General features: G+C 33.9%; 4 protein-coding genes across 5 annotated transcripts; 3 read left to right on the top strand and 1 right to left on the bottom strand.

Annotated features, from left to right (window-relative positions):
* Positions 1 to 8619: 8619 nt before the first annotated feature.
* LOC123538766 (inversin-like) lies at positions 8620 to 15952 on the bottom strand. Its single transcript, XM_045323084.2, has 5 exons — positions 15794 to 15952; positions 14076 to 14420; positions 13408 to 13509; positions 11958 to 12167; positions 8620 to 9836 (listed from the first exon to the last, which is right to left on the bottom strand). The coding sequence occupies exons 2-5, from the start codon at positions 14398 to 14400 to the stop codon at positions 8983 to 8985; spliced, it is 1491 nt and encodes a 496-aa protein (XP_045179019.2). The 5' UTR covers positions 14401 to 14420; positions 15794 to 15952; the 3' UTR covers positions 8620 to 8982.
* A 29781-nt stretch (positions 15953 to 45733) lies between these two features.
* LOC128550759 (uncharacterized) lies at positions 45734 to 47383 on the top strand. The gene has a single exon (XM_053530490.1). The coding sequence runs from the start codon at positions 45833 to 45835 to the stop codon at positions 47186 to 47188; it is 1356 nt and encodes a 451-aa protein (XP_053386465.1). The 5' UTR covers positions 45734 to 45832; the 3' UTR covers positions 47189 to 47383.
* A 20881-nt stretch (positions 47384 to 68264) lies between these two features.
* Positions 68265 to 138519, top strand: LOC123539313 (chitin synthase chs-2-like). 2 transcript variants are annotated; one of them, XM_053530492.1, is made up of 28 exons: positions 68265 to 68448; positions 76917 to 77182; positions 77849 to 78102; positions 78713 to 78843; positions 96266 to 96407; positions 97138 to 97361; positions 97719 to 98032; positions 100488 to 100599; positions 101236 to 101402; positions 102514 to 102613; positions 103181 to 103347; positions 104207 to 104286; positions 104745 to 104844; positions 105577 to 105730; positions 110453 to 110663; positions 117932 to 118132; positions 118612 to 118704; positions 121044 to 121348; positions 121946 to 122110; positions 123460 to 123595; positions 124624 to 124753; positions 125944 to 126134; positions 127470 to 127659; positions 128917 to 129103; positions 129766 to 129921; positions 132061 to 132257; positions 132631 to 132831; positions 134254 to 138519. In XM_053530492.1, the coding sequence occupies exons 1-28, from the start codon at positions 68446 to 68448 to the stop codon at positions 134507 to 134509; spliced, it is 4833 nt and encodes a 1610-aa protein (XP_053386467.1). In that variant the 5' UTR covers positions 68265 to 68445; the 3' UTR covers positions 134510 to 138519. The 2 variants fall into 2 exon arrangements, with proteins under 2 accessions (XP_053386467.1, XP_053386466.1); XM_053530491.1 differs by having other exon boundaries at positions 68266 to 68448; positions 127452 to 127659; positions 134254 to 138518.
* On the top strand, positions 112403 to 115796 carry LOC123538742 (E-selectin-like). The gene has a single exon (XM_045323046.2). It carries the CDS (start codon positions 113533 to 113535, stop codon positions 114730 to 114732), a length of 1200 nt encoding a protein of 399 aa, XP_045178981.2. The 5' UTR covers positions 112403 to 113532; the 3' UTR covers positions 114733 to 115796.
* Positions 138520 to 144179: the final 5660 nt, after the last annotated feature.

Here is a 144179-nt window from a genome sequence, read left to right as displayed (position 1 = left end):
CTAAACTTGCTGACCCTTAAATTAGTCTCGCCTTTACTATAGTCTAGCTACTTTAAAGAAAATGAATATGATTTCAAGTTTAGAAAATAGTTAAAATCAAAATCTTATTAATTACAATAACGATACAGTCATAGTATTATATTCGTCACCGTTAACGGAAAAGTCAGGGAAAAACTTAAGGGTATTGTGATCAAGGTATAAATTATGCAAATGGTAATTTTTAGACAGGATAATTTCTTCTATATGATTGTTTCTTAAAAACAGTGTTTTCAAATTGTTGATATTTTTAAATATGTCGGTTGAAACCTTTTCCATGTCGTAAAATGTAACTTCCAGAGTAAGTATTCTATTTTCTTTCGTCAAAGAAAACAAATCATTCTGAATGGTTATGGATCTAATTCCAATTATACTTAAATGAGAAAGATATCTAAAGTTAGACAAAACATCCAGGAGATGTTTTAATTCGTCATAGTGTAATGGGTTGTAAGATAAGTATAAGAATCTCAAATTTGGGAATGCAGTAAGTGCGTTCGCAGAAATGTTTTGAATATTATTATGGTCAAGTTCAAGGTCAACTAGATTACCAGGGTTGCTGATATTTCCAAATGATTCCGATGTTATGTTGATTAGATTGTTATAACTGAATACCAAATTTTAGATATTACTTTTAGTCTTTGGGATATATGTGAGGTTCTGATGGCTGCAATCTAGAGACTTAAGGTTGTATAATTCCACTTCTTTGCACGTGTTCGTTTTCTGCAGATGAGCTGACATGATTTCATTAACTTCAACCAGCACCAGTATCAAAAGGATTGTTCGTTGTATTTTCATTTTAAGCCCGTCTCCTCAGCAGGTCTTATTTCCTTGTAAAAGTGTTATTTTCGAATCATATCTGAAAAGATAAGCATAACTAGCAATTGAACTTCTACACGGATACTTAGAGCATAAATACTGGCATACGTATGCCACAAGAAATGTTCTTGTTTACTGAATCATCTTCTCCTGGCTTAGTAATCTCGTGCAGATTCATGAAACGTTTCTAAGTGATACTAAAATGGATGGTTAGCCAAGATAAGTATTTCGACACAACAGTTAATAGAATCACCCTTCCCGTATAAATAGTGAAAAAAATTAAAAACGAAGTTCTTTTCTACTATTTGTCATACAAGGGTCTAGGATAATGATCTATCTACCTACGGCTTTGCTTGAAACGACTTATTCACACTTTAAGACGATAACATTTCTCACTCAAAATCGATAGATAATAGAAGAAGACCAAAGCTGCCTCTCCGGGCATCGTTTGAGGTACGGGCGAGCACCTGGTTAGAATTACCACCGATTTTCTGTTAGCTAGCTGGAAAGCGTCCTGACATAAACAATTCTACGATTTTAGGAGGAAGTGATTCGAAGTCAGTGACCTTAACCAGCGGGTCGGGATGATTCTTACATTCATTAGTAAGATGATGTATATGACAAATAGACCGCATATAAGTTGATGTTAGTGCTAATTCTGTGTTACAAACAATTAACACACTTATTTACTCATAATTCAAACAGCATTATGGTTGAAATTATGTCTGATTTCTATCGTAATATACGACTCATTGATAAATATGTTTTAAATAGAGGATATTTGTTTGTTTGCAGTGAGATATCGAAATATATCATCACCGATAAGGGAGACAATTGAATATTTTCACGAAGGCGGAGCCTGAGTGAAAATATCAGAATTGTCTCCCTTATCGGTGATGATATATTTCGATATCTCACTGCAAACAAACAAATTTTCTTTTTATTTTATGCTAGTTTGTGAAGATCAACGAATTTTCTGTTTATTACGTGCATAAATGTTCATATAAATCCAATATTTCATGACGAAATTCAGATTTATTTAAGCTACCGTGTTACATATGATACATCCGCTAAATTACCATGGAAACTTATGCACATTAATATCGAATATTGGCGATTAGGTTCATTAAATCAACACGACGCCATTTTGTTTTTAAAAACAAAAACTGCATTTAAATATTTTGTGTAAAAATACACAGTCCGCGGCTAACAGAGACATTGACAAATGCCGGTAGTTAAGTAGAAGCATATTTAAAACTTTTCGGGTCAAACCGTCAGTTCGTTGAATAACCGGAAGCTTACTTTGTTTACCAAAACTCATGCTGAAGGTCAGAATAAAAAAAACAACACGAAAAATCTAAACAACTGTGGACTATGCGTAAGTCCTTGGAAAATCAAGCTGCAGAATTAAATATCATCATGGATTCAATAGAAATAGCTAGGAAATATTGATCTAGGAGCTGCATAGCATAACAAATTGGATGGAAGTTGGAACACAACTGGCTGGGCTCGGAGTTGGGAATACTTCGACGAAAATGCTGGCATATTACGTAAGGTTGAGTTGATGTCTTGTGATAATTTACTAAGACAACAACCAACTAAATGTGCTGTTGCCAGTAAAATCTACCACACGATAGTGAACCAATGGAAAAATGTAGATCTAGAGGAAACACATATAGCTACATGAATGGCAAGGCCTAGCAACCAAGCTGACAAAGGTAACATTATTTCTTTTGCAAATTTAATTATATAGCTAACTTGTTCTATATAGGATTGTCTAGCAGTTCATGACTCGTGTATGGCTTGAGTATAAGTATAATCCAGTAATTTTAAAGGCAGCAAAGGGAGGTAATTAAAGAATATATTTCAAGGGAGATAATTTATCTGGAAAAAAAAGAAGTTCGGCACTGTGAGTGATATCGATTTATATCTCACTGCTATTTTCCAGTATTTCACCAATAAGCATAAAATAAAATTTGATAATTAATAAATGTACAAGAAGAAAATATACACTTGTGCACTCCAAAGAGTAAAGGGGAAGACATATATACCTCTTTTGAGTGAAAATGGAATATATCTCACCAAAAAGTGAAAATAATTCATATTTTCGCGAACGCGTAGCATATTTCATTCAAAACAAACATATATGTTCTATTTATTTTGTGCTTTTGTTTACGTTGAAATACGCACATTAATTTACGAAATTTAAATCTCAGCATTGGAAACAGAAAGAAAATGCTGCAGTACGCCTTGGTGCTCTGTGCTTCCGTCCGAGAAATCTACCCTTACCTATTATCTTTTGTGACATTATAAGGACACATAAAATACTATTTTGTTTCACTTTTTGCAGCGTAACGTTAAACTGTCTCGTTCAGTATCATTTTTATTATTTCTTATTAATTTTATTAAATACTTTATGAAGAAGGAAGCGCGACGACAATTTTAATCCCGTTTAGCACGAAAAGTAGAAATAATGCAAGCAGAGCGGCAAATTGGTTTAAACACTATCAATAGTTTGAGTGATTAAAGTAGAAATGGCTCGTTGGGGAAATATCCAAAAGGGAAACCCACGTTCCAAAAACGCAGCCTCCCCAAAGGAACACACACACACACGCACGCACGCACGTACGCACGCGTATCCACATTACTCACTGAGAGTAACTCATTATACACACTACTCACTGAGAGTAACTCTCAAAGCCGTGAACACTACACAGTAAGCATTACCCTCAACGCCGTAAACACTACTTACTGAGCGTAACTCTCAACGCCGTGAACACTTTTCAGTGAGTATATCTTACAACGCCTTCAACACTACTCATAGAGCATAACTCTAAACGTCTTCAACACTTTTCAGTGAGCATTACTTCATCACCTTGAACACTACTCACTGATCGTAACTCCCAACGCCTCGAGCTCTTCTCAATGAGCATAACACTCAAACGCCTTGAACACTACACAGTGAGCATAACTCGCATCACCTTGGACTCTACTCACTACTCACAACGTGATTAACACTACTAAGTGAGCAGTGTTTAGCCTGGACATAGCTCTAAATCAACTACCAAGTTTCAACTTTGCGTCGTTTGAGTATCCTTCTGTTTCTATGTGACCTCATCATACAAATATTCTGGACGTGTAAAAAAATAGTCTCATATTTATTTTTATAATCTTGGCATTGTGTGAGTGTGTGAGCAACTGAGGACTACTGTTTTAAACAACAAAATTCACATTCGAAATTTTCGGAATTACTCCGCTCTAGGGTTTGGGTTGAAATTAGCCCCACCCTAGCCCAACATAGAGTTGTATAGGGAAACCTTTAAAAATCTTCTTGTCTTGAACCACACTGCACAGAGCTTAGATATTTTGGCATGAAGCATTGTCTAACGGACCTCCTCCAACATTGTTCAAATCATGACCAGACTATGCACAATGAAATGTTGATTCTTCATGTATATCGGCTGAAATATCACTCAATAAGCACTGTAACTCTGTTCAGGGCTTTGATTTAAGCTATAGTAACGAAGCCTTCCCTTCCATACGGAATTTTCTACACAATGATTATTTGATAGCCCATTGTCCGTAAAGCTTAAACCTGTTTTCTAAGATAAGATCTGGACCTTGGAACGTTACGGTAATACAGCTGCTACAATACTCGGCCGATAGAAAACTTTATACAGTTTCATTATTTTATGGGAAAAGAGTTTATCATGTTATGTGGCATTCGTTGTAAATATCAAATCATAATAGGATGATCTGACCTAGCAGCGATACCTTAAGTAATAACAAAAGTATTGATGATACTTGCCCGAATTTGCTTGAATTTTACTGTTTACTTACTCTTTATCAGTATATCATGACCAATCCAAGTACACAGTAGTTTCTAATAGGTTTTAATATATTCATGTACGTAATATATGCTACCACGTTACTTAAGCATGTTAATTTAAAAAAAAATAACGCTCGAAATGCCTCATTTCAGTGTTTATCAAAAGGTTGTTATCAAATAATCATTTTTGATGAGAATCTGGCCCTGTGTCCACAATTTTTTTTTTTCAGTTTCAGCTTAGTTAAGCACTTACAAAACGAATAATTTGTAAAATACAGACACTGTATGGTGTCGCTGGAGTGAAAACTCTGTCAAGGTGGAGGAAATTGACAATTTCAAAACTGAAATTGTCATTTCTATCATATATTTTTGTTTCTAAATTACTATTCATAATTGTTAAATTAAAGTCAAAAAATGACGCTTTCAAATCTGAGGAATTACCCTTGTTAAGCTGTATTTCTTTTGGATAAATGTGTTTCACCATTTCAGAAAATATTTAAAATATCACCAAAGTACCCCGAGGTTCGATTAAAATCCTAAACAATGTCAAATTGTGGTCAAAACCATATTCTCACCATGAATGTGTTGTTGGCCTATTCCGCTTTTTGAAATTATCTGTTTGGCGATTGTATACAGAGGCTACTGGAGTCTAGTGGAGACTGTGGCGGAGGGAAGTAGCCTTGATAATGAACATTTAGTGGAACAACTCCTCTCACTGTGATTGAAGAAATATGTCAAAATGGAAAGAAAACAAAGAACTTACTATGATTTATTGCATAAGTGATCACGGTAAGTGCTGTGTGTAACACTAACTGGTGGGGATTACGTTTATTTACACTGTCTTGTGACTTTGGAACATGGTGGGGGTAAGAGTGAGGTGAGGTGCACAATAAACCAGTTTAAGCTCCCCAAGGGTGGTTTTGCCACTGTCCTTTCCAAGCCGGTGCCCCACTGTGTTCCATCATCTGTTTGTTTTGTCCTTGGGTTTTCTTTGTGTGTACGTTGGCCGTGTGCGCGTCCGCGTGCTGGGTTTATATTTGGGGCGGCTGCGTTTTTAGAACATGGCTTTCTTTGTTGGATATTCATCCTGATTTTTAGATTTGCAGAATGTTGCAGTGGATGTTTGGCAGTTTCTGGGCATATGAGACAAAGCTTATTTTAATACCCTACTTGTCTGGTGAGCTTACATCTGACATGCTTATTCATAAGTAGAAGCCAAGCATTATACAGATATTAATATTTCCTATTTTAAATGTCATACTGCAAGACTATATGCCATAGTGATAAAATCTATAAGATCTTTTGGACGCATATAATTCAACCAAGCAAAATAATAGCAGAGTTAGGTCATGAGAGGTAATAGATAGTGCAACTCCCCTCACGTCACTTATCATTGGCTTTAGCGGAATGCTATAGATTTTGAATGGATTTCATGATCCAAAAGAACCATAAAATATTACAACACTGAATCCACAACCAAAAACTAGCCATTTTATTACCATTGTTTTATGCTGAAGGAGAATGTAAACAGTTCTAGGCTATGGTATAGGAATTTCAGTAATATAACAATACATAGCAGCAGGTGGGTAAGTTGTTTACAAGTAAATGGGTATGTAATTAGCACAAATTAAGAATTGCTTATACACAGAACAATAAACTGACAATAGCCCAAATTCAGTTCTTGATAAAAATATCAATTTAAAAACAGATTTCTCTTTATGCACTGTACACTAACACATGCATTACTGCTATTTGCCTATCAGAGCCACTTGTTGCACAGTTCTTTGTAAACACAAGCATAGCATATCAAGAAATACAAGTAACATGTGTATTTTCAGTCGGGACAATATAACTTATGAAACGTCGGTGGTTCTACCCAGGTACCCGCTCTTGATGAAGTAATGCACGGAGGGACACCTGAGGTCTTCCTCCACCATCATCGCTGGAAAGTCGCCATATGACCTATAATTATGTCGGTGCGACGTTAAACCCAGCAAAATAAATAAATAATATCAAGTTCTATGTCATTTACGAAGATGGCAAAGAGCGAGGGGCCAGATTATCCCCTTGTCGCACCCCAGAATCAACCGAGAACCAATTACAAAATAAACCCACATTCTTATGTTATGTCGACTTCTCTAAAGCATTCAACTCAGTTAACAGGGACTATTTGAGTTTTCTATTACGCATAATTGTAGTTAATTAATAAATATGGTCCAAACCTGATCTTAGCTTATATATAACATGGCTTGTTTACTTTAGAAAAGACAATCTGGGCCCAGTTGTTCAAAACTTTAATCGGCTGTTAAACTAACAGCCTGTTAAATTTTGATTCAAAATATTAGGCATGATGGAAACTACTAGAATGATGTATTAATTTTACTGTAAAGACATTTTAGTGTTGATGATTCTTAAATTATAATATGTTTTAACAAGTCTTCTAATATATCGAAATGTAACTCTAAAATTTAATCGGCCGTTAGCTTAATTGTCTGTTAAAGTTTCGAACAACTGGGCCCAGGTGTCAGTAGTGAATCTATAAATACATTCATAGTGCTGGCCACCTTGGAATACAGAGACCTTGATGGCTTTTATCTCAATACGATTGTCTTTATTATATAAGGGTATATATTTTATACATGACTGTTCCAAGTAACATCCTTTACGTGGTGTTATAATTTATTTCGTCATTTTCAAATAAAAGATGATATTTAGTGGCCATCTTGGACTTTGGTGGCCATATTGATTTTTCAATATAAATCGCAAACTTATTAGAAGCGTAGCATACATTCCACTATTATTTCAAAATATTTTTACAAGATGCCCACACTTGTTTTTGCCATTTTATTAGTAAACCGAATTATGGCGGAAATTTTGGATTTTGGCGGCCATCTTGGATTTCCACAAACCGCTTCCCAGTCTTAAATGAAGTGTATAATATTTATGTACCACCGTGCCAAGTTTCATGCTTTTCAGTGAAGGTTTTTATGCACGAATTTCTTGGACTATGTTACCGTCAACCAGCTCTAACCAATGAACTGTAACAGCAATAAAACCCCTCCTATACAAAGATGTATTTCAAATGATAGAGAAGGACAGGCATATATCATAGTAGCACGATATTACTAAGGCTTATGATTTCGTGTGCGGGTCCTACTTGCGTTGAGTCGTATACGAATGAGTTTTGTTAAGCTGGATAAAATTTACCCAGTACGACCCAATGTTAGAGTTTATGACCTGAACTCACTTTAAGAACTCGGGAATAGAGACAGAGGTACTCTTGAGTCTCTTCTGTGAATTTTGGAGGAAAGTACAGGCTGTGTTAACTTTAAATTAACATTCCACGTTGAAATACATGAAACATGATGTAGGCATAGGAAATAGAGATCAATATAATTGCACCTTTACTAATCCTACCAGGTGTTCTGTATTACAAAAGTGGATCTATTGTGACATTTTGATACAAGCAAAACTGTATTATCTGCACTATTATTTACCTACTGGTACTTCGTTTTATTATTGGCTTGTTAAAGTTATTTTTTACCATATGTTAGTTGACAGAATCATAGGAACCATGTCTTGAGGGGTAAATCAAACACAAATAAATTTAAATCCTTAATGATTTTGTTGTGCAAAAAGTATGTATTGTGTCTTAAACAGTTTCATTTTCCACTCAATTGTGTAATTGCAAGGGAAGTAAACTAATAGATCTCTACTTATAAGTTATAGCCCAAGGCAAGAGTTGTCATTCTTTGTGGATCACAACTTTAAATTAAAAATTAAAACTTCTGTTATTGATATTAACAAAACTATCATAAACTTCACATTTGTGAAATCATTTTTGGTTATTTCAAGGATTTGGAAATTAATTTCTAGACTTTATTTAATGTAATTCTATCACTGAAAATTTTAGGGCCTATCTCTACATGATGCATAAATTATATTTGTATGTACATTTATTATATTGATTATATACACTGTTCAGGACATGAAACGAAAGGAAGTGATTTACAATGTTTTTCTTTGAATGGACGTACTCAAACTGTTGTGTAAACATACACAAATGTCAAAGAACAGAATCATGTGCTCGTAAAAAGTCCCAAGAAACAAACACAAGAAACAAGTTGTCCATATATATGTAAACACAGGTCTTATTACACAGGTACTGTATACCAGTTATGTTCAACACATTTCAAGCAATGTCGATAGAGTATTTCCCCCTGCAATATAAATGTCGCCAATCTATGATACTTGTGTACCAGTTCTTATGCCTTCATATACTCAAACTTTTTGTATTGTTTTCATTGTCTTCTGTTGTATTCAATTACTTGTATTTCAGTACTAAATTTTACTGCTGTCTTTGCCGGCAATGATATTTTTCTCTGATTTACATTCTCGTGTGACCCCGACCTTGGCTGTCGCGCACTCATATGCCTTCTACAGCGTATCATTGGGCTGTTTGGAGCGCTTCTAGGTATTTCGTCCTCACTTCTTAAGTAGACTGGTTTCTTATTTGCAAACGAGACTGTGACAGAACGTCCATCTTTTTCAACCACCGCCGGTTCCTCTTTGGTAGATGACACTAAAAGCGATGTGATGTGGGTATCATTACTTTTACCGGTAACTTTTGTGTTTAGCAACAGGGTACGACGTCTAAGTGCAGGTGAACCCATAGGGGAATCATCCGAGTCTGACGAAAACGATGACGTCAGCGGTGGTCGTAATGGCGTCTTCGGTTTCACTTGTTCGAAACTATTGGACTTTATAAACTCGTTCCTTCTTGCACACGATGGCGATAACCAAACTGAATTGGATTCGTTCAATGACATCTGACTGAAAGGAACGGACGGGTATTTTGGTGTTTGCGAAGACATAATTTTCTGCTTCAAAGAAGGTGACATAGGGAAAGGAGGTGTCGTCGGAGACAACTGCTTCGGTGATAGAACTGGCGAATGTATCGGCGATACAGAGTAATTTGTGTCAATTTTATTTGATCCTGTTGATATTTTCCTGTAAGTATTAAAGTCCTGTAGTACTTCATTCGAATTCTTCCGTAATGTTTTTCTAAGTGTTACATAAAACTCGTCATCCTGGTAAAACAGGTTATGCTTTTCGTCATTCAGGAGCCAAAGTTTATCTGCAGATATTTCATAACCTGTAATAGAATGAATGTATGTATATAATTGTATCGAATAAATAACTTTTATTTTATTTGATACACCAAAAACGCACAGATTTCCAGTTTTCTTCCGTAGGTAAATCAAAACAAATGACATGGACATACAAGAAACCGGAACGGTTATTTTCTTTAAATTAACGAGTTCAAAATAAACCTATACTGACATATGATATCTTCCATTTTATACACTTTTTGAATGGTTTAAGTATTAACCGATGCCATTCAGTATGTTTCATTTTATAAAGTCAAAACTGGTTTTTGTTTTTAAAGATTCCTTTCTTTAGCATGGTTATATAGCAAATCAGTCAGGTACTAACTCTTTGTAATATATAACGATAACAGATATTCTATTCAGATAATGTTCATCAAATATTCACGTTAACTAATCAGTAAAAATGTTTACCTTAATAAATAAATAAATAAATAAATAAAACTTGTATTAAATATCAGTCTCATGGTTTGTTTGTAATTGCAGGGATAACACTGAATAACCTTTGATATTCGAATGTCAGTCAATACAAAAGATGAAAAAATCTTATTTATGATTATTTCAAACTACAATTAAAACATCATTGTTTGAGAGAACGTGCCGTGCAAGACTTATTGGTACATGCAGAGTTATAGCAATTTAATTTCCTTAACATAAACAACAAAAAAAGACAAGATGAAAATGATTTATGATGATGACAAACTCTTCTTTTGTCATTAAACGATAGTTGATACCGCTACACAGGTATGTATTGCATAATGCAGTCCCACGAAGAAACTATTTCTGGTTTTGAGATGTCAGTGATGTATTAGTCTTGTTTTGGCAATGCCATTATATGATTAGTTCCGTCTTAAACTTATCAATTTTCTGAGACTAAAAATTTCAATTATTTTTGATTGCATCTTTTGTTTTGAAAGGCAATGTTACTTTTGGCTTTGAGATGTCAGTGATGAATTATTCTCGTGGTGGCAATGCCTTATTAAGAAACAATTTAGGACTTGAGATACGTTTAGTTCCGTCTTAAACCTATAAAATTCCTGATACTAAAAATTTCAATCATTTCAATTGTATATTTTGTTTTGAAAGACGTGTTTTTTAGTCACAGACTTTGTAACAATATCATTGGTTAATGTTATTTTTTGACCAGTCACAGATTTTGTAAAATTTCATTGGTTGATGTTTTTTTAGACCAGTCACAAACTATGCAACAATGTCATTTGTTGATGTTATTTTTAGACCAGGCACAGACAATGCAACAGTATGATTGGTTAATTTATGCTCAGAATTAACCATTAAGATACTGGTTTGTTATCTAGGCTTTGCAATTGTCTTCAGTGGATTTTCAAAATGGTTCATAGTTATGTGTAGCACTGCACCTCGATAAAACTCATGTGGTTTTTACATTTATGTTTTCCAGTGCAACAGTTTGCGTACTTCGAGACTGCAACTTCCGGTTAGTTGTCTACGGATTATAATTTCGCATTTAAATGAAATGTCAGACGTATTAACGTTGTCCGACCTTGTCAGAAATATTAACGTTGCCAGTTTAAATTAATGATTGTGCCAGTTTCGATCTATCAGAATTTAAATTTCAAATTGCAATGAACGTTAATATTGTAACTGACAGACATGGTTTTTGTACGTCAATAAACATACGAACTGTCAGACATACAATTTATTGTTATGCATTAAAATGCATTCAAGGCCGCTGATTGCATAAAATTAATTTAATTTCTTTTCTGAGAAGACGTTATTATGTATGTCAACAGAATTTATCATGTATCATCATGAATAGAAAATGTATAAAGTTTCTAACTATATAACATGATTACTCAAACATCAATTTTACAAGAGGGAAACAATATGACAGTTTCCATTTAACAGAGCCTTTAATGAAAAACACTTTAATTTATAAATCTTTTCTCTATACGCTTTAATATCGATAATAAATTTTCTATCTGCCTTAATTTTCCCTGCAGTCATTTTCTTGCGATACTGTTACGTTGTCCTTGTTTTGGATGCATATTTTAAGAAAGGACACATTATGCTAATGAGGACTAATGAGTGTCAACAAATGGCGGCAAAATTTATGTTAAAGTATATTTTACCTGCTGAAATGAGTTTCTTGGCTAGGTCGAGGGTCTTGTTGCATGGGCTATGAATAGCGACATATAATGCACTTTGTCCGAGGTTATCCAATACAGAGACGTCACATCCATGTTTTAACAACAGGTCAACGGTCATGTGACTTCCCTCTCGCAGTGCAATATGCAGGGCTGTTTGACCCGTTTTGTCCCGAGCATTTGGATCAGCGTCTCCTAAAATAAAAAAAGAAACATCATATTCTTAGTTTGTTATGAAGGTTATTAAAGGAACCTGTTGAAGGCACAAAAGATTAAATGTAAGGGTACATTTCTCGGAAGCACAGGGCATCACAAACACAGCCACAGAGCCACGTATTCGCAAAGTAGGCCCACAACAAAAAGAAGCAGTAACAAGAAACGATGTTATCATCTTTTAAAACAACGTCTTTAAAATATAAACAAAACAACAGTAAAGATAATATTCTATGTAGACCCTACTGCTAAATAAATTACTAACACTTTATACCAAATGTTTATTGCGTTTATAACGCAATAGATTACTTTTCAACAGCTTTTCTACTGAGTAAACAATCATTTTAGTGAAACATCGCCTACAACTCTCTGTATAACACTATGTCTTACTAATAATAATTGCAAAAAAGTTTTGAAAAATAATGAACATGAATTTGGTGATGTACGCCTTTAATTCTTTAGCTTGAAACATATTCCTTCCCCACCCACTTAGATATTTGATGTTATTTATGGGAATAATGCATATAAATGTAGTCTTAAACCTATACAGACTCTTTTTTTAATTAAATGTGACCACGTTTCAGACTGGTTCACCTGAACTAAATTAGCGTTGGAGTTCACCTGTCTCACCAACTGTTGTATCTTTCACTCTTAATTGACATATGTTGACATTGTTGTATCATAAATGTTGTCCATCCTACGAAATGACGTAAGATTTTGTTTTTGTTTTTTTTTCTTTAAAGTGATATACATGTTTTATGTTCTAGTTTTAGTATAAAAATAATGACACACATAATATACGTCAGAATTTAATTTGTCAGTTTTAATTAACGATGACAAAGTGCTTAATGCGTACATGTATTAAACAACACGTGTCTGTTATGCCTACGATCAAAGCAAAAACGTATATCTTATTTGTTTTGTATCAAACGAGGCATTTAGCTCTTAAAGATCACTGGTTACGAAACTAAATATGTTTTAACACAAAAATGGATGGTTTATCAAAAAAAATTCTCCCCAAATACCAAACAAAACACCATTTGCTCCTTCAAGGAGAGCAATTAGGACAAAATATTAAACAGAAAAAAACCTAACGTACATAGATAAGCAATTGTCGTTGAGGTTGATCCTTGTGGTGAAATGAAGTGTTAACAACAATACTAACAAAAACACTAATACAATAACAATAACAACAACGACGACGACGATAGGAAAAACTTACCGTCCGTTAACATTATTCTAACCATTTCACTGTAGTCATAAAAGGCGGCTTTCATCAAAGCTGTTTCACCATTTGCATTCTTTGCATCCACAATACATCGTCCTGAAAAGAAAAGTTAAACTGTAAAAGCTAAAGGTTACATTTATTACTTTGGTAAACTGATCTCTCGGAATGGTAGTACACTTGACACACGCTTTTAAAACATGTTTTGTTCCAATAGACAAGTTATACGGTTTTACGGATATTTGTTAATTCATCATTCTACAGGTCAATATGAGGACAAATTTGAGGATCAGTATATATGTTATACTGTACTTCGCAAAAACAAGAGCAAGTCATCAACCAAGCAAATGTTGTTTGTTGTTTATTATTACTATTCAAATGTGACATTTTCAAAAACGATTTCATTACAAAGCATTCACTAGTATTTTTCTCAGACATTTTGCAAATGTTTCCACTTCACAATATGTATAAAAGGTATAGTCGCATGTGCTTGCAAATCATTAAATAGGTGTTTTATTACATGCTATTAGATATAATTTTTTACATAATATTTAAGTTTTGATATTTGATAGCCTAGAAAACATATGTTGAATATAGACTAATCATGGGCCCGCGTATATCAAAAGTCATGTAACAAATGACATATATATTAACAGGGTACTCACCACTATGGATGAGCTTTCGAACAACTTCAGTGTTTCCTTCATCAACAGCGAGGTGTAGTGACGTATTTCCATTTTCATCCGTAACGTTGACGTCACATTTAGATGACAACAATAAAGTCAAAATTTCCAGTCGGCTTAAAGTTGATGCCTCCATTAATGGAGTCAACCCGCTCTCATTTCTAGTGTTCCACGCCATTTTGTTGTCATGTAGACACGCTTTAGCGCCATCTATATCGTTCTTGTAGACACATTCGTTGAGGTCTTTTCCGCCGGAAAATTCACCGTGTCCTAGCACAGGACTGGTGGATGGTGATAACTGGCGCATGGTGACACAGTTCTGGCACTCTGTTTTAGAAAGAACATATATAAGATATCCTTTCCAGTCATTTCAACATCTATTTCATATTTTAATATGACATGTTTTTTCCTGCTTACTGCATCGGCTACCTCCCTTCACATAACATAAAAATCGTATTAAGAATTTCAACGCGTGTTCTGTGCAAACCTTAATGGTTGTTCGACGTCAAGAGTTAAATTTACCAGTCACAAGCCAAATGCTCTTTACACTTATTATGATTAGTAAACAAAGTCATAGACTTAATATTCCCGGATCGATCCTGTTAAGATTGATTTTTTGTAATACGGAATGTATTCATCCTCATTTGTGGGAGAAACTATCGAAAACTGAAATTTGATTAATTGTCATAGCTTTTATCCACCTGAGGGTTTGCATTCTCTTTCATCAGATGTTCGACATGGTACCCGAGACGAACCGGGGGACCATGATAGAGCTCTGGTATGCGAGAATGAGGGTTTGTGACAGATTGCATTAAATCAATGAAAATTTCAACAATTATATCCGGTAGATGTACTTGATTCTTTTTAGCAATATCGGATATAAACCACAAGTTATTTACAGTAGATATAGATCTAAGTTATATTACAATCAGCTTTGAAAAAGACAGTAAAAGAAACTAATTTCAGTTTAATTTTATGTAAAATTTATTGAAAATTTTGTTTAAGTTTTAAAGGAGGCTGAAAACGGTGTGTTATTATTCAACATTTTTTCTGACGTCACAATTATTACGTCATAGCGTTAGACGGCATAGCGCGCGCGCTGGAAAAGAAATCAGCAGAAATGAGGCAAATATTTGATGGATATCGTCAAGGACGTACACAATAATCTTAAATAACGTATTAGAATCGAAATAATATATCTAAAAGAGTGATTTGCCCTTGAATAAAATCATTGTTTATCGTTCAGATGCGTATTATTTATATCGCTCGGACTGTGCCCTCGTGATATAATTCCTTCGCACCTGAACCCCAAGCAATGATTTTATTCAGCGACAAATCACTAAATGAGATATATTATCTCTTAAGTAACTTAAAACCATAGTATGATTTTTTTTCCAAAGTGAAGTAATATAGATCTGATTAAGAAATGATTTCTCAATCCCACACTTTTTGTTTTTACAGTTTGTTTCAAAGCAAATATGCATCAAAGTTAAATCTAGAATGGATTTGAACTATGTTCTTTTGATTTTAAATGGCAGCGTTTGTATTCATTATAAAACACGCTGATTCCCACTTGGAAATAAGTTTGAAATAAAAAATGCCATATTTCACCAATTAATACAATGTTTTTAATAATTACATTATTGAATTAACAACCGATGTTTTTTTATGTAATTATATTATCATAAAATCTTACTTACAATTTTTATTTATAAGATCCAAATAACAATTTAAAAATTGTAAAGTAGAATCAAACTAAATGGTATGTCACTTGTTTGCCGTTCAATCAACAACTAACGAGTTCCAGCCTGTATCCTGTAGATAAAAACGCACAGGTTTAATTCATACGTCATAATTATTAAGATATAAGACATTTAAATTACAGGTGTTATCATGTGATCGCTGAATAACAACCATTATTTACTCAACCGTTTTGTTGTAACTGAATTATGAAAATTTAATGCAAATCAAGTCCGTATACGTCTAAAGAGATAACTTAACAATAACATTGAAACAGACAGCGTGACAGTTTATTCTCGTTAGTGATTTGAACTTGCTCAGCCGCCTTTATCCATTCTCACCAATCAGATGTTCGTCAAAATCCCGAGACGAACTCATCCGGGGAACCACGGTAGACCTCTGGTATGCGAGAATTCCTTTATCCCGAGTCAATGGTTATAAATACAACACAGATTTCAGAATACAGCATTATCTTTGATGGACTGTTCATGCCAAATAGGAAGTGAGTAATCAGGTAGCCTGTGAAGTAGTCAAAATGTAATTCCATTATGTTGATAGAATACGGTATATCGAGTCATACAAAGATTTTATTGCCGATTGTATTGAGAAAAGATATAGACCATTTCCATTGTGAATTTCCAGGTTTAAGTTTTTGCCTACATCAGCGTTATTATTGCTCCGCAGCAATTTTCATGGGAGCATTTTCGGGTGATGTTGTTTTTGAAGATAAATTATTGTTGTTTTTAACATAACATTTCAATCTTTTTCTTTATTCTTGTTAAGGAGACATGTTATACCAGCTGGCTATATATGGTTTTTAAATGCTTTCGAGTTCTTAAACTGCTGCCCCAAGATTTTTAAAACTTGTTTATATGAAATAAAAAAGGAAAATGATTAAGAATAATGAAACCTGATCAATTATATATTTCTACTTAAAAGCAGCCAGAACGGTATAACCGAGGTTTCAGTCATCACAAAGAAAAGATAGGGCAAATGTGTCATCACAAAAGTTGATAAGAATCTGATGGTCTTTTTACTTTACAATGCAACCAAGTTGCAAGTATAGAAAAGGCTGATTCCACACAGGTTATCATTATTTAATACGAAATGTGTTAATATTACTTTAACAATGCCACATTTTCATTCGTTGAAAACTTTAACAGCATTATATTCATCCATTGTCGCAATAAATATTAGAACATTTTACTTCAATGCTCCTTTTGTATCAATACGAACAAATAAAACAAAGAATACACAAAACATACAACTGAATGCACAGTCAATGATTGAAATACTGTTGAATTGTCTGAGGCTGAAATAAATGGACCGAAACTAGTTACAAGTACCTATCGCGCTAGGGAGAAGTCATTTGCATTAGTACCACAGCCAGCAGGGGTTTATATATAAACGTCCAATATGAACATTCAAATTTTCATAGGTGTTTAAATCTCTGAAAATTTACTTAAATCAAACATCTTAAAAACAACATATCGAGGGATAAACGGAACACTGTCAAAATTCGTTCAATTTAATGAACAAATTACGACAGTTTTCCGTAAACTCCTCGACAAATGGTTTGCTTTAACCCTGTGTTCATCTGTGTGTTGACTGTAAAGCTCAGTCAATGTAATACGCAGACGAACCTCTGAATTATTTTCGTATTTCTTGGTGCGCATGCGTATTGGTAGCAAAAACCGGAAGTAAAATAAGCCAATCAAATTCCACTTACAAAAACAGCTGATTGATCAGGATTGACCTGCTAGGGAACCATGGTAAAATCTGGTATGCGAGAATATATAATACATGTACGCTGCTGTCGTTTGCCTTACCTGAATAATTAAAGGTCTTGTCACGGATAATGACAAATTACCATGTTGCATGTGTACTTTTATAAAATCAAACTAGGGGAAAAACATGTTATACGTCAGCAGTGACACCGTTACGTTCTTTATTTAGAGAAAGAGAAACACAGTAAACAGGCTGTAATACATTGTTTTAAACATGTTTATTATTATAAATGTGCATTAATTGAAACGAATTTCAAAATATGAGTATTTATATATTCATTAAGGACCTTGAATTTCAGTGTTGTTTTTCAAACAAAATCCAACAACCAGAAAAATAACTGGCTGAGTCCTTGTCAAATTAAATAACACCAGATGCAGACAAAGCATGGATCAGAAAGAGTCGTGATTCTGTGTCACAGGCTTCCATAAAATCCTTCGAGCCATCTTAAAGAAAAAGGTTAATATGAATTAAAATCGCTCTCTGATTCACGAACAACCAGTCTCTTTTGCTAAGATGCAAATAACGACCATAATTTTGTAAAGCCCATATATGGAGAGGAGAATCTGCGGTCTTTCTACATTATTATAGCTGGTATTAAACAACAGCGTATTGCTTCTTATTAGTCATGGGAAAATATTATCAAATTCTTGTGACATTTACTTGCAATGAAAGACTGATTACATCTCAGTATTTATTACCTTAAATATGATAACCAAACCATTCTTGGTAAACAGGTAAGCCGAGCCAGTAGGTCGCTTAGTTATGAATAAGATATATATGGTGAGAAATCAAAATCTGTATCAACTCCATGAAATGACTAAGCATTGCATAGGCCAGAGTCGTGTTCGTGTAGTATTACTTGCAAAATAATACAAAAAGCCCAGATTTACTGTCTCACATGTTCGAATACTAAACAGACTTGGGCTATACCAAACTGGATTTACGTATTCGGGCTGGTAGGTTTTCGGCTGCCTGATAGAAAAAAAAAACATTTCTAAAATGATCAAAAACGCCGGTGACGACGTTTAACCAGATTTTTCCATTTCTATTCCTAACAGAATTACTTCAGGAGTTTTGAGCTATTTCAACCTAATATAATTATTATATTTACACGTTACAATTGCTTAAACTTAACTTATTACTTAAGCTCAGATAGATTTGATATTTGCTATCAGAAACACGTTTCGCAAAATTACCTACTTTTGGTAATGCGTCCGTTTACGCCTAAAAAGGATTCCAGATTAGTACACCTTCCTGGTGTGATTACAACGTGTTAGAATGGAAATAGATTTTAGTTTTGTGTGCTTTGGTGGCAAACAAAACACGTCATTGGCCTTCGTGATCAGGTTACTAAGCATCTGAACTCAAAACCTTGTTTTATTTGCCAACTAAAATCTATTCCCCAAACCTTTCATAAACTGCATCAATAATACAGAGTTTGCTGGTATTTTCTTTGGCCAAAGTATTTACTTACACATTTTATTATCTTCCTTACAAAGTGTTGAAAATAAGGATTTACTATATATAAATATTATTTTCAAACAGAATCTGCTATTAATTTGCCTGATTGTGTTTTATATATTCTTATAGATTTTATTGAACACCAGTAGCAGTGAAGGGGAGTTGATTACTGAATACCTAAAGAAAATCGGAAAGAAAAGAAGCACGTGTAACAAAAGGGTTTTATCTTCAATAAATCAACTTTCGACATTTATCAAAGACATCTGATTGACAAATGTTTGACTAAAATCGATTTAAACAAGCTATTGTTCTTAAATGGAGGACAACAACAACAAGAACAACAACAAAACAAATACACCAGTGGCTCTTGTGCATTGCATATTATACCATTACAGAACAAGGACGTGAATTTTCTTTCCATTCTCCATTACTGGAAACTGAGATACCAGATTACGTACAACCTTTAACCAAAAAGTCAAAAAGGGCATAGCTTTGTACAAATGCAAAAACAGTTATTGCACATGACGTTTCAATCCATTCCCGTTAGTGGATATTGAGATACCAGCTTACATACAAAACTGAACAAAAAATTGCTACGTCGAAAGAGGGGCAAAACTGTGTAAAATCAGTGAACATGTGTGTGAATTTTCAATCTATTCTTTTCAGTGAATACTGAGAAACCAACTTACATACAAAATCTTATGCGGACGCAGACGGCGACACACCGGCGAATGTCTGTGTGCAATACCTGTACCAATTCTTTGAATAGTTGCGCTAAAAATGAACATTATGACATTCAGCCACATGTACAGTACTTACTGGATTTCAATACTGAGAATGTTATGGTTAGAAAATAAACAAGAGCTGTCGGAGGACAGCAACGCTCGACTATTCAACAGCCTTGTCGACTGAATGAATACGAAAGTCGAAAAAGGGGCATAATTTAAAAAAAGCAAAATAGGGTTATGGAACCTGCATAGTGCTTATCAGCTCATGACAGTGGACAAGTGTGTGAAGTTTCAATCCATTCCCATTAGAGGGTACTGAGATACCAGCTTACATATAAGAATTTAACCCAAAACTCCTAAGCTTAAAAAGGTGCATAATTTTGTAAAATGCAAAGTTGAGTTATTGACCCTTTGCACTGCATGTTATATCATGACAGTGAACAAGAGTGTGAAGTTTCAATCCTTTCCCATTAGTGGATACTGAGATACCAGCTTACATACAAAACCTTAACCAAAAAATTCTAAGTCGAAAAAGGGGCATAATTTTGTAAAAAAGCAAAATAGAGTTATGGAACCTGCTTTGTGCATGTCAGATCATGACAGTGAACAAGTGTGTGAAGTTTCAATCCATTCCAATTAGTGAGTACTGAGATACCAGCTTACATAGCTTACATACAAAACCTTAACCAAAAAATTCTAAGTCGAAAAAGGGGCATAATTTTGTAAAAAAGCAAAATATAGTTATGGACCTGTGCAATGTAAGTCAGTTTATCACAGTGAATAAGTGTGTGAAGTTTCAATCCATTCCCACAAGTGGTTACTGAGATACCAGCTTACATACAAAACCTTAACCAAAAATTTCTAAGTCAAAAAAGGGGCATAATTTTGTAAAAAAGCAAAATAGAGTTATGGGACCTGTGCAATGTAGGTCAGTTTATCACAGTGAATAAGTGTGTGAAGTTTCAATCCATTCCCACACGTGGTTGCTGAGATACCAGCTTACATACAAAACTTAACCAAATCGGGACGCGGACGCGGACGCGGACGCAGACGCCGACGCCGACGCCGACGCATGGGCGAGTCCAATAGCTCTACTATTCTATGAATAGTCGAGCTAAAAACACAAATCATTAATGATTAAATTCATGGATATTCTAGCTATTAACTTGTTTCTCACGAACTACATTATAAGTTTATTGTTTTATGTAGGTTACTTACACTTGAATAATTCTATAACTAGTTAATAGTTTAAAACCTCATACGTGGTAAAATTGCGTTTTAGCTGCAAACTTGACATATTTATTGCATGATATCATATATAGTTGACGAAATGGTACAAATCAGAAACAAAACTCAACAGCAGATAAATTTGGGAAAAGCGTCGCAGTTGCCCTATTCTTGATCTCATTTGTATGATACAGTTAGAAAGACAATTTCTAGTGCTGCCATAATAGCAGAGAAAATATTAACTGTTAAACATGTCGGTACCATAGCTACCATGTTACATTTCTTTCTTATAAGTGGTGCCATCAAGCTTGCTACCAAGATACAATACTGTAGTAGGATGAACAATTAGCTTTAATTTAGTTGGAAGGTCGGTTCTACTTTAGGTACGCCATGCGTGATTAGTTTGTTATATATTGTGTCTTTTATGATGTTATGGAACTTTCCAAAGGCAACATACACAATTCTACTATCAAACTGGCCACATTCCATCTGAGAAAAAAAGGATCAAGAAAAGCGCTACAGGGCGTTCACTTCAAAGCAAGTATCAAAGAATATAGTCTAATAGTGATCAGCGTGGCTTCATCCCTTACATTTTCAATTTATCATAAGAGAAATATTTGTATTACCAGGATACAGGCATACTGGTAGCAAATAAGTTTTGTACACTGTAATTAGATTTGGTTAGTATTTTCAACCTGTTTTCTACCCAATCGTGACTTTATTGATGACTAGATGATGTTATATTGGGAAAATAAAAATACACAGTCATATCTAAAATGTTTCTACTCATTTACAAAGGCATCTCCAGTAAAAAGCTATTTTACGTTTTCCTTGACAATATAAGAAACCAACAGCAACAGAAGAAAAATTGGGAAATATTCAAAATATCAGATTTACCATATACTTGGTCTCTTTTGTATTATGCAAGTAAGTAGAAGGCTTGTTCCTCTGTCGCTGTGTTTGGCATTTGTAGACATTAATACACCGCTAACTTCTGAAGATTTTGGTTTTAGAGCTACACTAATAATTATGTTTTACAAGTGTTTCCATTCAGTTTGCATTTTGCTTATTCGGTTTAGATCATTCGCTTGTAGAGCTGCCACCACTGAATTGGTCATCATTTAACTTGTATTTGAAAAGGTCGTCTTCATGTCTGCTGTGATCAAATTATTTCATTCAGGTATATCATTAAAACATGAGCTAAGATCCAATAGGTATAGCTACGTGCCTAAATTAACAAAACGTTGCAGCAGTGTGTGTATCTATTTGTAAACTATAGACATGTACAAATAATACACAAAGTAAATTTATTTGGACAATAAAGACAAGACAAGCTTGGTTTTAAGTCTTATTGCTGCCACCTAGAAGTCTGTAGTATCTTGTTGAGTGACAATATGTGTTAGTATGCTCTCTGCTTTAGTTATATTCCCTCTAGAAAATCACCACATAGCTTTAACTAACAAAAGACAAAAGCAGCAAACCTCACTTCCAATATCAAAACAAGTTTGTCAATAATCTAAATAAGGTTTATAATAATTTTTCATACACAATGTATAAACAAATTCCCATATTTCATGAACGTTTAAAGGGATATTAATGATAACCAAGGATGTGGTTATATTTAAAAGAAATCAGCTATGTGGCATGTAATTGGATTTGATAGATGTTGTGAACTTGTTTTGCTGAAGTACAGTGTTTGTTTCGTCGCAGCCGTATTAAGCTCGTTCTCATGACCTACAATGACCTTTGCAACGTGACTAAGTTGGTAAATCAAATTGCTGGATAACGTATCATAGGTATTTTCAGCTATTCTAGCATAAAACTGTTGTTCTGGTTACTTTTCGGGGTTGTTTTAACAGGAGAGAGAACGTGTGTTAACAGACAGATTCTCGTGCTCGCGTGCTGTTATAACACCTTTTTATATATGCGCTTTCTGTGGCAAAGCGTAAACGTCATACAGCCCCAAAAGGGATAAATCAAAACAAAATGACGTCAACGTAAAAAAAAACAACACAGACATTCCCGCACATTTCGTGGAAATTTAATGACGTTGAGTGACATTGTAATCATTTATCAGTTTTTACGCGTTTTTCGCTAGAATAGCGTTAGTTCATGTTCATTTCGTGTACAACATTTGCAGAATCCCTCGGGATGCGTTATCAATACATTCGAAATATCCGTGCAACAGGTTTGCTAACTGGACGAATGTGTTCAATATATTTCACTGTGTGTCTTGTGCAACTGAATGACACTGTTTACACTTGTAAAGGTATGTTTTGGTCGGTATATTTAGCAAGTTTATTGGTATGTTTAAATAAATATAATAAGTGTGTCTATTAAATATAATGAATATCCTAATGGAATACTGTTTTTGTAAATATATTGAAAGAGCTGTGTATGGTCGTTTAACTAGTACAAACTGTACACAAGACCAACAAAAGAGTGCTGACCACATACTACCACCTGCTTTAATTATATTAATATTATAGTGACCTTTATATATTCAATTCAATTTCAATTCAATAGTTTATTTACGTCTCATCATATGTATGTCACAATAAAACATAATAAAATCTTATTAAAATACATATGCCATTCTTAACAGAATTACAAGAGACGGGTAAGCATAGCTTACTTTAATTAATATATCTGTTATTTATACTATACATGTTATTTTATTTCTAAAACATTTTTAAAACAAGAGCTGTCAGATGACAGCGCGCTCGACTATTCTCAGTGCTTGATAGTATAATATAAGCTATAAGTAAAACTTTAACATTACAATAAGCATATTGCTTCTAAGGTATTCAAGAAAATGGATGTGACGTTAACAACATTTTGACCAAGAAATTCAAATCTTTGTTATATATTGATTATATTCTAAGAACCCAATATTTAATACTTTCCTATTCAACGTTTAGTCATTCAATTTAAGTGTTTCAGCACGATTTACAAGGATAGTCAGCTTCATAGGTGTACTTTAATAAACCTGTTTTTTCATCTTTAAACATATATGCATCTTAGTCAGAATTAAGCGATTTCCTACCCCAACTGTTAAGCAAGAATATTTAATTTCCATGCATAATAATGCGCACGAAACAAACAAACAAACACTCAATCTTGCAAAATTTAATAGTTTATTAGTGTTCAAGCAGATATATCACCCAGATATTATGAGTGTATTTCAACATGACAATGAAACATTGTGGTAATGATTAGAACGTGAACTTTTATGACCGACGTGAACTGTAAAGTATAAGCAGGGTCGTATATTTTTTTTATCATTCACCATTTTTTTCATGTCTGCATATTCAGTACCATTATACTCACATATTTTCTTTTCATACTGGACTAAAATGCTATTTGGAAAAAGGTGGCGGAATTCTTTAACATTTTGTTATGCCATAAATCGGATTTTAGACAAAGTGCGTCACTAAACTGATTACTAGTAACTTACTGGTTGCAACTGCATAGACAATTTTTGTTATTTTAAGAAAACAAAGTCTTAAATACAGAGTGTGTTTCTGTCAAAATGGGATTAAGAAATACGCAATGTTCAGCTTTTTGTATTTCTACGGCACGTGCAGATAATCTTTGTTAGATAACTAACCTTAACAAGCGTGTGATTACATTTCATTATATATGAACTCAAACCCTATATATCTTGAACGTCAGCAGGGGCATTTGATGAACAATTAGGAAACTGATACCCCTCATTTGAAAAAAAAAACTAATAAAACAATATTGAACAAGGCAGTCTGAAAGACAGCTAAATCCCCCGCCACTGCTAGTGAAAGGGTAAACCTTTGATTTGGCTGTGACCTTGACCTTGAACTGACATGGCTGACTCATGAATTCTGCACAACGTCTTGATGAGGTGATCATTTGACCCAAGTTTCATGAAAATCCTTCAAGGGGTTTAGGAGATACAGAGCTGAAACCTTTGACCTTTAGTTGTGACCTTGACATTGAATTGACATAGCTGACTCATGATTTCTTGATGAGGTGATCATTTGACCCAAGTTTGATGAAAATCCTTCAAGGGGTTTAGGAGATACAGAGTGGACACAAAATGGAAGGCTCAAACCTTCTACCCTTAGTTGTGACCTTGACCTTGAGCTGGCATGGTTGACTCATACTTTCTGCACATCATTTTGATGAGGTAATCATTATACCCAAGTTTTATAAAATTCCTTCAAGGGGTTTAGGAGATATAGAGCGGACACGAAATGGAAGGCTCAAACCTTTGACCTTCAGTTGTGACCTTGACCTTGAGCCAACATGGCTGACTCATAAGTTCTGCACATCGCCTTGATAAGGTGATTGTTTGACCCAAGTTTGATGAAAATCCTTCAAGGAGTTTAAGAGATATAGAGCGGAGACAAAATGGAAGGCTCAAACCTTTGACGCTAAGTTGTGACCTTGACCTTGAGCCGGCATGACTGACACATGGGTTCTGCACATCGTCTTGATGAGGTGATCATTTGACCCAAGTTTGATAAAATTCCTTCAAGGGGTTTAGGAGATATAGAGCGGACACAAAATGGAAGGCTCAAACCTTTGACCTTAAGTTGTGACCTTGACCTTGAGCCGACAAAACTGGCCCATGGGTTCTACACATCGTCTTGATGAGGTGATCATTTGACCCAAGTTTCATGAAAATCCTTTAAGGAGTTTAGAAAATATAGAGCGGACACAAAATGGAAGGCTCAAAACCTTGTACTCTAAGTTGTGACCTTGACCTTGAGCCGGCATGGCTGACTCATGGGTTCTGCACATCGTCTTGATGAGGTGATCATTTTACCCAAGTTTTATAAAATTCCTTCAAGGGGTTTATGAGATATAGAGCGGACACAAAATGGCAGGCTCAAACCTTTGACCTTGAGTTGTGACCTTGACCTTGTACCGACAAGGCTGACTCATGGGTTCCGCACATCGTCTTGATAAGGTGATCATTTTACCCAAGTTTCATGAAAATCCTTCAAGGGGTTTAGGAGATATGGACCGGACACGATTTTGTTACGGACGGAAGGACGCACGGACGCACGGACGGAAGGACGGACGCAGACCATTCCTATAATCCCTCCGCCACGGCGGGAGATTAATAAAGTGACGTCTATGATAAATTGTCTGAATTCTGACCGATCAACAAGGGTTATGGTTGGCAGCTTTAAAATAAAAATCCAAAAGGAGCAGGTCATTGTTCTAAATTTTCATACTTGATCATTTATCAAAATTAATAATGTATTGACAAAGAAAGTAAACATTAGTGACTTAATGACATTCATCAATGGCATTTCTTGCGTCCAGGTGAAAGTGTCAAGGTAAGAAAAAAACAACAACAATGTAACATTGTCACATTATTAAATTCATCTATGATTAAGCTTTTAATTTAGTTCTCACTAAATCAAATAAATTAAATACTTTCTTGAAATGGTAGTTATTTTAACAATTTACTGTCTTAAAGTTATTTACACTTCAAGAGAACATCCCTAAAACTACTAAATCAAATATCGTACTTAGCTAAACATTTTAACCACATCTTTATTATTTATAACTCAACATGACAGCATATACTAGTATATTTAATAAAATGGTCTAAGATACACAGACATATTTGAAATATATTTGCCAGTCAATAGCATTGACATCGCCAGTAAAACTGTCTTTTACGTTTTCCTGACAATATGGAAATCCAAAATAAACAGGTGGCGAATTCAGAATAAGTTAAATTGCAGAATGTTTTATCTTTAACCCAGAAAGACCCGTTTCAGTGATTGAATGTTTTGTAAAGATATTTACATATAAACTAAAATGTGGATATAACGATTATATTATTTCTTATAAGTGTGTCACGGTACGGACTTGGTCACCTAAGGGGAGACTGTGTCAGGCAGCCGGTTAGCTCATTCGGTAGAGCACTCTCCCTGTAAGCAAGATATCCCGGGTTCGAGCCCCGGACCGACTGCACATTTTTCTCACCCTGCGACATTTGGTGCCCAACATGGGACCGTGGCATGCTTGCTTGGTCAGTCTTACGACGCTTGCAATATTATGTACCTCCGGAACAATCGAGAACGAATTTCCAATTTGTGAGGGTGTATGTCACGGTACGGACTTGGTCACGTAAGGGGGGAATATGTGTCAGGCAGCAAGTTAGCTCAGTCGGTAGTGCCCTCGCCCTGTAAGCGAGAGATCCCGGGTTCGAGCCCCGGACTGACTCCACATTTTTCTCACCCTTTGACAAGAGCAAACTTGTATTGAAAATGACTGATGATAGAGCTACCAAGACCAAACAGCAGCTAGCTTATATTTGGATGGTCAGGTCCATTAATGATGTGGTCGAGTTATCTAAATTAGTACTTCTGGTAAGGCGTTACTAGAATAAAACATTTAACAATAACACAAGAAAAAATTCAAACTACAATATCTAAGTATAATAATTATTTGAATGTTTATAATATAAAAATAAGTTCAAAAGAACGCGGCTGTCATACAAATCTTCTCACGGAAATAGGGATACTCGTAAATAAAACAAAACTTGTATACAAAAACATAAATAAATGCATGTTCAATGATCCCGGTTTTGCAGCATTACTAAAGTTTCGCAAAGTTAAATCCGCAAAACAACTGTGCAAAAACACTTATATCAATGTCTACTGTGGAAATGATTTCCACAATTTGTTAAAAAACAATTCCGATTAAATTAAATATTCTGGTAACAATTATATCATAGTTACTATAACTGTACCAAACCTAAGATTTAAGCTACTAAATTCAGTCTTTTAAAGATACATGTAACCAGATTAGAAAAACCAGATTAGAAAAACGCTTCCTCGTATCTAAAGATGAAATTTCTCTCAACTTACCAACGCTTCCAGAGGGATTCTGAAGATGTTATACCTCGAAATGAGCATGCGTTTACGCTATGTAGGAACACCTGTTACAAATGCGATCTGTTACGAATGTGGTCCTGGTGTAGTGGATAGTTTTGCAGATTACGAAACCGGCAGAGCCTGTTGAATTCTCAGTCAGGGCCGGACTTTCCAGAGATATTGTGTCTCTCATCCACCCAGTTAAGACTTCACGTGTATCGGTGCGTTTTACCAGACCCGTAAACGATTGTATGAGTGTAAACTCGTATATGAGCCAGGGTATAATTTCAATTAATATTAATATTAATGGGAGGAACTAACCATCGACTAGAGTATCGAGGGATACACGTTCGAGACCGGGTAATAACTACTCGTATCTGTTGCGATTTTCGCCTATCGGTGCTGTTTCAAACTGGGAAGTTGTCTGTTACTAACATAAAGATACTGTTGTACTGATTTTAATATTTTTGACACTTTTATCATCATCATCATCTTGGACTGGTCCTTTGTAGGATCAATGGTAAGATTAACTGTATTACCTAATTACTGTTGAAAACATGCGCTCTGAATCCAACAAACAGTCATAATATTCATCAAAACCATTCAGGCTACAGGGTGCCAAAATTTGAGTTGCAGTAACAGGTGTAATATGATCACTACAGATTGTCAATAAATGGTGGTTATTTGTACCAAAGTATTTGGAAATCTGACTAAAGCAAGTTATGATCCGGACACAAACGTATATATTACAACAAAATAACTAAACAAATCTTAGTTCAAAGCTAATCATTTGTACCAAATAATTTGAAAATGACAATGCATGGGCAAGTTATACCAAGGACAAGAACCTATATATAACTGCACGAAACGCACAACCTCCGCTATTTCACGGCGGGATTATAATAAACGAAGGCCTATTTCCTTACAAGCGAGCTCAGTGGGGTGAGGGTAATTTAAAACTAAGTGTATTTTCTTAAAATCTCATAGACATTAGTTCGCAGCATGCACACGGTCGGGTCCTCCTAGACTTAAGGCTAACGACTCCGTCCATGACAAATTGTATATAATTTGTCCCAGGATATAGCAACTTCCTGTTTGGCACCCAACTTGAGACAGCTTTTGATAACGAAAGATAGGTACAAATGTATGTCGCCACCGGGTTCGAACCAGTGACCTGAGCATGTGGGTCTACATTTCAGGTAGTCGAGGTAACAGTAGAAGTAGCTGAAGTTGTTATCATATTATAGTGGTAGTGGCAATGGATGCAGAAATGATAATAAAACTTGAGCCAAGTCACGGGAAAATTGGCATTCGGACATTTTCATGAATTTCCGGAAACTCTATATTAAGGCTGACCTGTGCATTTATGCATCTGAATTAGGGTCAGAAAACTTCATATTCAGGTAGAATAAGCCTTCTTTGAAATAGCAGCGAAGGGTGTGGGCTGTGATCAGACTGCGCGGATGCACAGGCTGATCTGGGCCCACACTGGTTGCATAGCCTCGAAGATACCCGAAGGCCCATTTTCTCATCATGCGGCTCAAATAATTTTATGACGTTACTGACGTCGACGACGACGACGCTAACTTGTAATGGTGCTTATGGCAGTCATTTAATGATGTTGCGATGATAACCAACTGACTGAACATTTGCAGTATAAAACTTAACATGATACATATGTGCTTCTTATGTCAACCCCCATGTTGGACAAACACATTCGTAACACATTTTACCTGTTACAAATGCGATCGCATACGTACGAAATCTGTTACAAATGCGATCTGTTACGAATGTGGTCCTACACACCACCCTCACTGATGGAGTTACTTGTGCCGCTCCTATAGAGATACAAAATAAGAATGTTTCCATACGAATGCAGACACCAGGCCTGGCAAGAAAACTCTCTTAGTAAATATTATCCAATAAAGTTCACGTCAGGGTATTAAATAGGACATATTTCATTTGATGTATCCATTGTCGCCAGTATAAGTTTTTTTTATTTTTGATGTTCAAAGCAATGCGAATTAAAAAAGATATACAAAACGAAAATGAAAAACCTATCTTGCAGTGAACCTGCGCACGCCGACGACATCAGGATCAGAACAATAGCCATGAACAGTCTTCGAATAGTCAAGCTAGTCACTATGCAAAAGTATACATAAATGTATATATACACGGTGTTCTACGAAAATAAGCTTTTATAAGACTTTCTATGTAGTTGAGACTGCCTTGATCTTGTTTTTAGTGCATTTTATTTGTTGTTGAAGCGATACAACCAGCGATTTGTCGATTATAAAAGTTGAACAGGGATTGCATGTGGTGTGCATCTTCCCCTTTAATCATACATATTCATATATTCATGCATTCAGTAAAAATGAAATCTTACAAACCAAAACCGATATGGGAAATTTATACATGTACATGTAGAACCATGCTACTATGAATAGATCAGTCATGATAACTGTTTCTTTCCATTGCAAGTTTAATTGCCAGATAACAAACCAGTACCAAGATATTAACCTGACCTGAAATATCCCTCTAATCTACAATTGGGTCGTCATGGCCCACTATCGCTAACATGAGTAATTCTACACTATACATGTTATTAAACCTGAGATTTTTGCCATTTCAGGGGTCATAACTCTAAGACAAATAGCGTGATGTGGCTACTCTTTGAGGAAAAAAGCAAGCTTTTAATGATATATAACTTCAATGCATGTTTGGTCAAAATCAAATAATAAATGTGATCTAGTATGTCATGTTTACAATGCTAAGGTCAGCAAATTTTGTCATTTTAGGGGCCACAACTCCAGGATAAATGGTGCTATGTAGCTGGTTTTCGCACGGAATCGAAATGTTATAGATATATAACTTCTATACAAGTTTGGTCAAAATGAAATAATAAATATGGTCTCTATTGTGTTCACAAGACTAAAATAAGCAAATTTTGCCATTTCAGCCATTACTCCTAGACAAATGGCCCGATATGGCTGTTTTTAAAGGAAGTGAGATCCTTTATAAGTTTAATAAAAATCAAATAATAAATGTAGTCTCCATTGTGTTGACAAGGATAAGATCAGCATGTTTCTTTTGCCAATTCAGGGGCCGTAACTCCAAGTAAAATGGTGCAATACGGTTGTTTTTGAAAGGAACCGAGAACTTATAGATATATAAGTTGTGTGCAAGTAAAAAAAAATGCGGTCTCTATCGCGTTCACAAGGCTAAAATCAGTTATTATTTCCATTTCTGGGGCCATAACTCCAAGACGAATAAGGTGATAAGGCTGGTTTTTGAAAAGAACCGAGATATCATAGATATATACACGTTCTGTGCAAGTTTTGTCAACATCAAATAATAAATGTTGTCTCTATCGTATTCACAAGAAAAATGTGAACGGACGGACGACATACAAAGGTTGATCACAATAGCGTACTTTGTCACTTCGTACAAAGGAGCTAAAACATGTTACAAATGTGTTTCAGATGTAAAATTGAACTTTTTTGTTCATTTTTCCGATTGAAAATGGCATGTGACAAATGTGATCAGATGTCACATCAAAAATCGGCCTCGATCACATTTGTCTCAAAAGTTGTTAAAAATGTGCTTGATTTCTGTTACATATGCGATCTCATTTGTAACACCTGTTACATATGCGATCGCATTTGTAACACCTGTTACAAATGCGATCTGTTTCGAATGTGGTCCTACAACTCTATACTAGCATAAAACGCATAAAAAATAAACGAATATGATATCCCGCAACGTCATTAAATTGGGAATGTCTGCGTTGTTTTTTTTACGTGGACGTCATTTCCTTTAGAGTTATCCGTTTTTGGGACGTAATGCGTTTTCGCTTTGCCACGGGTCGCGTATATACAGAAAATGTGTTTTAACAGCACGTGAGCGCGAGAATCACTTAACACACGTTTTCTCTCCTGATAAAACACCCCCGAAAAGTGACAAGAACAGCAGTTTTATGCTAAAATATACAATTTGGTACCACAGTTCTGAACGTTTTCATTATTTTTTTTAGGATTCTACAGTGTTTTATGTCAGGATAAAATAATCCTCTACATACTTAGTCAAATGAATGCTAAAATTATACAAAGTGTGCCATAAAGCTTGCATTTTAACGCCGCTTTCCAAGGCTTCCAGTAAGTGTCTTTTCTTAGTTTCGGTTACGGTTGCGACATTAATGAAAGGTATTTTGCTTATTTTAAGAAGGCTCAATTCAGTGCGTGTTTGATTAGTTTACCAGAAAGCAATCTATCTGTCTTTTAAGATCTCACGGACTTGACTGTACTCTCAAACTAGCTACCAAAAAAAACAAAACAACAACAACAACAACAAAAAACACACACACACACAAAGCACGAGTAATGCGCCAAACGACTGTGTTAGTTAACATCTTTTTATAACCAAGGATGTGGCGATACAAATCAGTTTTGTGGTTTGTAATTATGATTGATAGATATGTTAAACCCATTTTGTAATCAATTAGTGCTTTATTTTTCCCTATTTTCCTGTGATAAATAGCCGAGTTTACGTAGAAAAAATGAAACGGCGTGACCTTGATGTATCGACCACCATTAAATACTGTAACGTACCATTGAAGATTTCACAACATTCAACATTAGCGACTTCATGACATTTAAGTATAGTATTTGCTTATGCAAGTTGTGAGACTCACCAGGTGAAAATGTCATGTGACATTTGTAAAATGAAACAACAATAGTGTGACGTAGGTTTTCCTTGAAATTTGGTTTCCTTATTTCACAGCATCTTACTGGTTTATCAATATTACTAGGGGTGTAACGATACATCGAACTATCGATGCATTGCGATACTAAGTGTCCCGATAGCATGCATCGATAGAAAAGTCACGATCCAATAACAATCGCCGATAGTTCCTTCAACAATCGATAGTTTCGATAGTTTTGAAATTTCAGTAAATACAGAAATAATTTATAATTTATAAACCAAGAAACAGAGCCAGCTTTCATTTGCGCCTCGGAAAATGTTTACGTCTCCATTACAATAATTACCCTCACGGAATTAAACTACCATAAAGGACTGAGAAATCTGGGAGATAATTAATAAATTTAGTTTCTTAGAAACTTTGATTAAATATGTTTAAATAACCTGTTAATTTTAGATGAGAAAATGTACTATGGACATGGAGAAAGAAGGCCACTTGTATTATACAGCAAACTGTTCGGTAGGGCCCTTCATTTAGTGCTGGTACACCTTAATCCGATCCATTAATTTTGGTCTTTTTCGATGCTTTGGGTTATTACATGTAAACATGTTGACATTCGCAACAAAATGGCCGATTCGTTTGAGTATACCTTGCATAGGTTTATTGTTTTACTTATTGTTCCAAAGCCAAGGAAGGCAAGAAATATTTAATATTAGAATTATTTCTGTCCGTTTCAGTTATACAAACATCTCAATGTGTGTTAACAGCAATTATAAACAGTGCCGTCTCTTACACTGTGTAACAATGCCAGTTGGTAGCTTTACTGTATAAAATATGATGGCCGATAACTATTGCAATAGTATCGCAATAGTAACCTGCAATAGAATAGTATCGCAATAGTTTTTAAGCAATATCAATAGTATTGCAATAGTCAAAATTGGCCTCAATAGTCACCCCTAAATATTACATACTTAAAAAAAACTTTTACAAACTTTTTGTCTATAAACTTTACACGTTGCTGCCCTAAAATAATGATTTTTGACCTCCGATATTTGTCGCATGATAGTCTATATGTTCAATAATATAAAAAAAGCAACTGATCTTATTTAAACAGTCATGTTGCAAAACTATTTCATCTTTAGTATAAACATCATTATGGAAAAAAAACTAAAATACGTTTTTTGATAATATCAGAAGCTATAAAAACGGCTGGTAAATTGAGAATATTTTACAACTTTAGAATCGCCATTTTTTTTATCTACCTTGTATCTCGCATGTAGTTAGAAATGCCGGTTCCAGTGCTGACACGATTTGAATGCTTGGAGAAATAATAATAATAATAATAATAATAATGATAAAACATATCGTAAAGATTTTGCGAGATGTCAGTTCCAGAGCGCTAGTTGTATACTTGGTAGATTAATTAGGTGATTAACAAAATTTAGGATAAATATGAGAAAGAAAAAACATTGAAACCCCTCATGTTAAGATTGGGATGTAAAGAAACAACGGAAAATGTACAAGTTTTTACGAAAGACCCGTGGTGACATTTCAACTTCATTATTTCACGATTTCTGCTTCATGATTTCACGATTTCCACTTCATGAATTCACGATTTCACGATTTCCGCTTCATGAATTCACGATTTCCACTTCACGAATTCTCGATTTCCACTTCACGAATTCACGATTTCACGATGGTGAAATCGTGAATTCATGAAGTTGAAATCGTGAAATCGTGAATTCGTGAAGTGGAAATCGTGAATTCGTGAAGTGGAAATCGTGAAATCGTGAATTCGTGAAGTGGAAATCGTGAATTCATGAAGTTGAAATCGTGAAATCGTGAATTCATGAAGTGGAAATCGTGAATTCGTGAATTCGTGAAGTGGAAATCGTGAATTCGTGAAGTGGAAATCGTGAATTCATGAAGTTGAAATCGTGAAATCGTGAAATCATGAAGTGGAAATCGTGAATTCGTGAAGTGGAAATCGTGAATTCATGAAGTTGAAATCGTTAAATCGTGAATTCGTGAAGTGGAAATCGTCAATTCGTGAAGTTGAAATCGTGAAATCGTGAATTCGTGAAGTGGAAATCGTGAATTCGTGAAGTGAAAATCGTGAATTCGTGAAGTTGAAATCGTGAAATCGTGAATTCGTGAAGTGGAAATCGTGAATTCGTGAAGTTGAAATAATGAAATCGTGAATTCGTGAAGTGGAAATCGTGAAATCGTGAATTCATGAAGTGGAAATCGTGAATTCGTGAAGTGGAAATCGTGAATTCATGAAGTTGAAATCGTGAATTCATGAAGTGGAAATCGTGAATTCATAAAGTTGAAATCGTGAAATCGTGAATTCGTGAAGTGGAAATCGTGAATTCGTGAATTCATGAAGTGGAAATCGTGAATTCGTGAAGTGGAAATCGTGAATTCATGAAGTTGAAATCGTGAAATCGTGAATTCATGAAGTGGAAATCGTGAATTCGTGAAGTGGAAATGGTGAATTCATGAAGTTGAAATCGTGAAATCGTGAATTCGTGAAGTGGAAATCGTGAATTCATAAAGTTGAAATCGTGAAATCGTGAATTCAAGAAGTGGAAATCGTGAATTCAGGAAGCAGAAATCGTGAAATCGTGAATTCATGAAGTGGAAATCGTGAAATCAAGAAATCGTGAAATCATGAAATCGTGAAATCAAGAAATCGTGAAGTTTTTTCGTGAAATCGTGAATTCGTGAAATCGTGAATTCATGAAGTGGAAATCGTGAAATCGTGAATTCATGAAGTGGAAATCGTGAAATCAGGAAGCAGAAATCGTGAAATAATGAAGTTGAAATGTCACCACGGGTCTTTCGTAAGTTTTACTAAATCTTACGACATTTCAACTTCATTATTTCACGATTTCTGTTTCATGATTTCACGATTTCCACTTCATGAATTCACGATTTCACGATTTCCACTTCATGAATTCACGATTTCACGATTTCACGAAAAAACTTCACGATTTCTTGATTTCACGATTTCATGATTTCTTGATTTCCACTTCATGAATTCACGAATTCACGATTTCTGCTTCCTGATTTCACGATTTCCACTTCATGAATTCACGATTTCACGATTTCCACTTCATGAATTCACGAATTCTCGATTTCACGAAAAAACTTCACGATTTCTTGATTTCACGATTTCATGATTTCTTGATTTCACGATTTCCACTTCATGAATTCACGATTTCTGCTTCCTGAATTCACGATTTCCACTTCACGAATTCACAATTTCACGATTTCCACTTCACGAATTCACGATTTCCACTTCACGAATTCACGATTTCCACTTCATGAATTCACGATTTCACGATTTCCACTTCACGAATTCACGATTTCACAATTTCCACTTCATGAATTCACGATTTCACGATTTCCACTTCACGAATTCACAATTTCCACTTCATGAATTCACGATTTCACGATTTCTGCTTCCTGAATTCACGATTTCCACTTCACGAATTCACAATTTCACGATTTCCACTTCATGAATTCACGATTTCCACTTCACGAATTCACGATTTCACAATTTCCACTTCATGAATTTACGATTTCCACTTCACGAATTCACGATTTCCACTTCACGAATTCACGATTTCACAATTTCCACTTCATGAATTTACGATTTCACGATTTCCACTTCACGAATTCACGATTTCACAATTTCAACTTCATGAATTCACGATTTCATCATTGTGAAATCGTGAATTCGTGAAGTGAAAATCGTGAAATCGTGAATTCATGAAGTGGAAATCGTGAATTCAGGAAGCAGAAATCGTGAATTCATGAAGTGGAAATCGTGAAATCAAGAAATCGTGAAATCATGAAATCAAGAAATCGTGAAGTTTTTTTTCGTGAAATCGTGAATTCGTGAAATCGTGAATTCATGAAGTGGAAATCGTGAAATCGTGAATTCATGAAGTGGAAATCGTGAAATCAGGAAGCAGAAATCGTGAATTCGTGAATTCATGAAGTGGAAATCGTGAAATCAGGAAGCAGAAATCGTGAAATAATGAAGTTGAAATGTCACCACGGGTCTTTCGTAAAATCTACCTTGAAAATTCACCTAGCAGCTGTATGACCAAGACCAAAAAGAGCAAGTCATTATTCTGAAATCTTTATTTTCATATTTAATCATTTATCGACATTAATGATTTACCGAGCTCTTGCAAAGTTGAACATTAGTGACTGTATGACATTTAAATACAGTATTTGTTTAAACAGGATACAAGGTTACAGAATTTAGACAGTTAGGTGAAAATGTCATAAAATGAAACAATAAGATATTATCATGACAATTATAGTGTGACACGAAAGCATTCATTAATTTGTACCTTTTGGTTTATATTCACCAAATGTGATTTATTTCAAAATTTTATTAGTTTATATAGGTAGGATACACTTAAAATAATACTAAAATCAATCAAATAAAAACATCGTGCGCTTGAAATGCGTTAAACTCGCTCAGTTATGGCATTAATTACATAACATTTTTATCCCCCACCAAAGACGAAGGGATATAGTTTTGGCGCTGTCTTATCGTTTGTCCTTTCCCTTTGTCCTGTCCTTTACTCAGCCCGTCCGTCCGTCCGAAACCATTTTTATGACATGTGGTGAAGTATTTAATTAAAACATGGTAAAAATGTTAATTGTTATAGCCAAATGCCACCGTGCAAGTTTCAGTCCGATTGCATGAGTAAGACAAGATTTATGGCCCTTGTTACACTTATAGAAATTACACATAATGTGTTGATTCCATTTTCTGCGTGTCTGGAGTCATATCCCACACACGGTTGGAAAGATTTCAATATACGTTGAAGATATATAACTGCTATAGGGCAATGCGGCCCTTAAAGTTTCATTTAGGCTGGTTGAGAAAGACAAGATATGTGTCCCTTTTATATTATATATAGCTCAATATAGTTTTTATTCGATGCTTTGTCCGTCAAGAGTTAATACTCAGAATTGGTTTGTAGGATTTCAATAAAACATGGTAGAAATGTTAACTGCTGTCCTGCAAGTTTTTTGTGTGATTACTTAAGGAAGACATTTTTATAGCCCTGTGTACTTAAATATATAGTACCTAAATAGGTCTGCCGCCCGGAGTCATATATCAGAAGGGTTTAATGGATTTCAATAACAAATTGTAAAAATGTTAAATTCTATAGGAAAATGTGCTCCTGCAGGTTTCAGACAAACTGATTGAAGAAAACGAGATTTCTGGTCCTTTGCACTTAAATACATGTATATATTACATAAAGAGTGTCTTTTAATTTTCTGTACGTCATATCTCAGACATGGTTTAAATGATTTCAATAAAAACTTCTCAATAATGTTAACTTTAATTGGGAAATGTAAGCGTGCAAGATTCAATGAGACTGCTTCATAAACTCTTGAGTTATGGCCCTTAATATAGTACTTATATAAATCTAGATTTAGGGCAAAGCCATTTTGTTATCTGGGGACCATATGCTGCTTTGGCAATGGAATTGCACTCTGCGTATCATGTTCTTTGTGCACTGCCGTATGAATACATCTGAAGATGTCTCTAAATTAAAATCTGGTACTTATGACATATGTTAATGTTGAGTTCTGTTCAACCCAGGGCTAGAGGGCGTGGACGGTATCTTGCATTTCCACTACCGTCCACGGACAGGCTCAATGAAACCGAGACTGCAACATTATGTCGTGTTGAGCAACCTAGTTTTTTTTTGGAAACTGATATACGGTATGCATGCTGGTCACTGGGGTCAATGTAGATTATTGCATCCAAAATTGGAATTTAAGAAGCTTGCATGGAGACCATGGTTTTAGATGTATTTTGGGCTGCATCGGTTAAGACTATTGTTACTGAAAATAGAAGAGTGGTTTTCTCATGGTAATTTTAGTTAGGAATGAAGTAAGCAGGCCAAACCTGGTAAATAGGAATTTTTCATACGGAAAATTTTTGTGTGGACTTTAGGTACCTTTGGTCAAGGTCACTGTTACTAAATATATAAAATTGCTTTTTTACCAATAATTTAGAATGAGTACCTTTCTAAAAGACTGAAATTGAGTTGCATTCAAGTGCTTTTCGAGAGCTTCTTCAAGGATGAAACCTTTATCACGTTTGGCGAGGGATACCAGTAAACTGAATTTGATTGCAGTTGTGTGATTCCATACGTCTTCAACATAATTTACTTTTAAAGACATATTATCTTCAGCATATACATCGTACTAAAAACTGTTTTATGTTTTTTTACACTATTGGAAGGCCACCATCACCAACAACAACCAGCAACAATAGGTAAACGGTGCATAAGTATGAATTTCATATTAGCCCTATTCTTGATCTCTAGGTTGCAGATCTACCACCATAATTGTTGTAGTAGACGTAATTATATCTCATTAGGATTGGACAAGAAGTTAGTCGACCTCGGCATCAACATGGACGGTCTTAACTTACCATTGAAATACATGACAGCTTATAGGTAAATTGTATTATTATCCACATCCCTTAGTGTTAACAGTAAAGCTTGCAATGTGTTATTGAAATTTAATAATTAACACTGTCATTTTTGTTATTTTATTTTATTTAGATGGGAATAAACACCTTAGTAAAAAGCTGTTACCACATATTTACAAAAAAAACCACCTATTAACTTGTATGAGATATGAGTGATTAACACTGACATCATCCGTTAAAAAAACAAAAGTTTTATCTAAAATACAAAGGTTCCTTATATATCTACTTGATTTATGCAAAACCCCCTTTCCGTTGTTTAAAATGAGAAAACATGTTTTAGCTTTAAAATGAACACAACTAAATGTGAAAAATGATTAAGACTTTTTCAATTTCAGATTAATATCGAAGTTCTGATTCTTTTCTAAACAACTACTATATTATTGACACTCCGCAATGATTCGCTATTCATCCTCAGTGTTTTCCTTCTTATGTGGACACGGCCTGTCATTAATATTCAATTTTTCATATCTCCCTGTTTCAACACGTATTGGTTAAATACCTATATATTAAATCTTTCTGAGAAAAACCTTGTGTGTGAATATGACATAATACGTTTCCAAAACTAGTCTGTTCCACAGTTCCATTTAAAAATTTAAGTACCTACTATATTTCTGCCTCTTTTGCTCGGCCCATGTGTAGCATGTGTGTAAGTAGTTCCCTTGGGAACAATTTCTCTCGCAGAGGACCCAGTGAGTTTTAATTGCAGTATGGGACTGTAGAAAGTCCCCCAGTACTTGGTCTCAGTTTTGTTCTATTTTCTGGTCGTTTAAGATAAAAAAACATTCATTTTTACAAGGTGGAATTACACTTAAGCCGGTGCTAGGGGACGTGAAGGGTTCTACACATTTCAGTACCTCTCATGAACAGACTCAATCAAACCGAGTCTGCCATTATGTAGTTGGTTGAATTGTGTAATTCCTAATGATCTTTTCACAGAACTTATTATTAATCCAATACATTTTTTCTTAGACATATTCAATGTTTGATTACATAGCTCTTCAAATCTTTCTTTCTTACATACTCTAAAACACCTATTTTAACATTCATGTCTATTTTGTGTATAATAAAAATCGAATATTTATAGGTTATTTGCTTTGTATCGGAAAATATGCACCAGTTCTGCAGCGGAAATATTGCACGACTTTAGGAGCGCAATATTATTCCACTAAAGAACGAGTGCATATTTCCAGATGCAAAGATAATAACCTTTTATTACATACGCATCAACACGTATACATGTAATGTAAGTATTATCAATTTGTTCGATAGCCTGAATAAAATTGACAATACTGAACTAATTAAACGACACACATTAAATTACGTCACGCACCCTCCAATGTGAAATTCAGGCGTCAGTGTATGGAAAAATATTGACGTTTCCGGTACCATTGTAACTTAACGGGGAATAGAAATGAGTATGTAATAATCTACGATATGCGCTAGTTGACATACCGCAAAATAGTAATATAGTTTAAATTTATCTTCATTACTGTAATACACTTGGTTAATAATTAGCACATCATTGGTTATAATTAATGTTCTGTCTTGACATTCAAGAAGGGCATGTTAGGAGGATAAAGTCATCTTCTTTTGAGCGATGATAAACATGATTTGATATAAAAGATAAAATGTAAGGGTAGATTTCTCGGAAGCACAGAGCACCACAAACACAGCCACAGAGCCACGAATTTGCAAAGTAGGTCCACAACAAAAAGAAGCTGTAACGAAAAAAAAATTAGAAGACGTATGGTTGATCTCTTATGTGTGTTTTGATGGTACGGTCATATGGCGCTTTTCAGATGGATCTAATGCGACCAGTCAGGGTATGACCCAGCTGAGGGCTTAACGCCAGCTGGATGACTTTGAGTAAAGAAAACAATAAACAAGAAATATCTTTAAAAATGATGGTCGGCGAATTGTAATAAGGATAGAAGTTTATTAATTTTTCATCTAACATTCATCTTTCATCTAACATTTTTCAAATTGCAAAACTAAACACCGCACTTTAACAATTTAAATGGTTCTATTTTTATTTTTCGCAAAGGTTTCGTAGGGTTGCAATTTTGTTTCGTTTATCCTTAGGCGAATAATTACAGCAGTAGTTTGATGAAGATTCATGAAGCGAGGTCATTAAACGTGTTTATATTTTTAGCTAAATTGGTCCCTATCCCCATTTGTAACAGATGTACAGATGGAGAAAGGAAACTCTAAATGTGTATGTTTATGTTTATACAATTATATATATGTTTACAAAACAGAATGAACAGATTTTGAATAATTTAGATGTTTTAAAAAATACAAGTTAGTATGTACAATATTAATAATTAGTCAAAGCTTAATATATAGACAGTCATTCTTATGGAGAAAGAAACTTTATTTTATGCTTTTTGTGTAACTTATCTATTAGCGGGCATCTATTATTTGAAATAAGAAATTTCTAAAACCTAAAAGTCAGTCATCTAAAGACTCCAGTTTGTATGAAAAGCCTATAATCTGACAGTCACTTATCTAAATTTGGTAAGAATTACCTACAGTAATGCTACTGTATCATACTACTATTTTGACTGAAAGATATGACAGAGAAATTAATACTTGGTTTTTAAACTGTGTACAATTATAAAATGGTTATTTAAAACATGTAGATCTATGTATATGTTTGAACAATTATATGTATGTTTACACAATAATATGTACATGTTTTATACAATATAAATGTCTATAATTTTGATATGCTTCTGGTATGCATAGCCTAATTAGTCACAGATTTAGTAACCATATACCCCTAATAATTAAACGACTGATTGTGCTTTTTTTCTTTTCTCATATTCATGAATAATTTGTGAATATGGTATATATGTACTCCATAGAATTTATTTCAAAAAGGTACCTTACCAAAATGAAATATTTATTTGTCTATTTAAAAATACTTGTTGCAATAATAACATGTTAATTTAATGTTACACATTTATTTTTAAGTTAACATGAATAGTTTGTTAACACAACAGTGTCTACTCCTATGTCATATATGTATACTGTACTTGTTTTAAACAGGACAACAGTTATTTAGAAATCTGAAGGAAGTACAGTAGATTCCAACTCTAAATTTTACTATTTAGCTAAAAGTTATTTCCCAAAAAGACCTCTTTCCCTACTTATCTATTGACTATTGCTATTTTTGATACTGATTGTTAGTTTACAACTATAAATATTTGAATTCTTCTTAGAACAGAAGAATTTTCATAACATCTGGTAATTCTACCGACAAATCAAGTCAGATTTGCCCTTGTGGTTTCGTTTTCGGTCAAGGGTAGATCATCTGTACTTGACATCAGAATAGATAGATTTTCTATATTTTTTTACTAGCATGCAACTGCCAACTTGAACTTAGATAAAGTACGTCACTTACCCTTTCTTGATAGTTAGCTTAAATCGCAAGCTGACGGCAAAATTCCAACTGCGAAATTGAGATTGCTGTCCTTTTCAAAGATTTTAAATTTAAACTCCACAAAATGACACAATTGCTGAGAATTCTATTTATTAATATCTCTATCCACATTAACACCATTTTGTGACACTGAATTTGGCCCCTCTTAATCACGGAACACTGTTTTACTGGTAGACCACGTGTGAGGGACATTAAAAGTGAATTAAGCATGCTTTTTCTTAAAAATCACACGGTCAATGATTATGACACATTAACTTATATGTCTGACCTAGTAACATATTCACGGTCATTATAATTCTACACAGAAGCGCGTGCAAATATCCTAACCAATCAAAAACTTAGATACTGAGTGAGGTAATAAAATTTTCTAATTATAGTCTAGGTTACGATGCACTAAAATCATGAATAGATTCTGAACAAGATGAAACTTAAATGTCGATTCCTTCACCTTTTTAAATAAAAGTTGTCCTCTACTGATCACGTACGTGTTTTTATTATTATTATTATTATTGAAATGTGAATCTCGTGTTTATGTTACATTATGTACATACTGAGAATTTAATAATAAAACTTGAACTTGTAACAAAATAGCAGGAGACCTTACGATATTGTTACACATCGAGTTTGATAAAAATCCATTACATTTTAGTGGTTAATGCGAAGAAAGGCATATCTACTTTTAGCTATAGTGGTCCCTAATAGGGCCCAAGTTCCTATATAAATAAATTTGGAAGAGGACCTTATAATGATGCTCCAGACCAAGTATGACAAAGATCCACCAAGCTGTTCATGAGACGCTGTATAAAGGCATTTCTAGTTTTAGCTCTAGCAGCCCCTAAAAGGGGTCAAATGTCCCAGCTGAACAAAGTTGGCTACAAATCAAGTTTGATTAGAATACATGAGAAAAAAATCAATTAAAGGCTTTTTTTATTTATTATTTTTATTTATTTCTAAAATAGACCAAGTGATCCCGCTTTAACAAAAGCATATTCGCTATTCATGAATCTTTGGACAAAGACGTCACACCTATAAAAAAAGTGAAGGTCAAGCAAAACATACAATTGTAATTATTTCAATATTTTTGTTTCATAAGGAAAGTTTGACTATACTCATATCACATAGATAAACTGTATGCAGCGTACCTTCATTTCAGTGTAATGAGATTCAGTCATTATATAGCATATATATAATAAAACAGATTTCAACTGAGTTCAATATTTGCATACCATACTAAAGAAAAATATTCATATATAATAAATCAGTTAAATAATTTATAACAAATATATCAAAGCAAACAAGAACTCATTTTAATATGCAATCTGAATAAGTCACAAAAGCAAGAAACCTTTTCATATACAGACGACAATTGTAACAAGGAAAATCTTTTAAAAAGCACTTCTCTACATAAAAGACTCTTATCACACCCTTATCCATGTGATACGCAGACCGTATTCAGCTCTTTCTTTAATTTGACATATGTTGGTATTTGAACAGGTTTTTATCATATTTATTAAACTTACTTATCATTTTGAGATATATCAATATTCTTGCTAAATATACTGAGCCAAAGTTAGCTTTAAAACTGTGAACAGCGTCGTTTAGGATAAACGCTTTGTCTACATTTCACTCAGCGTAGCACAATCAACAGAGTGAAAGAAATTGACACTCTCGTCCAATCAGGCAGAGTGTTACATAAATCTTCCATTTTAGTAAATGATCTATAAGGCGTTATCAAGTAGTTTGATTTGCAAACTGAAGTCACGTGGCATAGGAAACGAAAACGAATTTAGACGGCGTTCGCCGAAAAAAGCAAGCGCTATAAACCAGGAATCCTAAGTCTAGTTAAATACTTTTCTCTGATGTCAGAAATCGAAACCGACAACATAAGCTAAAATGAAACTTAATAAATCAAGCATCAGCTTATAACGAATTATCATCTCAATAACCTGCAGTTTCAAATGCAAGCAGTATGGCGCCAACAACAAGGAACTATTTCAATCACGGGTGTTTTGAGACTCACCTTTCATAAAGCAACCTTTTTGATATACCTACAAAATTGATAATTGCAGCACTGGATTTTCCGACTGCATGCTTGACACTAATTTAAAAAGACCAAGACTATGGCAAACATGAACTTTTTACTTAGTTTTTTGGAGTTTTGGTTTCATGTGTGATCAGGAACTTTACTATACATGGAGATGTTTATGCTGAGGGCAGGGTCTTTAAATCAGCATTCACTTTAGACCTGTTGTCTAGAGCTGTACATATTAAGGTTATAAGTCATAAATGTGCGGCTTTAAATTGGTTTGTTAAGTAAATCTTACCTTGAAAATCCAGTAAAATGTAAATCACACACACTTTTGGTTAAAATAAGACAAGAGATACAAAATGATAATAAAACAAATTAATGTAATTGAGTCACACCATAATTGTCATGACAATGTTTTATTGTTAAATCTTTACATGACATTTTACCTAACGATTTCAATATGATAATTGTAACATATTGTGTAAGACTTAATTTACATAAGTGTCATAATGTCGTAAATGTTCAATTTTGCTAACGTTCAATACATTATTATTGTCGATAAATAATTAATTATGGAAATAATCATACAAGAACAATGCTTTCTTGTCACTAAGCTTTCGAGCAAGTGTCCTTGTTAAATATTCAAGGTTAATTTAGTCAAAGTTAAGGCAATTTTATTTTACGTGCTACTGTTTAAACTACAATTTACAAGTATTTTCAAACGAGGGTCTACAAGTATACGTTAGAATAATAAAATGTTCCTTTCTGTTTATTGTTTTCCAAGCCTTGCAAGGGATGGAACTTTCAATGAAAGCAGACCATATAACTGCCGAAGGAACGTCGACTGTTCAATGATAGTATCTGCAAGTGACTGTTGTAATGCCATTAATTCCTTGACCATTTCTTGGTAAAGGTTACAGCATAACTAAAGCTGTCGACGGTATTTTTTATTCTCGCACTTTCAGAAAAAAATGATTAACCTTACCTGTTATTGTAAACTGGTGGTTTGTATTTCTGTTGCATTCAATTATCCAAAATGTTCTTCATTGAAAATCTAAACTATACTGTGCTTTTATTGATTACAAAATGGCCTTTGATACAGTTATTAGAGACGCTCTGTGGATAAAACTTTTAAAGACTGGGGTCAGCGGTAAAATTATCAAAATTCTTAAATCTATATACAGTAATGTTAAAGCATGTGTTAGAATGTCTTCTGAGATGAAATTTTCTGAGTTCTTTGATGTCACGCTTGGATTAAAACAAGGGGAACCACTCTCACCGATACTTTTTATACTCTTTATTAACGATATAAGCACTACTTTAGATTTTAATAAGTTAACAGAGAATGATTTGAACCAGTTATCTATGTATATGTTGTTATTTGCTGATGATATTGCATTGTTTACTACTGATCCGAATAGCCTGCAAGCTCAGTTAGATATTATCTATACATATTCAGAAAAATGGGGTTTCAAGATTAACGTTCAAAAAACCAAAATTTGTGTATTCGAAAAAAGAAAAAGCCACCATAATTTTAACTGGTTTATCAATGGTGAACAAATTGAAGTTGTAGATCATTTTAAATATTTAGGAGTTGATTTTTTGTATACTGGTGTAATGAAAAATGCTGTCAAAGTGCTCTCAGAACAGGCCCTTAAGGCATATAGTAGCTTATTATCATTATTCACTCGTGTACACATAGATGTGAAAACTAAACTTTCTTTATTTGATACCATGGTTGTACCAATTCTTACATACTGTTCTGAGGTGTGGGGCATATATGATTTTAAAGAAATTGACAAGTTGCACATAAAGTTTTGTAAAACAATACTTGGAGTTCGTCAACAGACCCCAAATTTAGCAGTTTATGGGGAACTGGGAAGGTTCCCTTTATCAGTTATCTGTAAACAAAGAGCATTAAAATATTGGTTAAAAATAATGCAAAATCCAAACTCTCCTATGTATAGAATTTTTATGGAACAGTGTAATAACAGTAACGATAACTGTTGGGCAAAATCCATCAAGCGTTTATTAGACAGTCTTGGTTATAGTGATATCTGGAATAATTTTGATTATAATGTCAATTATTTGCCAATGTTTAAACAACGCATTTGCGACCAGTTTATTCAAAACTGGCGTGCTTCTGTCCAGTCAATGTCAAAGTTAGATTATTATAGTAAATTCAAAACAGAGTTTTGTTTTGAAAAATATATTGATGTTTTAACAAATGAAGGATTAAGAAAAGAATTAAGTTGTTTCAGATTAAGCTCTCACAAGTTAGAAATCGAATTAGGTAGATTTGTAGGTACCGTTAGAAATGAAAGAATATGTAAAATGTGTAATTTAAATTGTATTGAATCAGAATACCATTTTCTGCTTTGTTGTCCTCTTTATGTCGATATACGTAGAAAATATTTTGGAAATATATCTTGGCCAACGATACAAAAATGTGTAAATATACTTTCTTCTACATATAAAAAATCTATGAATAACACTGCAAAATATTTAAAGGATGCGTTTGAGCGTAGAAATGAAACCCTTGAGCGCATAGCTGCTTCTTAAGTTTGTAATACAAATGTATCGACAAATAAGAACTATGTCTATCACGATAGTCTCTACTCCATGTTATATTGAATATGTATATAAATATGCCTGTATTATGTATGTGTATGTATGTCTTGGCCATATTCAGTTTGTGTTTATGTTAATTGGCCAAAGGCATTGATTTGCTGATTTGCCAAATAAAACTGTAAACTGTAAACTGCTTTTGACAGCCAAGCTAGTGTTGATTGTGCATGTTTGACCTAGTTTTTTTAAAGACTTTTCCACGTGTTTTACCCAGAAAAAAGGAGGATACGATTAGAATATATTGAATATTTCAATGTCATATTTAAAAGTTATGGAACAGGAAACATAGATATTCACTAACTGTATATGTAAGTGGCGCTTTGTGTACGGCAAAAGATAATAGGTAAGAGTAGATTTCTCGGAAGCACAGAGCACCAAAAACACAGCCTCAGAGCCACGCATTTGCAAAGCAGGCACACAACAAAAAGAAGCTGTAGTGGAAAAATATTACAGACGGCTTGCTTCAAAAATCTAACAATTACATATAAATTTATGCCAAATATAAATGGGGCGGAATTGATAGCGATTTTTCTATTTTACGGGCTTTCTTATCAAGTGTTATACAGGTCAGCGCACGCGGAAAACTCACTTTCCTCTTTTCCGCCAATTACCTGGACTGAAGTTTTATATTATTTTTAGATCATTTTAGTTTTTTTATCATTTAAGAACTTCCTACTGTGTGAGTTAAATGTAGAAAAGGAATTATGTAACATGGACTAAATAAAAAAAACTATATAAAACTAGATTAGATTTAGAGTAACCGTCGTGAAAGTATACTGATTTTTTTCGTTATAAAATTTGTCATTCTTTATACTTGAAAAAAAAAAGATTTCCTAAAGGATGATCATATATCTACATGTAGATGTACGCTTTAGTTAGACACAAGTTAGAATTTATACTTCCGTATAGTAAAAAGGCATGCAACATTGCATACTTTTTTGACACTTCAAAATGCGATGCATGGTATATAAAATATTTTTTTCCAACAAATTGAATAAACGTGTAGATTTATGTTTATTTGTTAATTCATTTCCTTTTATTTAAAACCCTATGTGGTGTAACGGAATTTATGTTCTTTTGGTCTAAAAATGACCGCTCACCTATTAGAAAACAGGACACGTAATTCAGTTATGCGTTTCAATTTGTTAGCGAATGATGTTAGCTCAAAATAGAATTGTCTTTATATTGCAAAACATTTCAATAATTTTATTATGTAGCGAAGCTTTCAAATACATATCACATAAACGTAGAAGTTGTTAGAGATTTTTTTTGTTTGTTTTGCAGATGATTTGTGTGGTCGAATTATAAAAAGAAAAAAATATTACATCCGATCACCAATTAATAAAACATTATGCAAGAACAAAAAGCCAAGTTCTTTTCCACAATTATATAATGTAAAATGATAAAATTATTTATCACAAACATTTAGTTTTTTTATTATCGTTACATAAATATGTTGTATGTGCTCCGAATGATTATGTCCTCTAAGTTATTCGAAACCCAAGGTGATTTTTATACATCTCGGAGTAACTCGAAAAAAATCCGGCAAGTGCTCGCCAACTAAAGAAATCAATACAGCTGTTTATTCCGCTAACTGGATTTCATCTCGAGTCACTCCAAGAACTCCGAATGATTTAACATACATCCACATAGTCAGATAGCGGAATTCCTGAACGGAAAATGGCTGACTCGAAGAAACTTCGACTCTGAGCCTTAGTACTCGTTTTGAACATCTTCAGAGAACCGAGTTAAAGGGTTTTCCGCTTAAGTACATCTGTACTTATGTATATAATGTGTCAACATATACTAGTATTGTTAAATGGAATAAAGCCATTCAGCCGACTTGCATACTGGCAATGTTTTGACCCTAATAAAGGCAGGCATTAATACATTAACTTACATCAATATTAACCTATAATGTCGTCATCGATCTCATTAGTCGTAATGAAAAGCTTATATATTATACTTTTAGATTAGCTCGTACGGTATCGATAGTATTTGAATGTTATTGTCTGTAGTATCACCACTATATTGTCTGTCAAACAAACTGGCACGAATGAATAACAATATGTACGTCATCAAATGTAACGTAGACGAGTAATTTTCCATTGACGTAAAGAACAAATCAAACAGAAGCCTCTTTACAGTTTCAGACCTCAAGAAGTGAACTGTTTACGAAAAGGTGAATATGACCGCGGGATAATCAAAACCAAAGAAAATATATGATTCTGCCATTTAGAAATAGGTCAATGGTGTTACGAAATATTGCATTAAAACAATTTAGAAAAGTTATAAATAAAATTGAATTAGTCTCTTAAGTAAGCCTTGTGTGTTACAACAATATACTTGTAAAAATTTTATACGTATACCAGTGCAATTTAATTTGTTGAAACATGGTAATTATGATGGGAAACATTTCGGATAAGAAATCACTTTATTCCAGTTAGAATGCAAATGGGTTGAAATAAAAATACTTATTAATTGAAAATCTATGAAACTGACTAGACTGTAGAGCTAATGTAAATTGGATGATTTTACTTTAATATGATATTGTTATTCATTTTATTCTGAGAAGATAATAACGTTTTAGAATATTTGTACGTATTTCTCTGTTATGTAGACTGAATCATCTGAAAGAAAAATATGCATACATTTGGATATAGAAATAGAGAAGGACTGAATGTAATGCATATACATATACTTGAAATCCACGGAGCTGATGACTGTCTCCACACGACATCAAATAAATGTTTCAATGACATCTTACAGTTATACCCTTACTGTTATAAATGGTATATAACGCTTAACTAAAAAGTCACACTCAGAGGTCAAAGGTCAATAGGATTTAGTCCTGTGACATCCATCGAAGGATTTTAATATTACTTTAAACAATTTTGGTCAAGGTTTAAAAGTGTTCATTTCCTTTGCAGTCCATAACTTAGCCATCCATTAGGATATTTTATTATTATACCTCACTTTTGTCTACAATGGTAAACTCCCATTACCCGAAAATGCGATATTTTGACTATCAGAAACCTTTTCAAACTTTTTGACACGTGACCAAGCGAAAGTGACTGTCAGGTCATGTGACCGCGCTGATATTTTGAATGTCATATAAGGGCAAATAACTGCTTCAGTTTTTAGCCACATGATTGCCTCCCTTGTACACAATATCATATTGTAATGACGTCGCTATTCAATGTGTACACAACTGATTACCGCGCTAAAGATGAAAGTATTGAATTAATGAATCAAAAACATTTTAAAAACTTTTTTTATGTGTTTAGTTTTGTTCGGTATAATAAAATAAATACCATATGGCAGCGTGTGTGACATTGATATTGTCAACCCTCGGAACAGAATGTCACCACTCGGCTTTCGCCTCGGGTGACATTCTGCCCTCGGGTTGACAATATCAATGTCACACACGCTGCCATATGGTATTTATATATTAACATATAAGACCATAAGGTTAAACTGCAATTACTGAGATATATATTCACGATTCAGTAAGAAACTTAAAATCATATTGCAATACTTGATTCACTTGTTCATTTGTCCCTTTTCACTAAATACAATGTATAAATGTATACATAATGCTGTGACTGCTGACTTACAGCATGTTTCCTTTATTAATACAAATTACTTGTTATAATAATATAAAATTAATTTATGATGGAAACGTGGCATTTCTGCTATGAAATTCCTTATCAAATATATCAAATAGCTGCAATATTTGGTCATACAACTCAGTAAAAAGACGTTTTGATGTATCGTTTCCTATTTTCAGTACGATAAAATATGCACGTTATGCATATTCGACCTTGTGCCTTGTACACCATTAAATAATAAAACAATGCAAATTATCAACACTAATTGTGTATAATAGTTAATCATTGTGCAGTGTTTCCTTCCTCATGCTTAATGAATATAGTATGTTGGAAAAACATGCAAATGATGCGAAATGAAATTCTGTTTAACCTAAACAATGCAGTCTTCATTAAAGGAAACAAGGTGTGAAGTATATGCAAACGTTTTAAATTGGATAGTGTTCCATTTTCATTGATAAATTTTTAATACCCTGCCACAAGTGGTTGGGGTTATAGGAATGGACTTCTTCCGTCCTTCTGTCCTTCCGTCCGTCCTTCCGTAACATTTAGTGTCTGCTCTGTATCTCCTAAACCCCTTGAAGGATTTTCATGAAACTTGGGTCAAATGATCACCTCATCAAGGCAATGTGCAGAACCTATAATTCAGCCATGTCGACTCAAGGCCAAGGTCACAAGTCAAGGTCAAAGTTTTGAGCCTACCATACCGTGTCCGCTCTGTATCTCTTAAACCTCTTAAAGGATAATATGAAACTTGGACTAAATGATCACCTCATCAAGACAATGTAACCCAGTTGAGAGTAATATATCAACGACTTCCCTAGGTAGAGAGGACATTATAAAATCCGCCTTCAGTGACTGTGGGACTTGCTTTTCCTCATCTTGACCGCGAGAAACAAGCGGATGAAGGTTTTCGGAAGACCCTCACACTAGCTATGCTCAATGAAGACTTTCCTCCGGAAACATGAACTCATATCTATAAAGATGGATCAGCCACATGAGCCATCAACGATGGAGGAGTAGGAGTTTTTATTCTATAGTCTATACCCATCTGACAAGAGAGAAATACTACTGCAGTTATTACAACGTTGAGACTAAAACACTCATGAAGGCCGTCTCAATGATTGAAGACTAGGCAGAAGAAAGCTCCTCTGTCGTCTTTTTCACAGATGAACTGTCTGTCATGGAAGCTCTGATCAACAACAAAGCTCCATAGGTAGCCAAGAGAATGCAGAGCCTGAATATTACCTGCAAGGTAGCACTTCTGTGGACTGGCTAAGCTAGAAGCTTAGTCAGAACAACCGACAACACCTGAGAGTTAGAATGAGAAAGTCACCATCATCAAGGCACTAACAAGACGAAGGATAGAGGGAGATTCTTTTCATCTCCTTGAACGGTCTGGACTTGTAAGTGATGGTGGTCAGGTTTCGCTCAGGGCACAACAAGCTCAATGCGTATATGTACAAGAAATACAGACTGGCACCATCACCAACCTCTCCATGTGGTGAGGGAGATCAGACGACATAGCATATACTCGAGAAATGTAAAGGGCATGATCAAGAGCGAGCTGCAACTTGGCCGATACTTGATAGATATCTCAATCCCCCAGAAACTGTATGGAGGCATTGAGGATCTACGGCAAACCACAAGTTTCATCTAGGCTATAAGTCTGACAGTGTAGGGCGAACGAAGAAGAAGATCACTTACGAGGGTTATATAAAGTATCCGACGAGTCAAAGCTTTACACGAATAAATTTACTATAACTCCACCTGCATGAACTCACTATCTATACAAAGATGTCTGACAAAACCTGTTAAATCTGTTCATCTTGTACTTTGAAGCGATTCTAAGAGGACAGAAAGAAAGTTTGAAGTACAAACCGACAAATGGACGACGCAGAAACGTTCTTTTTCCCTTACCACTAACTGTATCTACAGCTTAAATATATAAATTTTGCCAAGGATTATGCATCCCCGTACTGGATTCCAGTGTGATATTATGAATAGCGCTGCACATTTCGTTAGCCCTAATGAAAAGACCAAACCAAATTGAGTTTGCTATTGTTTTGATTTGTGTTGTGTTCTATGCTTCCAAAAGCTCTTACAAATTTGAGCCGTGCCATGAGAAAACCAACATAGTGGGTTTGCGACCAGCATGGATCCACGCTGTTTGCTAAAGGTTTCTTTAATTGCAATAGGCTTTGAAAGCGAACAGCATCCTGACCTGACAAGACTGCGCGGATGCATGCTGGTCGCAAACCACTATGTTTGTTTTCTCATGGCACGGCTTATTTTATTTTGAATGAGTAAAAAGTCAAATGTGATATGGAAAAGTGTGAAGCATATAAAGTCACAAGTTATTATTAGGAAGCATGCATGTTGATTAGAATTTAAACTAATGTCGCCGGAAATTCCAAATACCTGAGTAGTCTCGTATTGAAATTGAACTGTATTGGTCGGAAGATCACAAATATTTAAATAAGGCCGAGTTGTATTGCTGTCCCGAGCGGGCAATTTTGATATAGGCGGAAATTTGATATAGACGAAACGGTATAAAGATGATGAGGTAATTTATGTAATCATTCGGTCACAGAGCCCACTGATATTTTGGACAGTATTCATACATATGTAAAAGTTTCAAGTTAGACAAATATTTGACAAAAATGTAACCCTGAAAGAATAATGCATTGTTTCTGTAATTGTCCTGCTTTAATTTATTGATCACTTGACCGAATGGAGTATTGAAGTATTTGTGACCTTTAAAATACATTCTTCAAATGACATTTAGCTGAAAATGCTAGGTCTATGTAATACAATGACACCAATTGTGCAACATGAATAAATAGACTAGTTCTTATCTGATGTTTTAATTACATTCAATGACATTTATGTAATTCCTCATATTTTATTGGATTACTAATATTTATGCTCAGTCCAGCTGTGAATTTATTTGAACATATACGTAGCCTGTTTAAAAATGATTTATTACCATAAATATGTCGCATGAGTACATTGACATTATATCTTCAACGCAGAGATTGAAAATGTAATTAAGTCATGTAAGAAACATGTTTACCCTATGTTTTAATTGGCTGATACAATGAAAGACATAGTAACAAAATAGGGTGATATTTATTATTTTTAGTCCGACATTTTGCTTTTTTTCTTTGAAACATCAAAGGTTTTGGAATTTAATTCAGATTATTTCATCAAGTAATAAAGAGATAAGCTATAACCAACCGGAAGTTCAGTACAGTAAAAGCACGTGCAATGTATTATTAAATGAATAAAAAGTAGCGGAATATGACATTTGCAATCGAGAATTTAATATTATTTTGCTTACGTTAGAACACCGACGTAGATAGTGTTTTTCTTAAGGCATCGCCACAGTCACAACTCGGTATCAGTTCATATTTTCAGGCCGAGTATTTTTCTCTTGAAAATTGCACTAAAGCCTTAACAGTTGGTCAAATTATCATCAACATAGAAGCATACGATGATTTATAGTACATATGCCGCTTGTAAAATGTTTGAGTCTCGTTTAGGCCGAAAGTTTACCCCAAAATATTGAAATCTTACGTGCAGTCAAACTCCAATATAAAAAAAATATTACAAAGACAAAATTTAGTTCATTTTAAAGTACAATATGTATACTGCAAACTCTTATGGAATTTTTATCGAAATTGTTCCTGGTTAGTGCAAAATTGAAAAAGACAACTTTAAAATGTTGTTTGTACAGCATTACTGACCACAGCTAGCTAGGTAAACCTATACACATCGATGGTTCAACGCAACAATACGCTATCTATATTGATTTGTATATTGAGATAACATAGTTTTTCATTGAACAGTCGACCCATAATATCACCTGTTTATATACATGTAAATTATGTGTGCACAGATAAATCCAAATTGGATAAATTGATGGTGTTGGGATTTTTGTGTATATTTCAGTAATCAGGTAAAATTTCAAAAAAAAATTCCTAAGACTTTGTTCTTCACGGTCTGCTTTACAATTGGTTGTAATTATCTTTTAAATGTATTGAATATATATTGAGTTTGACTGCACGTAAAATTGCAAAATTTTGTCATTTTGGCCAGAGAAAAATATCGAATAAAGGCATAATACAGGTAGTAAAATGCACATCCTTTTACTTGCACATGTTCACATAGATATTTAGAACATAATTATGACAAAATTATTGACTTTATTGTTACCACTTAGTCATCTTTTATTTTTATGAAAATTTGCATGTAAAATTTTGAGTAAAATGGCCGCCACTGTGGCGATGCCTTAAGCTCTACACTTGTTGTTAGGAACACTGACACGCGAGAAAAAGTATCCATCTGGTCATAAAGGAAAATGGTTTTGATTAATAACTTGCTTTAAAATCGTGTATAAACAGTTTGTAAAATCTTACAAACTCTGTTCTTTTTTTCTATATAAATACAATAAAATGTTTTGACTGCTGGTGTATAAGATATTTTCTCTATTTATACATACATATAATGCAAAATTAATATATAATAGAAACGTGACATTTATCATGATTTTCCGGTACTATGAACTTCCTTATTAGATTTATCAAATACTTATCATATTTGGTCATACAATTCAGTATAAAGATATTTTGATGTATCGTTATGTATAGAGTTCTTCCTATTTTCATCGCGATTAAATATGCACATTATGCAAATCCGACCTTGCACTTTGTACATTATTAAATCATTAAGAAAATCAAATGATGAACACTGATTGTTTATGGTTAACCATTACGCAAAGTTTAATGATTATAATTATATATTTTGAAAACATGAAGCCAGAAACCATTCAATTCTTAGTAAACATGCAAATGATTGGAAATGAAATGCAAATGAAATTCTATTGAAGTAAAACAATGAAGTCTTCGTTCAAACGATGCACAGGTATTTCTTACAGCCATAGATCCGTTATTTTATTGACACTAAATTACTCATCCAACAGAAAGAGGCTATTTCATCAAATTAAATTTTGCTCTGCGAGTTGCTATATGACTATACCCGAAAACATGTGACAAATTGTCTTATAAATTATTTGAACATTAAACTCTAGTTACCTTACCTATTTCATGGTAAAAACAAATAAGATATAAAAAAGAAAATTTTTATGGCAAATTTTATGTATTTCCTAGTCTTGTAGATCTACATGCAGGTTTGACTTTTCATCCACTATAATTCCGCCTGTGTCCCTTAAACATTGAACACATCGTATATATGTCAATGTGCTACAAGGCACGTGGTAAACAGTTTATGATGCATAGGTTTCAGGTATATCTTTTTATGCCCCCGAAGGGAGGCATATAGTTTTTGAACCGTCTGTCTGTCTGTCGGTCTGTCGGTCTGTCCGCATTTTTCGTGTCCGGTCCATATCTTTGTCATCGATGGATGGATTTTCAAATAACTTGGCATGAATGTGTACCACAGTAAGACGACGTGTCGCGCGCAAGACCCAGGTCCGTAGCTCAAAGGTCAATGTCACACTTAGACATTAAGGGATAGTGCATTGATGGGCGTGTCCGGTCCATATCTTTGTCATCGATGGATGGATTTTCAGATAACTTGGCATGAATGTGTACCACAGTAAGACGACGTGTCGCGCGCAAGACCCAGGTCCGTACCTCAAAGGTCAAGGTCACACTTAGACATTAAGGGATAGTGCATTGATGGGCGTGTCCGGTCCATATCTTTGTCATCGATGGATGGATTTTCAAATAACTTGGCATGAATGTGTACCACAGTAAGACGACTTGTCGCGCGCAAGATCCAGGTCCGTAGCTCAAAGGTCAAGGTCACACTTAGACATTAAGGGATAGTGCATTGATGGGCGTGTCCGGTCCATATCTTTGTCATCGATGGATGGATTTTCAAATAACTTGGCATGAATGTGCACCACAGTAAGACGACGTGTCGGGCGCAAGACCCAGGTCCGTAGCTCAAAGGTCAAGGTCACACTTAGACGTTAAAAGTCATTTTTCATGATAGTGCATTGATGGTCCGGTTCATATCTTTGTCATTCATGCATGGATTTTAAAATAACTACGCATGAATGTGTGACACAGTAAGACGACGTGTCGCGCGCAAGACCCAGCTCCGTAGGTCAAAGGTCCTAAACTCTAACATCGGCCATAACTATTCATTTAAAGTGCCATCGGGGGCATGTGTCATCCTATGGAGACAGCTCTTGTTTTGTATTACCATTATTTTTGAAAATATACCATGTAATTTCAGATATAAGTTCTCAATGTGACATGCATCATGCAGCACTATGAAAACATCAAATATTCCATAGCATGATTTAAATACAGACGTTTCAGTACATAAAAACGTATAGAATGATATTTACCAATCTTTGCACAGGTATAGATAAGAAAAAAATCAGTTCTTATTTCTATTCCCAATAACAATGATTGCATAATAACAATAAAATCATTTTAACGTTGTTTTGCAAGTTGTGTTATATGGTTCTAAAGGATCTTTTATATATTTTATTCACAATCACAAGAACAGTAAGTGTTGTGTGGCGGCTGTAAAAGCCCGTCCCCGTCCCCACGTGCTCGGTCTTGCTATATTTTCTTGTCCTTTGTGATCCTGGAGTATATTTAATTTTACCCCCATAGAGTTCCGTTTAAGGCGATCCTAGTGGGCATGAGGAGTACCGTACCTTTCATTAGAGAACAGATTCAGTCAAACTTCTGCTTCGTTACATTCAGTGCTTCCAAAGTATTTTCTTATGGAATTATAAAGATAGAACTTTCCCTTATGTAACCTTTTTCGTTATTTTAGTAGTTTGTCAATAAACCAAATCGAGTGTTTACTAAAATTTACTATTTAAGTACGAAAGTCAAGTCATCATTGTAATTTTGTACAATCAACTTTAAAAGAGCAAACATGTATATGTTTAAGAACGGTTGCCGGTTTTTTCTAGTACTTCGGACTTCCGAGCGATGTGGCCGAGTCAGACGGCTTCTGATATCTTACGAGATGCAGACCTGAAAATAAAAAGATACCTGTTTACATCTTACTTGAAGAACAAATAAAATACATATTCTAACACGACCAGCAAATAACCTATATACATGTAGAGCATTATTCTGCAATATACCACTCGCGTGCAATGACGTCATCGGATCCAGGTGCGTAGTACGGTCGTAAGAAGTAGTTACCACTTTTTTTCTAACATTTTTTATACTAGTATGTCGTGTTAGAATCGAAATAATAAGTTCCCAAGTGTGATTTATCGTAGAATAACCAGAGTTTTTCGTTCTTATGCGTAAGAATATATCACGAAGGCCGTACGATAAACCACGTTTGAGAACTTATTATTTCTTTAGTAAACTTCGTACAAAGCATAAATTTTTAAATCCACAAGCCACCTGAAAGATAATTTCAGCCCGCGAAAATACATGACATTTCAGCCCAAATTAGCCATTTTTCCAAGTGGCCTGACAATGTTAGGGAAAACGATAGAGCCAAATGGCCACATGCATTCAGTACTCAGTTTCAAGTATTACTTGCAGAGCTGGACAAAAATACTTGTCAACCGATTACTTTTTTCACTATTTTCAACTGTGTGAGGCCTATATGTTATTTGACAGTTCACGAGAAGCTGAATGCTGATAGTGGTATATACGCATTTCAAGCAGTTATACGAAAATAATGCCATCAAGCTTTTATTCGCATATGCAAGAATTTCTACAACATACCATTCTTAAACCTGTAAATCAAAAACTCACATCAACAAATATTTCAAACATCAAAACAATCTTCACTTCAAGGTTTTATAACTAATGACAGATTTTGTGGCTGGAAACTACCAACTGCTACCTTATATCTTATCGGCATGGAGCTTGCATCCACGAAACAATAACGAGGAACTACTTCTAATACGATACAACGTTTTATTCCAAATAATAGCTTTCATTAATTGAAAGGAAAAGGTACACCCGGAGAGCAACCGGCATAAAAACGAGTGGTTCGTGATGAAGCATATAACACAGGCTTGGTCAAAGAACATGAGGAAATCTTTCTGAGCTTTTATTAAAACCGACTCTGCGTAACTTAGCGAAATGATTGCATATGTAGACTGCTATTCGTTACGGTTATTTTATTTTAATACCGCTCCTGACACTGATCAACTACCTTCTACAATACATTTGAAAAGTAATAGGAGTCTGGTCATAGTCGCTGTTGTCTGTAATAAATGGCAAGAGTTTCACTGAAACAAAAATGTCTGATTTCCTTTCTACTTATACCTACACTTTCTTGAATGTCCTCTACATAGATCTTAGCCTATTTTTCTATTGTAAATTCGAAAGGTGAACTCGTAATATATAGCGTTCTCCAGTATCATCGATCAATAATTTAACATTTCGATATTATGTATAGGTTAATAAATGGGAGAGCGGTGACTTTGAGTGATAATGGCCCTGGCAAGGTGATAATAGCCCGAGGGCTTTAGCCCGAGGGCTATTATCTTCTTCCAGGGCCATTATCACTCAAAGGCACCGCTCTCCCATGTATTTACCTGTTTATTACATGTTTACCTATAATATAGTAAGAAAAGGTTTTTTGTGTCATTTTTATGGGTACTTGCATCTTCTGGCACAATAAGTTCCAGCTTTTCAGTTTCTATGTTATTTGTATAATGAGTCTATTTACTGTATAAAATCAAATACCTTCTTGCTTACTGCATAATTTAGGGGTAAAATACGTTATATTACGAAGAATACACGATGTTACGCTCAAGATGATAAAATAAAACGGAAATATTCGCTGTTTTACCTCCATGAAACGCCATGACGTCATTTCTGTTTACGGACGTTAATTTCCCGCGCTAACGCCAGGGCCATTATCGATAATGGCCCCGGGGCTTATTATGATATAGAGAATCCATCATTGGTCTTCGGTTAAGATCAGAAAATCCCAAACCGAGGGCGCACCACTCAAGTCTTAAACGAGGCTGTGCCGAGTTTAAGACTTGAGCGGTGCGCCCGAGGGTTGGGATTTCCGATCTTCACCGAACACCAATGATGGATTCTATTTCTCACTTACCACAACAGAAACAATAAAAACAAGCATGAAAATATGGAACTATTTAAAACGCGGGTAACTGACGTCCGTAAGCAGAAGTGACGTCATGACATTTCAGTGACGCACAATAACAAAGTTCCGCTTTAGTTTTATCGTTTGTAGCGTAACGGTACGTTCTTATCATAAAGTAACGAATTTTGAATCGAGAAATACAATATAAGGAACGGAGAGAAAAGACAAAGGTACCCGATTTTTAATTATTTTACATAAATAGTATGTATATTCAGTGCATGAAGTAGTCCGTCACAAGAGTGTGGGATAAGCCCATGTGAGATAAGATTGTCAGCATTTCTAAAAATAGAGATTTTTCTGTCCGATAAGTGAGAAAATGTGATAATGCATGACGCAATGCGATAATGGGAGAATTTTTAGCACAAATTTGTTACTATTTATAGGTACTCATGTAATAAGACATTTTTATAGATGCATATAAAAAATATTATATACTAAAAAAAAAGTACATTGTATTTACAATGCTGAGGTCAAAAATTGAGAATTTTATGATAAGATAAAAAAATGACGTTATCAAACAATTAATGAACACCTGACGTACTACTTGGAAAAAAGAAAACTTAGGTTTCGTTTAATTGATATAGGTTCATAAAAATAACGAAAACCTAAAAACAAATAAATGGGAATGATGCGGTATTATTTGAAGGTAGAGTAGTTCAGGCTACTTCCCCAGTAGCACTGTGGGCTTCTAAACTCACTTGAGGAGATGGCGTCTTTCGTGTAATGAAGCTATTTAACTGGTTTAAGGGAGTGAAAATAGTATGACCTGTATGATTTTGGTCGGCATGGTATGTCTTTTCTTTTGTAAATAAAACAATGAAAGTTTCTTTTTATAACTTGATCGATATGTACATGCATGTGTATAATGAAAGAAGAAGCTTTTATAAAACAAATTGAAATATTGTTTCTTAAATAAAATAAAAAAGAAGTCAAAAGAATAAAAAAGGTAATGGTTGATCTAAATTATCTTTTTTTGGAAACGATATAAGGATATGATCAACCTAATGTTTCAATATAATGGTGCAAAGTTTGACGAGCTCCTAGACTATGATATATATATATATCTTTTTACATTTTTATGATTGAATGTAGTGAACTGAGCCAGTCTATTTCCTATGTCCAATATCATTTCAACATCAGTCCTGTGTAAAAATCTCTAAAATAGACTGGCTTTTGTCTCTATGAAATTGAATTCGTCATAAAAGGGAAAAATATAGAAATATCGTTATTATCAGTCTAGTGGCTAGTCTAGTGCAAAGTATCCCATGATGGAATACAGATAATGTGATGACTTCACATAACAATTCTGCTGCATTTTCTCCTCCATTTCTCTGAGTTCCCCATTTGTCTTTTGAAAGATGATTAATTTATCCAAGATTGCTATAAAGTTAAAATGTCAATGGGACAGTCCTCATCTACCGAGAGAGGAAAAGAGCACCAAATAAAGTACTTAATGTCTGTAGCTTCTTAGTTAGACACTCATCCAACAATTAATACGAACTTTCATTAGTATACGGTTTAAAGGTTGTAGCATTAACCTACCTATCTTCAAAACAACATTTCGAGGCATGTTCACAGGAAAAAGTATTGTAAACCACGAATCTGTTAAATTGGAACAAGTGTCTTTGTGGTTTACAAATGTTTTCATAATTAATACTTGAATTTGATCAATTGCTGAGGTTGAAGTTGGGTAAGTGAGCCATGTAACTCTACAATATACATAAACATCAAGTACTGTTATTTGCATACCATTATAATAAATGGTACAGAAAACAACCCTTAATCTGTCTTCCTTAATGGTAATGCACACTAATAAGATGTCAATCAAAATAGATGTAAACAGTTAAAAAAATGGGGGCAAGTGATAGGACATGGGGACAACAGCCACAAGATCAACCTAATGGTATAGGGGTTGTGTAAAGACAAGTAAACATTGCGTGAGAAAGCAGACGTATAATGTAATTTCAAAAGGGGGGAGCTAGGCTATTGTTTTAAAAGACTAAATTATTCAATGTCTTGGAGAGTATATATGCATACTCTTTACCTTTTAAAATTGTTGAAATATAAAACTGACAAGTTATCGTAGCTCTGGGCAGGTTAAGACATAACACCAGGAAAACTACATCTTAATTTGGTAATCAACAGTCTGGCCGGTGCATATAAAAGGTCTATGTACTAGATATTCAGGGAGGCGAGGCGGCAGAACCACCAACCGTGGTTCTGCCGACGTAAGTCAAAAATACCATTATGCCTCATTAGGTTAATTTCCAAATATGTTATGTGGATTTCATGAAAGACAACTTCAGGATATACACAATTAGTTCTTAATATTTTATAGTAGCTAAATATTATTTGAAAGATGGACACTGAGACAATAAAATTACTTGTAGTAAAAGACTTTCTTTAACTACCTGATATTAAATAAACATCAGAAACGAACTATTGTGTCTTCAATCTTATATATGTGTGTGAAAGTTCTACCACAGGTTTTACAAGTCTGGTAACACTGGTGCCATGTGGCTTTTAGAGGCCATTACGCTACAGACAAACTATTTTATATATCTGTGATCACTTGAAACATTCAAACTATTTCTTTGTAAAATTGTCTGCATGTTTATCATTTACATGAAACCACAGTATTGTTTGCCTTCTAAATAGAACACCGATAAACACATTTTCAATTTGTAGCTGAAAGGGTTTGGTATTTTTCTTTGTTTACAAATCAAAAGTAGTCATTTCTGACTGGAAATGATTAATAGCGGAAGTCTTCGCATATGTTCCAGAAATCTGCAAAATCCGCAGATGTGTGTCTAGAGGACATAGGCTTACTGTCACTGTATGTTATTTGTTAATAATGCAAGGCTATTGATGTTAATGTGTGACGTCACTAAATGGCTCTTTTCTTATTAAAATTCTTTTTTTTTGTCACTGGGATTGAAACATCGCCTTTTCAAGATCATTCTTACAACGAGGTACAAGTGAGCGCCTCTGTCAACTGGACCACGGCGAAACCTTCAAATAAGTACGAAAGTAGGAAATATTTAAGCAGCTGTGACCTTGGTAATGCTTCGTACTTTTTAAATTTTGATATATTTATGTGATCCCTAAACAACATTTCCGGAGCTTATGGAAATATGTAAATAAAATAGGGTCTGTCTGAAATAACGTTCTTTTTCATTTCTCTGCGGTTCTTTGAAAAATGATGGTTCTCGGCAACTTTATAGCGTGTTTCAGAATATAAGGTGTATATTTGATCTTCTACACATACTGAACTTAGATGTGCACTGTAAACTTGTTTAATATATCTGCCATTGAATACTGACCCAAAGAAACTGAAATTACGAAGATAAAATTCTTACTCGGTGCTTGAAAAAGCAGAATGTCTGTAGTTCAACCTGGGTATCCGGCCTATCAGAAATAATGCCGACAAGGATATCTGAGATCTTCTACCGTAAAGCCTACCTGAATGGCGATCCGTGCAGTCTTATCATGATCTGCACTGGTCGCAAAGGCAGACTCAATTGTGGCCAGCATGATAAGGGTTAAAAGCCTCATTAGTAAATGAATATTCGAAAGCACCTGTTTAGTCAGAACTGTCATAACAGCATCAACCTTTCTATGCCAGCTGGGTCGTGTCATATTCCAAAAACCTTTAGTCCTGTTTACAGATCGGCTTCTTCGTGCATGTCCTTTGTTAAACAAAACTATAAAAAACACTGACACGTGTAAATGAATCAGCCCCGAACATTTATCAGACCTAATTTCCTAGTGATGAATTGTTCACGTTTTTTTTAAATCAAACTATTATGTATTGGTATGTATAATTTATCTAGTATTAAATTTTACGAAATTAAACATAGTGGCTTTATGACAGTTTATACTAAACAAAATGTTAAGATTACAATACTGGGTCCATTAGGTGAAAGTGTCTGGCTAAACAAACAATAAACACGCTGTTGAACTGTTATTGTGTGACGTCATTATATTAATTAATTAAACATGACGCATTAATTACACCAAATGACATTTCGTTAATTTGTTACAATACATTGAATTATCTAGGTTAGGCTAACTTAGAAAAACTATCCTAGCTATCAATCAATTTAATACATGCGTAATAAAAGAACATGTTCTTAACCGCAAATGAAATTTATGATTTATGACCTTTGGTCTGTAATATTTATTCATATTTTAATACGAAAAAAGTGGTTTGATCTTTGACAATGTTTTTAATCTACTCCATAAACATTACCGGTAGGTAAAAAGGTTAAAGAACAGACCATGCTACAAGGTGTGTGTTGTGGTTCTTTGGCTCATCAAAATAAACAATCGAGTTGTGTTAATTATTTTAATAATGTAATAAAATGGACAAAGATAATGAAACAATAAGTAAATAACAAGTTGCCACCAATCCATTTCATTGTATTCGTAAAATGACACAAACCACTTTAACTTTGGTAGATTAATTGTAATGTATGTTCACCAAAATAAGTTCGAAACTGTAATGTATGTCGACCAAAAAATGTTCGAATCTGTAATGTATGTCGACCAAAATATGTTCGAATGTGTAATGTATGTCGACAAAATAAGTTCGAATTTGTAATGTATGTCGACCAAAATAAGTTCGAATTTGTAATGAATGTCGACCAAAATAAGTTCGAATTTGTAATGTATGTCGACCAAAATATGTTCGAATTTGTAATGTATGTCGACCAAAATATGTTCGACTTTGTATTGTATGTCGACCAAAATATGTTCGACTTTGTAATGTATGTCGACCAAAATATGTTCGAATTTATAATGTATGTTGAACAAAATAAGTTTGAATCTGTAATGTATGTCGACCAAAATATGTTCGAATTTGTAATGTATGTCGATAAAATAAATTCGAATTTGTAATGTATGTCGACCAAAATAAGTTCGAATTTGTAATGTATGTCGACCAAAATATGTTCGACTTTGTAATGTATGTCGACCAAAATATGTTCGAATATGTAATGTATGTCGACCAATATAAGTTCAAATTTATAATGTATGTCGAACAAAATAAGTTTGAATTTGTAATGTATGTTGACCAAAGTAAGTTCGAATTTGTAATATAAAATTATGTTGATACTAAACAAGTTCGAATTTGTAATTTATGTTGACCAAAATAAGTTTTAATTTGTAATATATGTTGATCAAAATAACAAACTGGCCATTGATTGTTTTATCTTCACATGCTGACAAAAAATTATTTAAAGTGCACAAATAAATAATATCTGTGAAAGTATTCCTTACTGGATGATTATTTCCTTGACGCTGTGGTGTGTGATACTTACTTCATTGAATTGTTAGGATGTTAATCAAAATTCTTACAGAACAGCAGTTTTTAGGAGACAGGTTCTAATTTTCTCTCTATTGAGATTTTCCTTGTGCAAATTGAAAATGGTAACATGTTGGTTTTTAAAAGATGTTTTGGTCTTCCCCTTTGACCTCTACACACATAAAGTCACTCGGTTTATCCAAAATGAACGAATTGAATACGTTAACGGATGTTAAGAAAGATAGCGAAGGATGTGGAGAAACGTAATTGACATAATTTGTTTTGCGGTTTGGAAAGACATTAGATAAATCATTTCGAACCTGTAAGTTACTAGTCAATAATTAGTACATTGTGTTCAAGTTTCGTGTGATTTATCTTACGTTAGATAGGACGAAATGTAACGACATGACCTGACACAACATTCTCCGTTTACAGTATAATAAAAAAAATGAAATGCATTAAATGTAATCCGCTTGTATTTAGTTACTTAAAATTTTACAGATTTCTTCTATAACCAGTAAGAGAATCAGCCTTATCGTTGTTACTGAACCACAGATGTTTTTTTTCTTTTCATATAGAAATTTTATTGAGAGGAGAGTATTTGAGAACCAGATTTTTTAACTGTTACTGTCATTCTGTCTAACAAGTAGAAAAAAGATTAATATCTTTAAACTAGATAAACTATTTTAGAATACAAAAGTAATACTTATCACTGTTGAAAGGTCAGTGGCCGGTGGCACAGGTAACTGAGCTTACGGTCTGCTAAGATTTTGGAGACTTCTTTAAACAAGATTTACGCTTCCTTTCCAATCCTTAAATATCTTTTATAAGTATATTCAAACAAAGTATTCGCATATCTTTTAAAAATTATTTGAATTCAATTATCTTATTTTTCTCCAAATAAGATTTTAAATCTTAAACATATATATGGCATTTCCATCTGCATTGAAGAGACTGGTGTTTGCTTGGCAGACTGGAAATTTATCCAAAAAAGCAATTACCTCCAAAAGAATCGCCTTAATGGTATCCTGAGTAGAGTAGAGACGAACCTTCATATAGAATCAAAATGTATTCGAAAAATATATAAGATTATCCTTTGGAAACATAATAAAATTACGGAACACAATCCCGCAAAATAACGGACTTTGTTTGTTTGAGGTAGTGGTAAATGTCCCTAACACTGGCTTAAGCAGAATGCTTTTACACAAATGCTTTGAATAGGCACGAAAAGAGTAGAAAATATACAACACCGAGTCCAAGTAGGGAAAGGACTTTACGGCCACCAAATGTGTATTATAACAAACCTAATTTGCTTAATTTAATTCTAAGTGATGAGAATATTGGAAATACTGTATGTTTGTAAAAAAAAATGTCATTCTAAAATACGTTTGCCTGAATTGTAATACTCTTAGTTAACAATGAATATAAGCTGGGTAAACAGATGTGTATGAAGACCGCGGTCCAGTTGCGTACACAAGAATTCTAAACGTAGCTTCAACAAGAATCGTTAAAATAATTCAAACAAAAAATATAGTTCCAAAATAATTTGAAAGACATCGATGGTAATGTAAACATAATTGTAAGTAATATTCTTAGGACGGCCAGCACATATTTATGCAATCCCGCCAGGCATATGTATGTTTTTGACAACACAGAAAATGACGTCACTCGACCTTCAGCTATTTCCGGAAGTAAATAAAATGAAAGTAGAAATGCTAAACTTGAAAACGAAAGCCGCATTTTGATTCGTAGATAGTCAGGGGTCACGCGCAGGGGTCACCCCGTCTAAATGTATGCGCGTGGACTTCATTTTTTTTTTTTTTTTTTTTTTTTTTGCTATTGGGGAGCCAATTTTCAGCAGTTTATTACGAATTGAAATTACCTGGGCTTTAGTACAGCATGTCAGCTTTTAATCTATGAAAAAATATTTGAGCTCTGGATAAACAGAAATCCCACAGGGGTCCGTAACGGACCAAGGGTACATTGATAATTTTGGAACTTCATCAAATCGCTCAAAATGTCATTTTTGATGTTGTCTGAGAGTGTCAGTATATGCCTCAGATGTAAGATATATTTGAGAGCTGCAGACCTAGACATTTCAGAAATATTTTCAAAATAAGTTTCGTGTAATAAATGTTGTTTCTACGGAAGCGTGACAGGGCCATCAGACGCTAATACGTTTTAGTACGTTAAGGCTGCGGAAAGGATATCAGAAGATTGTTTTCTTTTACAAGTTAAGAAATGAAGAAAATAATTTTATTTTCATGTCATTCGGCATGATGACTGTCTCGTCATTGAATCTTATCACACTTATTTCGAGAATTAAATAACCAAATAGTTAATAATATTGTTACGCTTTCATTTCAAAGTTTCAAAATGAAAGAAAACGTTTTACGCGGATGAAAATAATTCTAGAAAAGCTGTTTGAAAGAAACGTCATATGAATTCCGCTGTAAATCTGCTACTAAGCTTTACCTTGCTAAATTTCTATAATGAACTTGTCCATCTTTCAATTTGGACAATACCATTAACTGTTAAAAGGGGTGCAAAAGATACTGAATGAATAGCCAACAGTACAGATCATGACCAGACTGCACGGATGCGCAGGCTGATCATGATCTACACTGATCGCAAGGGTTTCATGTAGAAGTTCGCAATTTTTTATTGCAGTTCAGATATTTTAATAAAGATCGTGGGTGTATTACGCTGTGCACTTATCTCAAAACTTTCACTCGCAATTATCTTTCATTTGTTAAACAAAACAAACACGGACAAGAGCCCTCATAAATACTAGAATTAATATCTACCCTCATTTTTGGAGTTTTGACATCTTTACGGCCTGAGCTGATAAAACCGATGCAACGTATTGAATGACGTATACCAATTATATTGGATCAAGGGGGTTTCTTTCAAGTACCTGGATTTGATAAAAACCTTTTTTTTTGCAGTTTGTGAGCACTGCAGTATTTGTCTGTCGGCCTTTGTCGCAATAAATGAAAACGGGTCTACAAACCCACGAAATATGTAAAAAAAAAATATTACGTTGAATGTGTGGAAAAATCACATCTCGATAAAAGAGGCTTCCACAAATAAAATATTACATTGAAATGGTACCTGTGTAACAAAGGATTACAATTATGGTAAGAAGCACTTATTTTCATTTACATTTATTATAAACGGTAACATAGCGATGAAATGATAAATGATTAATTTTTATTATACAAATTCGTGCACAGGTTTTGATTACTACGAGCGAACGTAACAAGTAATTCCCATGCACACGTAATAACCAATACGTGCGCACATATTGGTAAAAAATATCTGCGTACGTATCCTTAAAAAAAAACACACAAAAAAAAACATCTACACACGTACTGTACCCACAGCCATGCATGCTCTAGAGTGTCCTTGACTGGCCCACTGTTGCCTGTGCACTAAGTTAGCTATTACGTGCACTCGTACTATTTAATTCATGCGTAGATGATTTCTATACTAATACGTGCGCAAGTAATAGTACATACGCATGTGATTTTATACTAAAACATGCGCAAGTTATAGTACGTGCGCAGGTGATTTTATACTAAAACATGCGCAAGTTATAGTACGTGCGCAGGTGATTTTATACTAAAACATGCGCAGATGATTTTATACTAAAACGTGCGCAGATGATTTTATACTAAAACGTGCGCAGATGATTTTATACTAAAACATGCGCAGATGATTTTATACTAAAACGTGCGCAGATGATTTTATATTAAAACGTGCGCAGATGATTTTATACTTAGTCTAATACGTGCGCATGTTTTAGTATAAACCATCTATGTAACTTCTGTGTAGTTAAATTACATATTATAACAATTATACTATGATAACAGTTAGTCTGAAAATTCTTAAAGAATGGTCATGTACACGTTCTAATCAGAATTAATTTTATAATGAGCTGAAATAGATACATACAAGGCACGTGTAATATATTATTTTTGAACATTTTAACATGATTGATTAATCTGATTAATCGTGCAATATAAACAATATATTTTCAAAGGAAATTATAAGTATAATAAAGTGCGTGTATCTTGGCATAAAATACACTTGTGGTATGCGATCAAGGGTTTTATTGCCAAATCTTTGAAAAAAAAAACAAATCGTAAAAAACCATCCCAGTGTAAATAGAAGGATTGTCTTGAAAACGGAGTACACCTTTTATGCTTAAGTTTTAATGAAATCACAATGCTTTAAAAATGTCTTTGCGAAATTTATATATATTCTTATATATATATATTAAGATCTAATGGTTAAATGCTAATCGCGAGATGTACTTTAGACACTGTAAAGGTATTTGGCGGGTTAGCTGTTTTGACCGCTGTATTTTGAAAAAAAAACAGATCAACTTATCTTCGTTGAGTAAATAAAAGAAAATAAAGTAGTCATTAATCAAAGGATTACTTATGTAGAAATGATACTTCAGCCTACAAATAAATAACTTTTCATAAGCCTTAAAGGTCAATACTGCTTTAGATTTTTATCTTTAAAAACAGCTGAAACAGCTTGCTAAATAGATGTAATGAGCACTTACATGGTTAGGAAAGCACTACTTTTAAAATTGCAAATGAACTATTATAGTTAGAACCACAAAGAGAGTAATAAAAAGCAACAGATTCAATAAAACATTCTAGTATATTCAGCAATATCAAACCTTAGACACATGTTAATGAAAGTAATTATCAGTGTAAGGATTTAACAAGTAATTCATGTATTTTAAGTTCATAACGGAAAATGCGGCAGCCATATTTTAAACAAAGGCATTTTGAGCCTAATTGACCGGTTAAAACTGGTTATCGTCAAACATGTTGTTGAAGAGCATTGAAAATTATATACCGAGAAGTGGGTGTAATAATTAGAATAGTTTTAACTGATATAAATTCAGACAGTCTATAAGATGTATTTTGCTAATAAAATCTATATTAATACTATATCACAAATGTGCGTACTTGTCGGAACAGATCCAAAACATAGAACGCCCCATGATGATTCGATTTAGGAAATCATAAGGGAGAGGACAACCTTAAGCTTATAAAGCTTCCTGTCCAATCCTTCACTGTATGTTTGTAATCATGTTGTAAAAATATTGCAAAATAAGGTATGTTTAGACCAAATCATGATCATAATTATTTTATAACTTTTCTTTTATTGACAGAGTTTGACATTAGTTTGTGAAGTCTTAGATTTTACGATTACTTGACTCAAGTATAAAGTTTATACAATACATCTTGCTCATAATGTATGATAAAACTATCTTACACATCGGTTCTTAATATATTGCAACAAAAATGCCACAGCTTATACTCTTATGCTGTAATCTTAAAAAAAAAGCATTACTATTTATTCTAAACCGAATGATTATTTTCTGTTAAGGTTTCTATACCAATGTGCGACTCATTTACATTAACACAGCGCTTAAATGTTTCATATTTCAAAAGTTTGTCTATATTGAACACGTACTTAAAAATACGAAAAAGTCTTATTCTAGATATAAAATATTCAGACTCGTACAATTTAAGATCGGCGGTGTATACTAGTTACCAACCTTCTTTTGTTATGTTGCTTGTTAAAAGCGGTTTTTAGATATAGCCTCATATATTCTCTTTATTAAAATTGAGAAGAGAATATGCTTACATGAACAAACAAACTTTAGGGATAATGTTTATTGTCATTTCAAACATTTGCCACTTCTGTTCAGATATTGATATTTATTTTCTTACCAAAGTTACGCAGATTGTACGCGGATCAGAGGTTACTAATTTGTCTAGTTTAAATTATAAGATAAGGAGAAGAACAAGAAAAACCGATACAGCGTATCACAGTGAACAATAAAACAATTATTGTTTGAAGTGAACTCGAGAGCGTAGCGATCCACCACTGCAGTTTCTTTATGTTAAAGATTTCACTTCATCGACTCTTCACATTGATAGAAGGCCTTGCCTGCTTCTTAATATATTCAGCTTTTGATAGTCAGCCTGTTAAGATTTTTATTGCACGTGTTACACAGTTTACAGGATATATACTTGAATGTTTGGACACGCATAGTTCCGTATAATTATCTTTTTAAGTTAAATGGACCCGTAACGAATGACTGTGACTCAATGCAGACTTGGAGCGCCGGTATAAATTACAGACTCCGGTACATACCGGATAAACTAAATTTGAACGAAAATATCTTAAATGTATATATTTTGTAACCATGGTGATACTAACCCTAACCTTTAGCCAGTATTTCATGCATATTGTACACTAAATGCATGCGGACATGCAAAAATATGCATATTTTTGCCGTGCGCTACAATTGATAATCACTTTCGGGCATGCGCAGAAGACCGCTCCAAGTCTGCAATGAGTTACATCGGTAACGAATATCGGTCATTTCCGTGACATTACGTATCCTCCGTATAGAACTTCGGCATTCTCCGTCTGGTTGCTCATATATGGTACATCAGTAGCCGGAAAATGCCGAAGTAGTATCGGGATATTACGTAATGTTACGTAATTACGGGTCCATTACCTTAAGGCAACGGCGGTGTCTGAGATTATTACCACTTCCAAGTTTCGTTGTAATTGTTTCGATTTCAGTGATTATCAACAACGTAAGCGATCTCTCGAACAGCTATCTTATTAAATGTGTCTACATTCTCTTAAAAATTTGAGATTGCACTCTACAAAATATTCTGTGTGGGGATATTACTGATTCTATGGACAAAAACTGCTCTCAGTTCTTGATCCCTGAAACACTTGAAGTGAGATCGATGATAATTTCAGTTTTACTTTCTGTTAAAACGGTAAAAGAAAAACTGTTTTTCTGTAATAGTCTCAATTTCATTTGTATAGTACCAGTAACACATCTGCATGAAAAATACCAAGTTTCAGCTTGATTAAATCAGTTTTCCAGGTTTTATGGCATTTTCAGTAATGCGGGTCCCTGCGCCAATTTTCCTTCAAAATTGATGTCGCGACATAATTTTTAACCAGTTCTTCTAGCCAGAGCTGGTTTTTGCCATATTTCATACATTTTTACCATAATTTGCAAGCAAATTACACACTTACACTTTGAAATATACCAAATGTCCCCTCTGAAAGGTATAGATGGGCAAAATTTAGAGTGTAAATGTGCATTTTTTAAAAAAAAATACACCCAACACAGTGAAAATGTGATTTTTTGGGTTTTTATCAATTTTTGCAGCAAAATTTCAATGAAATGCTCATAATTTACCAAAATCTGACCAAACTAGTTCATTTATATCAATATCTGGACAAATCTCAATTTTTGCCCACATTTTCTTATAAACAAACAAATTTAAGCGTCATACTTTCCCTCTTTCATACCGTAAACTCGACTTATTTTACAACATAGTTTTCTATTTCTGTTTATGCTCTGAGAACATTATAGTAGCTAGTGGTACGTTACTGGCATAAAACACTCCCTTCAAGTTTAAATTTCCTTTTTGAATGTCACGACATTCGGATTATTGACGTCTTTTACTAGAATGTATTATGTGATTGGAAATAAAATGTGCATTTGATTGTTAATCCACTTTGCTCTTCATATTGATAATTTTTTTTACCTCCGTTTGCTCCTGTTTTCCTTCTAAACAAAAACAAATATTTAAACGAAATAGTGTAAAAACAAAATATTACCAAATCATTGTATAATGTATAGTTTTTCAGAACATACTAGTATATGCATGAAGGTAAGAGGTTTATATAGTTCTGTTGGAAATGTAAATGTTTGTCTGTTTGTTTTCCTGTGGTTTATAACATTACCACAGATGTGGTCGAACCTTTGTTCGAGCAAATCTAGTATACATACAAAATGGTTCTAAATTTGAATCGAATTTTACAGAAAGTAAAAAATAACTAGATGCCCACGGGCAACATGTCGAGCCCGCCAGCTGTCAAAAGGACTGGGATTTGCACATGACACTCCTTGTCTCATTGAGACAAACATTTATGCCAAATAAAGAGGGGGTCCTCCGTGGCTGAGTGGTTAATGTCGCTGACTTCAAATCACTTGCCCCTCATCGATGTGGGTTCGAGCCTCTCTCGGGGCGTTGAATTCTTCATGTGAGGAAGCCATCCAGCTGGCTTACGGAAGGTCGGTGGTTCTACCCAGGTGCCCGCTCGTGATGAAATAATGCACGGAGGGGCATCATTAAAAGCTGGAAAGTCGCCATATGACCTATCGTGTCGGTGCGATGTTAAATCCAACCAAAAAAAATATAATAAAAAAAAATAAGAATAAAAAAGAGGTTGCAAAAAGTTACAATGTAAGTTATTTAAAGTAAAAACAAAGGGACATAAATCTTAAAAAAAATCTAAGTACAAACAAAAAATTCTCACCAGTAAAGATAGGTCAAAATACACCTGAAAATTGGATGTAACATGCATGTTGTACTACAGAAAAGTGGTCTTGATTTTTCCCTACGACCAGTAATAAAAAGGTTACAAAATAAGCTATTTATAGTAACAAAAAAGGGAAGTAATTCTAGAAGTTTGCGCATGACACTCCGTCTCATGTTGATGAACAATTGTGCTAAGTTACATCAAAATCCCTCTATGCATCAAAAAGAAATGCTTCAGACAAAGTCATTCTTGTATCTGACTTTTGACCTCTAAGTGTGACCTTGACCTTAGACCTAGGGACCTGGTTCTTGCGCATGACACTCTGTCACATGGTGGTGAACATTTGTGCCAAGTTATATCAAAATCCCTCCATGAATAAAGAAGAAATGCTCCGGACAAAGTTGTCATTCTTGTATCCTTTGACCTGTAAGTGTCATCTTGACCTTAGATCTAGGGACCTGGTTCTTGCGCTTGACACTCCGTCTCATGATGGTGAACAATTTTGCCAAGTTACATCAAAATCCCTCCATGCATGAAGAAGAAATGCTCCGAACAAAGTCACTTTTGAATTTGACCTTTAATCTGTAAGTGTGACCTTGACCTTTGAGATAGGAACCTGGGGTTTGCGCATGACACTCACTGAGGTTAACATTCATGCCAAATATAAACAAGATTGCTCCATGCATGTCAAAGTTATGGTCCGGACAAACAAATCCGGACGGACGGACGCACGGGCGGACGCACGCACGCACATACACCGAACAGCCATTTGGATAACTATGTCTTCGCTTCCGCAAGCGGGCTCGACAAAAATGAAATATTTTACACTTCATGACAGAACCATACATGCGTATGTCATTCCTCCCAAAGTTAATAGAAGTATATAAAATGAAGAACATAAGGTTTATTTATCTTTAAAGTCACCATAAAATGAAATTATATTGCACCGTCAATAAACTAAAGCATATGAAGCCCAGTATATATCATTGCTTCAGGATCAAAAGTATCTTTAAAGTAAACACTTAAGATACGCCCTTTAATAAGGGCTCTGTATGATATACTGTAAAGAGTTCAGTATATGTCTTATATTCAAGTGCACTCATTGTTTTGTCACCGATAGGTAAATAAATAATAAAATGTAGCTTTCAACATAGTATAAAAATAACTTATGTGACAGTAATTTAAGCTCCTACCCTGATAAAGCAATAAAAATATCTCCAAAAATAGTGCTTCTCACATATTCTTCAATTAAGACAAAGCTGTTTGAAGCTAGGGAACAATACAACTGACGTCCGGAAGGTAGGAGATTCGAGCTATGTGCTAGCTCTTGCCTGAAACAAATGCCCAGAAGAGCACAAATACATAGGATCTTTCTCCAACACCAAAAGCTGGAAACTCGCCATATGTCCGTGAGACGTTAAACTCGATTAAAAAAGCAAAGATGCAAAAAAAAATACTTTAATATTCATAGAACCACACACAGGAGTTGACTGGTTCAAAGAAAAACCCATTCTGACTTTGATCGGAAAGTCATGTTCAGTATTGCTTGGTCTCGCAGATAATTTATAAAAGGCCTCCTTATCCGAATGGTTGTTGTCTGTCACTTCGAATCACTTGCCCTTCACCGCCAGGGGGCGCGACCCTTCGCTCGGGGTTTAGGATTCTTTTATATGGAGAAGCAATCCATCTGGCTTACGGAAATTAGTGGTTCTACCCAGGTGCCCACCTGTACCGGAAACAACCGGTACCACCGGTACTTCCTCTACCACCATAGCAAAAAATCTGGAATAGTTGACATGTGACCTAACTTGTGTCAGTGTTATTCTAATCCAAACGTAAAAATAAAATAAAATAAGTAATTTATAAGGTTTTACGGTGATGGATGATTAAGGAAATGCATATGGCGGAAATTAAGTTTAGATATATCAATCATCGGAACATTGTCAATCAACATGCATAATACTACAAAAATGTTAATGTTCCGCCAGTAAAAATATACGTAAACATAACGTTAGAATGTTTTATATAATGTTTGTAGAAAAAAATATAACTTATTAAGATTGAATGATTGTAACGCCGTAAAAATATTCGTGTGTGTATCATTTTGAATTTAAATGTGCTAACCCACACATACTTGGCGAAAAATAATTTCTCTAAAAATCCATAAAAAGTGAATACTCTGAAAGTGTCTGGTGGAATAAACTTATTGTCATAGATCTTTGCCAGATATTCTTATAGATAACCAGAAATATTGTGCAAAAGGTAGTAATCCAATATCTAATTTTTATTTTCACCAACTTTCTCATTTTCAGTGTCATATATATATATTATGTCAAACCTGGTGGAAATTAACATTTTGAAAAAAAAAATCACTCAAATTGTGAGCGAGTAGCTTTAAGGCAAATGAATGAAGCATTACCTTACATAAAAATTGATATTGCTGATGATAGTACAATAAAATGAATTTCAGCAAACTTGTTAAATTTAAAATGTAACATAAACGGAATTTGACAGAACACGTTGGCACCATTTTTTTTTTATCTAATTCAGTTGTAAAGATACCACCGCCATTAACTTATCGCGAAATTCGTGTTCATGTTAATGGTAACGAGTAATTGAAAAAAAATCTTGGCAAGATCCTACTTACCCCAGACTGCAAACGATAAATGGACTAATAAATGATGTTTACATGGACACGTACAAGACTTTTTATTTATAGGTTGCAACACACTAAATAACTGTTGTTCTTTATTGACAGTATTTCCAATGGCTGCAGCACACATCAGGACCCATTTTTAAATGTCTGTAACTTAAATTTTCTTGAAGAATATTGTCAGTGCTGAACAAATATCAAAAGAAAAGTGGGTGTCATGTTTGATGCAAGAACAACACACGAACTGCAAAATCAGCTAAAAATGAGACCCCGAATTGAAGTGGTGGTGCATGATCTAAGTATCCGTGACAAATTCTGTCATGTTATTTTTTTTTTTCATTGAAAATGTTACCAGTAAATTTGAAGAAAGTAAAGAAAATAACTCTACAGAGCAAAACACTGAGGACTATTTGAATCCGCCATTATGCGACTACCATTTTTTTTCCGCGCCATTTTAATATTTAGCGTCTGCATACCTATTAGAGCTATTCTTAAATGCTTTATGGCTGTTGTAAGGGTATAAAGAAGAAAGAAAAACGCTTATAAAACAATTGTTTTCAGGCATTCACCAAAGCAGCAAATTCATTAAAAAGCAGAAAAAGTGCAACGCATGAATACGTAAATGAAGCGTATCAACCATTTCCGGAAGAAGATGAAGACGAAGGTTATAAGATTTCCGGAAGTGACGAAAACGATGACGTCAGCAGTGTTGATACAGAGAGTACAGCATCAAACAACGATAGCGCTTATCAGACAATCTTAAAAGCGTCGAACGACAGTGCTCCGGTAGAGCGACAGAAACGAAAATCAACTAAAAAGAAGTTAAGGTGAATGACGAAAAAATTATTAAAAATATTGCTGAGACAGCAAAACATTAATAGATGAAAATAAATAGAAATAAATGAAATATTGGCACTTTAAGGAAAGCGAGCTAATTATTTTATCAAAAAATAGTTTTCGCGAATTTCAAATATTATTACAAAACCCTCATATTTTATTATATCCGGTGTAACCTCTACAGAGAAATATCGCTTGGAATTCTGAAAATGCTTTTTGTAGTATGGAGACATCAATCTATCAATAGATTTGGCTAACAGGAGAGAAAGTATAGGCATTTGTAAGGAGCATACAGTTTGACCATTCTCATTCATCAGAGTTTAGTCGCAGTCCCGAGACTAGGAAACCATGGTAATTAATAAAATATGTAAAGAGATCCTTTGGAAGCATAAAATGCAACCAAGCAACATAATAGCAGACTCGGTTTGACTGAGTCTGCTCCTGAGAGGTAATGTCAGGTGTGCGAGAATGAAAATTTGACTTAAAAGAGGTGTTTGTTGCAGATATCATATTATAGTACTAAAGTAGAGTTTATATACCTGTAAGTCAATCTGAATGAGAAAACTTCAATTGCCTCTTTCCTTACTATTAAACAAAAATATAATTGATTTAAAGCTTTACTTAAAACTGTACAATTTACCTGCATTTTTTTCCAGGTCTTCTAACAAGTGGGACGTGTTTCGAGAAACGTCTGAGGATAATGTTTCCTCCTCCGAGCTTGACTTTTGGAATACCGTTTTCAAAGTGACTAAAGTTATTTTTGCAATAATTTTGTTTATACTTGTGCTTGGCACCGCTGTGATATCTAAAAGTACTCTCTTTATTTTAACATCAAACATTTTCCCGCCAAATTCATTTCGGAATACCTCGTTGAAGACGTCACATTTTCACTTCCGGTACCAAACGTCAGGTAAGATATATCCTGTTTGGAAAAAAAGAAGAAATTTTAAAAATGTGACCTCATATGCCTATTTCGGGGAAAAAGGGCAAAATCCGTGAGTGTTTGTAAATTACGGCATCAAACACCTGTCTGAACAAGTAACAAGGCTGCGAATATTTTGACTCAGTAAGTTCACGTCGGAGCTCTAGGGAAGGGCAGACTGTTGTGTAAATGATACTTACTCCCACTAGTTAAGTAACTGACCGATCAAAAATTGGGCCCTGGAAATATGTAAAACTGTTTTTACCCTTCACATTGAGCGCTGTGATGAAAAGCAAGGAACCAGTAAACCCTACCTCGCCGTGAAGTTTGCAGAGTTCAGCTCTTCAACAGGGAAAGTACGATTTGTGTACTAACTTATACCGTTCAAGTGGGTTATCGAGTATAGAGTCGGTCTCTACTATACCCTAGAGCTTCGATGTGAACTTACCCAGTGTGATTTCTTAAAACGTTTATCTGTTATTTTTGTTTCGAACCATTTTAAGATTTTCAACTATAAAATTTTTAGTCTCTGCCACCAAAACAATTCACATTAAAGCATTGTAAAAGTCTTTATCATTAACGTTTTCCTGAATTCTAGAAACTGCCGTAACCTACATATGGTCGCTCGTGTTGGTCGTGATAGCCCCCTACTTTTTTACCATGGTCGGTAAAGTTTGGAAGCTTATCTTCAAAAAGACAAGACCGCTAGAGTTTAAACCACTCCTAGTTGTAAGTATGCCATGTTTTTCACTTTTAAAGGAATTGCTTTTAAATAATCTTTTACCTAAATCACCTTTTTTGCTAGGTGTCGCTAGTCAGGCTCAGTAATACTCAAATTGGATAAGGATGATGTCTACCAACAGTGGTCATTTAAGAAATGAAATGATTCTTTTCGGTGTTCATGCGAAATGAACGACAGAATAGGATCGGCAAATTAAATATGAATCGTCGTTCATTTCGCATGAACACCGAAAAAAATCATTTCATTTCTTATACTTACATTATATTTCCTAGTAGTATAGTAATTGTTTGTGCGAAAACAGTATAACCCCATTTAACATTCAGTCCCCGGTCCGGACTGACCAATGCTGGACAATTAAAAAAAGAAAAAAAAGATTTTAACAAATTATTGTTAAAACCTATAGTAAAATAAAGTAAATCTATTTTTAGTAACGTTTACAATGTAAACGCCTATTTTTAGTAACGTTTACAATGTAAACGCCTATTTTTAGTAACATTTATTTTTAGTAACGTTTATAATGTAAACGCCTATTTTTAGTAACGTTTACAATGTAAACGCATGTCAGTTCCGTTCAAGTTTATTTTTAACATTAGTGGAATTTCTTTATGTCTATACTTTTATTTATAGTAACGTTTACAATGTAAACGCATGCTTTTAATTCAAAAGTTTGTTTCTATCATGGAATGCATGTTCATTCGATACAGGTTATACAGATTCATCCGATACAGGTTCATCAAATACAATACCCGATGCATGTTCATCCAATACATTACTCGATACAGGTTCATCCGATATGTAGAATTTGATGTAACTATCCCTCAAAAGTGAAAATGTTATTTCTGTAGATTTTGAATCGTTATAAGGATGAATGTCAAACATTGTTCCTTGTGTTAGATGAACTTTAATTTTTTTCTTATACATAGATATTAACTGATCAGTGTCAAAGTCCTTGGCTACTATATTTACAATATTAAATGAATCAAATGCACCAAGGGCTGGAAAATATTTAATAGTCCACAACCTAAATATAAAATGTGATATTGGGCTTTTAATCGGTTTATCCGGTTCACCTATGGGCCTGGCTCCCGTTAATAAAAATTTAATATCTATTATATAAGTTCCGGTTTTTTCGATCTTAAACACACCCTTCAAAAGCACACTTTGTCTAATTAATTCATATTCTTGGTTTGTGTTTATAAAATCTTTATAATCTAATAAAATTCCAGGTCTTACTTGAAATGCATTTAAATAGTTCAGACCGGCCATATCTTCATATGTTGAATATATCCAGTCACCATTACGGTCAAAATACTTTTTCATTTTTACATAATCATAAAGAGTGTTATTATAGTATTCAAAAAGAAACACTTCACGTCCCACTTCCTCTACCCTTTCTTCTATTTTTTTGTCTTTCTTTTTAAGTTTAATAATTATGTTAGCTAAATCATCAATTCGTTTTGTTGTAGCAACTTTATAAGAAAGCAAATTGTCAACAGTAGTCTTTGTTTTAGCTAATTGTGTTTCTTGTTTTAAGAAAGCATCTTTTACTTCTATAATTTTTTCCCAATTATTAGAAATTTTTTCATCATTAGCAGCAATTTCTTCGACATTAGCGGTTATTGCTTTAGTATTAGCAGTAATTACTTGGGTATTAGCAGTGATTAATTCTCCTTGTTTAGCTGATATTTCAACTACAGAGTCCAAATCATTTATTATTTTTTTAATTTTATCATTAAATTTATCATTAAATTCATTAATATCTTTTTGTAATAAACCTGTAAGTTTACTTAACTCTTCGTACTTGCTATTGTGACGTGCATCAATATTATTAATCAGGTCTACAAGTTGTTTCTTCAAATTTTCTAGCTGATTATTAACTGTGTTAATTGCTTCAGTATTAGCAGTAATTGCTTCAGTATTAGTAGTGATTGATTCTCCTTGTTTAACTGATTTTTCAACTACAAAGTCCAGTTCATTTTTATGTTCTTCAACTTTAGCATTAAGCTGCGTCATATCTTCTTGTAATTTTTTTGTAATATTACTTAAGTTTGCATACTTTAAATTATGACGGTTGTCAACAATACTAATCCAATTTCGAATTTGTTTTTTAAAGTCATCTGTTTTAGAATTGAGCTCTTTTTTAAAGTCATCTATTTTAGAATTAAGCTCTTTTTTAAAGTCCTCTAATGCTGTGTCATGGTCATCACCTCTTTGTGAAGCTGCCTTTTCCAATTCAGATTTATATTCTGCAAGTTTATTTGAAATTAATTCTAATAAATCTTTATGCTTTTTTTCAGTTTCAGTATTTAGTTTATTTATTTCTGTTCTGATTTCTAACTGATACATATTTTGTAACTTTTTTTCAGCTTCAATAATCTTGTCTTTTAGTTCTTCATGTTTAATCATACTATCTTTTAATTCTTGAACTTGAGTGTATAACTTTTCAAAATTGGTTCTAAATACTTTTTTTATGTTATCATCTGTCAAATCAGATTTCTCTTCAAGTTCTTTAATAGAATCAGTCATAGCTTTCATTTCTTTTTCAATTTTACCTTGTAATTCAACTATCAATAATGAATTCTTTTTAAAATCTTTTGTTAATTCTTCAATATTCTTTACTTCTGCTTCTAATGTCTGTTTTATACTTTTAATATCTTCAAGATTATAGTTATCTATTACACTTTGAATTTTTTTATACACAAACCGTCTTGGAACTGCATCAGCGGGTTTATCTGGATTTCCTAGGTTGATTATTTCATTACCTCCCATATCTAATGCTCTATTCATTGTGTTATCAAGTTCCTTATTTTTATGAAGATACAATTCCATGTCCTTTCTAAGCTTTTTATATTGTTTTTTAGTAGCATAATCACTTAAATCAATATCAAATTTAACTTTACTTACACTTTCAGTTTCACTTATTTGTTTTGTATCATTAAAAACTCCCATTATATATTACCAGTAAAGTTTTTTTTTAAAAACTTCCTTGGTTTGTCAATATATAAGAAATCATATTTTTGATTTGTTGCATTAGCAAAAGTATCACGATCTATATTTTGTTCATTACAAATCATATCATTTTCTCGTTTACCTGGACTTTCAAATAAAATATAATGTGAACAGTTAATTCGAATATCTTTTGGTGTTTTATAGTAAGACTGACTTAAATAAATAACACAACAGTTTTTGTGACGTCCTTGAATAAAGTATTTTGTTATTTCATTTTGAACTTTTTTATCTTCACATACAAAATCATCAAATATTACTACTTTTTGTTTTTCTGATTCAAGATTTTCACAAGGCTCAATTTGGTTGGGATCAGCTGAACATTCAAGTATTTCATTTGGATCTACTTTAATTTTTTTTGCAATTTGACTTAAGTGGTTAATTAAATCTTGATATTTAGATTGTTCTAGGTTTTTAGCATACAAGTATAATTTATCATAATATATAAGAGGTTTTCGAAGTATATGCATTAATGTATTTGTTTTTCCAGATCCAGAAGATCCACATATTAACATTCTAAAACATGAATCTGGCATAAAAGGATAAAATTGTTTAAAGTTATTGGATTTATCACTTTTTGTATCATAATTTGGAATTTCCATTTATATATAATAATACATTATCTTACATTATTTTACATTATTTTACAATATCTTACATTATCTTACATTATTATATAAATGCAATCAAAACTTAATGAAATGATAATAAGAAAAAAATTAGTTGGGCAAAAGATGAGAAATCTTAGAGAAGAAATAATGAGAGAAAAAATAAGAAAAGCTACAAATCGGGATATGTACACTGAAATTTATAAACCAATTACTGAAAAAATAGAAAGTCAAAAAGAACAATTATCAAGTCAGTTAAAAGCATTACCTGGAATTAAGGAGCAATTAGCGTTACTTCCAAAAAGTTTTGTTGATAAAATAAAAGAAGTAGAACAACAACAAAAATTGGCAGAGATAAGGGAAGAACAACCACCTCCGGGACTACAACCACCATTACAACCATTACCACCGGAAGATACTATGGGTTTGGAAAAACTATTCCGAGAACCAATGCGATTAATACCACCGAAAGATCATATGGGTTTGGATGATGGAGATGATCCTTTTGAAGAATCAGAAGAAGAATTGAGAGCAAGACCGGAAGAAAAAAAAATATATGAAATAGATTTGGATGCTGATACGGATAATGATGTTTTAGAAGAATATGGATATTCCAAACCGTCTAAATTGTTTGACTTTTTACATGCAGATGAATTTAATCGAGATAAAATAAATAAAGACGATCTTAAAGACACAATAAATGATGTTAATGAAGATATTAAAAAATTAAATGGTTCGATAACAAGCAAATCAAGATCAAAAGATCCAAATAAACAAGAAGAAGCAAAAAAATTAAAACATGATCAAAATCAACTCATAATGTACAAATACCGGTTAAATCAAATTCTTAATGCGGATCGTATATATAAAAAAGGAAAAGGAATAAAACATCATAACCCATATAAAGTTTTACCAAATGGACAATATGGTAATTTAATTATTAACTTAAATAAACTTTATGGTCAAAATAAGTTAATTGCTAAGGATAGAATAACTGGAAAAGAAGTAATTAACACTAAAGTTGATGATGATTTAATTGATTTGATTAATAAAAGATATAACAATAATAAAAAGCATTCAATTCATTCAAGAAAAATATTTAAAGAATTAACAGAAAAATCAGGATTACCTATCAATAAAAGATCTATGAAATTTAAAAAAGTAATTAGAGGACAAGGTTATGACGTTTGTCCATGTAATCCAGAAGAATTGGTTAATGACTTGGAGTTAATTTGTGGTTCAATTGATGCTGGAAATAATAATGAAGAACTAAAAAATGAAGGTATTAGAATAATTGATGAACTATTAAAAATGAATTCACTTTTACCAGAACAACATGAAATGTTATATAAAAATTATTTTTCTTGAATATATAAATGGAACAAAAAATAGTATTAAGTTCTGAAACAGTTAAAGATAATAAAAATAAACCGAGTGATTTTACAATCAGATTTAGTCGTTCTTTAATTTTAGATAAAAATAAAACTTACGTTGTTGGTTTGGATAGTATTAACACTACATAATATTAGTGATGAATATGACAATAAAAGAATTCGTTATCATAATGGTAAAGAATGGAAAGATATTATATTTACAAATGGTTCTTACAGTTACACAGATATTAATAATTATATTAGGGAAACATTAATAAGTAATGATGATTTTGAATTTAATAAATCAGAAATTGCTCCAATAAGTTTGGAATTTGATTTAAGTAGTTTTAAGATTTTGATTTCAATTACAGATAATTTTGGATTGGATTTGGAAATATCAAATTTTCATACATTGCTTGGATTTGAGAAAAAAAATTGAGAAATACTGAATGGGGAACTACAACACCAAATATAACTAACTCTGTTGATACAATTTACATTCATTGTGATCTTATTGATAATTCACTTGTTGATGGTAATTTCAGTGATATTATCTATGCTTTAAGTACTGCAGATTTAACAAGAGCTTATCCATTTACAAAAGAACCACAAAGAGTTGGATATTCTGAAATTAATAAATATATTATAAATTCAATTAGAATATATATTACAGATGTATTTGGTAGAATAATTAATTTTAATGAGGTTGAAACAAGTTTTACACTAATTTTAAAAGAAATTAATTAAAACTAAAGTTTTAAAACTTTAATTATGAAATTATAAATTTTAGTTTTATATAATGTACAAAAAAGTTTATGACAAAAATAAAGGAATATTTATTTATGTTGATGCTTACACAGGAAAAGAAATCATACATGGAACAGGTATCTTTGACACTTTAACGAAATTGTTTTCAAGCGGAGTTGCATCTTCAATTGGCACAGCTGGAAAAAAAGCTTTGGAAACAGCAGGAAAAGCAGCACTTGAAAGTGGAACAAAAAAGGTTGGAACAGAAGTTGGAAATTTAGCTGCTGATAAAATTGTTGAAAAACTTAAAAAGAAACCTGCTCCGGCAGTTGGTAATTTAATTGCTAAGGAATTACAAGAAAAGAATAACAGTAAAAATAGTAAGGAGGAGGAGGATATTCATATAAGAATAAATAAATTATTGTCAGGATCTGGGACGCGTAAACGTATTAACAGATTAATTTATAAAAAATAAAATAAAAACTAAAATAAAAAATAAAATAATATATAATATATACATGTTTAGAACAAAACAATATTGTGAAAGATATGAATTAACTCCTATTCAATTAGATACAGCTTTAATATCTGTCTTGGGAAATAATGTTAAGCAACAAAAAAACGGATATCACTTTACAATTAATGATAGAAGTTCATATTTTGATTGGTTTAATGCTTATTTTGAAGTAAGTTTTAAAGTAAATAAGCTTGCTAATGGTGCTGAGTATGATGGAGCCCAAATCGCTCTAATTAATAATGCAGCTTCATTAATTGATCAGTTAGTGGTTAAACAAAATGGAAAAATTGTTTATGATTGTAATAATTTATACAAAGTAATAAATGTAAAGAGTTTGGTTGAACTATCTGAAGATTATGCAAAATCAACTGGAACAAATGAGTTTATTTATTTAGATAATACTGCTACTGCTGCTGCTGATGATAATTCGGGGTTTGCTATTAGAAGGGATTTAATCAAGAAAAATAATGAGGTAAATGCTAAGATTCCATTAAATAATTATTCATTTTTTCAAGGTTTAGAAACTAATATTATACCTCCAAGTCAAATTCAAATAACACTGCAGCTGACAGATGATGATGAATTAATTTTTAGAGCCGGCGGAGACCCAGGTAGGGTAATTGTAACAAAATTAATTCTATGGGTTCCACGTTTGATTTTTAATGAATTTGGGTTTGAACTAATTGCTACTGAAAGATTTACAAAAGCAAGATGGTCATACCTTAGGGAAATGATGACGCAATCAACTGATACACAACAAACTAATATAACCTTTAGAATAACGGCTGGTGTAATAAAACCACAACATGTATTTGTTTATTTACAACGACCTGATAAAAGTAATTCACAAGAACATAACCCACATTTATTAGATACATTTCAAGTTAATGCAGATAATAATAATTGCATTTTGAGCTCCTGTCGTCTTGAAGTTGGTAATGGTGTTTTTATCCAGAAACAGAATACACAAGTATATCAAGAATATATGATGATGTAATTAATTATTATTATAAACAAAATAACAAAACTACTGGAAGTCTTTTAAATAGATCAAATTTTCAAAAATTGTTTGGATTTATTCATTTTAACTTGGAATATAAAAAGGAAGCAATAACAGAAGATCCTAAACACATTACATTAACAGCTAAATTAAATATTCCACCAGCAGCCAATATTCGTGTTTACGCAATTGTAATATATGAGGAAACAGTTGAAATAAATACTATTGGAAATGAACTTGTCATTGTTTAAATGAACTTGTCATTGTTTAAATGAACTTGTTATTGTTTAAATGAACTTGTTATTGTTTAAATAAAATAAATATAAATTAAAATAAATATAAAGTATATAATGTCATCAAATTATATTGAATATAAAGTTAACCTTACAGATGGACAAAAGAAAAATTTAGCCCGAGCCTACAACAACAAAATTCCACATACTTTTAGATTAAAACATGAACAATTACATGGAAACTTCCCTTTACTTTTAACAAAAACACAAATTAATCAAATTAAAAAAGCTGTTGCAAATAATAAGGGATTAGAAATTACAATTTCAAAAAGTCAAATGTCCAGTCAAGGTCAAAATGGTGGATTTTTAGGAGCTTTAGCTGGTTTGTTAGGAAAAACAATTCTTCCAATGGCAGCAAAAATAGCTCCAAAAATATTAGCCCCTCTAGGCATTGGTGCCCTTTCTGGACTGGCCAGTACTGGTGTTAGTAAAATACTTGGAAATGGTATGATTTCAGTAGCTAATGATAAAAGAAATATGATATCACCATATCTTACACCTAATCAAAGAAAACAATTAGTAGGATCTGGAGTGATTAAATTAACACAAAAACAAAAACAAGACGGTGGGTTTTTAGGTATGTTGGCTGCTAGTCTAGGAATACCTTTGATTACATCTTTGTTAAGTGGAAAAGGACTACAGATTGATTCACAACGGAGACCTTACAGACGAATTCCTATAGTAAAAAAAAAATAAAATTTAGTTAAAAAAAAATAAAATTTATAAACAAACCAATATCTAACTTTGAAATCGAACAATGGGTAAAACAATTAAAAATTAAAAACTTTAGGGGTGTATTTAGTAGAAATAATTTACTAAAATTAAAAGAAAAGGACGAGTGTGGAATAATCAATTTAGATGACGCTATTGGTCCTGGAACACATTGGGTTTGTTACTTTAATACTTTGTACTTTGACCCATTTGGACTTCCTCCACCAAAAGAAGTAATTAAGTATATACCAAATGTAAAATACAACAATGTTCAATATCAAGACAAAACAAGTATGCTTTGCGGATATTATTGTTTATTTTTCATTAAAATGTTACAAGATAAAGTACCGTTGTATGATTTATTGTATAAAATACTAAAAATTCATAATCAAAGAGTAAATGAACAAACTATTATAAATTATTTTAACTAAAAAGGACATTTATTTAACTAAAAAGGACATTTATTTAACTGGAATAATTAATATAATGGGAATATTCAATAATATAAATGAAAAAGTAAATAAAATAGAAAGACAATTAATAAGAAAACCTCCATTGTTTTTAACAAGTTATACCCAAGATACCGATGGTGGATTATTTCAATGGAAAACTGTAAATGCTAGTCCTGGTTTAGTTCAGGGTGGTAATATTGTGGCAATTAAACAAAATTGCATCTTAATTATTCTTGTTGATGCAATTAAATTAGATAAAGGAGAAGCTAAATTACAAATAAAAAGTAAAGAAAGTGTAATTCTTCAAAGTTACAATGCAAAAAATAACAGAAAAAATGAATCTATTTCTATTAATTATGCAAATGAATTTAAAATGGATGATGCTATTTATATTAATTCTTTAAACGTTATGAATATTCAGTTAACAATTTATGGTTCTATAATTTAATTAAAACTAAAGTTTTAAAACTTTAATAAAAACTTTAATAAAAACTTTAATAAAAACTTTAATTAATTTAAGAATAAGCTAATGTATCAATACCATTATCAAGAATATATCTTTTGTCATCATAACATGATAAAGATGTTTTATTTATAACATAACTGGAAAGATTGTGTTTATCAGAACGAATAACTTTAAAGGTGTGATTACTTTGGGTTGAATTAAACAAAGTATCTTTATAATTTTTATGAACTATTGTTTTCTTAACAACAAGTTTTTTAATTCCTTTACATTTTTTAATGTTAACTTCATTTTCTAATAAATAAGAATACATTTTACTTCTTAATCCGACAAATTCAACAATGGGAATGCCGGCAGCTTCATCTTTAAATTTTCCAATTACTTTTTTATTATTATCAAAATAAAATTTTGAATTACTATCGTAATCACTATTATCAAATAAATCTTTGTCCTTATAAAAATCCTCATATGCATCTTAAGTTTTTATTTCATAACATAATGAATCAGTGTCAGTAAACAATAATTTACAATTACCCTCGTACTTTTCCTTAATGTAATTATAATGAAAATCATACATTAAATATTTTGATAAATCTAGAATGCACATTCCAACATAACAAGGTCTGTTTAATAACAAACTTTCTTTTATTCTATGAATACCAAAAAGGTTAGTGTTAAACATCGTTGAACTAACAAATGAAGGTTTGGCTATGTATTTTAATAAAATATTTTCATCATGTGTTAATTTAATATTAACCCTCTTGCGTAAATTCTCCATCGTTTTACCGAATACAGAATTGTTCATTAACTTAAAAAAGTCCTTTTCAAATGAAATTTTGCTTTAGATCTTTTTTGAGTATTAAAATCAATATACTTTTTTAACCAAGGACTTTCGTCAAAAGTTAATATTTTATGTATTTTTGTTACTTTTAACCCTAATTGTGTATATAGTTCAAGATTTTTATAATGAACTACATAATTTTGTTTTTTCATTAAAGTTGGAACTAACTTTTTTACATTACTTTTTCCTATTTCAAATTCTGTTTTAATATTTTTACTATAATCAGAAAGCCATTGATCTGGTATTTTTATTTTTTCAGGAGCTAAAGGATAATCATTATGGGTTTTATGTAATTCTTTTGGATATTCAAGATCACATTCAACTATAAAATTAGTTTTACCTTTTGCAATTAATTTCTTGAATTGTTTTTCGGATATAAATTTAAAGTTTCCAGAGGGTAAAGGTTGACACATAGCCCAACCGTAAAGATTATTGGCGTCAAGGTACATAATGTATTTGCTTTCTTCTTTTGAATTATAATCTTTCATATATTTATTGTTTGCTTTACTGTATCTGTTTGAAATATAACTTATTCCTCCTCTCAGTCCCTTTTCAATAAAAAGATACATATCAATATCAGTTATTAAATCTAACTTAATTCCAGTCATTTTTAACATTGCATCCCAAGCTAAACCAGGACTACTAAAATAATGACAAGGATCTAATTTGTAGTACTCTAAACATAGTTTTCTAAAATTTTCGAATACATCAGCTAAAAGTAATACGTCAGTTTTTAAATATAGATCATGATATTCTCCCATTGTTTTAATTTTAAATTTATTCCAAACATTTTTAGCATGTTCGTATTCATTATCAGATATGTGTGTTTCATTTAAAATTGAATAAAACTCTTCTTTAGAAGGTAATTCTGTTTCTTTGAATTTTTTAAATGAATCCATGTAATCATATGGATAAACACCTTTTGTTTTTAATAAATTAATGCTTTCACAATCAAATTCTTGAGATAAATATTTAAATTCTGGAATATTTTTTACTAGGTTATCCAATGATTGAGACATAAATTGGAATGAATCAATAAAGACCAAGTCAGAAATCATAAATGCCATATATCTTTCCATATTGTTAGGAATAACATTAATTTCTTTTTTGAATTTCCCTATTTGTTGCATAATAAAATGACCGTCATAACCTCTTAAATTATGAAAAATAACAGGAATTTTATGTGTTAGTTTAAAATTAATATTACATTCTGAGTGAGCACTTCCTCTAAATTTTCCTGTTATATGACAATGATCACGGACAGGATTTTCATTTTCCTTATATTCTTTTTCACAAATATGACAAAACTTTTGTTTTTTAAATTCGGTTGAATCATTTTTAGACATTCTTAGTTCTTTGTTAAAATGTTCTTTAAATATTTCTTTACAATATTCCACTTCCTCAAGCATTTTTTCAATAAACTTATAAACTGCATTAGGACCTCTATAAATCTGGGTTGGTTTAGTATATTTATCGTCATAACAACAAACAACTTTATAGCCGTAACCACAATCTATATGATTTTGATATGGTTCAGTAAATGAAGATTCAGTTGATGGTAAAGCAGTTAAAACTTTTTTAGTTATTGATTCAAAATCAGCATAAATTACAAAAGGTACTGCTAAACCTTTATGATAATTTTTAAATTGTACTTTACTTCCCTCTTTTGGCATTTTTACACCTTGGGTACCATTAATAGCTAAACAATTTGGAATATGTTCATTTAATATTCTTTCTTGAGTAAAATGTTGTAAGCAACTTTTACAAAAATGTTTCTTGTTTGTATTTTTTGTTTTGTTATTCATTAATCTATTAAAGTCTTTTATCCAAACATAATGTTGGACTACAGTGGCTTTAACCCTCTTACAGTCATCATCAGTTATTTTATCATTTATTTTATCATTTATTTTATATCATTTATTTTATCATTAGTAATTAGCAACATGTCACAGTGTTCTTCGTATTGATATTTTGATATGTACAATGGATAAATACTATTTTCTTCATAACCAAATATATTAAATGATATTTCATTTAAAACTTCTATTTTAGGTATTTGATTTAATGTAACAGGAAATTTAATTCCAGTATAATCAAGATCGTTTATATGTTTTTTGTATTTTGAAACTCTATGAGGGTTTTCTTTAACAGGAAATTTGTAAGCTAAATGACACCATCTAAAACATTCGTTATCATCATTCTTTATATTTATTAATCCTTTCATTGAATTTTGTAATGGTTTTGGTAATTCTAAATAACTTGAAGCAGCCAACGGACTATACTTATATCTATTTATATAATGAGCATCAACTGACTCTATTCTCCAGCCACTTCCTTCAGAAATCCAATTACCAATTCTATTTATTATTTCATCAAAAGCTTGATGTAAAGTTTTTTTTATTTCGTTTGTGTTAATAATTTCTAAAGCCTTTGATTGAAAATAAGCTGATTTATATATTGTATCAGTTTTATCCATTTTTGCAAAAGTTATTTTTAAAACAACGTTTATTTTTATACCTTTTAAAGTTTTAAGTTCAGATTTAAGTATTTCATAAGAGTCGTTTATAGTTAAATATAATTGATTCTTTGGATCTTGTCTGTATGTAATTTTAATTTCAAATTTCTTATAATATTGTTTTGTAGATCTCTCGATTTCCATCTATATATTATATTTAGAAAATAAAATTCGTTAAGCAAAAAAGGATTAAAAAAATAATTAAAAAATAATAAAATAAATAAAGTTTTAAATTATCTTTAAGAAGAATTAAAATATTTAAATTTATATCTTTTTCCATTAGTTTTTGATATTCCACATTTTACTCGGTTTTCTCCTTTGCAGCACATTGTTATTAACCCAGAATTAATACCAAGGTCTTTAGAAGCTGCATAATTGCTTTTATATGTTTTTTCTTCATTAGTATCACAGTCGGTTACAATAACTTTTTTAGGATTGTTTCGAATATTATTTGGTTTGGGACAATCACATAACTTTTTAAAACTAGAGGTTTTAGTACTCGAGGGTACAGCATTTTCTTCTTCAGTTAATAGACAACCACAGTCCCATTCAAATAAAGTTCTTTTACGAAGATAAGGATCTATAACATTTTGTAATTTATCAATAACATGATTTTTATATTCATCGCTAACTATTTGATCAAGTTTTGATTTAATAACATTTCTTCTTTTAAGAACTTTCTTATATGAATTTTTGTCTGGATTCATTATTTCTCCTAAAGTGCTAGATAATTTTGGCATAATCATTCTATCTACCTTTCTATTAACCATCTATATATAATATACTTATAGAAAAAAATCTCTAAAAACACACGTAAAATTTAATACAGCTCTTCTTCTTTTTTACTTTTATATCCGTTAAGTTTAAATTCCTTCATATACGTTTCAAAAGGCATTGAATATTTTTTTTCTTTCTGCATTTCTAATAGTATTGTAAAAATATCCTGAATAACTTGTTTCTCTTCTTCTTTATTTACTTTTCCAATCCGTGCTTTTGTTATAAGTTGTTTTATTTTGTGATGATGTGCTTTTAAAATAAATTTCTTGTCGTCAAGTTTTAGTCTGTTAGTAAATATGGTAATTACTGATGGAACAGCGCCAGCAACTGCTACAAATATAGGAATAGCTGGAACAAGTGCTAATGCAGCTGAACAACCAAAGACACCTGCTGTAATATATAATCCGGTACTTACTCTCCCACAAAATTTATAACTTTTTCTGTAAGCAGCAGCTAGTTTAGTTAAGTGAATGATTAACTGATCTATTGTTTCTATTCCATTATTAGAAATTAAATTTTTATGGACCATTTATATAATATATATTTTAAATTAAATTTCTTTCAATTCACTAAATGGTACCCAACTATTAAATTTTTCACTATAACCTTTCCATTTTACTAAAGCTTGTTTTTTTCTTATAGTCTCGTCTAATAACTTTTTCTATTCTAAAACTTTCTTGTGTAGTAGGTAAAAGTTCTTGTTCATAAAATGAACCTTGAATTATTTCATCATTTAAATCTTTAATAGTGTATGTTCTGGGATTTGTATTATTAATTTTATAAATTATAAATATTTCCTCTGTCCAGTTTGGTGTATATCCTTTTTCAAAATGTCTTTTAAGTTTGCTTAAGCGAACTCGATCACCAATTTTAAATTTTGTTTTACTTTTTGGTATCTTTAAATCACCATATAAATTAAAGTAAACAGTACCTTTATTTAATTTTTTACTAGCTTCGGTTGGTGCCATTTTTATACTAGAATGTTTTGTTTTGTTATATTTATCAACCATATCCTGCAAATTATCTAAATAAGTATAAGTATTATTTGCTGTAAAATATTTCCACATTATTCTTTTTAAACTTCTATTAAATCTTTCTATTACTACAGCCTTTCCTTCATTAAATGTATGATACATATTAATCTTATTTTTATTCAAAAATGATTCAAACTTTTTATTATAAAATTCTTTTCCTTCATCTACCCATAAATTTACTGGTAATCGTCCTTCTAAAATTATTTTTTCAAATGCTTCAGTAACAGATTCTCCAGTTTTATTCTTTAATGGAATAACCCAAGCATATTTACTAAATATATCAATAACGGTTAACAAGTACTTTACTCCTTTATTATATTTTGAAAAAGCTTGCATGTCAACTAAATCGGCAGACCAAGTATCATCAATATCATTAACTATCACTCTTCGTTTCCTAAATTTTCTTTTAATTGGTTTGTGTAATTCTTCTGCTAATTCATCGCTCCATGTGATTCCGGGGGTATACTCTACCCCCTTTTCCCGTTTTTTGACTTTTGTTTTTGTCCCAACCCAAGTGTGTATTTCGTTTTAATTATAGGTTTCACAACTAAATGTTTTGCAATCTTTTCTCCAAATGTTTTTGATTTAGTTTTATTTAAATTGGAAAGCATTTGCTTATCACATGTACCCTTTTTTACACCACTGTCATAGCAAAAATCATGGTCCATACATACTGCATCCAGTTCATTGACAGGGGGTCCATTATCTAGGGGATTTCCTGGTCCACAATAATTATATCCTGGAAGTGTTAAACCTTTCTTAGGTAATAAAGGTAACATTGCTTTGTGAATATCTAAATTACCCCCTGTACTTTTAACAAACTTTGATTTTATTTTTCCACAAGATGAACAAGTAGCCTTTATCATTTTTCTCCCGTTTTTTGTTATAACATAATGAGGATTTATATTATCAGTAAATCTTTTTTCTTTCAAACAATATATTTTATTCTGTAAACTCATCTATATCAAATGTATTTAAAATTATTTAAAGACTAATAATGTAGTTACTAATTCAAAATAAGTTTAAATACCTTTACATTTTATCAATAAAAATAATCTGCCAAAAGTTTGCTAAAAGTTTGCCAAGTTGGCAGACATTGTCACATTGCTGCCACTTGGCAAAAAAATGGCAGGTTTTTGATTGGTTGAATTTATGTTTGTCAACGTTCTGCCAAAAGTTTGCCAAGTTGGCAGACATTGTCACATTGCTGCCACTTGGCAGGATTTTGGCAAATATTTGGTGGAAGTGTTTAAAATTATCTTTAATCATATTTTACTATAGGTTTTAACAATAATTTGTTAAAATCTTTTTTTTCTTTTTTTTAATTGTCCAGCATTGGTCAATCCGGACCGGGGACTGAATGTTAAATGGGGTTATACTGTTTTCGCACAAACAATTACTATACTACTTTTCCTTTCCATTTGTAAACAAGATAATATTTTAAATTGCACATATTTTGTAGCATTTAACATTAAAATCAGCTTCCCGGCCATTATGTTCAACACACGGAATAACTGCGACGTCATCTAAGGAACGTTCTCCTTGACTATACGCGGACGTTGTCAAAACAGCGGTCGGTTATCACTAAGCAGCGATGTATGGTGGCTGATTTCTGCCAGTGTCGTTCTGGCGCCCCCGCCATAACGAAAGAACGACGTTTTCCTCATTTGGCGTTGTTTCGTTCTGTCGTTCTGTCGCGTTGCATTCTTCGTTATATCGTTTAGGCGGGGGCGCCAGAACGAGGGAACGAAACAACGCCAAAAGAGGAAAACGTCGTTCTTTCGTTATGGCGGGGGCGCCAGAACGACAGAACGACACTGGCAGAAATCAGCCACCATAGCGATGACGTAACTTTCGCGCGTTTCCTTTTGATGTTCATGACGTTGCGTACGTTGTTGGCGAACATCGGAAATTTTTCAGTTTCGTTCACTTCAATGTTTCATGAAATTCGTTTTAGAAATATGGTTGTTTATCTTCTTATATCACAAGAAAGGCAAAACAGTTTCCCTGTGAGTAAATATGATCGCATTTACGTTTAACAATTAGTAAAAATTTAATTCGACACAGAATCATAGAAAACAACACTAAAACGTCATGTAAGATGTAACAGAATTCACCAATGCGCATTATTTAACGGCTTGGTAAATTCATAAAATTATTTTTTTCCGTCAAATAAGAAGACTCGGTGACGTGACGTTAACTATATTTTACGTCATTGCAGTCATTTGCTGTTCAATACTTCCTGTAACAAACAGGAAGCAAAAGACAGATCCAACTTAAAACGTAAGATTTAATGTCTTCTCTCGACAGGATTTGTTAAAATTTCTGTATTTTCTTTAACTATTGTATGCTTTCTATAATATTTATTTTGACAAAAAGTACATAAATTCTAATTTTGAATTACTAAGTTTTTGTCGTATATTGACTTTGATAATGGCGTTTAATATATGTATACTTTAATCTAGCCGCGATGTCACACGTGTCAAAAAATGCAAAAAATAAAATTACGAAGTTGTTACGTGCCGAAAAATTTAAAGAAATATGTATTTGTTTACAAAACAGCGACTACAGTCTGAAAGTACATACATTTGTCTGCAAATTGATATGCATAAGTCTTACGTTGAATATGAATTAAATTTAACACATGAAAATTGCAAAATCTAGCCGAGATGTCACAGCTGTGAAATTAATGTAACGTCGACCTTACGTTTGAAAACTAAATAATGTATATGTATTACAACTGTATCTGAATACCGCAATATAATTCACTGTCTGATAAATAATTATATGGAATAATTATTATATAGTACATCTATATCAAATATTTCCTTAAATATCGAAACGACATGATTTATGAAAACTGTAGTCCAACCACCCGAAGTAATCCCTTTAACGTCTAAACGGCTAAAAACGACGATAACGTCAGTTACGCTAATGTACGCCAACAATGAGCGTAACGTCTTATAAATACGAAATGAACATCAAAAGTTTCAATGGAAAAGAATGGGGCGAATGTAATTATTACAGAATGCCTGATACATTATAACTTGTTACTTTATCTATATTTTTCAGGCTCTGCTTGTAGAAACAATCCACAGCGTTGGGCTGAGTCTATTTATATTTGTGCTCTTACCAAACATGGATCCTGTGGCAGGGGCATTATTCTGTTTGAATGTTGCCATTTTACCCACTCTGCTCAACCTCGTGTATTCAGGTAACATCTGTTCGGACATTTAAAATGTCCTTGCATAGTATCGAAACTTTTCCTTTCGCCGATATGCCAGTCCGTCCGTAATCTTGTGTCTGCTCGGTAAGTTAGGTGTCAATTTTAAAACTTAAACCACATATAGACGACATGTCACATGCAACACCCAATCCAAGGTCACATGGAAAACATGGTTTAGGAACATGGTATGTTTTGTGTCCGCTCAATGACTCAGCCATCCATGGAAAATGTTCTTAGTAAAAAGAAAACGTACCACTCGTACAACTAAGGCCTGTATCTCAAAGGTCAAGGCTACACTTAGAGGTAACAGTTTAACTTTTAGTTCTCTCAATAACTTTGAAAATCCATCAAGGGATTTAAAATTCGTTTTCCTATAGCAATGTGATGCGCAAGCCCATCAATATTTGGCTCTCGGGTAACTGTTTCGCGGTAACTCGGCAGAGCCTCGTTACAAAACAGTTACCCTCGAGCCCGATATTTCCATCCGCACCTTCAGTCAGTAAGAGATTCTTTTAAGATGATTGGTCACTATTGCAATACTTTATTTCCTTGTTTGTTGTTGTTTTATAATTGCTCTGTGTGTCCTTTTATAGACCAATATAAGTATATAGATATGCAAAAATACGCGTCATAACAGAGAAACACGGCTATAGTAAAAGTAAAATAGTAGTGAGCTAAGCTTTTTAAATCCAAAACTGTTATTTTCCATACCTGACAGGTGTAAATGTCGAGGTTTATGAGGAAACATCCACGGAGCGGTTGATAAGAAGAGTGTTGACATTTGGCGGTTTAGGTTCGAGCCTTGTATCCTTGGCGTTTTGGACATATTATGTGTATAAATCGGATTCTGACTGGCAGAAAGACAAACCGGGACTTACTATCTTTGCTGTACTCTCTCCAATATTTGTGTCTGTTTATTGGTGGGAAAACTTTGTTCCGCAGGTAAGTATGGGGAAAAAAACTTCAAAACTATTCAATTTATTTTCCAGAATATCAAGTTTTTTGTTTTCTTGTTTAGTCTGTTTCGCTTGATTATCAGCTGTAGCAATTGTCTAGACTTAACTTTTGTCATATAAATTGTTAATTTGATTCGAATACATCGGTCTCAGCTGTTGATTCACACGAGCTAAATTTTTGTGCATTGCGTCAACGGCTGCAATATCACATACTATTTTGTAAAATGTATTGCTTCATCTTACAAAGGTGAAAAATGTAATATCGTGGACTTGCTCGTTTTTGTAATTCAAAACGCGTACAAGAAATTTGGTCCATGACAATTATGTGTCACATTTTCCCCAGGGCGACCTAACTGCGACTGGTCTTAGGAAACTCAAACGCCAGCTTAGCAGCAGACGGACCAAAATTTCTACAATTGTCAACTTATGGAAAATAGTAATCACAATATGTATGGTTGTGGTCATCTTCGGAGTCGATTGCACAGACGGTATCACTTGCCTGCAGACGATATTTGACGTCACGAGCAATTCGACGTTGTCGTCTGCTTCATTTGGCCACACGAATCTCGTGATCAATGTGATTGTTGGCACGTGCTCCAAGTATTTACCTCTGTTCATAGCAGCAGTGAATATTGTGGCCAGTTTCTTTTGTTACAGGTATGTGTATTTTGCTATTTAAGGATCATGTAAAGCGTTTGAGACCACTCCTCGGGAATGTTTACCTGACAGACCCATAATATTCACAACATTTATATACAGATTTGTTTGGAAGAAGTAGAAAATACTTTCTATAAAGGTCACCTTCTTCGGTAATATGTATTTTGTCTTACAAAACATGTACTTCGACTGACCACATTCTATTTTCTAGAAACTATCAAAATCCTTTTTTTCAAACATATTTTTTTCTCTAAATTTGTTTTTGTTGTTTGTCTTACTTATCTAGATACTCCGGAAAATGAAAAATAGTTAACTTTTATATTTTTTGAAACATTTCAGATTTTTGTCATTTTGACAGCTATACTTTTACTTTTATTTTGAATTTTTGGCATTTTTCAAAAATGTACATGGTTTGTAACACTTTTAACTCCCGGAGTTTCTAGACAAATATGTAAGACACACAATAATTATAAAAGTAATGACAAAATACTTTTGAAAAAGAAACTAAATATCTTCTACGAAATAGAACATGAACAGTCTTAGAATACTGTGAAATCATGAATATTCGTGGGGGACTAATTTTCGTGGATTTCGTTGTTGAGTCAATCAACGAAATTTAATCCCAACGAACATGCAAAATTCCCACTCATTTTATGATGAAAAGTTGAAATCCACGAATTCATATCCCCACGAAATTGCCGTTTTGACCAAAACCACGAAATTTCATGCCCACGAAATTAAATGATTTTACAGTATGTGATATACTAGTAGGACAAAATGTGTTGTTCAAAAGAGAATAACCTGTTTTGAAAGTTTCTTCTACTTTTTATGAACAGTTTGGTATATTCTTTATGATAAACCAAGGCGTATGTGGCGTAAAAAACTAAAACAAAAATTCATCCGAGGGGTGGTTTCAAAAGGCTTTACAAGAACCATAACACACATGTTATATAACAACTTGCCCTATTGTGCATTTGGAGTAAACATTTACCAAAATTTAAGTTTAAAGAAAAGTGACCACTCTATTGTTCATGTTTTTACTAATCGAAATACGTTGAAAAAATCTTGGTGGTATAGCACCAAGTGGACTCATTCTGAAGTAAATTCAAAATCTGACGAGAAGAGGGAAAAGTGACCACCCTCTCTGATGGCCATGCTGGAGTAATCTGAATTATCTTGGTAGAGGGTCATCCAACAAAGATTTGTGAAAACATATTGCGATATCAGACTGGTAGTTTCCCACTAAAATTATTTTTCCCACTAAATTTTCCCACTAAATTACCACGAAAAGTGACCGCGGTCCGTAGCGGCTATGTTTTTCGGCGAATCAGAATAATTTGAACAACCTTGGAATGGTTTCTGAACCCTAAGTCTGAATCTATTACAGCTGTGGTTTCTCTGCCACTATATGTTTTCCCTTCTAGTTCAGATTCTTGATAATTTATCTTAGTTTCTTTTTACCACAGTGCACACTCCCCACTTTCCAATGCCGCTCACCGTCCTTGTAATTGCTTTTAGCAGTCCTTTCAGTTTCTTGATATTTTGTCTGTGTACCCCTTGTCCTCATCCCGTATCAGCGCCTTACCTGGCCACCCATGTATCTTTTTACATTCGGTTGAGTTTTCTGATCATTGTATCTTATCATCCCTCATCAACATCCACCACACCTACCCCCGACCCTTTCTTCGATGCCCTTGTATTTTTTTTTTACTTTCAGTTGTGTTTCTTGCTGTCTGTATCTTGGTTTCCCTAACCATATCTCCCACTCCCACACATCCCACTCCCCATTTCGCCACCTCTCCGCCCATGTATTTGTTTAATATTCTGAAATACTCGGTACTCATGTGTACTATTACAGTACTCATGAATATTTTTTAGTTTTGAAATTGACTAAAAAATTTAGCATACACGTTTAACATACTCTGAAATATACATAGATATTTTAGGGGCCTGCACCTCTCCTCCTCCCCCACCCCAGAAGTGATTATTAGTTTGATGGCTATTTTCCATTCTGGATGCGAGCGTGTGTTATTGACCTGTCTAAACAAGCAAACGCCATTTAAAATTGAAGCCGGAAGGCAGTTTTAAATCTTACTACAGATCTGGTTCTTTTGCACAACACTTTCTCTAATAGTCATCTTTTCCTATTTTAAATCTGGTTGAAGTATACTACATGATATAGAAAATACCAAGACAAGGAAAAGCGAAAAAGAGGAACAACGCAAAAATGACTGAAGCTAGAATAAATTTCTTGTCTCCATCTACATATATTCCGAGTTTCAAGTCAATCCCTTTCTTACTTTTTTTAAATTATATTTGCCTTTTCAGTTTTTAATGCACATTATATTGTATATCAGATGCTTGAGATGGTCTATATAAATTTGCCTGTTTGTCATTTTTAAATTATGAAGTGAAAAAAAAAAAAAATTTTGTACATGTTTGTTTACTCTTACAGGTGCTGTGTATCTGCAAACAAAATTTTGGCGCAAATTCCAAGCTTTTCTGTGCCACTGATCCTGTCTACCCCAGTCACCCTCGCCTTCATGATTGGAGAGTATTCTCAAACGGTGAGCATAATGTTTTCTTCACAGTCAAAATGCCTGTACTGTCAACGGAAATCATTTCTAAATAATAGTGTAATATGTGATTCTCAAAAGCATTATTGATACCCTACAATAACGTATATTCAAAGTTCATAGGAATTAGCGTTTTAAACTTACAAAATGTAGTTTTTTTCTACATTTAGCAGCTCAATGAAGTAGGTAGAACGACAGAAAATACAAAATGTCTCTCGTTCGTACATATATGAATTTGTTGAGAAACTTGACTGAATTTGTAAACGAAAGCGTGTTGAATTTCGTATTTTTTTATACTTTTATAAGTACCGATGAATATGGCCTGTAAAGTCATATTATGTTTACTTAAACCTTACATACAGTTTTAAAAACATACGCAAGCTTATTTCTTTCGTGTTCTTACGCGTTTTTTTTTCGCGCAGTTGAACGTCCCTAATGAGCTGCTTATATGCATTGTATATATAGAATTCTGTGAATGTTTAGAACATCTTAATTCTATCTTCATTGGGACGAGACCAGCTTGCATCATATATAAAGTAACTTTCAAAAAATGAATGTTTTATTATAAATGACCCTGTTAAAACGTAGCAAATACGATTAACAAAATTATATGTAAAACTTATATAGGAACTAAAGATGACAGACACATGCTTCCTCCCATTTCCGAGGTGGTCTGGTGATGTCGAATTTGATTGGTCAATCATAATCGGGAGCATTCTGGGATATGTAGCTATTGTCATGGTATCCAGCTATATCTGGAGGCAGACGAAAGAAAGAATGCAACGGGAAGACAGGTATTGCGTAAATCAGCAACGCCCTGCATTTTGCCTTTGTTTCAAATTTCCAGCTTTAAAGTTGTTCTTTTTTTATGCCCCCGGAGGTGGGCATATTAAAATCGCACTGTCCGTCCGTCCGTCGTGCGTGTGTGCGTCCGGTAAATTCTTGTCCGGGCTGTAACTCTTCCATCCATAAAGGGATTTTGAAATAACTTGGCATAAATGTTCACCATTGTTAGACGACGTGCCATGTGCAAGACCCAGACCCCTAGCTTCAAGGTCAAGGTCACACTTAGAGGTCAAAGGTCAACATAGCCTGTTTCGTGTCCGGTCCATAACTCTGCCATCCATGAAGGGATTTTGAAATAACTTGGCATAAATGTTTATCATAATGAGACGACGTGTCATGCGCAAGACACAGACCCCTAGCTCCAAGTTCAAGGTCACAGTTAGAAGTCAAAGATTTACAGGGTCTGTTTCGTGTCCGGTCAATAACTCTGCCATTCATCAAGGGATTTTGAAATAACTTGGCTTGAATTTTGACCATAATGAGACGACGTTTCATGTGCAAGATCCAGACTCCTTGCTGTAAGGTCAAGGTCACACTTAGAGGTTAAAGGTGAACATGGTCTGTTTCTTGTCCGGACCATTACTCTGCCATTGAGGAAGGGATTTTGAAATTACTTGGCATAAATGTTCCTTATAATGAGATGAGGTGTCATGCAAATGAACCAGACACCTAGCTCCAAGGTCAAGGTCACACTTAGAAGTCAAAGGTGTTTCTTGTCTGGTCCATAACTCTGCCATTTATCAAGGGATTTTAAAATAGTTTGACACAAATGTTAACCATATTGGGAAGGTGTGTCATGCTTATGACCCGGGCTGCTTAGATCAAGGTCAAGGTCCCAAAACGATGTGTGATTTTTTGCGCATACAACTGTAGCATTTTTGAGCAGGCTTCGGGGGCATTTGTCACCAATAGTGACAGCTCTTGTTCCAAACTGAAAAAGAAAACCAGTTCCCTTTTAAAGTATTTCGGTACATATTTCTAAGATTCTATTTTCTTAGTAAGCCTGTCGTTTACTTCCTTAAACATTCTTTCTGATATACACTCATTTATTCACTAAAGAATGTTCGTACAGCCTATGTATTGTGGAATATTGTTGGACCAGTCGATGATCCTTAACAGAAGAAAATATGAAGATGACACAAAAGGACTTGATGAGAAGGTATTTCTATATAAAACGCGATTATGTTCTATCTAAATAGAGTTTTGATCCGTTACTGTTAAGCAATTAATGTTTTGTAACCAAATTCAATTTCTGCGAACAAGGCGATATTTCAAGCGCAGAAACATTATCATGTAAAGTTTTTCATTGTACTTTACTCTGAATTCTTAAAAACAAAAACAGCAATTATCGGATGGTACTATAACTGAGTTTCTAGGTAGTGGACACGTAATGATGTTCGCAAATCCACGTTATGACGTCATTTCCGTATCCTACTATGATATTCTTTTGACGTTAATGTAGCTCATTCAACAGATGACTTTACACAAAAATGTTCATATCTTCGGTTTTTCTCTTCAATAAAGAAATTAAGTTTAAAACTGAACAAAGACATCTCACCAAAGGCCTTTTTTTGCCGTGACGTCACACATTTATTAGGAGGGTGGCAAAAGCATTTGCAGGGAGGATGAAATACACATCTATTGCTGATAAGTTTACTTGTTTAGAAAAAATGATTTTTAAAATTTTTACAATGTTATTGTAAAATTTACTTTGTAAACATTTAAGGAAAAACCTGTTGAACTACCAATACCTGATAATCTAGATGAATGGCAGCCTGGGAACGAAGAATGGAGTCCGCTAAGAAACGTTGACACACCATTTATATATTTGTGCGCAACAATGTGGCATGAAACAGAAAATGAAATGACGCAGATATTAAAGTCATTGTTCAGGTAAGGAGAAGTTTTCCTACCATCGCCTCGGTAGCCTAGTGGTAGCGAATCCGCTTGCATTGCAAATTCAGTACTAGCAGCGGGTAGTCCGCAAAACGAGAAAATCAGCAGATATAACATAAAGCGAAAATAAGAAAAAAGGTCGAATATAGCCGGGACTGCCAAGCGGTCTCTGTTGTCGTAAGCTTTAAAATAAAGAGGTGACAAAATGTACCGTCAGCAGAAGAATAGCCAAGACCATTGGAAAAAAAATCAGATATGACATATTGTAAAGATAATATACATGTCGACAAACACCGTTTGTAATATACTCTTACATTGTTGAAAATATGATAAAACAGCGATAAAAGGATGTAGATGCCACATGGTCTCGTATTCCATTAGCTACATATATATAAGACGCAGATAACTTGATCTATGGATCGGAACACAATGAGCTTAGAGGAGCGACTTCAAAGTCTTTAGGTCAAAATCCATATCCAAGGCAGTTAATACTTTACTACATGTTCAGTCAAAGACCTGGGAAATATGAAAAAGTATAAATCTTGGATTATTAAACAGTTACAGTTTACTGTGTGCATGATGTCAAATGTTTGATCTTGAATTTGCCGTTTTTTGGATACTTTATATGAAATGAATAAACCTTATTGTTTTAAAGTTTTGAATCACTTTTCAGTGCCATACAAAGGATAAGCATTTTTACTGAACAAATTCTTATTACATTTGATACGTGCAAGGATATTAATACAGTTTATGTTCATAAAATCAATTTGCTTATTGAAAAACACATTGCGAGCTTTTAATAAAACTGTCAAAGAAATATGGTCAAATATCTTTTCTTTTTAATTTTAAATTTCAGAATGGATGAAGACCAGTGTGCAAGACGAAACCTGCAGTTGTTTTTTGGTATAAGAGACCCTGATTACTACGAATTTGAAGGTATCAACTTTGATATGGTAGTTTACATTTACACTGAATGTATTAACATTTAACAATTGCCTAAAATATTTAACAAAAACAGAAATTATTTTCATAATTGATCTTTATCTTTTAATGATAGTATAGGCTTATTATGATAGTTTTCGTACGTTTTATCAGCGGATAAGGCAGGCCTTCCGGGATGAGTCAAAAGACATAGGTAGACAAGAATTATGTTAGCCATTGTTAGTTTCCCACAGACTCCCATTGTAAGAACTTGCAAAAGAGCCATATTTTACCGCTTAGTCTGGCAAAACATTCAGATACATGATACTATCCTTTTTTATTTGCCGTATTTTCAAAGGTTAAATAAATCAGGTTTTATTTATATTGTACAAACTGAACATTTTTAGCCGAACGTGTAGAACTACCTTAATTATATATGGTGTGAAGTTTCATTTTCTTATTGTTATTTTCAGCGCATATATTTTTCGACGATGCCTTTGATTACAATGGAGACGAGGCCACGGCCAACGGATATGTAAAACAACTTATACGAACAATAGACGTGGCTATTAGGTACAAGTCAACTTATCATTTTTCTTCATACATCCTATCATGATTTATATCGATTGTACATTGAATGTATGTAAAACCTAACCCTAACCTTTAGACAATATATTGTATTCTCAAAACGTGGGTACATCAGATAGGGGTGATTTAAATAGCGCATGATTTACACAGTCAAAGGTGCTTCAAATACTGAGACAGGCGTGCATGGTAAGTACGTACAAAGGTGCTTTCCCTGTAAAGGCAGCCATGGTACACACGTTCAAAGGTAAGGGAAAGAGCAAGAGAAAACCCACTGAGAAATGTTATATGTAAGGCAATGTCCGGCAAAGAGCCCAGACAACTTATTTAACATACTTTGGGTATCTGTAGTAGTACCGATACACGCCAAGCCGTCTTCTCGGGCAGAACCGGTAATAGCCTTTTAGTTGGGTTGGAGACACTCCAGAACATCGTAGAAAATGCCAGTGTCTGGAACGGGATTCGGAACTTGGGTCCTCTGAATGGACAGTCAAGCGTGTTACAACTAGAACACCAGTCACCCTGTTATATTTTGTTTACTGCTTGGCTTCTTTTTTTCAGATATTTTCAAGGCAAATTCTGCAAAAATCATGAAATCTGTCTCAATTGCGAAGTCTCAATTTTATCGAAATTCAGTATCAAACTCACAGAGAGGGATTGTACTCAAACTTTGATATGTATTAGGAATTTCTCTTTAATTATTATTTCTAATCATTTCAGTTCTGTACACGCGTTTGGAATGAAAATCCCACCGCCGACGAAGATTGACACACCCTATGGAGGGCGCCTGATCTGGAGGCTCCCCGGGGGAAATAAAATGATCGCCCATCTAAAGGACAAAGCCAAAATACGCCACAGGAAACGTTGGAGTCAGGTATTTTAGACATTAACATAAAACAGCGATAAGTATATTTATAATAAAACAACCAAACTTTTGAAAATATAATACGGTCAGTTATCTTTCACATAGCCTTTGTACTAATGACATCGTTTAAACGAACACTTGTAGATTTTAATGAAACTTCTCACAATCGTAAATAGATATATGTCCTATAATTTGGTGAAATAAACTGTATAGGTACGTGTGCTTGTTTTTGAGATAAAGAGATCCCCGCATTTCAAGCTGATTTTTTATTGCTTCTTTGGAATTATTTAACGTTTCTACCTGAAAATGTGTATACCTATAAGATCACGTTATATTATGGGTAAAATTATATGAGTAGGTCAAAGCTGAACACCACTAAATCCAGCTGTTCTTTATTTCATATAAAATCCACTTACTTCATAACGGTTTTTCGACATTTTCTAGCATATCAGATTTTCAGAGACTTATATTCCCATAAAGAACTAGATCGCTACTTTACAAAAATAAAAAGAAAAGAGGGTGTTAACTTTTATATAAGAAAACTACAGTTCGTTAAATACAACCCGCTGAATTTACTACTTCTCGCTTCTTTCAATTTCTCTTTTCGAGACTTTAAATTCTTACGCCGCCATTTTTACCCAGCATGCGATAGGAACAATAGAATACAAAGTGATAGGCCCTACATACTGAAACGTGGTAGGGTAGAAGTAAGCACGTTGCTGTCGAGAAAATGCACTAGGAAACGAAAAAAGATTAGTACTGTTTATATTTGGACTACTTGTGACTAGACCTGCGGAGGCTTACATTCTATTTGGTAGTGATCAGCCTCAATAGATAATCAAAGCACTGAGAGGACTGATGTGGGCAGCGGTTGACAGCTTCTGGTAATGGGCATGAAAAGTTAGCTTTAGTTTGGTGATTCTAGTCAAACTACTTTTGATAAATAAGCATTTCCAACCTTTTTTTACCAAATCAAGGGGTAAAACTATCCCTTTACTCTGTCAAAGGGGATGAAACGATATATGAGCAAAGCTCATGTGCTTATTGAAAATTTTGTGAGGTTTGGTTAATCTTGCTCAAAATCTTTTTTTAATAATAAGCATTTTTCTAACAAATCAGTGGGAAAATACTTTGCTTTTACTGAAACAGTAAATGTGAGCAAAGGCCATGGACTAATTGTTAATTATGTGATGTTATAACAAGAGCTTGTAGAACACTTGCATGAAGTAACTGATAAGGAACAGAAATTATTTAGTCACTGCGCACTTGACATTTGACGTATTGGCCTTAAATCAATAATTATGGTGATCTTAGACCAAAGCATTATCTAGTTTTCTGGCAAAAAAGTTCTATTGTCAATGTGATCTTGACCTTTGATCTACTGAGCTCAATACGGTAGGGGTCATCTGCTGGTCATGACAAATCTCCCGATCAACATTCATGATCCTAGACCCAAGCGTTCTCCAGTTATCATCCTGAAACTGGCTGGTCTAAAGACCGACCGACATCCATCATCCAACAATGATATTTACAATATACCCCTCCTCCTTGAAGGAGGGCAATTAATTTTCAAACTAGAAGATGCCCATGCCTCCCCCAATGCATAGTCGTAATAGACAAGAAGTCAATAGAGGATATGAGCAAAAGACAAAGAGACACCAATGGTTCGCTGCAATAGGGATCATCTACTTGGCATTTCCAATCACCCTATGAAGTTTCAAGATTCTGGGTCAAGTGGTTCTCAAGTAAACCATGTTCAGGCCAGTGTGACCTTGTTCTTTAATCGAGAGAGTCCAAAATCAACAGGGTTCATAGATCTACTCTGCATGTCCAATCATCCTATGAAGTTTCAACATGTGATTCTCAAGTTATTAATCAGACAGTGTTTTTCCATCTTCATGCCTCTGTGACCTTTCCCTTATGTCAAGTGACCCAAGAAATATTAAAGGTCATCTACTCTGTAAATTCTATCATCGTTATTGAAGGTTCTGGATCAAATGATTCTATAGTTATTGGTTGGAAACTGTTTTCCATGTTCTGGTTCCTGTAGCCTTAACGTTTGATCAAGTGATTCAAAAATCAATAGGGGTCATCTACTCTACATGTCCAATCATCCTATGAAGTTTCTACGTTCTGGGTCTAGTGGTTCTCAAGTTATTGACCAGAGACGGGTTTTCATGTTCAGGCCCCTGTGACTTTGGCAGGTGATTTTTAATTTTTTTTTCAAATGATATCTCATTTTGGTAACACCAGGCTATGAATATGTTATGCATAAATTACAGAGATAAAAGACACTTCAGAATAGTTATTAAACTAAAAGCAACCATAAAAGAATATTTACAATGAAATTAAAGTGTTTTAATTCTATTTTAAAACAACCAAAACAACTAATTCTGTCTCCAATATCAGCACACATCATGATCTTCACGTTGCATTCAGTCATTTTTCAGCTGTAGATTAATGTAATATATGCCTCATAATACAACATGCATGTTTTAGTGTTTTGTTATATTTTCTTGTCCTTTGGGATCATGAGTCCATTCAACATATGTGTAATAGAGTTCCTCTTAAGCTGGTGCTAGGGGGCGTAAGAGGTGTTGCACATTTCATTACCTCTCATGAACAGACATAATCAAACAAAGTCTGCTATTATTCTTCTTGGTTGCATTCTATGCTTCCAAGGGATCTTTTTACGAATTTTATAGCTAAAAATGCAAATATTGAAAATTGAAATTTTCCAAACTCAGTTTGAATTGTCTCAATTTCTTTGCAATCTTCCGAAGCCCGGTATTGTATAATTATCCGAGAAGAAATCGTACGCCAGTACGTGAATATTTGGGGACGAAAACACCGCAAATCTCCTGGCGATTAAACGGCGTACTTGTTTAAAATAATGTTTCTTTTGAAGTAATTATACCCTTTAATGATATGTCAGTCACAAACACCTGCCAGAATGTAAAATTAGATCAAATTGAAGCGCATATATTCGTATTTTCGGGAAACAGGTACGAAATTTTCGCTCCCTCCGTTACGGCTGCAAATATTTTCCTAAGTCGTGCAAATAAAAATTATTTACGTAAATATTATGAAAGGATCGTATCTTTCTCTATGAAAAATAAATAAGATAGCACTTTTACTGTTGATTCATGCAATATATGTTCAATAGACCCATTTCTATGCTACAAACTTCGACGGACACACGGGTGCAATTTGATCATTCAGTACAACGCACGCCGTGATAGTTAGATGTTTTCTGATCATGTGATCAAAACAAACTCTTTGGTACGGAATCCTGTTTCCGCCATCGACTTTTCGACTAAACAGATACGCGAAAACTTGAAATTAAGCATCTAATTTCAACTTTTCGCGCTAAAAATTTACCTCGAAAAGTCAAAAACTTGAAGTTTTTAACACGACAATTGTCGTGCAAACGTCAACTTCTCGATCTAGAATCAAGCGCGAAAAGTAGAAATTTAAAAGCCTTAACTTCAACTTCTCGCGCAAAGATGTCACACGAAAAGTAGAAATCTTGAAGTTTTTGACCCGAGAATTGTCGTGCAAACATCAACTTGTCGACCCATAATCTAGCGCGAAATGTTGAAATTAAGTGGCCTATCTTCTACTTTCGTGCCAGTTCTTTGGCCGATAATTTCGCGATATTATCACTTAAATTTCGACTTTTCGTTCTGGGACTAACTAACCCTAACCCTAACCCTAAACTAAGTAACCCTAGTCCTAACCCTAGAACGAAAAGTCGAAATTTAAGCGAAAATATCGCGAAATTATCGACCAAAGACCTGGCACGAAAAGTAGAAGTTAAGACTTAAATTTATACTTTTCGCCCTACAAATTCAGTCGATAAGTTGACATTTGCACGACAATTGTCGCGTTACAAACTTCGACTTTTCAACTTTTCGAGGACATATCTTAGCACGAGAAGTTGAAATTAGCTCTCTTAATTTCTACTTTTCGCGCTTGATTCTAGGTCGAAAAGTTGACGTTTGCACGACAATTGTCGGGTCAAAAACTTCAAGATTTCGACTTTTCGCGGTAAATTTATAGCACGAAAAGTTGAAATTAGATGCTTATTTTCAAGTTTTCGCGTATCTGTCTAGTCGAAAAGTCGATGGCGGAAACAGGATTCCGTACTTTGGTGTTGTTATAATAATAAAATTTCGATTTATTTTCTAGCAGGAACTGAGTTTTTATTTAAAATGTTTACAAGTTGTAATACCGATTATAGAGCTGAAGTAGGTTTGTAGGTTATTTATAATTTATTTTGGTCACGTGATAAAGAATTGTTTTGGTCATGTGATCAAAGCAAGCATGCTCATTTTCATACGCTTTTTTTTCTCTTTTTTTATATTAAATTTAGATTACGACAAATAATAAGCAATGGAGTTTTTGATAAAATTGAATCGCAGAAGCTTTCTGAAAGTTAAACAGACTTTAATTACGTAAAATTTATGGAAGATATGGAACTAAGCTTGTCCGGATAAGACACATCGACTGTACATTTGTGGTATGGTAAATCTGTGGACACGCTTCGCTGCCAATAAAAATGCCATATTTCACTTTTGTTAAAACTTTAGCATTTTTATTCCTTATCATATTTAAACATGTAAACCTATAAAACCTCATTCAAATTTGATTTTTAGCCTGGTCAAGTTAGCAGTATTAGACTGTTGAGCACCCTACATGTATGATGGTTTTCCTTACCTTTTTTTTCAGGTGATGTACATGTATTATTTTCTTGCACACAAACTTCTCTCTTTGGGAGGCGGTAAAGAACGCATAAAGACAATTGCTGATAACACGTTTGTTCTTGCTCTGGACGGTGATGTTGACTTCCAGCCTGCAGCATTGAAGTTACTCGTCGATAGAATGAAAAGAAATCCGAATGTTGGTGCCGCGTGCGGTAGAATTCATCCAATCGGATCAGGTAAAATTGATTTGAATTATGCGATAAATGAAGAAAAAAGAAACATACAATATATAACTAAACAGATAAGTAAACACTTAGATATCTGAATCAAAGAATGTAGCATACTGGAAAATGCCCTTTTCTTTGGATGACATTTTGTATTAAGAATAAATTGATAAACGTTTCGACTAACATCCGTTATTATGGGATCACCAAGCTGTCAAGTTAGTGCATACCCAAATACCCAAATACAAAATGTATTTTGTTTAGAATTTGATGAGGAATTTAAAGTCTGTGTGCAAACTTTCATGTAAGAACGTACGTAAAATATTTAAATAAGGGGAGTGAGTGGTTAGAAACTTTAGAAAATGTACTGCTTATGCATGAAAATTTGTTTAAATTTCTATTCCTTGTGAAATTGCTCTTCATGGGCAAATGTTAATTTGGGTTATTTATGCAAATAGCTTATATCATGATTTTTCTATCTTTACACTCGAAAAAGAGACAATTTTAGCCTAGAACGTATCGTTAAAATTTGCAGAGTTGCTCATTTGATGGATTAAACAGGTCATGTGACGTCATTTTCCTAATATTTACATGTTAATAAAACAATGTCGTGGCTTATTGACCTGGCACTCATTAATCTTCGCCAATATTTTCGGACGTTTTCGTTATTTTACGCAATATTTGTGTCCTGAAGATATCCAGATGTATCAAAATAATCAATTTAGAGAACCAACGGCACGTGGTGTAGTGGTAAGCTCTCCGACTTGGAAACACGTTACCATGGGTTCGAATTCTTTTTTAACCACTTTTTTTTTCAAATATAATTCCTTGTTTGTATTTGTATCTATGATTAAATTATTTTATGAAAAATTTCATTTTGTGTCGCTAACATCAGTTCTTTGAATTGTCCGTTGAATGAATGAATACCAGTACTTGCCCGGTCCTGAAGATTTAAACGACATTTTATAGAATGGTTTTATGTACGTAGAAGAATGGTAATCAATAGTAGAGTATTTTGTTGATAAATCATGGTTAGTGTGACAAGTTTTTACAGATAAAATGAAAAAACAAAACAAAACAGAAAAAAAACAATTAGGCCAGACAGAGGACTCGAACACACAACCCTGAGGTTAGTGGCAAAACGCTTTGTCCGCACAGCTATATCTGCACACGATACATGATGGTATATAATTGGTTTTTCAATTATAGTTGTATCGTTGTTTAGGTTCGGACACCGAAAATTATTTTACGAACACATACGGAATATTCACTAGTGCCAGGTAAATACTTACGTATAATACCCGCTTTCTGCTTTGAACTCCATATCCAACAAAGCAATGTGAATTCAGCGCAAGTCATTTCATAGTAAAAACCTTAGATCTTAGATCCACATATTACAATCATATTACCAACAACAAATTAAATAAGTGATATAACCTGTCTAAAAACTAAATTTCTAACCACAATTAAAACGCCACCAAAACATAAAAAGCAAACTGGCGTCAGCATGCCGTTTCGTACTGTAATATAATTATTAGTACTTCATTATTTGCCGCGAGAGTGTTTTTTTTTTTTGGGGGGGGGGGGGGGGGGGGGGGGGAGGATATGCAGGGTACCGGTATACAATTTGCAAATTTACGTAAAAACGTTTTTCAAATTGCACGTGACCATAATGAGTTTTTAAATTAAAAAAATCCAGAAAATGTGAAAATATGAAACGCCCCTATAATAGTATCACACTGCCATAAATATTATTAAACTAAATGTTTCTGAAATCATTCTCTTTATTTCTAAGGAGAGAAACCTTGGCCAGCAGAAAATTGTTTATATTTCCTGAACAAACATTCATTCATTAACAAAGCGTTTTACATTAACTTCCGAGTCCTTTATGTTACTGAGTATTGAAACACCAGGAGTCAATGTCCCATTCCCTTTACAGATTTTATCAGTCAACAGATCGTGTCGTTTACCGTACAATAGATGGTCAACATGTTATACGTCACTAATTGAAAAGAATCGATTGAGTACAAGATTTGTAAACACTCTCAAAGATGTATTGAAAAGAAATTCATTTCTACGTGGCATTAGTCAATATATTCCATTAACAAAAGTCAAAAATCAAATAATGAATAAAGATAAACTATCTGTTGTTACTGAAACTGGTTCTGATTTAACACTTATGAATAGGACCTCAATTATTTCATTGACAAAATTTGTAGCTGCTCTGGTGGATTTTTTCACGTGATGTTAAACGTACACTAAATGCTTAAAAAATTCGTCGGCGTCTTGTGATGGGCTATACATGATTTCTACGACAGACAATTTTAATGTATGGCTTTTGATATTAATAATAAGCTAATGAAAATAATTTATATAAAACATTCTGAAAAAAAAAACAAGTATATTATTATTGTCAATACTGTTCGTGGAATTAGAATAGATATAAAAAATAGTGTGACTATCTGCCGACTGGAATTTATGGTAGTGTCGCAGCCAGTTTGATACAATGAGGAGAAAAATCCTCATGTCTTTTATTATATATATATATATTGAAATGCAACCTGAGACAATTTTGCATTTATGACAGTTCAAGCTCGACTTTATGACAGTGTCGCGTGAAGCACTTCAAAATTTTACGGAAATCAGTTCTATTTGAAAATATCATGTGACCATTTTCAGCATTTATGAAAATTCAACTTTGTATTACATATGAACAGTTAACGTGAAATATGTCGGTATTTATGAAAGTTCCAGGGGTTCTATATGAAATTATCACGTGAAACATTTCGTTATTTATCAGAAGGCCGTCAATTTTATATGACAAGTTTTCTTGACATACTTCCATACTATAACCTACGAAAAATTCACAAATTACAAAAACATGTTGCGCGGCGCACAGCAAAGATATATTAACCTATTAATTGTGATCACGATGAACTACTTTATTAAAGAAATTTCGAGTTTACCAGGATTTTCGAAACAGTTATATTTTAACAAATGCTTGACTGGAAGCACTCTACATGTGAAGTTTGGGGATTCGGTTGAATATTGCATTAATGAATGCGTTAAGCGGCCAATGTGCAAATCATTAAATTATAAAAGTAAAACTCATAAATGTGAACTAAATTCCGATAATTTTAACCAGTCTGTGCCGCTTACCAGCTCCGTCAGTTGTGTGTATCTTGATGTAAGAAATGGTTACCAGTTGCTGGTACTGACGACCAGTCCGTGTGCTGCAAATACTTGTCAGCCTAACCAAAAATGCAATTTACCAAATTCTCCAAACTGTGTCATAAGTGAATGCGCACTGCAAACCCAGAATATCGAAAACGGAGAATTATTTGGCAACATGAATGGTATAGGAAACGCACGTGTTGCGAAGTGTGACGAAAGTTTCTCTATGTTCGGAGATGCACGTATTGAGTGTCTTGCAGGTGGGACTTGGACCCTGCCAGCGGTTTGTGGGGTTGCTTGTGGTCAGCCACAAAATTTGACTGACGGACATGTTATCAATGCCGAAATTAAAACACCCAATGGTTTTCTTAACTCGAACGATTCTGCCATTATCTTTTCACAAACAGATTATCTAAACGGTTCTTGGATAGAATTTTCATGCGATGACACCTTTGTTATGACAGGACAAAACATAACACAATGTATAAATGGTAACTGGACACAAATACCCGTATGTATAATACCAGGACTTGGGCAAACATGTAGCAACAATAACCAGTGTACGGTGCCGGAATCAGAATGCCGTAACGGCAGCTGCAGATGTAAAACACAGCGCAGTTATTCGTATAACTCTAAATCATGCGTCTTTGACTGCGTTACATTTGCAGACACATTTCAGTCGGAAGTTGGTAAAAAGCTCAACTTCAAGGATGATGAGACGCACTATATGTATAACTACACGGCATGTAGAAATCGGTGTTTGGAGATAACTGCTTTCGTATGTCAATCGTTTGAAGTTTCCAGCAGCCTTTGTTTGATATCGTCAGAAAACGCAAACGACGGACTATTTCGTGATGCGGAAGAGTTCATTTATTATCAACGGGACTGTTTGCTGGAAATAACATAGTGTGCGCATGACATACAAAAATATCGCTTACAAGAGATATTAAGACTTATTTTAATGTTTTAGTCACATGCTTTAAATAACTGAGTATATAACCAGTAAAACATATTTGTCAGGTGTATATGGCTATAAGAATGCAATGCATAGTTATTTTGAGAAAATACTTGTACATGACTCTTTTCATGTTAGCATTGACCAAAACGAATGCTAAAAAGCATACTATACTACTAGAAACATTCCTATGCAAAATTATGGCAGTAAATAGCTAATCAAATATACTTACATGCTAGTCTGACAAGAGAACAATCTTCATTTTAACACCTGTTTGAATGATACATAGACAAGTCGCTATTATTTCATTTTTATTCATATATTTTAGGACTATTTTCAAGAAGAATTTCGGATTGTTTTATAAATTTCACATGTAGTATTACTCATATTTTAGCAGTCATTTTCAGAGAGAGCAGATATCAGGAAAAAACCTGATAAGGTGAAGGGTAATTGCTTTTCCTTATTTATTTATTTTCTTATAAATGTCATTTAAAATCATATGGAAATTTTTTAAAGTAAATGTATCCGGAATATATGTAATATGGCAGTTCCAAGAAGTTTGTATATCTTATATTAAGAACAAACAGCAAACGTTTCGTTTGCGTATAAACTGTTATTTTTTCACATGTTTGTATGATATGATAAAATGTCTTTGTGCTGTCTGAATAGGATTTATCTCTGATTAAATAAAGTTTATATACATGTACCAAAAAAAAAATGTTTTGTGTTTCTCATAAAATCCAGTCATTTCATAGTACTATTTCGATGTAAATGAGATGTGAAATCAAAATTTGTATCCCTGTTTGGCGCCATATAACCTATACTGTGTTGGTACGCCGTAAAACCACAATAAATAAATAAATAACATAGTACTATCAGGATCATATTGGTTTAAAGGTTCAATCAGTCATAGACCAAATTTCCGCAATCCGCAATAATCTACAGAACACTCGTCAATCTAATTACCAAATGCTAAATGACAAATAGTTAATGCTTAATGCCATTTACATATTGTTTAATGTGGCCAGTGCGCCATGCTAATTGCCAAATGACAAATAGTTAATGTAAAATACTATTTGCTAAATGCTGAATGTCAAATATTGATTGCCAAACGATAAATGCTAATTGTTAATTAAGAAATGCGAAGCAATAAATACCAAATGCTTATTGACAGGTGCTTATTAAAAAATGCTGAATATATAAGTGTATGAATGTATCCTTTATAGGTCTAACTAAACTAAAGGAACCAGCGTGGGAGCCATCTGGTCTAGTCGCGTAATGGCTGCCAGGTATTTGAACACTAATTTTTCACTTGGCATGGCAACAGAGGTCTAAATTGAAGCTAGTTTCTGTTTAAATTTCATTGTGGATGTATTTTTGACATTTTGGTAGGAAAAATGGGAGAGCAGGTTGTATTTGGTGAAGTCAAGCTCAATTTTAGTATGAGTAGTACTTCCAGGTCACAGCAGTGTGATTTTGATGTCAGTTTACAGTAAGCAAATGTGACCAGAGAAATCTCTCTTAGAAGACACATGACCCCTACTTTTCTCTTCATTTTATATCAGTTTTATCATAACTCTTTGAAATGAGGTAAGGATTTGTTCTCTGAAATGGGTCTAGCTATGTTTGGTAGCTCTTTGAAAAAGGCCAGTTTTATATAGAATATATAGGGAAAACTATTTAGGCTATTGTGACCTATATAGTCACTGGACTTTGTTACATAACTTTGTCTCCATTAAAAATATTTTCTAAACATTTCAAGAGTAAACAGTTTTGGCCCATTGTTCATATGGCGGGTTGAACATGTTACTTTTAAGACTGACTGGTAGAATATTGTATGTCTTAAATAATTATAAGTTACATAGGTGGAAATCATGAATTCATAAAATTAAAGAATTTGACGATTAGCATTTATCATTTATCAGTTAGCATCAGCTTTTTGACATTAAGCATTTGGCATCAAACATTTAGTAGCATAAAGCATTTGGTATATAGCATTTAGCATTAAGTAATTGGCATTTTAACATTAAATTATTGGCATACAGCATTAACTTATTGGCATTTAGCGTTAAACATTTAGCTTCTAGCATTTGGCAATTAGCATGGCGCACCGACCTTCCATACATACGAAATGATACAAGTCATATACGTAAACGAGTTCATCACAACATTTTGTGCGCAGTTAAATCACGCAGCAAGCGTTAACCACAGTAAGCAATTTTCACGATTGGTCAGTGCGTCCTTGCGCAAATATATATATATTGACAATTTGGATTGGTGTGTGATCGTGCAAATTTTGCCTCGTTAAGTTGTTGGTGTGATGGTGTTTCGATGGGAGGAGTAGTCGTGGGAAGTTCGTGTCCAGGAAATCATTTTGCAAGAACCGACAACATTTTGGATAGCCAGTTTCAACTATTTCGTCGATTAATAATTCGCCCGACTCACAGTCACATAAGATTTCAAAACATCGTAATGTATCACCTTCAACTTCAAATCTGACCGGCCCAAGAAGCCGTTATATTTATAAGACGCCCGCCCCTACCCCCAAAGTATTTGAGGGGAGGGAGTTAGAAGGAGGGGGTCACTTAGATTTGCCCTTGTCCGTACTATTTGTGCATATCGCAAAACGTATTTGAGTCATTAAACATCATAGGATCGTTAATCAGCATTAGTAGTTGTGCAACTGCTTTTTTATTTCACATAGTTAGACCAGAGCTATGGCCGTTTACAGTCAAAAATGTACATTAAGGTCCTAAAAGTTTGTGTCACATGTTTCTCAAAAACTATAGACCTAGAGTCATGAAACCGTACTAGAATATAATTCAGCCTGTGAAGATGTGCACCGGGGGTTTAATTTGAGACTTCACTCAGTAAGACAAGATTTATTGCCCTTAACTTTGTCAAAAATATGCGTAATGGTCGTGGACGTTAGTGTCGCTTGTATCTCATAAAGTATTCGACATAGAGTCAAGAAACATTTTAGGCATATGATTCTGTCAAATCAACACGGAAAACCGAGTTCCGATTTATTTGCAACATTCTGAAAACAGCCTGATAGTGTGTGGTTACACAGGGCGATAGTTATCCAATTTTATTTCAGAACTATTGCATTTAGTATAAGCACGAGTATTCAGTACTAACTTGTCTTTAGGTCCTATGGTTTGGTATCAGAAGTTCGAGTACGCAGTCAGCCATTGGCTCCAGAAGGCAACAGAACATACGATTGGATGTGTACTCTGCAGCCCTGGGTGTTTCAGTCTGTTCCGAGGGTCATCCCTGATGGACGACAATGTGATGAGGAGATACACCACCCCTCCAACTGAGGCCCGGCATTATGTTCAATATGATCAAGGTTTATATTTGTTAAGATTGATGATTATTCCTAAGAGTATTCGACAGACTCTTGCCATGACCAAGGTCTTACAGTAAACGAGTTCAGGCATTGAACACCTTTAAATATTTACATAATTCTTTAAACGACTATTTATTGAAAATAAGCTAAGGTCCCAACTAGGCTTTCCCGACCTGCTTAAAATAATGTTTTAAGATCGCAAGCATAGATTTTCCTGTTCTATGCATATGTAGCTATAAAGCATCATTGAAAAGAAAAAAATGTGTTTTTATATGACAAAGACAAACATTCCGTTGCTCGTTTTCTCTGTGTAAAAGATTTCAGATTCGGCTTGAAAGAATCATTTTTCTTAAATTAGGTAGTCAAAGTCTTAATAGGTAGAACAAATATGGCATTTTACGGATCATGAATATCATAACTGAAGGTAGAACTTTCATCATGCATCAAACTGTTTGAATAAATCAATATTTTGTGAACAGGAGAAGATAGATGGTTGTGCACACTGCTGTTGCAACAAGGATATCGGGTTGAATATTGCGCCGCATCGGACGCTCTCACTTATGCTCCGGAAGGTAAGTGTGTACATGGCTATCGTAGAATATTGTGCCGCATAGGACACTCTCACTTATGCTCCGGAAGGTAAGTGTGTACATGGCTATCGGGTAGAATATTGCTGCATAGGACGCTCTCACTTATGCTCCGGAAGGTAAGTGTGTACATGGCTATCGGGTAGAATATTGTGCCGCATAGGACACTCTCACTTATGCTCCGGAAGGTAAGTGTGTACATGGCTGTCGGGTAGAATATTGTGCCGCATAGGACGCTCTCACTTATGCTCCGGAAGGTAAGTGTGTACATGGCTATCGGGTAGAATATTGTGCCGCATAGGACACTCTCACTTATGTTCCCGAAGGTAAGTGTACATGGCTATCGGGTAGGATATTGTGCCGCATCGGACGCTCTCACTTATGCTCACGAAGGTTATTGTGTAAATGGCTCTCTGGTAGAATCTTGTGCCGCATCGGACACTCTCACTCATGCTCCCGAAGGTAAGTGTGTACATGGCTCTCGGGTAGAATATTGTGCCGCATAGGACACTCTCACTTATGTTCCCGAAGGTAAGTGTGTACATGGCTATCGGGTAGGATATTGTGCCGCATAGGACACTCTCACTTATGCTCCGGAAGGTAAGTGTGTACATGGCTATCGGGTAGAATATTGTGCCGCATAGGACACTCTCACTTATGTTCCCGAAGGTAAGTGTGTACATGGCTATCGGGTAGGATATTGTGCCGCATCGGACGCTCTCACTTATGCTCACGAAGGTTATTGTGTAAATGGCTCTCTGGTAGAATCTTGTGCCGCATCGGACACTCTCACTTATGCTCCCGAAGGTAAGTGTGTACATGGCTCTCGGATAGAATATTGCGCCGCATCGGACACTCTCACTTATGCTCCCGAAGGTAAGTGTGTAAATGGAAATCGGGTAGCTTTCACTTATGCCCCCGAAGGTCAGTGTGTACATGGCTATCGGGTAGAATATTGTTCCGCATCGGACGCTCTCACTTATGCTCCCGTAGGTATTTGTGTAAATTGCTCTCGGGTAGAATCTTGTGCCGCATCGGACGTTCTCACTTATGCTCCGGAAGGTAAGTGTGTAAATGGAAATCGGGTAGAATATTGTGCCGCATCGGACGCTCTCACTTATTCTCCTGATGGTAAGAGTGTAATTGGCTATCGGGTAGAATATTGTGCCGCATCGGACGCTCTCACTTATTCTCCTGATGGTAAGAGTGTAAATGGCTATCGGGTAGAATATTGTGCCGCATCGGACGCTCTCACTTATTCTGCTGATGGTAAGAGTGTAAATGGCTATCGGGTAGAATATTGTGCCGCATCGGACGCTCTCACTTATTCTCCTGATGGTAAGAGTGTAAATGGCTATCGGGTAGAATATTGTGCCGCATCGGACGCTCTCACTTATTCTCCTGATGGTAAGAGTGTAAATGGCTATCGGGTAGAATACTGTGCCGCATCGGACGCTCTCACTTATCCTCCTGTTGGTAAGAGTGCACATGGCTATCGGGTAGAATATTGTGCCGCATCGGACGCTCTCACTTACAATACCTATTCCAATGATTCCAAAATGTTCATTTATAAAACAGGCTTCAATATGTCAAATACTTGGACAGAAGTTGAATATGTTTGCCAAGTAAGTTAATAAAAGACATTAACATTGCGAAAATCCTTTTTTTTTCTGAAAATGGATTTATTTGTGAAAACATTGTCCAAATAATTTCTTTGATAAAGAAGGAAACATTGTGAAATAAAACTTCTGGAAAAAAGTAAAATATATAAGACAGTATAGAGATCTAACTAAAGAATTCAAATTTTACACTGAAAATATGACAATTCCTTAAAGATGTATGATCAAGTACATTAACAGTTTATCCAAGCTCCATCTATATTTTGCATAAAATTAAAATGTACATGTACATTGAAGCAACCCGTCTGTAATATTTTTCTTTTTCTTTTTGGCCTACTTTGCAAATGCCTGGCTCTGAGGCTGTGTTGTGGAGCTCTGTGCTTCCGAGAAATCTACCCTTACCTATTATCTTTTGAGGTTATGCAAAGAACAGATAATTTCTGAAAAGCAAGAACACATAAACTAAACCTCAGTATACCACATGTTAAATAAAAAATAACAAATACCAGTAACAATTTTTTTTGCACTTGTAAAAACGTATTTATAATCTTTCTAGATAGCATGTTGATGGAATTCTTTTGGTACTCATATACCTTTATATATGTGACTACAGGATTCTACCTTTTAATATACAAATGTATAACTACAGGTTTCTACCTTTAAATTTGTAACTACAGGTTTCTACCTTTAAATATGTAACTACAGGTTTCTACGAGTTTTACAACCAGAGAAGACGCTGGACGCCATCAACTATGGCTAACATACTCGATCTTCTTCTAGACTTTAAGAATGTCACCAAACGCAACAACGATATCTCCATGTTGTACATCATGTACCAGATGTTACTCATGGTCTCTTCTATACTGACACCGGGAACAATATTCCTGATGATACTTGGAGCCCTAAATATGGCGTACCCAACATTATCTTTATACTGGGCTTTGGTGATCAATCTACTTCCGGTCGGCATCTTCATTTTGCTGTGTTACCTTGCAAAGGGAGATACGCAGGTAAAAAAGTGTTGAATTTAGATCTGTTTTCAGATAGTTTTATAGAACAGAACAGAACTTTACTGCCATATCTTGCTCGAAGATTTAAAGTAGTTCATATATACATTGTATGGTCATAAATATTTAGTGATTCATAGGTATTTTTGTTAATCCAGTCAGTTATGAGTTGATATTGACAGAGAGTGTTTTAAACAGACTCTAAGCTTGAAGAGTTTATTAGCGTATGTCGAATTTGGATGTCGTAACTCTTCCATAAAATCTGCATGCGTCATCATTTCATAGCTAAAGTTTGGTACAACTGTTTGGAACACTCTCTGATTGTAGCTCGAACACAACAGATAGGGATAATCTGAACCATTACATCATGAAAACATCCGAAGTAGATCTTTTTTTAATGTGTGGCCTTACCTGTTCGTAGGAGATGCTTTATTTTATAAAAGAAGTACAATTCAATTCACTGTACGCTTGTTTTTACTGATAAATGGAATAGCAAGTCGAGATGTATTTCTCTCTGTGGTGATTGTTAATATGTCTTTAATTGATAATGAAATGCTAGATTTTCAATTAAAGGTATTTTGTTATATATTCACTTTTCAGTTAGCATATGCGGCAGTGTTGTCCACAGTCTACTCGTTAGTGATGATGCTGGTGATTGTTGGTTTATTGAAGCAGGCGGCTGATAACGGATTTTGTTCCGTCACCACGGTGTTTCTATGCTTCGTTGCCGGAGTATTTGTTCTGGCAGCTTTTATACATCCGCAGGTACGCATGTACTTGCATTGTTTAATTGTTCTAGAAACCTCTGTCTCTCGGTAAAACAACCTTTTTCATTGATTACCATAATGTGGAAAGTTCTGCGTGAGTTTATTTCGTGATTTGTCGTAATCTCGTGCGTAACAGACTGTAATAGTTTTATTTATTATTTACCTATATAAATTCTGTAAAAAGGGTCGGCTTGTATTTCACAAGTTAATATGAACAGGCAGAAAAAAAAATCTGTATTGTACCTTTTGTATTGTATGTTGCCGGCTTACTTTCATTGATATGCATACCTGACACAGTTCTATAAATAGCGCATATAAAATTTTTCGTTAAATAACAAAATAACAAACAAAAAGGTGAAGGTTTATAATAAAAGAGTCATTATAACAGTAGCTAGATCTGGGATTTTGTATTCGGCTCTCGTAGATTTTGCAAGGCCGGATCACACTCGGCGCACAACCGTCTCGTGATATCCGATCTGGCAAAAATCCACTCGAGCCGAATACAGCATCCCAGATCGAAATACTGTTATAATAACCCTATTATATTACGTGGTTTTCGGTGAACTACTGAAATATTAGAGTAAAATATGAATGGTAATATCACAATGAAAAAGTATCAATTCCTACTGAAATTCATCAAATTATCACGTTAAACAATTAGTTTGGTACATGTGATATCAAATTTATTTCATTTGACATACCATATCTGTGCCACTCGTAAATACATTACATCTGTTTGGCGTTCACTCGATTACAGATAGATGTGTCTGAAACTGAATATTTTAAAGATTGGCAAAATAGTAAATCGCGGGTTAACTGTAATGTCCAGTATATATAATAGGGTTATTATAACAGTAGCTTGATCTGGGATGCAGTATTCGGCTCGAGTGGATTTTGCCAGATCGGATCTCACGAGGCGCGCAAGCGCCGAGTGTGATCCGACCTTGCAAAATCCATGAGAGCCGAATACAAAGTCCCAGATCTAGCTACTGTTATAATGACCCTTTTATTATATACCTTTACCATTTTGATTCTTGTTTTGTTCTTGAACGAAATCTTCAATGTTTATCGATATTAAATGGAACTTAGTGAAGTTTTTATGTGCGCTATTTATAGAAATGTATCGGGTCCTGCATATTAATGAAAATAGTCCGGCAGCATACAATACGGGAGGTACAATACGGAATTTAAAAGGTACAATACGGAATTTTTGTCTGTCTGTTCATATTTTATTGTGAAATACAAGCCGATTTTTTTACAGAATTTATATAGGTATATAATAAAATTATTATATGTATACTTTTAAGAAACGATTCATTTTTCTAAATGCTCGATGTTTTGTTGTAGGAGTTTTGGTGTATCCTTCATGGGTTCCTGTATTTTCTTGCTATTCCTTCGATGTCGATGTTACTGATGCTGTATTCGATAGGAAATCTACATGTTGTTTCCTGGGGAACAAGGGAAACCCCAAAACCTGCTACAGGTATGGTATCTTACACACTTGGTCAATTCAATGTCGTTATGGGTTTTGAGGAAATAAGAGTTGTCTGGAATGATTGGTAATTCATGCGATTCATGCTCGAGGTAGAATGAAACTATTTTAATGTGAGGTATACAGTTAGTTTACTCCCTCAGTGATACTAAATTTAAATCATGGTGTAGAATTCGTCATGTGAGGAAGCCATCCAGTAGACTTACGCGGGCGGTTGTTATCCATTGTGGAACATATAATTTCTTTCTAAAACATGAAATTTATATCTATCTTGTTCCGGAACCACTGTCAGTATATTAAAGACAATGTGTTTTGTTTTATGCCCTTGCTGTATATGTAAATGTACCAGGGTTTAAATAAGAGAATAGTTGAGTTGAGTTGATTTGGTTCTAACCAGCTGTATGCTAATGCCTTAAACAATACCCGGAGGTGCACCTTGAGTCTTCCTTCACCATTTAAAACTTACAGTCATTATATGACCTACATTATATGACCTACATTATATGACTTACATTATATGACCTACATTGTATGACCTACATTATATGACCTATATTGTGTCGATGTGACCCTAAACCATCAATATATTTTCAAACCCAATTGTTTGAACTGTTGCTTGTATTTCCATCATTTGAGCTCGATTTCAATTTAATAACTGATATTAATGTAATATAAATAAATAAATAAATAAATAAATAAATATAAATGAATGGGTACAGAAAGAAGTATTTGTAATATAAATGTTTAATGTCTTATAATCAACTTCGCTATAGACAATTTATGTTTGCATTTTAACAAAAATGTATTCCATCATATACATGTATAACACAAGTTTGTAAATAGTCTTAGAAATCGGGTGAAGATAGCGCGCAGGAACAGTAGCTGGGGAAATAATTGTCTTCAATATATTATTAATATATTTCGTTTAAACGAACAAAATTGCATTTTTAAGAGTTAGGCCATGTTAACATCATGGACTTTTCCCAGTATATTAAGAAGGCTAACATATTAACTTCCAGCTCCCAAACCTGGCGAAATCAAGAAGCAGCCGGAGAAAAGGGGAGCTGTCCAGGAGTGGCTAGAGAAATTAGGTCTCGCAGAAAAAGCTGGAAAATCGGATTATATGTTTTCATTTGGAAACCTTTGCAGGTAATTTGTTTTCATTTGGAAACCTATGCAGGTAATTTGTTTTCATTTGGAAACCTTTGCAGGTAATTTGTTTTCATTTGGAAGCCTATGCAGGTAATTTGTTTCTATTTGGAAACCTTTGCAGGTAATTTGTTTCTTTGCAGGTAATTTGTTTTCATTTGGAAACCTATGCAGGTAATTTTCATTTGGAAACCTATGCAGGTAATTTGTTTTCATTTGGAAACCTTTACAGGTAATTTGTTTTCATTTGGAAACCTATGCAGGTAATTTTCATTTGAAAACCTATGCAGGTAATTTGTTTTCATTTGGAAACCTTTACAGGTAATTTGTTTTCATTTTGAAACCTATGCAGGTAATTTTCATTTGGAAACCTATGCAGGTAATTTGTTTTCATTTTATGCAGGTAATTTGTTTTCATTTGGAAACCTATGCAGGTAATTTGTTTAAATGTGTTTAACAGATGGAACTTGAAATGGGGTTTGGTGGATATATTTAGTGTCTTTAGTGAGTGTTTCACATTTCATTATCGCTTATAAACAAATATGGTGAATCTGTATTTATTTTGTTGCATTCGATGGTTCCAAATTGCTTGTTACAGATAACGAGTTACCCTTTAAATACCATGAAGCAGCCTTAAAAGGTCTTGCCTAACGTGCTATAAAATGTTGTTATTTTCTGGATCATTTGCATTCAGTACAGCAGTTTGTAATAGACTACCACTTAAGCCGTTGGTAAGGGACGTGAGGGGTTTTCTCTTCGTCAACAGTCTTAATCAAATACATTAATCTTGTGCCATATACCTATAATGATCTACGCATTTGTCTCCCTTTATTTAAACTGACAAGCTAACCCTAACCCTATCCTGTAATGTTGGCGAACAACACTCAAATGACTCTATGCCAGTTCTGCAAGCTCCACAAAAAGATATTTGACAAGGAGCAATTTTGAATAACCACTACATTCTTACATTGTTGTACCCATTTGAGGGATAGATGAGTTATCCGAAAAAATCTAACCTCAGCAGAAATATTTGTTAAAATATCTCGATGAGTCACTTAGTTGATGTAAAATTATATGTCCATTCCTTTTAAGGAAATATTTTAAGTATTTTATGTTATGGAAACAAAATACCATTGCATTTACACACAAATATTTAGAAAAGAAATATTAGTACCATTCGTAAATACTAGGTGTGTCTGCTGTCCTACTGAGACCAAAGATACGGAAGATATCAAACTGAGAGCCATTCTAGACCGTTTAGATGAATTAGAGGCTAGAATAGTAGACCAGTCTGAAAGTCATATATCGGCGGAAGCGGAATCAGAACGTCACGTGCACTTTTCGGAAGCCTCGGACTTGTTCGAAGGAACAAGAGAAAGGAGTAAGAACCCCAACTGTATTTTGTGATATGCTTTTATTAGTTTTCTCGATTAGATGATAATAATAGTGATAATTCTGTAAACGTTTTTCCTGAAGGTATAATAAGTAGGAAATAAGCGTATTTATATTAAGTAATCTATTTATGTAAAATTAGGTTTTTTTTAGTTATAGGGTTACAGATATAACAATTACTTTTGTTTGTCTTTTTTCATCAATACCCTTTCTACTGTTTGGTCCATCTAATTCTATTTGGAATGATTCGTAAACTGCGCTTTACTTTGTGAGACCCAGATATTTGTAATCTAAAGGTCTCCTAGGATAACAGAAGGCTCTTCTTGATTGTTTTATATCTTAAATCATGTCTATTTTATGGCCAAAATGTATTATTCCATAATCTAAAATTGGCCAAAATCACAATTTTGAAAAAAAAACATATTAGAAATGTTACAAAACTTTTGCACGGATTTAAGATATCCTCCAACTTTCATAATAGCTGATTTTTGCAAATGAAGTCTAAATTTGGTGTAAAAAATGGCTGAAATTTATGATGGAAAATACCACATCGAACTTACTTTTTGATAATCAGACCAAAATTTACAAGTTCAAATAACCGCCCTCGGAGTCCGATGTCCTCAAGAATGGTATATAATATCATTCTAACACTTTTAAGATTTTCTTTTATATACATAAAGAAGGATTTTACCGTGTATTGTCTTTTCGATTAAAACACGTTTCGCAAAATGACCTACTTTTGGCGATTCCGCCTAAAATGATTCCAGATTAGTTTCCGTTCCTGATGTAATTCGAACGCGCTAGAATGGAAATAGATTTTAGTTTTGCGTGCTTTGCAATTGTTGGCAAATAAAACACGTTTTTTTCGTTCAGTGAACACAAAACCATGTTTTATTTGCCAACAAAGCACGCAAAACTAAAATCTATTTCCCAAATGGTACAGTCTCATATACAATGAGAAATCCGAGGAAAACCTTTGTTACGGGAAATGTGAGTCAGACAGTAAATGTATTCATATATTTATAGCACTTAACTGTAAACCATTGAACATATAACCAAGAACTGAATCTACATGCATACTGCATGTTTCATATATGGAATGTATTGTGAAGTCATTTTCTATCTTATTATTGTATATACTACACTTTGCAAAAAAATGTCTGTATACAATTGTATGTATTCATGTATTATTAGAATAAATTAGTATTCACTTTTATATAAAATGTAATATATATTCCGCATGAAGCATGTACTATATTCATATAATCTCCCTTTTTCTCTTCTCTCCTCCCTCCAATCTATGCAGTCAACCCTCTATTTCAAGAGGAGTCCACCTCTAATAAGCCTCCGCCTCGACATTGGATCCACGACCAGGATCTGAAGGAGGGAGCAATAGAAAATATACGAGACGAGGAAACCGTGTTTTGGGAAGAGTTAATCAAGACATATTTATACCCATTGGAAGGAGACAAGAAAGAGCGGGAGAAAACACAAGCAGAGCTTCTTGAACTAAGGTAATCTGCTAATCTATCTAAAAGGCACTGGCCTCCAGATCGTACGGCAACAAAACAAAAGAGAAAAATTTAAGGTATCTAGAAGTTAATGCTATATTTCTTAAGAAAGCTAACTATAATTTATGGAACAGAACAGAATTTTATTTCTAGGATTTGAACATACAAGTTCCTCGTCCCTCACATGTATGAAAAAGAGTAAATCAAGGTCTACATACATACATATACAAACACATACGTGCACAATGTACAAATAAAGATGAAAAGGAGAGTGATCAAATTTTTCAAGCATCCAGCTGAACATTTAATAAAGAGTCTCTAATTTTTAATGCTCTTTGGATGTAAGTCGAAAGCTTAATTAAAGTTTTGTTGTTTTTGGCACTAATTAGGTAGTTCAACAAGTTTCCACATTCTTGGTCTCTCCCAGCAGTATTGTGGTGTTAGAGTTTTTCTTAATCACCAGTCTATTTTCACCACATACAAGACACAGTCTATCGCTTTTTTCAAGACGATTACGTCCATATCTCCTGGCTTCCACATGAAAACAATACGCCGATACTTGCAATTTCGTTAAGGCATATCTATTTGAATTAGATTTCATTTTAATTTTACTATTTTTTACACTGACAGTTTTAAAGCGTTTGTAACACTTTACTCGAAGTAAACTACTTTAATCATAAATATCTATATTTTACTTCCTCCGTAGCAGTATTTGTAGAGAGAGCGGGGGAAAGTTTTTATATTGCCGCGGTGGCCTGGGTTCTATTCCCGACGCGGGCATACTTATTTTCTTGATTTGGCATTTTTAAGATAGTTTAGAAACAAAACTCATATTGTAATGTTCAAAAATTTCAATTTTAAAGAAAGATCATTTTTGGATGAAATCTGAGGCAATTGCCTTTAACTATCAACTGTCATAGATGTACTTTTTCAAAGGGAGTGCTGCGTTTGGCTGTGCTGTTGGGTGGGTAGGGAAGTCGGAAAGGGGAAATTGGAGGGTTTGGCGGTGAGGACTATGTTCATTTATGTTCATTTAACTGAATGTGTGTCGTTGTTGTGTTTAACTATGATATAACATTTGACAGGAAATTATTTCAGTTTTATATCATGTAATTTTTAAAATCGATCTTTATTATGTACAAGAAATAATCATTCATTTCTTAGTGTGTACGAACATATGATAATTGATTCTAGTTCCAAATAGTGTACACGTATGTATTTGAGATGTTTATTCTGATGCATTATGTTATTTTGTTTCAGGAATACAGTCTGCCTGTTTTTCTTGCTTGTGAACGCTTTATTCGTGGTTATAGTGTTCAGCCTTCAACAAGTGAATGCAGATTCGGGTGGGTCTATCTCCATAGAGCTACCATGTGCTGATGGAAATTTTGGTGAAGCCATTGAGCCAATCAGCATGGCTTTTACAGCCGTGTTTGGGCTTCTACTGGTACTACTGCTTAAAATTACTTTTGAAAATATTTTAGTGTGTTTACAGTATGTTTTATTATTTATTCAATCAATCAACCGTTTTATAGCACTCAGCAACTTTAGTTAAGCATTTTTACCATTTTCAAAGCGCTACTTTTTCAACGACCTTTTTTCAGTTAAACATTGTGCAGGAGATGAACTTTCATTTTCGAATATTGTTTTCTCTTTATTTGAAATTTAAAAAACGACCATTTTAAGTATACGAAGTGATCGTTCTATATAGCTTATTTAAACGCGAGTTTCAAATTCCATTGAATTGTAAAAAGTCGTAACAACTTGCTTTATTAGTAGTCTAAGTGATATTTGCTCTATCTATTTGATGATTTATGAAAAGAAATACACTTAAGATTACATCTTTTTGATATATGTGTTAAATGTATGCCATTGAATCTTAATATGTGTTAATATCGAAACATACTATAATAATGAACTCTATTCACACATGTTTGATAATTATGTATTCCTTGTGTATACTAAATTTGTTTCATGTTTTCTCATGTACATGTAAATAGTTGTTATATATGTTATAATCACTGAAAAGTGGAAATAAAGAGTATATATAACTGCAATTTAAAAAGTGAATGATGACATTTTTAGAGAACTAAAACTGATTTTCTTCAGGTAATTCAGCTGTTTTGTATGGCACTTCACAGAATGTCAACATTCCTGCAGATTTGTTCCATCACAGAGATAAAACTGAGTAGACCCAAACAACTACAGCCTGAAGAACGGGAACTCAGCGTAGAAAAGGGTCTACAGCTTGTTCGAGATATGCAGGTAATCCAGGAATATTCGTATACATGAACATATCATGATAAAGATTTGCAAGTAAACCAGAAATGATCGTATATTTATATCATGAACATATGAACATCATGTATCATGTTCGAGATATGCAGTTAAACTTGAAATAATCATATATATATGTATATCATGAACATATGAACATCGTGTATCATGTTCGAAATATGCAGTGTAACATGGAATAATCATATATATGAATATCATGAACAGATGAACATCATGTATCATGTTCGAAATATGCAGTGTAACATGAAATAATCATATATATTAATTTCATGAACATATGAACATCATGTATCAAATTCGAGATATGCAGTTAAACTTTAAAATAATCATATATTATTTGAATATCATGAAAATATGAACATCATCTGTCATGTTTGAGATATGCAGTTAAAAACTTGAAATAATCGTATATATCAATATCTTGAACATATGAACATCATGTATCATATTCGAGATCCGCAGATAATCCTGTAGTGATCAAATATATATAAACGCATCGTGTTCAAGATATGCAAGTAAACCTGGAGTAGACATATTTGTTTGAGATACGTAAGTTATTACCAACTGACCGGATAAATCAAAGTATATCATGTATATCATGCATGTAAATTTTATTTACCAGTCAATAAAAATATTACTGTGTTCGAGATATGCAGATGTAACTTTATAACAAGGCATAAAAATAATGATTTTCAGGATACGCATATAAATATGTAATAAGACATAAATCGTTTTAACAGGTTAAGTAACAAACATGCTGTAATAAGACATGAATCGTTGTAACAGGTTAAGTAACAAACATGCTGTAATAAGACATGAATCGTTGTAACAGGTTAAGTAACAAACTTGCTGTAAGAAGACATAAATCGTTGTAACAGGTTAAGTAACAAACATGCTGTAATAAGACATAAGTCGTTGTAACAGGTTAAGTAACAAACATGCTGTAAGAAGACATGAATCGTTTTAACAGGTTAAGTAACAAACTTGCTGTAAGAAGACATGAATCGTTGTAACAGGTTAAGTAACAAACATGCTGTAATAAGACATGAATCGTTGTAACAGGTTAAGTAACAAACTTGCTGTAAGAAGACATAAATCGTTGTAACAGGTTAAGTAACAAACATGCTGTAATAAGACATGAATCGTTTTAACAGGTTAAGTAACAAACATGCTGTAAGAAGACATGAATCGTTTTAACAGGTTAAGTAACAAACTTGCTGTAAGAAGACATGAATCGTTGTAACAGGTTAAGTAACAAACTTGCTGTAAGAAGACATAAGTCGTTGTAACAGGTTAAGTAACAAACTTGCTGTAAGAAGACATAAGTCGTTGTAACAGGTTAAGTAACAAACTTGCTGTAAGAAGACATAAGTCGTTGTAACAGGTTAAGTAACAAACTTGCTGTAAGAAGACATAAGTCGTTGTAACAGGTTAAGTAACAAACTTGCTGTAATAAGACATGAATCGTTTTAACAGGTTAGGTAACAAACTTGCTGTAAGTAGACATGAATCGTTGTAACAGGTTAAGTAACAAACATGCTGTAATAAGACATGAATCGTTTTAACAGGTTAGGTAACAAACTTGCTGTAAGTAGACATGAATCGTTGTAACAGGTTAAGTAACAAACTTGCTGTAAGTAGACATGAATCGTTGTAACAGGTTAAGTAACAAACTTGCTGTAAGAAGACATGAATCGTTGTAACAGGTTAAGTAACAAACTTGCTGTAAGAAGACATAAGTCGTTGTAACAGGTTAAGTAACAAACTTGCTGTAATAAGATATCATTAAACATTCTTCTGTATGATATTGACAACCTACGCCAAGTACATATCTTGCACGAAAAGTCTGTAAGTTAAATACAATGATATTTTATTTCTACTTAACCTTTAATCTGCTGACAGTAAGTGATTCTGCCTTTGCAACCAGTGCAGACCAAGATCAACCTACACGGACGTGCAGGCTGATCTTAGTCTGCACTGTTCGCTATTCAGTCTGTAAATTTTCCATGAACACCCCTTTGAATGATAAGTGGGACTGTCCAAATTGAATGAGGGACCAGTCCATTTTAGAAATTTAGCAGGGTAGAGGTTAAACTTGTTTTTCAGGGTATAAAAGACGACGATACAAAATCAGTTGTGTCAGACGATATCAGCATTTCTGAAAAGTCTTCTGACTCCGGCTATACAGATAGTGTCGGAACACTAGAAGGACAGAAAAAGAGAGACTTATGGGGGAAGATTGCCCGTCGGCGTCGGGAACAACAGTTTGGAACGTTAAGTCAGAACTTTGTCAAGAACTTCAAGTAATGATAATATTTTATATTCTTCCTTTATCTTTAGTTTCATGGCTATTGTCAATTTGATCTCTTTGGACTGGTTCTGAAACAGCAAAGAACAGAACAATTACGTTACAAGTTTTTCAAATGTAAGGTTGTAACGCTGACAGAACAAACGAAAAGAGAAGTTATTTTGAGGTTGATTTCTTTCCTTTCTACTTAGCTTGCTAGAGTGACCGCTTATACTTTACCCACTGTAAAATTCCACTTGAAATCAACGTTTATCAGACAAATATCAATCAATTATGTTAATTACAAGGTACAAATATAGATCGAAAGTTTATCACGTTTGTTATGTAGCTTTAATACCTTGAAATTAAGTGTCTCATTGAATTCGTAGAAAGTTGCAAAAACACATGGAGGACAACGAAATGGGATCGACGATGAACGTCAGTAGAGGCGTGGGTAATGGCGGTCTTGGTGTTGTGACAGAAGGAGATGAAGAGAACAATGAAGTTGAAATGAGAAATGTTAAAAGAAAATTCAACCGATTTGAAAGGAAGAGTATCTTTACAATCGTCCAAATGTCACGTGATCCAAGGTAAGATTGCTTAGGAACAAATTAGAAATAATTATTCAAAGGCAGTAAAGTTCAAAGTATTCCGAGTATTTCATATACTCTATTTGGATAACTACATTTTTTATTTAAATAGTTATCATGTGTATTACAAATTTCAGTTTACTAATATTTTGACCTCTGCATGTTACAGTAAATTTCTAGTGCCCGCCCGCTTAGCTCAGTAGGAAGAGCACAGATCTACGGATCGCGGGGTCGCGAGTTCGATCCCCGGGCGAGGCGTATGTTCTCCGGGACGATGTGATAATAGACAATGTGTGTGACATCATTCGTCCTCCACCTCCGATTCATGTGGGGAGGTTGGCAGTTACCTGTGGAGAACATGTTTGTACTGTTGTACAGAATCCAGGAACACTTGTTGGGTTAACTGCCCGCCGTTACATAACTGAAATAATGTTGAAAAACCCAAACAAACAAACAAACAAGTAAATATCTATGAATGCACGAAATATCATGGCGGAAAGTAGACAAGTGCCGTTTCGATTTCTCCCCTTAATCTAAACTTTCACAAAAGGAAGTTCATTTTAACAAAAATAGAAAGTATTCCGTTCTACATTTGATCATTTTAAAACTGAGTTTACCCTGGCTACTGTGGTCAGCCTGGCTACTGTGGTCAGTTGATAAATGCTAATAAATTAAAGTTACCTTTACGTATCGCTGTGAATATAAACCCCGCCGGAATGTATAACTCTTTAATATGTTGAAGTTATAAAGCTACCTCGGGAAGGGTTAGTACACATCCGTCCCTGATATTATGCACTTGTACCCAGCCATGATTGAAGTAATGCACTTCACCCTTGGGAGAGTTAGTGCGTATCTGTGCCTGAAATAATGCACTTACCTTAGTGGTATTACCCACCCGTACATGCCATCATGCACTACACCTTTGGGGAGTGTTAGCACCCAACCGTGCCTGACAGTGCACTGCACCTTGGGAGGGTTAGCACCCAACCGTGCCTGACAGTGCACTGCACCTTGGGAAGGTTAGCACCCAACCGTGCCTGACAGTGCACTGCACCTTTGGGGAGGGTTAGCACCCAACCGTGCCTGACAGTGCACTACACCTTTGGGGAGGGTTAGCACCCAACCGTGCCTGACAGTGCACTGCACCTTGGGAAGGTTAGCACCCAACCGTGCCTGACAGTGCACTGCACCTTGGGAGGGTTAGCACCCAACCGTGCCTGACAGTGCACTGCACCTTGGGAAGGTTAGTACTCTCCGGGGACTGGAGTTATGCACTTCTGGTCTCCCCTGACACTAAAGATGAAAAGTCACCATTTACCTTAAGTTTGTTGTTTTGACTTAAAACCCAACAGAAGATAGAAGAAAAAAAAACACAAAAAACCCAAATGGGTTTTAAAATATATTTTCTAATTTTACACTTAGATTGAAACAGTCGATTCTACAACGTGGTAACGTTGTTACAAGCCGTTGGAAGCGTGCTGCTTTGAAAGCCAAACTGAGGTCTGCGGCAGAACAAGTAACCAAGAACAGCACGGATAAAGAGGTTCCCGACGGCAGACCAAGAAGTAAAGTTACAATGCTGGATATAGCAAGGCTTGCCGTTGCCGACAGAGACAGCAACGTTCCGTCGGAGGCTGAGTCAGAGGATGAAGTAGTTGACCAAAGAAGCAGACTGTGATTTTTGCCTATTTATAGAACATTATCTGTAATATATCTGTTTTGAAAAATTTATATTACCCGACAGTACAAGTCGTTTATCACATTTAAACCCGATGTTTATCTTCCGACTGAATGTAGTTCGTGGAATCAGTAGGAAACTTGATTATATTTTAAAATCATCACCTTCAGCCTTTTATCAAAATGAAATCAAAGTTACAGTGTATCAATGGTCTAAACTAAATGTGGACTCTCATCAGGGTTTGACGAAATTTTGCATATTTTCAGTCAGGATGATCAAATTTAACCTTAAGTTATCGAGCTTAATTTTGAGAAATTTAGATATGCACAAACATGTGTCAAATCAAACGTCCAGATTTTATATTGTTATTGTAATTGTTATATAATTCTATGACTAGTTTTACTATTATATATTTGTAATTTACTTTGTGATGAAAACACAAACTACGATATGGAGTTTTCTCATACAGGTTTGATATGCCTTTGCTTAGAGATTTTTTAATCAACATGAATACATGTACTATTAAAATAACACAACAATATTTAACTTCCTTTAGGTATCATTTCTAATTCTGTTTATTTTTTGTATAATGCTTAAAGTGTTACTTGGAAATCGCATGGTGTTCGAAGAAATACTTGAGTTTTTCCGTGGTCAAATGCACCGGGATTTTTTTTTTAAATGTAAGTTTGTTTATAAAAACCTGGTTTTTTTAAATATAAATAACCTTTGTAATTGTAATTTGACTAATTTTGAAGGCTTAGTTTTGCTTCTGTCCAGAAGCAGTTTGTTAGAAGATTTATTTAGCATGTGTTATAACTTTCCTTGTTTTGTTAAATAAGGTAAAATTCTATCTAAAACAACTTCTTTTGTATTTTTGATTTTATTAAACAACACAAATGAAAGTGTTTTTGCTATTGATGGTAGTGCGCTTGTAGTAGAAAATCGTCTTATTAGAAAGAACGCTTCCTGTCACAAATGAGTTTAATTGTTTTTAATAGTTTGATCCTAGACTAAGAGTTGATTTACCCCATAGCTTGTTAAAGGTGCAATTGTCCTTGTCTTTGAAGTTTATACTAATAGTTTTCAAAATTTGGTCACAGGCACAGTCTTTCAGTTGCGTTTATGTTGAACAATAACATGCAGACCGTTAACTAGCGTTTACAAGAAAAGAACATTGCTGCCCATATATGCTGGAATCACTTTGCTTCGTCCGCCTGTCTGTTCAAGATATAATTAGATAACTGATTTTACTACACGGATGGAACGTTTAATGTAAACTAACAGAATAATAGATGGCAATACGAGGCGACCATAATCCTTATCATGCTGGACAAGATTGTTTTTTCCTTTGCAACCAGTGCAGATCATGATCAGCCTGCACATCTGTGTAGTCTGACCATGACATGCACTGTTTGCCATTCAATCAGTATCGTTTTAGTAAGCACCCCTTTTAACAGTTAATGTTACTATCCAAATTGAAAGATGAACAAGTTCATTAAAGAAATTTAGCAGGGAAGGGATTAACCATATCGTAAGTGTTGTAGAAATTATTTCAATTTTTGTACTTAAATTTTCACATTTTTAAACATCTGAGACACTCATTGTGAAATCGGAAGGGAATCTAAGGGATTCTTATACAATGACAGATTATAAAATGTTTTTTGCTTTTATTTTCACATTTTTTAACTTTAAATACAAAATTTATTTTCACTCCATCAAGAGGATTTTGATTTTATAAGATACAATTATACCAGGCTGAGAGTTATTAAATAAGTATGATTAAATCATCCAGTATTTAGTGTTTTTCACAGTTAGAAAATAACGTTCGCTTTGCAAAAGAAAACATATATGTCACAAAGTCAAACAGCCACTGAACGTCACTATTTTATCTGTATTATATTGTCCTCGTACTTTGAACACACAATATAGAGCTTCAGACTGCAACAGCTCTAACTGTATAGAAATGAGTCGTTCCCCACAGATTTGAAAAGTGCAGTCGTCGCTCCCATATATTTGAAAAGTCTAAAATCCAAGGCCAAAAAAACTCAGGCCAATCTCTCCCACCTGCATTGTTTCAAAAAACATGGAACACATTTCGGAGTACTATGTCACATTATGATAAAGATGACCTGCTTTGCCAGAACAAGCATGATTTTCAACCTAAACAAAAGTTCAAATTCAACTTATCAGCTTCACAGAACCTTGAAAGTGGTGAACCATGCCATGAATATACTACCACTTCAGATTTCATACAGTTTGCCGGGTTGTAGTGATGAATATAGCCAGTCTATCCCTCTGATCCGTGACATTCCGTGCAAAGCATGGTTGCAAATTATCTAGATACATGTACACTACTGGCTGGTGTACAAAATAAACACACTACAGCCAATGTGGTCTCAATCAAATCGAGTCTGCAATATTCGCTATTAGCCTTGTCATCGGTGCTTCCATCTTTTAACGATGTTTCAGCAAATAACTTCTTATTCACACTATAGTATGTTCTTTGATTTGTATGCCTCGAAGGTTGGTATATTAAAATAGCGTTGTCCGTCCGTCCGTCCGACCGTAAGTTTGTAAATTCTTGTCCGGGCTGTAACTCTGCCATCAATGAAGGAATTTTGAAATAGTTTGGCATGAACATTAACCTTAATGAGACGACGTTTCGTATGTTATACTAAGATCCCTAGCTACAAGGTCAATTTCACACTTAGAAGTCAAACGTTAATAGGGTCTGTTTCGTGTCCGGTTTGTAACTTTGCCATTCATCAAGAGGTTTTGAAATTACTTAGCATACATGTTTATCTTAATGAGACGACGTGTCATGGGCAAGACCCAGTCCCACTAGCTCCAAGGTCAAGGTCAGTCTTAGAGTTCAAATGTTAACAGGATCTGTTTTGTGCCATTGATGAATGGATTTTGGAATACCTTAGCATAAATGGTAACCATAATCAGACAATATGCCATGCGCAAGACCCAGATCCCTTGCTCAAAGGTCAAGGTCATACTTAGAAGTCATAGGTTAAAAGTACATTCTTCGTGTCCGGTATATAACTCTGTTATCCATGAAAGATTTTGAAACAACTTGGCATAAATGTTTACCATAATGTGGCAATGTGTTACGCTCAAGACCCAGACCACTAGCTCAAAGATCAAGTTTACACTTAGAAGTCAAGTCAAAGTTTAATAGGGTTTGTTTCATGTCCGGTTCGTAACTCTGTCACTCATCAAGGAATTTCGAAATCAATGGCATAAATATTCCTCATAACGAAGAAATGTGTCATGCATACAAAAAGACCACTAGCTCAATCTGACTAAAGTACTTGATCTTCTAAACGAAGATCTGAGAATGACCTATTCACATTCGTCTTCTGTATATTTTGGATTTCCAATATTGCTATTTTTATTTTTGCAAATCTATTTTTATTTGAACCAATCAGACGACTTGTTCGAATGTCAAAGTGTAAGAAAAATTTGTAGTCAGTCCAGGGCTCGAACCCGTTATCCCACGACTGAGCTAACCGGCTATCTGACATCTTCTGACATAAGAATTGTAGATATAAAAAAAACAAGCCTTTTTTTAGCTTGCAGAATATTGTACGTTAGCTTTTGATTGGCTAGCGGAACGGTCGTCAGAACGAGGCTATCAATAGCTCGTGTTCAGATCCTAAGCGTAGCGTAATAGGAGATGTATTTTAGTCAGATTGCCACTAGCTCTAAGGTCAATATCATATTTAGAGGTTGACAGTTTACATGGTGTGTTTCTTGTCAATTTCATAACTCTTCCATCGATTAAGAGATTTTAAAATTACATGGCATAAACGTCTCTATATTGAAATGACGTGTCTTCTTTTTATTTTACGTCCCACCCACACACAAAAGGTCATATGGCGACTTTCCAGCTTTAATGGTGGAGGAAGACCCCAGGTGCCCCTCCGTGCATTATTTCATCACGAACGGGCACCTGGGTAAAGCCACCGACCTTCCGTAAGCCGGCTGGATGGCTTCCTCACATGAAGAATTCAACGCCTCGAGTGAGACTCGAACCCACATTGATGAGGGGCAAGTGATTTGAAGTCAGTGACTTTAACCACTCGGCAATGACGTGTCAGACACAAGCCCAAGAGCCCTAGCTTCGAGGTAAAAGTCACACTTAGACTTAACATTGTATCTTTCTTGTGCGGTCAATAACTCTGCCATTCATCAGAAATTACTTGTCACAATTCTTCCCTATGATGAGCTGGTGTGTCATGCTCAAAACCCATATTTTGCCCAAACAATTGTAGCATTTTTTGGGCACACTTCGGGGGCGTTTGTCACTATTAGTGCCAGCTCCTATTTGAGCTTCTATTCTAAATGCTTAGTATATTTTGAGAGTTATATATACTTGTATTTTTCCTATAAAATGTCAAGGTCAGTAGTGGCTATTGTTAAGTTACCTTAAAGACACACCACAAAATAACTGTAATCTTTTGTATTTTCCATGATAGTAATTATGCATTTTTTATATGAAGAAATGAGAAATAACAAGTATCTATTTACAAGTTGACAGTAACAGATATAGGTCTAAGACAATGTATTTAATGTCTAAATATATTATCCAATTAATGTAGTAGTATGCACGATTATTTGCACCAAGTTCATGTGAGAGGAAAAATAGACCACTAGGTATTGGTGGGTCTTTAACACTACTATTTCTTGAATACCGATGGATAAAAATAAATGCTATAGCCTATAATTAACGGTTAATGCGAACACGATGATATTACACAACGATAGTCACACGAGATCTACATGCAGATATAGACATGCCACAGTCCGCTACTGCAAAAATATAAAGTGGAAATATTGGACTGGGAATTCATGGCATGCAGACCGATTTTATTAAGTTTTTAAAAAATGGTGAGTTTTTAAAGCCGCTGAACTGTCCAGAAGTGTGGCCCCTTCATGCAGTCCCTTTCCGGAATTCAATACATATATCAGCAAATTGACAATGGTTTTGTAGAATAATACAGATGTTTTATACGCTGTTAAATTTTCATGTAAAACCATGCTTTCTTTCTATGATTTGATGACATTCGAACTTATTTCTCCAAAACATGGACCTATATAGATATACTTTGACCTTCAAAAATGACCTTTGGACGAGTTCACTAACTAAGGTGGATCTGGTATTCGGATCATCTCGGCTGATGATTTACGTAATAAATAGGTATATAATGTAAGAAATTAACCGAGTTACGATCAAATACTGCACAGTGTATTGGTGTGGTTGCCCCTGATACATGGCATGCACGCAAGCTGTGGGTTCGAACCCCAACAGAATTTCATTGTATTGTCTTATGAATTATAATTCAAAAAGTACGTATCATATTTTATTGCCAGGACTTAAAATTTACTGTTTTGAATTATTTTTCTTCATTTTTCTCATTCGTTTTCTTTTATATTTTTTCTTTCAAAATTTGTTTTATATCAGAAAAAATGTTATTTCAATTCACAAACAAGGTTAATCCTCAGATTCGCTGGCAGTGTCGGTTTCTGAATCGTCCGTTGAATCATCAACACACCCTATAAACGACTGTACCCCCCCCCCCCCCCCCCCCCCCCCCCCCCCCTCTTCCTCTTGCGAGTGATCAAAACAATAAACTGACAGCTAAAAGTTAAAAAATAACATTTTAAAGTGACTGATTTGCTTTGAAGGTATTTATATTTACATTTCATTGGAAGCTGAACAGGATTTGTTTCTGTATATAATGTGTTAGTCTGATGACAGGTAGAATTATAGCAAAAAACTCGATTGATCACCGATTTTGTCCAGAATTGTAAATTGTCGGCGTCAAAAGTACTTATTTTCTTGCTTGAAGAATGACCTACCTGTAAATTTCACTGTTTCATGGATAAAGAAACAATACTAGTTTGGTAAAATTAAATCAAGTCATTGATAAATTCTCCAATTTGTTTATAACCGTCAATGAAAGAAGATTCGGTGTTATTTCCTGATTGTATGCATGCTTGCTTAAATACTGTACAAGTCTTTGCGAGTTTCGTAAAAAGACTGTATGCCTGTTTGTGAGTGACTTCTTTATAAAATATCGGCGTTTCCTATGCTCCTGTAGTACTTCTTTATAATTATAACCCGCAAACAAAGTTTGAAGGAGGAGGGTGGAATATAGCAGTCAACATGCGGTTTGTCTGTTCGGTCTGTTTGTATATGTGTCCTCATATATTTCATTGTGCAATTACTTCAATGCTATTACACCTACCTCTCTCAAAGATTACGTACAAACATCGGCAATATGTACTTAATGTTTATCTTATTATTTTCCTTTTTCTTTTTAAAGTAACACTTAAAGGTGAAACATGGTCTGCTTTTTTTTTGTGTCAGTGCCGTAACTTCCTTATGCATTAAAGGATTTTGAAATAACTTGGCACAAATGTTCACCATCATGAGACCATAATTAGACGATTTATCGCATACAATTCTATACTTTCTAGAATTTCAAACCATTGAAACCAATATATAATCGCAACTACAATTAATAAGGTGTGAAAATATGAACAGTGAATGGGGTGATTTGGAGTGAAACGGCGCCAGACTGAATCCACTAATCCTTTGTGGATCGCTTTCTTGACAGCGTCGCAGGGTAAACATCATTATTTTAGTTTTGTCTTTGTATTTGTCATAAACACACGAACTTTAACATGAAACTTGTCTTATTTTACTGAAAATACATTCTGCGAATGAAATAAGTTCTATTTTACAAGCACAAGTGCCATTAGAGGAAAAAATGAGGGTTTAGTGCTCAAGGTGAGCTTTTGTGATCACCCTGTGTCCGTCGTCCGTCGTCCTCGTCCATCGTCAACAATTTGACTGTTAACACTGAGAGATCACACTTTTGGTCCAATCTTAATGAAACTTGGTCATAATGTTACCATCAATAGAATCTTGGACGAGTTTAATATTGGGTCATCTAGGCTCAAAAACTAGGTCACCAGGTCAAATCCGCAAGGACAGATTCCTGACGTATTATCACTATCAAATGTAAATTATTTCTAACCTGAGAAATAGCAGTAAATCTTGACAGGTAGTAATCACGACGGCTGTACTACTCGCGCACGGTATTTGTAACGATAACATGTTTATTCGACGCCGCCCAGGAGGCGGCGTCGAGTATATGGAATACACTTTTATTTCGGACCCTGTAAAGATGGTAATGAATAGTTTCGGAGTGATAAACTGAACACAGTGAATAGTTTGTAAAAGGACCAACGATATTGCACAATAGATTTTAGTGAATAAACAAAAAATGGCAAAAAGAAAACATAAAAAAATGTATGTAATGCAATTTATTATGTGATATAAACAATGTTATCTGTCTTTCCTCCCCTTATTTGTAGAGCAGAAAATATTTTTTTATTTACAATTTCGTCAAAATGTTGATCCGATTTATTGATAAGAGAGGTTACTCTGTAAGTCAAGTTTCTATTTCTGATCTTAGCATGACCTACTTACCTATCTCATTTTCTATTAAAAGACCACACCGCAGATATACCATACTGCAACGCGTGAATTGCGTACAAATGAGCATTCATGTATTTTACAATAACCTTTCAGTAAACTTCGAAGAGAATATTAAAAAATAAAAATACGGAAAATTACACTTTGCCTGCATAAATTTCCTTGAAAAAAGCGTATTAACAAATTAAATAAAGGAATCAATAAGCATATATATGTTGCCAAACGAAGGAAGTGCCGCTGTTAACTCATTTTGAACCTTTTGACTTATTTTCTTTGTTGATAGGTACAGTGATGTAATTTCAGAATGCGCACATATTTGCAGATTCCTATTTCTATTTTTTTTTTTTTTTTTTTTTTTTTTTTTGCTTATGTGTCATATACTCATTGTTGCCATCATTTAGCTGAACTTGTCAGTGACAAGTTAATTCTTCTTTAAATGTGGTTAGATCGAAATATCAAAAGCCATGGGACCATAACTTATCAAAGCATCAGTGACTTTCAAAAAGATTTCCTTGTTGAATTTATATTTTCATTGATTTAATATGACTAGTCAGTTGCTCTGGCTGTATTATATCTTGATAATTGTTTCTTTTTTCCTTTTCTTTTTTTACTTGTATAGATAGTTTGTTTTTGTATCTGTCCATTCCTGACTTAAAAAAAAAACATTTTCATTAAAACATTTTCTACACTGTGGCAGTGGGTTATTATGCTTGGTAAATTTCTTGTAATATTAGATTTGAATCTAGACACTGACATATTCCTAGTAACCTTACGGTTCAACAAGGACTTCAAGTTAATCGTTCGTCCGAAAAAAAAATGAATTCTATGATATTCCAAAAGTATATAAGAAAGATTCATGCTTGTGAATAGGGGCAATATAGAAATTGTTACATCATTCTTTTCTTGGACAAAATTTTTGGTTGTTCTGGCAACGGAAACACTAAAATGCTGTGTTTAATCTGCATTCTGAAATGTAGGTGACTAAGGTCCATGAAACTTCATCAGTGAAAAGAAAACACTCGTTACATTACATGATAAGAAAAATAATGGTTTCTGTGAACCACAACTTTGAAATAATTATCTTTTAACATTTCCTCATTTCCCAACAAACTGCATTTCTGTGAAACTTCATACACACGCTCCTGCATATAAGAACTTTTTACAGGTGCTGACCTTAGTGAAATAATTACATTAATTTTGTATGTAAAGGGACCACCTACTCGCAATGTCAATGTCATTGCAAGTAGGGGATTTGTATTGCATGGTAATAATTTTCTATCATGTTTATTCTTCATGTTTTAAACAGTTTATAACATATATTGTTTTATGTGCTAATGTTGATAATTTGTAGTCAGTCAGACTAATAAAGTAATGATTAGGTGATTTCTCATATTGCAATAAATGTACTTCAGACACAACATTTGGCGGCGTCTTTGATGCTTGCATCAATGAATTTCCTTGTGTTATTATTGAGGAAGGGGGAATCGGGACACTTTTAATCATGTTGACTGGTTTACCATGAAGTAACTCTGAATTACTAGCGGGACTTAATCGACTTTTCCGGTAATGTTTTCGTTATCCTTTCCTATTTATACGTTTATTCGCAGGATACTTGCAGGTGAAATACAAAAATGTAGTTTTTTTTAAAAAATCAGAGGATCATTTTGTTGCAGACGGACAGACAGACGGGGGTCAACCTATAGTCCCCTCCTGTCTCATCTCAAATTTATTTTAAAATCGTCAGGTAACCGTCGATTCCCTACGGAATTTCTTGCATAAAATAGTAGGGACCCTGTTTATACTTTCAGTTTCTAATTCGTATTTTATGATAGTATATGTTGTGACAGGATGGACGTACCGGGGACAATAACTATCAGAACAAATCAACACCCATTACAATATTTACAAATTTATTTATAGGAACTGATTATTTACAATGAATAAATGAAAAGTGAAAACAAAATCTTATTATAAGAAAGAAAGAAAAGCATCTGAGCTCAGTAACTCTTTTATGAAGTTCTAACACTGACTGTTCGTTGACACAGATGTTTCCGTTAACTTTGAACTTTAATTAACACAAAAATACAACATATCTTCAAGTAAAGTCCCTTTAAACCGTGAATACGTTGACTTTGTTTTGGCTCCCTATAATGG

This window comes from Mercenaria mercenaria, chromosome 18, assembly GCF_021730395.1.
Source record: "Mercenaria mercenaria strain notata chromosome 18, MADL_Memer_1, whole genome shotgun sequence".
Taxonomy (NCBI): Eukaryota; Metazoa; Mollusca; class Bivalvia; order Venerida; family Veneridae; genus Mercenaria; species Mercenaria mercenaria.
The sequence above is the reverse complement of the archived record's forward strand: the minus strand, read 5'-3'. Positions and strand labels throughout refer to the sequence as shown.

What these genes read in the sequence shown, in the direction of transcription:
- LOC123538766 (XM_045323084.2), bottom strand. Translation starts at nt 14,400, where the DNA reads ATGCGCCAGTTATCACCATCCACCAGTCCTGTGCTAGGACACGGTGAA. An exon ending in TCGAAAGCTCATCCATAGTG is followed by an intron (nt 13,510 to 14,075) that starts GTGAGTACCCTG and finishes TTTTCTTTTCAG; the next exon opens with GACGATGTATTGTGGATGCA. An exon ending in TAGAATAATGTTAACGGACG is followed by an intron (nt 12,168 to 13,407) that starts GTAAGTTTTTCC and finishes TTTTTATTTTAG; the next exon opens with GAGACGCTGATCCAAATGCT.
- LOC128550759 (XM_053530490.1), top strand. Translation starts at nt 45,833, where the DNA reads ATGTCTTCTGAGATGAAATTTTCTGAGTTCTTTGATGTCACGCTTGGA.
- LOC123539313 (XM_053530491.1), top strand. An exon ending in AGTTTAAACCACTCCTAGTT is followed by an intron (nt 78,844 to 96,265) that starts GTAAGTATGCCA and finishes TATATTTTTCAG; the next exon opens with GCTCTGCTTGTAGAAACAAT. An exon ending in TGATTACTACGAATTTGAAG is followed by an intron (nt 104,287 to 104,744) that starts GTATCAACTTTG and finishes TGTTATTTTCAG; the next exon opens with CGCATATATTTTTCGACGAT.
- LOC123538742 (XM_045323046.2), top strand. Translation starts at nt 113,533, where the DNA reads ATGTTGCGCGGCGCACAGCAAAGATATATTAACCTATTAATTGTGATC.